Source organism: Mastigoproctus giganteus, chromosome 3 (genome assembly GCF_048544385.1).
Source record: "Mastigoproctus giganteus isolate SK-2022 chromosome 3, ASM4854438v1, whole genome shotgun sequence".
NCBI lineage: Eukaryota > Metazoa > Arthropoda > Arachnida > Uropygi > Thelyphonidae > Mastigoproctus > Mastigoproctus giganteus.
This window is the reverse complement of record NC_143577.1, coordinates 11,748,858-11,893,036: the sequence shown is the minus strand read 5'-3', so window position 1 is coordinate 11,893,036 and position 144,179 is coordinate 11,748,858. Positions and strand designations below refer to the sequence as shown.

Genomic DNA, 144,179 nt, shown 5'->3' with positions numbered 1-144,179 from the left:
GTTCAGACTGTTTTGAAAGAGAGAACGGGAATAATAGAAGCCAATTCAGAAGAACAGTGCCCATGGAAGTATCCGTAGAAAAAGCATGCAGCAGAAACAGTACGTCTATGAGACAGCGAGTGAAGAGACTGTTTGAGAGGAGTCATTAATTAACCTAACTGCCCTCTTCTGAATGGAATCTAGAAGCCTGAGAGAGGATCTGGGGTCACCATCCCAGATGTGGGAACAATATTCCATGGTAGGGTGGATTTGCGATTTGTACAGAGTGAACAGCTGTTTGGAAGAAAAGTAACGCCGAGAGCGAAAGAGAAAACCAAGTTATTTAGATGCAGAGGAAGCAATATTTGTAATGTGCTTGTGCCAAGAGAGAGTAGAAGTCAGGATAATCCCCAAAAGAGATATATCAATTTGCCTAGAAATCGGAGTGTCATCAAAGGTAAGTATAGAAGTAGAAGAATCCTTTATGCTAGATATGAGACAAGACTGAGTTTTAGAAGGATTAAAATCAACTAAGTTGTCTTTGCCCCACCTGGGGATCAGCATTTAAGGAATTGGTAGCAGATATTTGAGAAGTTGAAGCTGATTGAGCAGGGCAAGGTTTCTCAAAATGGAAAGTGGAATGCAATGTTCTATCATCGGCAAAACTATAGATAGGATTTCCAGTCAATGGAAGAAGGTCATTAATATACAAGAACAACTTTGGTGGACACCAGCATTAGTGGAGAAGTTAGAAGACAGAGAGTCAAGAGCAACTGCTTGTGTTTCACCACACTTTTCCATTGAATTTGTCCATAAATGGGTAACATAAGCAAGAATATAACCAGTGGATCGACACTGACAGAATCCATACTGGCGATCGTTGATCAGAAGGAAGATTTGTAGGTAGTTTAAGAGTTGGTGGTTGATTGATTTCTCCATTACTTTACAAAGAGTAGAAGTAATTGCAATGGGAGGGATTTGTCACCCTTTTTAGGAACTGGCTGGCTATGAGCAAATTTCCAAGCAGAAGGAAAAATACCTTTGGAATAAGAAAGTAAAAAAAAAAGGCGGCATAGAACAGGAGTAAGTTCAGGAGCACAAGTTTTAAGAACAAGTGGAGAAATTCCATCAGGATCTGGAGCTTTCTTAGCATCAAGATTTGTCAAAATCCTTCTGACATCCTTTTGGTGGAAGACCACTAGAGGCATCGAATGAAGTGTGTTGGGAGGTGTTTTACCAAGATCATTAATACATGAGTTGGAAGAAAAATGGAATGCTAGCAGGTCAACTTTGTCCTTGGCTGAAGTGACAACAGAACCATCTGGTTTTGATAGAGGTGCGAACAAAGATGGGCAAAAGTTGCGGCCAATAGCTTTGGCAAGAGACCACAATGCTCTGCTACCATTAGGGCAAGAAGCAAGTTTTCTACTCTTAGCCTGTTCAAAATCTAGTTTGGACTGATTAATAACTGCTTAACAATTGTTGCGAGCTTTGGTGTATGCAGAAAACGAAACTGAAGAATTCGAAACAAGCCAATTACGATATGCAACATTCTTCTCTTGAACAGCCTTAGCACATTTATTGGAAAACCAAGGTTTAGATAAAGGACCAGATTTTAAAGTGGAGTGTAGAATAAACGATTCCATTCCTACAAGAATAATTTCACTGACACAATCTGAGCAAACTTTAACATCAGAAGTTTTGAAACAGAAATCCAACCAAGGAAAAAAAGAAAAGAAATCTTGGAGGTCATCCCATTTTGCATTCTTGTAATACTAAACAACATGAGGTTGGGAATAGCCATGAGATAAAGGCTCCATTGGAGAGAGAGACAATCATCAAATTGTGATCTGAGGTGCCTAAAGGACCACTCACTTTGACCGTGTACTTAGAAGGGTTTTTTGTGAGAAAAAGATCAAGTGTGTTGGCTGTGTGGTTAAGATTTTCTGGTATTCTTGTAGGTAAATGAACAATCTGTGTAAGGTCATTAGTAATTGCAAAAGCCTCAGCATCTCAACCAGCTGGGTCAGTGTGACTAGAAAATGGAAGCCAGCTGTAGTTGTGACCATTAAATTCACCAAGTAAATTACCTCACTGTTAGGAAAGTTGGACTGGAGAAAGTCAAGTTGCAAAGAGAGGAAGTCAAAGAGCTCCAAATGATTAGTGGAGTTGGGAGAACGGCAGAGACAACAGATGAATTTGACAAAATGAAGTAGAGAGATTTTAAGCCAGAGAAGATCGAAAAGAGAAGATTCCAAATTACCAAGTCTCTGACAAGGAATATCGGAATGGATATATGCACAATACCACCTTTTACATGAAAGGAATCATACAGCGAATGATTTGGGCAACTGACATGAGCAGTAGTTGAATCAACCGATAACTGAGATTCTGTCAGAAAAAGTATGTGGGGCTTGGCAGACTGCAAGTGGAAATGGACATCATTGAGATTAGAGTTGAGACCATGTATATTTGTGAAATGAACTAGGAAGTGTTTGGGAGGTTTAGATCTTTTCGCTGATAAGTTTACTCTATTAGTTTGACAATTCATGGTGTATTCAATAGTAAGAAAAAAGTGGTGGGGACATGCTGTGTGAAGTAATGAAATTTTTGGATATGTGCATACACATGGTAAGAATATACCCAGATCCTTGACATATCGTGGCCTCGACATTGCCCTCCCCCGCATACACACTACTCGGACTCCCTCCAGTCACTATCTGGAAGAGGTGAGGTAGCAAGATTATACACTAGCTGATCCGGAAGCCTCCTAAAGAGTTACCAATAGGTTCAGTCTGGTGTACTAACTAGTGGCCGGCCTGCAAACACCATTTTAGAGCTGTACCCTCGAAATATAAGGAAGATGGGATCTCATAACCTCAAAAGTCATCAGTAATAATGCATGATGGAAGAGATGGAGAAGGGTTGACTGGAACTTAGTTCTGTAGACTAAACATGGGTTCCACTACTTCAAGCCTCCAATAAGCAAAGTGGTGGTATTGCATCGGTTGATGAGTGAGCCATCTGCCACCTAGCATTGCCTAGTAACACGGAGGGGTGGCATTCATCCATGTCATGTGGGCGCCACACCTCAACCCCTGCTTACATTGGTTCACACCTGGGTGGTCACCCACAGTGCTTGTGCATGGAGGTTAGACCCAGGATTGCTAATAGTCCCACCATGGTGAAGGTGCAAGCAGAGGATTTGGCTATCAGAGACTGTCTGGACTTTGCTGAAATTGGGTCCACTTGACTTGAATGTCACCCGAATATCAGTTCCATCAGCATTTTAGACTCCCAGGTAGCAAGTACAGCTTGTCTGGCACATCTTAGAAAATGTCTGAGCAACCTCAAAGTGCACAGCTTAGAGGAAACCATTTATAACCCTATTGGGTTGTGAATAAGGTTCTCAAATACTGTGTTGATCTTATTTCTATCTTCTGTGACTTGAAAAGTTCTTATAAGTGTTATTTGATTATGAATTAGTTAAGTACACTTTAAAAAAGTAAACATAGCAACCATGTGGTATTAGACTCAGTGTAGTGGGAAATGAAAAAAAGACATGGGGATAATTGTATAGTCAGATATGAAGTTCTCTGAGCAGCGCAGACAGGCTGCCAGGACAGCTCATGGAGTTTTTGGTAATGATATACAGGAACTTTGCTTCCATGGATAATGAGGTAATTATCCCATTCTATCAGTCAGTGGTCAACCCACATCTTGAGTACTGCATACAGGTTGGAGGCCTTACTTTAGGAAGGATATGATATTGGTGAAAGGAACAAAAGGGGCTCTTACTAAGGAAGGCTTCAGTTCTGCAAATTACAGCATCTGGAGACTAGGCACCTGTAAGGAGATCTGATTGAGGTGTTTAAGGCCTGGAATGGATCATGCATCTAATTATAAACGGGTATTAAACTTGATCTTATTGCATTTGCGATAATACTGATTACTGCAATTGTGTGGGTTTTTATGCTATTATGGTGAAATGTGTTCCCCTTCACTGAAATCTTGAATCATATAAAATACAAATTTTCAGAAACTTAGCATTTTAGCATTAGTAGAGGCATTTGATGCAAGAAAGCAAGCTTATGCAGCATCAGCCAAAAAAAAAAAAAAAAACCACTTCCACTTCACCCCTCTGTTCGTTCAAAATACCTGTCCAGCTGAGCCTTAAACTTATTTAGGCTATCAACCTCCACCACAAGGGATGGAAGTCTGTTCCACCAACCAACCACCCGCTGGCTAAAGACAAATTTCCGCACGTCTATCCTACATCTGTCTTTCCTCAATTTGAATTTATGCCCTCTCAGGTGATTATTCTGAGCTAGAGGAAGAATCCCATCAGCATTGAGCATGCTTAAACCATTCAAGGCTTTATACACCTCTATCAGATCACCTCGCTGGTGCCTAGTCTCCAGACACTGTAATTTGCAAAACTTAAGCCTTTCTTCGTAAGAGCACCCCTTTGTTCCATTCACTAATCTTGTTGCCCTTCTCTGTACTCGTTCCAGCAGCTCTACATCCTTCTTGAAATGAGGCCTCCAGACCTGTATACAGTACTCTAGGTGTGGCCTGACCATCGCCTTATACAATGGAATAATCACCTCCTTATCCCTGCTGGAAAAATTCCTGTATATCATTGACAATACTCCTTGAGCTACTCTTGCAGCCCGTCTGCACTGCTCAGAGAACTTCATATCTGCCTGCACAACCACCCCCAAGTCCCTTTCATTCTCTACCACTGTCAGTGTTGTACCACAGAGTTGATACGTTGCTCTGGGGTTGCTGTTTCCCATGTGTAGTACTTTACATTTGTCAATGTTAAACTTCATTTGCCACCTCTCAGCCCATCTGCTCAACCTTTCCAGATCCTGTTGCAGCAGCATAGTGTCAGTAGTGTCCTTGACAACCCTGCCAACCTTTGTATCGTCTGCAAACTTGGACATTAATCCCGATATACCATCATCAATATCATTTATAAATACAGAAAACAATAATGGACCCAACACTGAGCCCTGAGGGACTCCACTAATAACATCAGTCCACGATGAGCAGTGTCCATTGATTACCACTCTCTGTCTTCTCCCCCTCAGCCACCCCTTTATCCATAGCAGCAATTTGCCTCCAATGTCACACTGCTCCAATTTGTGTAGCAGTCTTCCATGTGCAACAGTATCAAAAGCCTTTCTAAGATCCAAGTATATAATATCAAAGTTATTCCCTGCATACAGTTCTTTTGTGACTGCATCATAGTATCCAATCAAGTTGGTCAGGCAAGACTTCCCCTTAACAAAACCATGCTGTGTCTGAGCTATAACTGAAGTCTTGTCTAATTGATCCTGCAGTGCGTCTTTAACCAGTGCCTCCATTAATTTTCCTGGAACAGAAGTTAAGCTCACAGGTCTATAATTACTTGTGTCAGCCTTTGATCCTCCTTTGTGAATTGGGGTCACATTTGCACATTTCCAGTCTATGGGTACCTCCCCTGAGTCCAAGGAAGCTCTCATAATTATGGCTAAGGGTTTGCTTACTTCCTTTGCTGCCTCCTTTAATATAACTGGATAGATCCCATCCACCCCGGGTGCCTTTCTTGTGTTTATCTTCAACAGTTTCTCCTCCACTTTACTCCCAGTTATTTCAAGATTCTGTAACTTACTGCTAGAGTTGAATACACCTCTGGCATTCCCCTCGCTGAATAACTCCTCATGTGTGAATGTCGATGCAAAATATTCATTTAGTTTGTTAGCCACCTGAGCAGGATCATCAACACTTGACCCATCAATATCAAGTGGACCAATCTGATTCATCCCTTTCCTTCTAGAGTTTACATAAGTAAAGAACTCTTTGCTGTTTTTCTTTGCATCCCTTGCCAAGGATTTCTCGTAATCTGCCTTCGCCTGCCTAACCTCCTTTGTAACTTGGTTGCATATCAACTTGTATCTATCATAGGCTTCTGTGTCATGTGTTAATTTGTAAGTATCCCATGCATTTTTCTTCTCTGCCATATGCCTCATTAGTTCATCTGACATCCATTTTGGCCTAAACCTTGAACAATATTTCTTAGTTGGTATGTAAAGCCTAGTAGCTTCCAAGATAAGTTCTTTGAATGCTTCCCATTTTGAATTTGCTGTTGGTAACATCATCAGTTGGTCCCACTGTATAGAATTTAAATACTGTCTCAGTCCATCGTAGTCGCCTTTACGGAAGCAATAACCCTTCCCTTTACCCCTAATGGTAGTTACCTCTTTGAGTAAATCCCACTTCAGCACACTGTGATCACTGCCACCTAGTGGTTCATTTATCTGCAGATTCTTAATGCATGAAGAATCACTGCTGATAATCAAATCAAGAGTATTACTCCCTCTAGTTGCCTCCCGAACATGCTGATGTAGAAAACAATCATCCAATAAATCCACAAAAGCCCTGCTAGTGTGTGAGTATCCAGCCCCCAAATTCCAGTCAATATCTGGGAAATTAAAATCTCCCATTATAAGACACTCTGATTTACTGGCTCACTCTATTTCCCTGTACAGTTCCTTATTATACTCATCAGAGTCATTAGGCCTATAGCACACTCCTACTCTCAATTTTGATCTCCCAATGTTTATGTCACACCAAACTGACTCCACACTGCACTGTCCAGCGATGTCGACTGGCTTCACTTCCTTGGTTTTTATGTGTTTCTTAACTAATAGCATAACACCTCCCCCCTTCCTATCCTGTCTATCCTTTCTGTAGACGTTGTACTCCCCAAATTGCAGTTCCGCATCGCTTATATCTGTGTGACACCACGTCTCTGATATCCCAACAATATCTGCCTTCGATGTTTTGAGCAATACCTCAAATTCATCAAATTTATTTACTAAACTCCTAGCATTGGTGTACACGCAAGTATACCTGCACCTGTTTCTTCTCATCATTCTTGTTTCTCAAACTTCTCATCATTCTTGTTTACGTATTACAATGATGAAGGGAAAGCAAACAGCGGAAAGTGCAAGCGGTGGTAGTGCTAGGAAACAAAACAAAATTGATTTAGAAGTTCAAAGCAGGAAAAAGTTTGTCATCTATTGCAAGGGAATTAGGTCTCACTGCTTCAACAGTGAATTCTATTTTAAAGGACAGTGCACGTATAAAGGAACATGTCAAAGGATCAACACACTAAGATCAACAGTGGTCACAAAACAGCGTTCAGGTGCTATATCGAAGACTGAATAGCTCTTAATAATATGGATGGAAAATCAGATTCAGAGCAACTGCCCCTGAGTATCATGGCCATTCAAGTAAAAGCAACAAGTATTTATGAAGATATTAAGGATAAGTATGGCAAACCCCAACCCAAGTTCATGGCAAGCAACAGGTGGTTTGATAGGTTCAAGCATTGCACTGGTTTCCACGTTAAAGTATATGGTGAAGTCGCTGGTGCAGATTCTGCAGCTGCAGAGAAATTTTGTAATGTGTTGGAAAAAATTTATGAAGGCGGGTATTCAATGCAGCAAAATTTTAACGTTGACTAGACTGCTCTGTACAGTCAGTCCTCGTATGACACATGTTTACACTACACCAATTCGATCATACACGATTTATAAATAGGGGAACGATATCTTATATAACACGAACCGAATTAGCTTATGTACGATTCGCCTTTGTGTTTACAAGAAATAGCAGTCGAACCTTGCCAAGTTCATGGCAAGCAACAGGTGGTTTGATAGGTTCAAGCATTGCACTGGTTTCCACGTTAAAGTATATGGTGAAGTCGCTGGTGCAGATTCTGCAGCTGCAGAGAAATTTTGTAATTGCAATGCAGCAAAATTTTAACGTTGACTAGACTGCTCTGTACAGTCAGTCCTCGTATGACACATGTTTACACTACACCAATTTGATCATACACGATTTATAAATAGGGGAACGATATCTTATATAACACGAACCGAATTAGCTTATGCACGATTCGCCTTTGTGTTTACAAGAAATAGCAGTCGAACGCGGAATTACCCCAACTGCGTGCAACACGATAGGAATGAAGAGAAGATTCTGAAGATGTATTTATGTGTTTTATATCAGTGAAGGGGAAACACATTTCACCATAATAACATAAAAACCAACACAATTCCAGCTATCGGTATAATCGCAAATGCAATTAGATCGAGTTTACTACCAGTTTATAACAGATTCCACTAGCAGAAACGCAACTGGAAATTGTTTTTATTGTTTTATGGTAGTAACCCCTAGAACTGTGCTTTAGTAAAATGTGGTGTTAATAGTGTATCTCTGCCTTTACTGTGTTGTTTATTCAGTTGCTACACGCGTGCAGCTTTGTTTATGTGTATCAAGTGTGCCTCCTCGTTTTGTAATTGTGCTTTATTCCCTAAAAATGAGTAAAATACTTAAAAGGTGTGAAAAGGAAGCATCCCGGTGAAGACACTGCAAATTCAGAGAGAAAAAGAAAAAAAATATCGATAAACAGAGGCGGACTGGGTCAAAAATTCTTACCCGGGAAAATTTGTGGTGGCCTCATACTAGCGTTTATGTCCAAAATCACACCGGCCTCCGGCCCACCAGGGTTTCCCCAGTAAGGCTTATGGCCAGTTTGCTTCCATCAATAGAGAAAAAATATGAAATTGTGAAATGCTTTGCGCGAAATGAAAAACCATGTGATATTGCATGGGCTACAGACCCAAATGAAGCAATGCCGAGAATTACAAAGAATGCAGAGAAAATAAAAACAACTTTCATAGCAGGAACTCAAAGTGTAATTAAAATCCATTAGATTAAGACAAAGAATTGGAAGAGATGGAACGGCTGCCATCTGTTTGGATAGAAATTCAAATAAAAAACAAGTTTGCTTATTATCGTAATATACGTATTTTAATACTGCTTTTGCAGTAATAAAATACTTATTTTATTACGATTATTTATTGTGTTTGGTAATGTTTTGGTTACAAATGTGTGTTCAATCTTGGGTGGTCGGCACCTAACCCTATTTTTCCCATAGGGCCTGTTGTTTATATTGCGCGATTTTGCATTGCACGAGAGTTTCTAGGAACACAACTATCGTGCTATATGAGGACTGACTGTATTTGAAAAAAATGCCAGATCGAACGTACATTGTCAAAGAGGAAAATACAATGCCAGGTTTCAGGACTTCTAAAGATAGGGCCACGCTCTTGCTTGGGGCTAATGCAGCTGGATATTACAGAAAATCACTGCTTTGTGTACCACTCTGGAAATCCTCATGGGTTTAAGGGCATCAATAAAGCCACCCTACCCATTTCCCATCGAAAGAGAGCATGAATAACAATATCTCTTTGAGATATTGGTTTAAATGCTGCTTCCTTCCCAAGGTTGAAAAATATTGTGAAGACAACGATGTTCCTTTCAAGTTTTGCTTCTATTAGATAATTTTCCTGGACATCCTACGCATCTAGATGATTTCAATCCGAACATGAGTCGTATTTCTACCTCCAAACACGACTTCACTCATCCAACCTATGGATCAGGGTGTTATTTTGAATTTAAAAGCATATTACTTACCCACAACATTTGCTCAGGCATTGTCTGCAGGAGACGGTGAGAAAAATTTTACGTTTATATCTTACAATATTTATCACGCCATCTTAAATATAAATAAGGCCTTAATGAAAACTTTTCCAAATTAAAATCAAAAATTACTTTTGCTCATCATTGGGTCAGACTAGATTATCAAATCTAGCTATATCTATTGAAAATTAGTTAAAATTAATTTTGATAAGTTATTGATGAATTTGCCAAAATGGGAACTATGTACTGGAATCCATCTAAAAATACCTTTAATTATACTTTGGAGCTTTCGAGGTTGAACGTGCCTCTTTATCAACAAATAGAATGGAAACTTTAGAGATAAAAATTATTTTAACAGACAGAGTTGTGATGTGAGGTAGGCCATTCAACCATTAAACTGATTTTCATTGTTGCTGCATGGACATGTGTATTTTTGCCTCCAATGCTTATCTAGACTTAAAAAAAAAAAAGTTGCCTCTAAGGCGGGGCGTAGTCTCATGACTTTGCAGCGGTTCATGACAAAAGCTTTTGCCATGATTAATGGTTGAATGGCCTACCTCATGTCCTCGCAAGCCTCACTGCATGCACAACTGTGTCCGTTAGAGATAAAAAATAATTTATCTCTAAAGTTTCCATTCTATTTGTTGATAAAGAGGCACATTCAGCCTCGACAGCTCTAAAGTATAAAGATATTTACGTTATTATTTCACTCTCTTCTGTTATTGATTTTCTCGTTTTATTTTAACTTTTTTGTTATTTTCTTTTCATTATATTAACTATATAATGTATACTATGTAAATACACTACTTTATTCACTAAATATTTATGTTCATTGAAAAATGCTCCTTAGTTTTCTTAAAATCAATTAAGTTTGAAGACTTTTTTTTTTTTTTTTTTTTTTTCAATTTGATAACATTATTTAGGGAGTGACACCAAAACGATCTGCCCCCGGGTGCAAAAAAACTGTAGCTACAGTGATTGCAGACAAGTTTTCAAATGCTGTACAGTGGGAACAACAAATTCTAAATGGAAGCATTCAGAGAAATAATCATAGAAGCTACTAGATTTTTCATTCCAACTAAGAAATACTGATCCAGACTTAGACTAAATGGATGTCAGAAGAACTATTGAGACATTTTGCAGAGAAAAAAATTCATGGGATGCATAAATTAGCAGTTTATACAGAGGCCTATGGTAGGTATAAACTAGTCTGCATTCAAGTCACAAAGGAGGTCAGGAAAAATAAGTAAGATCATGAAAAGTCTCTGGCAAAGAATGCCCGACCAGAAAAGCAGCCAAGACTACTTATATTAACAGTAGGTGTTAAATTACATTGGACCCCTTTACGTTGATGATCCTGCTCAGGTTGCTAACAGGCTGAATAGTTCAAGGAATTCTTTAGGAAAGGGGATGCCAGAAGTTGATCAAGCTCTAACAGGGAGCCGGATGATTTTGTGATGATTGAGGAGAAAATGGAAATGACTTGGTTGAAGTTAAAAGTACTTTGACATCAGGAATCCAGTATGTTACCAATTGGAGGAAAGCACAAATTAGTAAAGCCTAATTGGGCATGACAGATGCAACAAGCATGTAATTCCTTAATTCCTGAAATCGTTGAGATTACATTTTGTAATCATCTCATTATGAGGTCTCACAACCCTGCATGGCCAGTTCAGGGTTACATACAGGAGTGGTAGCAAGTACAGTTAACAGTCAGAAGACGCCTCTTCAAAATTGCACTTCAACCTGATTAGAAGTGACTGAGAGGAAGCATTTACACACTAATTTGGGCTGGTCCCACTAATCTAAAGTTCCCAAACTTTCTTTGCAAGCTGGAACACCAGCTTGCAAAGATAATGAAATTTATATTGCTAACACTGAACATTCACACTATTGCACCTTTCACATATTTTCTTTCCATGCATCTTTTTAATGAATAAATTGTTTTCTTTTAGGAAATTTAATGATGTGGATTCTTTAGAAGTGTTATCAAGGAAAAGGTTGCCTATGAAAGATCTAATGCCTAATTCAGAACCTCATGAAGAAAAATGTGGGCACATTTCTCCTGTACAAAGCAAAGCAGGAAAAATCATTCATGAAGTTAGCAACAAGTGGGAAATTTTTTTGGATGGCAATTTGAAAGAGACTGATTGTAAGACACCTCAGACAGCTAAACAAGTATTTACTATATGTGATGCAGATGATGACTTTTTAAATTTTTAAAAGTAGGTTATATGGTCAAATTTCTCAATAACTTTGTAATGTGAAGTGTTAGATTATAGGGAAATTATGTTGCAAATTTGCAACAATTCAAATCTTAGTCCAATCAAGAGTATATATTAAAGAAACCAGAAGTTTAACAAGCTCTGTTCTTAGCTAACAAGTACTAGATCATTTTGTTGTACTATTATTTGGTGCAATTTTATTGTACACTGATATTTGGTACAATTTTATTGTACACTGATATTTGGTACAATAAAATTTTTTGTAATGGAAAAAAAAAAAAAAAAAGAAATTCTGTGACTGTACAGATATAAACAAACAATACAGGCCATTGTCCCACATAATGCAAAATCTAATGTAGTTTGTCTGGTGAACAGCCATCTTGCTCTTGAAGCTACAGTAGAATCTTGTTAATACAAAGTTCACGGGACAAGGTCCCAGAAGTGTCAAAATTACCTGTTTTTTTTTTTGGTACATACTGTGTATATCCAAGAATAATATCAAAAATAAATAAAAAAATTCTCTAACAATAGAGTAAGATTAACACTTTTTAAAGATTTTATTTGTAAGTTAAACTAAGAAAAGCAATTAACAGAAATGAAAATTTGATATGTACAGTCAATTCCGTACGTAGAAAACTATAAAATAGCTGAGAACGGCATTGTTTTAGATTACCTTCAATACCTTCACGAGTTGCCATTTTGGTCCGATTAAGCGGCTGCTCCAATTTACGACTGATTTTCTGTATGATCAAATCACTTTATGATGGACTCACCATAGCATATGTATGACATGTAGTAAGCGATTGTCATTGTGATCACGTTTTGTGAATTACTTTAATTCTATTTAGCAAAAATAGGAGGAATATTATCCACAGGCTATAAAAGTAGATATACTGTATTAAGCACAAATTTACACTTTGTTACCAATTAAATGATACCATGAATATCGGAAGAATATTTTCCAGAGGTTAGCAAAATAAATTTACACTTATGTGCATAGCTTAATTAATACGTACTGTAATACGCACATACTATTTGACATTTCTGTTAACTGACATTTGTGGGTGGGAGTTAAAATTTAAAAAGATAAGCAATCAATAACAAAGAACACTGGGCACACATACACACAGGTGAGAACGGGAATAATTGAAAATTAATTTTTTTATATGTTGATGCTTCAAACAGAAAAAGCCCAATAAGCAGGAGACAGTTTTGTGGTTGTGACCTCCAGAAATTCCTGCCCTGATTAAACAGCAGATTGTCCCAATTAAGTGAAGTTCTCGATTGTGTTGTTCTTTAAGATTTGTCCAAAATAAACGGCTGTATCAATTAACTGGTGGCCCAAATAAGAGAATCCACCGTACAATATTTTAATATCACAGTAAAAAGAATTAATATAAGAGGAGACATACAATCCATTAACTGTTTGATAATCTAATTTAAAGAAAGTGGAGAAGCATGTACACTGTGTGTGTCACATTTTGCTTGGTGCTTAGCAGCTCTTCTGGTGTTGCATTGCTGTGGTAGAAACTACATGTACCTTCACAAACTCTTTAAATTTGCCAACAAAACCCATAGTTCCTTCAAATTCCTCAACGTCACATTCATCTGCTGGACCATCTTGTTCGATGGTTTTCTCTCCAAAGCCACTCTTCCTGAAACAGAGTGGCTTTGGAGAGAGTGATTTGATGTAATACTTTCCCAAGCATGACATCCAAGACTTAGCTGCAAATTGTCTCTCCTTCCTATGTTCAGGATCAAGTATTATTAGGTAGGCTCTATATGCTCCTTGTGGTTATGCCTTGATCCAGTGGCTACATTAAACTGGTGGTAAAAAAAAAAAAAGGGTAAACTGCAGGATGTAAGCCCCCTTGACAACTCAAGTTTAGAGAAATGGACCATAATCTGCAACACTGGTCCAGTGCAGATTTACAGATCAACCATATTTAGCAGTTAGGGGTTTGATCCCCAGTCTACTCAAAAAGCATGTGCTACTGCACTCCCCAACCACTCTACTACACATAATCACAGGTTTTCCAAGCCATGATCTTGGCTTGGAAAACTTACCAATCAACAGAAGTGAATTATAAGGCTCAGCAAAGTAAGGTCCTTTGCCTCATTTTTCAAGAATGGATTGTACAGAACACAACCAGTCTATAGCCTTTTCCTTGTATGTCTAAATATTTGGATTTAGCCACTGCTGCATTTGAAGTTGCTAATTCCATGTTCCTGAGACACATTCTTGCAAAATTAGACCTGTTGGCAAATTAGATGCATGCATTTGTTGGTACCACTCAAAACATTGTTTCAAGCTTCTGAATTAGTTTCCTGTTTTTTTTTATTGCTGCTCCAGTGTCATGCAATTCTTTCGTAGAACCTTTGCAATGCCCATTTTGCTAAGTTCAATTCAGTCAGTTTATATCGTAAACTTAACACTACTAGAGGGGATTTAATATAAACAAAAAATTAATTTAAAGGAAAGTTCCAAAAAAAAAAAAAGACAAAAATGGCATAAATATATTACTGTAGGCTTCTAGAGGAAATAGTATTGAATGATTTATAAAGTCTGAAATATATTCTTTGAACTGGCAATTGTTTTCAGTCAGTGCCATCCTCAAATATTTCTCATGGGGTGAAAATTGATGTAAAAAAATCTTTTGCAGGGGAATGGTACTGTATACTTTCCTGCATATATCCAGACAGCTGTAGGATTGAGGCCAGCCCAATGTATAACAATCTGCATGGGACAGACCAAGTAGCACAGATAAAATATTTTGGGGTGCTCAAGGTGTAACTAACCCATACAACCTCCCTGCACTATACTGCTGCTAAGGGTGGAAACAATTTGCACAATTTTTAGGGTTGAGAAAGTTTTATTTCAACTTTCCTTAACTAATTTTTCCATTTCCATTATTTTGTCCTTTGACTGAATGTCATCATTCTGAACTGCGGAATGCTTTTGTAACACTGTTTGGTATTTGACTGCATACAGATGTTTTTCGGAATGATTTTGAAGATACATAAAGCCACCTTTATTAAGAGGTGGAACTTCACTTCAGACACCGTTGTCATACGTCATAAGACACCGTTGTTGACATACACATTATGCAAATAAGTTGCAAAAAATTTGCAATAAGAGAGGAGTACAGTAAACCCCTGCTATTCAGGATCACTGATTTAATATAAAATGAAATCAAATGGGAATTTTAAAGCACCGTGAATATTTTCAGCCATAAAAAAGATGGGCGTGGCTAAAATTATCTTTCCCGGTTAAAACAGCATTCAGTAGGTGGGGGGAGAGGGGTGACAAAATCGCTAGCGCTAATCCTTGTTCAGTATGTGTTATGTGCTTGTCATGGAAGGTTTAGTCGTTGGCTTTTAATTTATAATCTACCATATTGTGGACAAGTTCTTTTTTACCCATACAAAAATATAGCTACAAATAACAAGGTAAATGAAAATATCAAAGGTGTGACATTAGCAATGAGTTATTAGACAAAATTTCTAATGGCAAAAGCCTCTTCAGTGGCAAAACAAAAATCAATGAGTCAATGGTACAATCAACCAAAACAATGGAAGAAAAAAAAAAAAAAATCAGTAGTGTCCATCTCTTCAGTGTGCAACCTTCTGTGGACACTCCATTACACTTTCTAATTGCTTCAAAAATTAAATTAGAAAAAAATGGAAAAGGCTTTAAATCTGTGGATAGAAGACAGTTCACTCATCATTTATCAACACTTTAGCAAAACTGGTGATAGCACTGGCAGTATAAGTTTTTTTGCTAGCAAATGTGCTGTTTTGAAAGTTTTGATAAATATTACATTTAATATTAAACTGTTTCTTATTTTCAATTCGATACAGTCATATTATGAAGGTACATATAATATACATAGACAAAATTTTAGAAGTTTTTCTTGCATATTTCATATTTTGGAATGGAATTCCTTTATTACTATGGGAGGCATAACTCAGTATTTGCAACATTTCTCAGGAACGGGAGTTTACTATCAATGTTGTTTGTCATTTGGAAAAAAAAGGATAGAAATGTTGGAGAACTGCTGCCAGAAGCCAATCAATGTCATGCAAAGAATTTTAATTTAAAAGAAAATTCACTCAAATAGCAAGGTAAATAAATATTCTTTGTTAATTGAATGTGTATTGTAAACAAAATTATGTAAAACAAGTTTCCTTTAGTGTTTATAACTTTTGTAATAAAATTTTCCCAAATTAAACCACTAGCTATAATTCAGTTAATTTTATTAACCAATGTACTCAGTACATGACATCAATTGGGTAGGGGAAATTACCAAGGGATTACAAGTTTTGTACTGTATTAGTTACCTTGTCATTTCTGATTTAGTGAAAGAAGCACTGGTGAATGAGTTTACAAGTGCTAAAGTAGATATAGCCTAATGCAGTTTGTTTCATCTTACATTCAAGCAGAGCAGAAAAAAAAAAAACTCCAGGGTATCATCATTCTTTTAAATGATTTCTGGTGCTGATATGGTTTTTGAAGCACTCTTAGTTTGTATTTTCTTGTCCATTAAGTTTAAAGAAAGAATGAGTCCCAATGGAATAAAAAAAAAAAACCAATTGCTGGGTAAACATCTTTGGGAACAGAAAGTTTAACTTGGCATTAAATCTATGGATGACTTGCAACAAAACTTTGGGTTAATACAGGTGTGCAAAGGATTCCCTAAAATTGCATTATTTACTTATGATTAAAAGTAAACATTAAGCCCACAATCCATTGGTCAAAGGGTTTTTGAGTCTGCTCAGTGTGTTCCCTGTAATTGATATACTTAATTCAAAAAATAAACACCTGTCACAAGCAATCTACTTAATGGTAGATTGCTTGTGACAGGTGTTTATTTTTTAGTAGATTGCTTGTGACAAGTGTTTTTTTTTTTTTCAATAACAATCCTGGAGGATTTTACATGTGATTGCAATTAACTAGTTGGCAAAACTAGTTTTTCAACCAAGTAAAAGGAATATTCTGATTTAGGCTAACTTTGGTATTCAAGGCCCACTACATTTTTTTGTGCCATTGTTATCCAGTGGAATCACCCAATGACTAATATTTACTGATAGGTACTTTAAAATAAATACCCAGCTATTTTCTAGTTAGAGCCTCTAACAATTTGTGAACAGACCCTAGCTTTTGGACAGGAAAAAATTATTAAATGATAATTTTTTTTCAAACCTGCATTTCAATTTGATGGGAACCTAATTTAAAAACTACTCTCCACACTACCTTTAATAGGTCCAGTAAATAGAAGCATAGCAAATGAAATTTTTAAATCTGTTATGTCAGCCCTAGGTAGTACAAGCTAGCAAGGAACCCAAGCTGAGATTGCTATCACTGGAAAATACTGCACTATTAAGATTAGTCACAATATTATTTTAGATATTAGGGTAGAGTTTTTCCAGATTGTTTAGAGCTATTAAATACTTAAGCAGTTCAATTTTGATGAAAAATAAGTTTTTACACACCTTGCTTGTAACTAGTTTATTTTCCAACAAAAAAGTGTAAAGAGCTTTTTGTAAAGAACTGATATTTCAAACAAAAGGAATACATTCTATGCATCCATTGGCAAAAAGTGCCTCTACTTTCTTTTATCCACCTAGTAGAAAAGTGGCTTTTGTTGAGTCCATCTGTGTTCCTCCACAGTGCTGGTACCTTTGTATTCCCACATCAGATACAGATGTTTGGCCAACTGTTGTCATGTGGCAATAATTCAAAAGAATTTTACTCTTGCAGAAATAGAATGATGTTGCAATGGATTTGTGCAACAAATGTGTTTTGGCTGTCTTTGTGAAGCTTCAAAGCAGGTTCCATTATTCTGAAAGAAAGGACAAACACTTAGGTATGCTAAACAAGGTAATAAAAACTATAGTAGAAAAATTATCTGCTCAGTGTTAAAAAGCTCGGTTTTTTTTTGTCAACAGAATAGTTCTGTTGAAGAAATTCAAGGTTAGCATCACTGCAGACAATGTTTTAGTATTATGTGGCATTTAGTAGTGCCAAAGTTGGCAAGACTCAAATATTGGGGCTAGAGCAAACTGGTAATGCTGCTGACTACTAAATTAAAGCAGATCAACATGTTGATGTTAACTGAGGCTTGGTGGAAATGACTGGAAAATATCAACTTTTGTCCTGCTTCAAGTGCAATTTTAAATTTGTTGTATAAATGCAATAAAAATTCAATTGAAATTTTTAAATAATAGCTAAACAATGTTTAAAAATTTAGCATCCAAGCACAAGCAGTTGACAAAGTGAGAGTTGACACTGTGGGCAGATTCCAAATTACTGTCAAAAGGGACAGTCAAATTAAAATTTATCTTGGCCTCAACTTGTCAAGCACAAGCCAAGACACTTGGGCATGACATTGTCATGTCGTCTCAGTCATTTAGTACAACTAGTATCAGCAGGGTCCTGCTTGGGAGGGGGAGAATCAACCAATTTCAGCACAACTAGAATTGCTACACAATACATTAATCTGAAATGACAACATGCAGAACAAAATGACAAGTATGCAGAACTCAAGATAGAAATTACAGCAGAAAAACTGAACTCTGCTCAGTGTTATAAAGCTTGTTTTTTGTCAACAGAATAATTCTGTTGAAGAAATTCAAGGCATAGCATCACTGCAGAGTTGCAAAACTATATTGAGCAGCAAGTAAGCAAGTACACAACTGAAGTTTGCATTTGGTGCATGACTAACCCTTTCACAAGTTGCAGTGGTGAACTATGGATAGCAAGTTTCCAGTAGCAACTGAGGAAGCATTGAAGTTTTCAGAAATGGTGTAGCCTTAATTTTGAAAGTGGGATGACTTTTCCTATCTTCCAAGGAAGGGCTGATAAATCACTTGGCTTCTCTTAAGTTTGTAGACTAAAAAAAAAATGGATTCTAAAATTTCCACAGAGAGATACCTAAAGCCTATTTGCCAAAATATTGGCTTGTGACTTGTCAGACAACCAGTATCAACAAAAATAAGCAACACTAATACAATCTAAAGTTAATAATCAAGCAGACAGGTGAGGAATCACAATGTCAACTGTTTTTCTTCCTAACAAAAAATTGTTGTCTGCACTCTTAGCAAGATTAAAATGAATATCTTAGAATTGTTTATACATGTTCAGAATATCAAACAAAAAAAAAAAAAAAATTTGCATGGTATGTAGTATACTCTATCCATAAACATTGCTAAAACCATTCGTAAGATGAATGGTTCATACTGCTAATAAACTGCTTTAAAAAAAAAAAAAAAAAAAGTCTTACTTTGTTAGGGACAGAATCAAATATGACTGTTTTCTTCTCAAGAAACCTTGGTAAATCTACACAAAAAAAAAACAACTGAGTTTCTTGATGGCAATATAAATTTAAAGCAATTAGGAAATAAAGCATCAGAAATATTAAAAGTTGCCTCATAATAATCAGAGACAGAGCAAAGATAACATCATTTACTTTTACATATAGTAAATACTTAAAACATTGCACAAAAAAAAAAAAAAAAAAAAAATTGATATTTCTTAAGTTAGGAAATTGAATGCTTGTGGCTGTAGCACCCTGAACCAGTTTGTACCATAGGTAATATAGAAACCTAACACTGGAAAACCCATGAGACCTTCCAAAATTTATTAGCTGGGGCGAAGCCCAAATAACCAGAACTAATTGCCCATCTTAAATTTATGGAAAGCTTCTGCCAACTCAGCTTTCCCATGGACAGTAAGTGGAATGAGTGGCACAATGTGCCAGTTTTTGTAGACTGGCAACTGGAGACCTTGATTAACTAATGCAACTTTTCTGGGAGTTGAGATAAATTGTTTTCTTGATAACTGAACAGACTGCTTATGGCAAATAGTTTCCCATGAAAGTTGCTTACTTTTGACAATGAAGTTTAAGAATTACTTCAGTTTTAAGAATATTTATTGAAAAGATACTCAAAAGTTGCCTAGTGTGTGTGTGTGTGTGTGCGCACGCGTGCTTGTTAACAGCACAGCTTTTACAGGGATGGGATAGATACACTTAAACATGTAAAATGTGCAGGATTATTTGCTAATGCTATTTGGATACAGGGGTAGAAAACTAGATTAACAGCCACAGGGACAATTCTTGCAATAACCTGGAAAAAAAGGTGTAGGGGATATCAATTGCTGGGGTCCTTGTGGAAGAAAAATACATGGGCATAAAAACAACAAGTGCACATATGCCAAGACCAGAGTAAAATGAAGTAATGGTCAAGTGAAATGAAGATGAGATACCAACAGTGCAATTGTTCAGTCAGTTTGGCATCACATTAGCACTAGGTAAAAAAAAAAAAAAAAAGTATATAGGGCCTAATGATTGAAACAAACAAATGTAAGTAAGCAAATCAGAATGTCTATAATGAGGAATATTAACCTTCTAGATATTAACTAGAAGTTGTGGGTTGATCCATTCACAATAATAATTTACACCTACATTCTGGAAGGAATTTTGCAATGTGATGCCAGAAGTTTTATCAAAAAAGCCATCTACGTGGATCTATTCATTTATGTTAGGGGAAGAAGCAAAAGAGGCAAACTTTGAATCAGGAGATTCCTCTGCACTGCAAATGCAATGTACCCAAATTCACAAAGTGAAATAGTGATTAGACCTGTTGACTTCTGTTCCAGGGCTATCAACAGCATGGATTTGGTAAGGGACAATCTTGTCTAACCAATCTGATCCCATTGCCATAATTAACAAAGGAACTTGATGTAAAAAAAAAGTGGACCCCAGCTTTACAAGTGGGTCACTGTATGATCAAATCAGTTAATGGACTCCTTAGTAAAAGTGTTCACTATGATATATAGTTAAGTACCACTCACTGATCATGTTTGGGAATTTGATTCAATTAAATGGCAATTCTAATAGATGAAAAAGAGGAATATTTTCCACATGCTATAAATGTGAATGATAAAGCACAAATTTACACTTTACTACCTTACCCATGAACAAAGTTAATGATGTGAAAATCAGAATCTTTCACAGGTTAACAATGTTCACAGCTTAATACTGTAATATGTACATGCTAGACATTTCTGTTCACTGACTTTTGTTGTGAAATTTAAAAAATGGTAAAGAAAACAGCACATACAAACTGCAACTAATGAAATACGTGAGTGAGATATGGAGTAACAAAGTTTACAACGCTTGAAAAATAGGAATGAAGAGGATTCTGAAAATGTTTATGATTGAAAATTACATGGAAGGGGAAAATCATTTCACCATAGTAATGTAAAAACCCACAGAATTCCAGCCATCAGTAAGATAAACTTTCTCTTACTCTTATATGCAGTAAGAGAAAGTTTACTACCCATTTATAAAAATGCCCAATAAACTGCAAATTGTTTTATGGTAGTGACTTCCACAGAAATGTCTTAGAAAAATATCAAAGCATTCAAAAGTGAGTGCTTTTTATAAAGTGGCTGTTTCTTATTTTTATGGGCTTATGATTCTCTAATGTGGTCCTTCCTCTCAGCCAACAGCATTTGATGTCGGCTGCATGTTTTTGCATTCTTTAGATGAAGAGATTTGTACTGTGGTTATTTGACAAATTTACTGTACAGTAATACCCCGACTTACGCGGTTCTTGATTTTTTCGTTTGGCAACGCTGCCGCCCACTATCTTCAAGGTCGTTTTTCATATGTTATCGATATACGGTGCAACGGCAGAGATTGAGAGAGAGCGAAAGATGAACAAAATTCAACTTTGCTGCTTTTCTGTTTTTTATATCAGTGAAGGGGAAACACATTTCACCATAATAACGTAAAAACCAACACAATTCCAGCTATCGGTATAATTGCAAATGCAATTAGATCGAGTTTACTACCAGTTTATAACAGATTTCACTAGCAGAAACGCAACTGGATCTTTATTGTTTTATGGTAGTAACCCCTAGAAATGTGAGGTGTTAATAGTGTATCTCTGCCTTTATGGTGTTGTTTATTCAGTTGCTACATGCGCGCAGCTTTGTTTATGCGTATCAAGCGTGCCTCCTCGTTTTGTAATTGTGCTTTATTCCTTAAAAATGAGTAAAATACTTAATTAAAAGGTGTGAAAAGGAAGCGTCCTGGTGAAGACACTGCAGATTCAGAGAGAAAAAGAAAAGCAATTATCGATAAACAGAGGCGGACTGGATCAAAAATTCTTACCCGGGAAAATTTATAGTGGCCTCACACTATGGTTTATGGCCAAAATCACACTGGCCCACCGGGGTTTCCCCGGTAAGGCTTATGGCCAGTCCGCCTCTGTCAATAGAGAAAAAATATGAAATTGTGAAACGCTTTGAGCGAAATGAAAGACCATGTGATATGACAGGCCTAAATGAAGCAACGGCGAAAAGCACATGACAATTGCAAACTTGACAGGTTGAAAATTGAAAAGGGCTTAAAAATTTTAGAAAACATAGACTCCAACGAAGAACGCGTTATAGCTACAAAGCAAGGAATAAAAAAAATTATTAGCTTGCTACTAAGAAATTCTGCGTGAAAAAAAGAACGCGCTGTGTCGTCAGACGAATGTTAGATTTTATGAAGCCATCGACATCGAAATACTTTTTAACGTAAGTCATTTGTTTTTTTAATACATATTTTGTATTAATATGTATAAAGAACTGCAATTTTATTAATATTTTTCTTCTAAACTAGTGTTTTTGTTAGTCCTTGGTCCCAATTAAGCAAAATTTATATGTATTTATATGCAAAGTTGTACCCCGACTTACGCGAATTCGACTTACGCGATTTTCGTCGGACCCACCTATCGCGTAACTTCGGGGTATTACTGTATTGAATTCTTGTGCATAAACATTGTGCAAACTGTTAATATAGTCCCTAAAGAGACTAGTAAGAAAAGCTTGGTCTGAATGAATTATCAAAAAAATTTACTGGGTTCAATATTTTACAATACTTTTTATGATACATTACAATATTTTTATGATACAATTGTTGTCTCTGTAATACATTAATGTTGTAAATTGGGGATATGCTTATTTTCAGAAAACTGATACATAAAGACTGCTGTACAAATTAGTATGGGCAATTTATTGCTAAGGGCAATAAATTGGGTAGAACAGTGAAGGCCCCTAGGGTTTTCAGCAATGTACCAATCTGCTTGCTGTATTATTGTTACTGATTAAGGTATTGGGACATGCTACTTGAAAAAGATAGAATTAAGATGGACTGAGTATTCAACTGAAAAATGCAAACTAGCACTGCAAATGGGTAGTAGTAACCAACTGCTCAGAGTAGTGAAAAAGGAATGAACAGGTGATATGGCCAGTTTTTTGCGTGACACACTTATATCACTTGCCACTAATTGTGGCAATTGAGCAACAAATTTAACAAGATTTTGTTGTTACATTTTATAGACCTAGCATTCTCATGCAAAAGCATTGCTAATTACAGCTTATGGCAAGTCCATTAGAATTCTAACCCATCTTACACAAATTAAAAAATGTATAAAAAAGAACACCAGAATCCTGTCTGCATAACTCAAAGTTTGCTACCAAGTGAACTAATATATAGGATGCCTCTATTTTGCTAGAGTTATCAAAATTAAATTGCAATTAGATGATTTTGGTGTCCATAAATGCAGAATGAATTATGCACTTATAGTAAATTATTTTGAATTTCAATCTGCACTTCAGTCTCTGAAATATGTAAAGGATAGAACTGAACTTTTGGGTGCTGCTTTCAGTCATCAGGAAAGTTAATTGATACAAACATGTTTATTTAGAATCTATCAAATTCCAACATATTAACAACAAGCTAATTCTTTCAAGGAAAGATAAATGGCACTGGTATGATAACTTGCCTTTGACTGCTGAGGTTATTTGGCTAAACTCTGCACACATTATCACTTTGCAGGGGGGCAACCTTGCCAACAACCAAGATGTCCAAATGGGATTCTGTAATTATAATCATTGTATTAAAAACAATACCAAATTACTTATTAAAAAAAAAAAGAGAGAAAGTTATGCATCAGATAGGAGCGAAAGACATTTTATTAACATCAATCTTATCAGATGAACTATTATTTCATCAGCTGCATTTATAATGTAACCAATTCTCTACAACAAAAATTAAATTGTCACTTGCCTGTTATAGTACTGCCAGCAATTGCTTAAATCTTCATATTTTGGGAATTAGCAATCCATTCAAAGTCATCCTGGAATTAAAGAAACAAAAATAAGTAATCATTTCACAAAAAAACCCACAAAGTATGTTAGTTACAAGTGACAGTGGCTCAGACACCCATGGCCATCAACAGGATAATTTACCCTTCTGGTGGAAACCGCGAATGGTAAGGAAAAAGTCTCATCATAACCAACTGCATTACCATATGCAAAATTGCAAATTAATCTATTACATTTAAGTAACTATCAAAAAACTAGTTAAATCTGAATTTTATTCCATTTGTACTTTTAAAATGTTTTGGATAATGAAATAATCCATTTGGTGCTCACTGATTTTTATAGAAATGACAAATGTTCTCAATATACTGAAATGCAAGAAAAAATTAGATCATATACAAATACTTTCAGAATAACAGCACCTTTGGGGATTCAAGATACCATTGATAAACTCCTCACACCTGCTCTATTTTCTATTAGATCAATTTTGTCACTATGCTTTAATGTTCTTAATTATTATTGTGAACATACCTGCTGCCAAAATCCTGGCTACATCACTGAATCTTCATTCTGAAATTAGAGAAACAAAATAAGTAATCAAGCTACATAAATTAACTACTAAACTAAATAGATTAGTTACAAGCAACAGTGGTTCAGACATCCATGGCCATCAACAGGGTAAATTTTACCCTTCTGGTGGAAACCGCGAATGGTAAGGAACGAGTCTCATCATAACCAACTGCATTAGCATTGCTAATTAATCTTACATTTAAATAACTATCAAAAACAAATGAAATATGAAAAGTTGTACTCTTCCTACTTTAGTCAGTGAAAACAAGCCACTCATTTAGACAACTGCACTAATTAAGTTAGTTAATCATTAACTCCTGGATTGTTGCCAGCTAAATAAGCTAGTGTAAAAATAAGCTACTGACATTGCAAGCAAATAAACTTGCTGTACAGAGCAGCAAGTTGCTTTCACTGAAAAGCATATATCCAGAAATGGAATGACCAATTAAAGATCTTTTATACATTAAATTTGGTTGCAGTCTTAAAATCTTTGTTGCACCATAAAGATTCTTTAAACAAAACATGTAATTTCTTTACAAGTTCAGTTAATTTAGGGGATAAAATTGAAACCTTTGCAACCAAATCTATTTACAACCTAAACTGGGGGGAAAAAAGTACTCTACCTCATATCCAGTGTCACTCAACTTCAGGATTCCAACCTGAAAAGAGAAAAAAAAATATTCAAGTAACAAGGAAGGAAAAGTAGTTAGTTTAAGTTATTCCATAACATTTGAAAGCCTCATTTATATATGGTGGTATTTTTTTCATCATTCAATATTCAAGAGTAGCAAATTATTTAATCATTGGGCTTTCATATGCACTACTTTGTGGGATAAAGATTTTCTACTATAATTGTTTGGAATTAGAGGATCTGATGTTGCTCCCAGAACAAAGTTTGGATAGCCTTAGGCACATAAAATATGTCTTCACTCACAAAGGACCCTTCATGCTGAGGAGAGGCTGTGCCAGTGAGGATGGAGCCATATGAAATTAGTGATTTCAAAATTACAGATAAAGACAATTAGTCAACTTGTGATAATGGCAAATACCATTCAGAGATGATTAAGAAAAATGCAACCCAAAGACATTTAAAGGCAAAATCTTGTTGATATACAGCCAGGCCTTGCATGAGAGCTTGATTAATGCATTTTTCAGTTACCACTATTTGAAAAAAAAAAAAAAGTACTTTTCATGATACAAATTTCCAGTTAATGCAATATTTGAAAAAGATTTGAATCTTGCATTAAGCTTACTGTGTGTTGGAAGGGCAATAAACAAATGTTTGCCTGCCTCAGTGTGTTCCATAGACACATCAGAAGACATGTTACTTGTTTGTCTCCTGCTAATAGTCAATGCAAACTTGCATTTAAAAATTCCAATTTCTTTAATTTCAAATTTTTGAATGAGCCAGATGAAAATGTTACTGTGAAGGAGATAACAGTAAAAGAAGTAGATGAAAATCTTTCTTATTGCAGAGAACCTCAAACAAGAAGGTTTGAGGTTCCCTGCAATATTTATTGTCAGGGCCCAGAGAAGATTGTCAGCTATTGGAAACTGAAAGAGGAAGTCAACACTTTTCCAAGTATTTCCTCAAGTCATTTCTTCATTGTGTATTTCATGTCAGAGGTTCCCAAAATTTCTGTTCACAGCACCCTTAGTGTCTCAGTAATTTTTTCATGGCACATCTAGACCAAAAAAAAAAGAGTAAATAGTTAGGTCCAAACAACTTAATAAATGTTGAAACTGAACCACCTTGAGCTAATAGCTCGCACAGCGAGCTATTAGCTCAAGGTGGTTCAGTGTTGAGCTATTAGCTCGCACAGCGAGCTATTAGCTCAAGGTGGTTCAGTGTTGAGCTATTAGCTCAACAGATTCCCTTGAAAATTTAAAAATTTTCTGCAGCACATAGTTTGGGAACTTGTTAATTCCATAATTATTTATTATATTTTACATTGTATACAGTTAAAAAGTATTTTTAAAATTCTTTATGGATATTCCAGAAGGTCAAGGACCAATTATAATTTTTTCTATTATTATATTTGATTAATGAGTTTATTTTGTGCAATGCGCTTTCTTGTGGGACAAATTAATTGCATTGAGGCCATCCTCTAGTTACTCCTGGGCTAGAGATACAGGGACAACGTTAACATTTTTTGGATTTTTAGCCCTCATGAAAGGTTACTGTATAAGCTCACAATTACCAGAAACATTCTAAAATGGGTTGCTGTAGGGCAAGAGGCTGTAAAAAAGACATTTGGTTTCTTGAAAGGATCCAAAGACTGGCAACTCACATGGTGAGATTAGCAAGCATACAAGGAAAGGTTCATCAGGCTCTAAGGCATTGTTCCAAACCTAGGGGCCATAAATTAAAATTACAGGGAAGGGCAAACTACTATAGTAAGTATTTAGTTGATTACTGGAACAACTTGCTTCTGCAGGTTGTTTGGGAGGAGGGGGGGGGAGGGAACTGCTAGAGAGAACTTAACTACATGAGGTAAGTGTTTTTGGCCAGTGCAGCAAAAGCCTGTGGCTTCCTTGCTAATAGAAATGTGCCCCAGCTTGACTCAAATTCCATTTTACATGGTCTGTTGTATCTCAATGCCAACTGTTTTTCTAAAAAATCAACTAAAAAAAAACTGAACTACAAAGGACAATTTAAATAAATTAAAAAAAAAAAAATTTACCTGAATAATTTGCATCCACAAATTAAAGACCTAGAAACAAAATGAAAAGAAAAATAAGCAGTGCATCATATGAAATAGATAATACAAATAGCATTAAAATTCTTGCTCAGAGATCTTGGTGGAAGTGTAATCAACTTAAGTCATAAAACATATGGTTCTATCATTTGCAAGATTTTCATGTGTTAACTCAAATTAACATAGTAAAACTAGATAAATGTAACAGTACACTACACCATAGTGTGTGTACAAAGTTGTATCTGCAACCCCTTTAAGATATATTAGCTGACCCCAGAATTTTTAGTGACCCCTTCAGGGGTCACTAAAAATGAACTCAGTGAACACAAAAAAGAACTCAAGTGTATAATAATTTCAATAGTTCTATGATTAATATTTAATTTATCAATGTTTGCTGTGACCCCCAAAAATTTCACATCCCAGAGGGGTTGCAATAAGAAACCCTGCATTATACTACTTGTCCTGGCTTGTGCTACTTCAGAAACTTGCAAGTTTTAAACCTTGCATGCTCATTCTCTCAGAATGAGAAATGCTCTGGCAATTATTGGTTCATTACACTGAATATCCATACCAAGGAAGTTAATTCCTTCAACACTCTACTTCTAAAGAATCTAGTTCATGCTATGATGCCAGCATTATACAGTCATCACTAAGGACTGCTCTTATCACCAAATTCACTTTAGATAATGACCATCTTGTTCTTTTGGTTTCCTCCAAATCATGGGTTGGCAAATGGAAACTGTCCTTGTCGCACAATTGATTTTAAAAAGTAGAAATAACTTTGCACCCAAACTTGGTTGCTGGATTGTATGCTGCAACTTAATTAGGAGAGTTGCAATATTAACAGATAAGGTGATTTTTACACATTTATGTAAAAAAAAAAAAAAAAAAACCAAACTAGTGCTGGGGGAAAAATGAAGATTTGTTCTACACAACCCTCTTGACCACTCACATGGTGAGATTAGTTAACAATCTTAATTGTATTTAAGATTGTTAACTAAGCTGGTAACAATCTTAATTGTATTTAAGCTGTTTTATGTAGTCTTGGTTAAATATTTAAGGCTTACCATTTTGTCCCAACACCATTTTTAAAATTGGTGTTCTTGTATTGTTAAAATCATATACAGTCCGTTCCGGTTATTTGGGAACCATCGGAACTAGTGCATTTTGGCCCGATTAAGCGGCTGCCCCAAATTTCCAAGTTTCACGTAAATAGTTAAAAATACAATGTACCCCCACTTTACAATTGGTTCACTGAACAATCAAATCACGTTACGATAAACTCAACAAAGTACTGTTCACTATACAATGTGCAGGTCATTGTGATCACGTTTGTGAATTGAATTTTAATTCTATTCAACAGCAATTCTAATTAGCGAAAATAGGATTATCCACAGGCTATAAAAGCAAAGATATATTAAGCAGATTTACCTTTTATTACCTTACCAATTAAAAAAATTAAATGATATTGGAAATTTTAGTATAATTAATACATACTGTAATATGAACTTATTGAGATTCTGTTCACTGACATTTGTGGGTGGGGGGTTAAAATTTAAAACAGTAAAAAGATAGCAATCAACAACAAAGAACACAGCACACAAATTGCAACAATACGCAGTGAAAACCAAGTAATGAGTTACAAAGCTTTAAAAATAGGAATGAAGAGAACAGCTGAAAATTAATATTTTTATGATTGAAGATTTCATGGAAGTGTAAACACATTTCACCATAATAACCCACAGAATTCCAGCTGTCTGTATTATCGCAAATTCACTTAAGATTGAGTTTACTGTCCATTTATGAAAGATTTCACTAACAGAAAAGCCCAATAAACAGGCGACTGCTAATTGTTGTTTTATGGTTGTGATCTCCAGAATTGACCAAACCACGTGGTACCATCTGAGACAATTGTAGGGTAATCTCCAGTGCTGCGGTCTCCTGCCCCTATTAAATGGCATGCTGTCCAATTAAGCGAAGTAAACCCTGACAATTCTCTTGGTTTCTGTTTAAGATTTTCCCCAAATAAACGGCTGCCCCGATTAACCAGTGGCCCAAATAACCAGAATCCACTGTAAGTTTTTTTTTAGGAGCATTAGCAACTAAGGCCATATTGCTCTGGGGATACGTGGTGGTCATGGGCTCAAACCCTGGTCTAATCAAGAAGGTTGTGCGATAGTACTGCTGCTCCTGGCTACAGAGGCGTCCATATATTTAAGACCATAATGTTATGGTCTTAAATATTTACGTTCCCATAAACCAGATTCCCTACAAAGATTGAGCTCAGAAACTAATCTTGCAGTCACTGAAACTTCTGAAATCTCACTTAGCCTTCCCTGAAAGCCTTGCCATGGAGTGGCAAGCAGACATGACTCCATTAAGACCAATGTTTTTGGAATGAATGTGTTGGTGACTAATGTCACACTTGAGTACTGTATACAGGTCTGGAGGCCTCATTTCAAGGATGTAGAGCTGCTGGAACAAGTACAGAGAAGGGCAAGATTAGTGAATGGAACAAAGGGTTGTTCTTATGAAGAAAGGCTTAAGTTCTGCAAATTACAGTGCCTGAGACTGGGCACCTGCAAGGTGATCTGATTGAGGTGTATAAAGCCTTGAATGGTTTGAGCATGCTCAATGCTGATGGGATTCCTAAGAGCATAAATTCAAATTGAGGAAAGACAGACAGATGTGCAGAAATTTGCCTTTAGCCAGTGGGTAGTTGGTTGGTGGAAGACTTCCATCCCTTATTGTGGAAGTTGATAGCCTAAATAAATTCAAGGCTCAGCTGGACAGGTATTTCAAAAGAATGGAGGGGTGAAGTGGAAGTGATCTTTTTTTTTTTTGGCTGATGCTGCATAAGCTTGCATCATATGCCTCTACTAATGCTAAATAAGATAAATTCTAATGAAATCAACTTTTAATTAAATTAAAATTTAATTTTGTAAGTTTTTTTACAAAAACCACACATGCAGGAAAAAAACATGGTATGTTTCAAAAAGAGCAAGTTTTGTTGAACAATCAATCACTGTTTTTCAACACATATTCCTCAGCCCAAAGAAACTCCATTGTTTCAGTTAAATTTATCAGAAACTGAAACAATACATTGACCAAATATTATATGGACTTCCTCAGAGGTAGCACTCCATTTGTACTGTCCATAAGGTGCACCTTGAACCTGCAACATTCACCTTTAAATAACAATAAATCTATAAACAAGCTCAGAGGTAAACTAGGTGGTGTTGATTATCCACATCATGATCAGATAGCAAATACCTCATCATAGCTAAATTTTATTTAAATTCTAAACCTCAAAACTAATGACACTACTGAATAGAGTAACTAATGACACTACTAAATAGAGTAGCATGACTTTTTTTAACAATTGGCAGTTACTTATTAAAAATAAAAATTACTTAACTAGGCAGTGGCAAGCCTTTATAACAACTCATGTATAGCAAAATGAAGGACTCTTAAAAAGGGGGAGGAGACAAATTATTGACTGCCACTGGTAGATACAAGGTAGGCTATACACTGCTCTACCATTAATATCTGAAAACCTCTCCATGGATGGGGAAACAGGCATGCAACACATCACAGGCATATTTATATGCAGGTTCTGTGTTGCATTCCTTACACCAATTCACATAAGTGTAAGGAGTGCAAATCCTGCAGCAGAAAACATTGCAATGGACAGATGAGTCCGGGTTCAACACTACCAGTCTTATAGCCATTCCTGGGTGTGGGTGACTGTTCGCCTAGTTGCCAGAGGAACAGTTCTTCCAGATTGATCCTCCCAACAAGTTTTTTGGGGCAGTGTCATGGAATGGGGCTGCTTTTCATTGTTTGGCTTGGCCCATTAGTCAAAACCATGAATTTTGTGCAATACCAGGATAGCCTGGACAATTATGCACTTCCAACATTATGGCAATACTTTGAGGAAGGCCTATACCTGTATCAGCAAGATAATGTGCCATGCCATACTGCTCAGGTCATAACAGTGGTTTGAGAACATTGGTGTGGTAAAGTTTGCCCAGCCCAGAGTTCATCTGAACTATCAAGCATCTTAATTACATGCAAGCCAAAAGAACAAGGCCAAGTGGAGGAATATATCACATTTATAAAAATGCGAGTTTAGAGAATGCCATGAAGTTTCCACTCCAAAAGTATCTAAATAAGCTTATATAACAGGAACTTGTGCAGTTTTTTTTTTTTTTTTTTTTTTGATTTGGTAGTTGTTGGCGCATCGGCTTCTGTGGCCATATTGCACCTCCCAAGGTTTTTGCAGTACTTTGATCCAAGCCCGAGGCGGGAATCGAACCCGCGACCTTTGGGTTGCCGGGCAGGTACTTTACCCACTCGGCTAGCCCGGTCGGCAACTTGTGCAGTACAACTATCAGATGCTATGCACAACTTTCCTATCTGAATTAAATTATTTTTAATAAAATATTTTAAAGTAAAATGGAATTCAGGAAACTTACCAAATTAACTTATATTCCTGATTTTTTTCATCTTGAAATTACTCAAGTGCACTTTTGGGTGCTGCTGCTTTAAATCCTGCAAAAAAGATGGTTATGTAAGTTTTTGCTGCAACAGTTTGCAATTTGTGCATTAAAACAAATTCATGCCTCAGAGACCTAGGTACTAATGGTTTCTTCACCTGTATCTGCTGTAACATTGTAATCACTGGCATAAACATTACAATTCCAAAATTGTGATAGGACTCATTGGTAATCAATTAGAACCTAGCTTATATTTCAGTACTGCAAAAATATAAATTTTGGTATTTATTCACTATTGTACTATTAAAAGATTGCTTGCTGTAATTAAGCATTTGACAAAACTGAGTTGTAAAATGCAATTTAACATTGCTGGCCTTATGTACCCAAGCATTTTTGCATGCCACATAGTAGGGAAGAATGCTATTCTATTCAACATTTTTAATAAATAAAAAACTTCTTGCATTTCTACCCAAATAATTTAGGGATCTAGAATTTGTCCTAGATTTTGAATTGCATGGTACAATCTTAGACTGAAAAGAATCAAAATTAACTGTCAACAACAGGGGTCAGTAACCTTTGAGTGAAGAGCCATTTTCGATCTTCACAAGTTGGGATTTTTTTTTTTTGATTTGGTAGTTGTTGGCGCATCAGCTTCTGTGGCCATATTGCACCTCCCAAGGTTTTTGCAGTACTTTGATCCAAGCCCGAGGCGGGAATCGAACCCGCGACCTTTGGGTTGCCAGGCAGGTACTTTACCCACTCGGCTAGCCCGGTCGGCCACAAGTTGGGATGAGCAGGGGTGTATTTTAAGAAATGGAATAGTGGGGAAGTGTTTTGTTAACAAAATTTGAAACATTAACACTAAAAAAAAAACGTAACAAACATCCAGTTCAGTACGAATTAATGAGACTTGCTGCTAACTTCTTGAGCAAGTCTCAAGATCAGTAGATGTTGGCATAATTTCTTTAAACATGCTAACTCACTGCTCAGACGTTTCTTTGATTTATTTTTTATCTAGTTCGTGATCAAAAATATTTGCTCGCAGAAATACGACACTTGTAAGTGTGGGCTAAAAGAGCTGAAGGTTCCTGATCCCTGGTCTACAAAGATCAAACAGCAGGGGTTCTACTTTTTTCGGAAAAAAAAAGGAGTGCTCATTACCCAAAATTAGAATTTTAACATGATAAAACGAAAACCAAAATGGAAAAAGCAGAGGAATTAAGTGTTTGCAACACAAAGAATTTAATGCCTAAACTTTATCAATTAAAATAAGCGATTCCATTATTCTATTAAATGTAGAAGAATATGTACTAATTTATGTAAATTCTGTAGAATTAAAGAATGCAATGCCAAACTGGCTGTACATGTGATAAATTTGCTAAAGTTTCCAGGAGAATAGTTTCTAAAAATTTATCAATTTCCTTTTTGCTGAAGTTGCACAAACAGGAATTATTTTTGGCTCATTTGAATTCTAACCCAATGATGAAGCTTTATCACATTAATACAGAAGAGGTTGATTAGTCAAGATGTTCTCTTCAAGAATAAATAAAAGTTAAGTCAACTGAAACCATCAAAATTTAAAGTGCACTACTAAACCCCAGCTATACATACAACTGGAGTATGCCATTAGCTGGTAGGGATATAAAGTAAGTAAACTTCACATTGAAGGGTATTACTTTTAGCTTTTGATCACATTCCAAATTACGATATTTCCAAGCCTTGTTAAAATAATTTGGTAGTTTTCTGCAGGACTCAGCATTTGGGATTGTAGCCAAAACTTTTACCTTCTTAATTTTGCTTTTAATCTTGTGCTTTTTTTTCCATTCATTATTCCTGTGTAAAACAGGAATCAGCCAAGTTGTTTACAAAAAAACCTGCTTTATCAGAATATCCCACTATCAATCAGGTACTCATTACAAGACAATGTAGTGTGGACAGAATATATAAATCAGTTAATTGTTGTATTTGCATTTCATAAAGATATCACCATGTTACCAAAAATGGCTAGAATTTTTAATTCAGACCTTAACACAGGCATTTTATTCAAGAAATGCAAGCTTATACAGCATCAGCCAAAAACCTTCCCACTTCCCTTTGCTTGAATTAATTTAAGCTGTCAACATCTAGTACATCATGGTAGAACCCACACTTCAACAGGATAAATCCAAACATTTAAAATTATACGAAAGGGAATATACGTGGGGTTCACACATCATATATAGTATTCTGGAACAATCTGTACATATAGGACACCAATTTAACATTAGGGAATTACCTACCAACTTTAATAAACAAATTGACAGTAAACCTTTGGGGAAAAAAATTTAATATTCATTACATTCCCACACAGGCAAGATTAATAGTAAATTTTTCTTATTAAAAGAATTTTTGGTTTTTCGTACTGTCTTTGTGCAGGGGTAATACTGAAAATAGGCAGATTAATAGTGCTTATTTATTGTTTTGAATCTTTCAAACCTGTTATTTTTGGAAAAAACTGGTAATTACTTACCAGTAATTTTTGTAATAAAAATTACCGGCAAGAAAACAAATTTTTGCACTAAGGTACTAACTGTAAAAGATTTATGCTGCTGCTGTACAAAATGCTCCATACAATTATTTTTAGGTACACACCAATGCCAACCACAGTTGCACAAATAGAAAATGATTTTCACAGTTGAAACTATACATAGCAAACCTATAGCCTATATACACACACACTAAACACTAATATAGGCCACTATACACTCTTCAGCAGTCTTTAAAATGTTGGGTCCGCTGTTTTCTATATTTTAGAGATGTTATTGATGATATCAGGCTTAATGTCCAAGTTTGCAAAGGTTGGCAGGGTTATTAATGACAGTACACTACTACACTACATCAGGATCTAGAAATTAAGCAAATGGTTTGAGGTAGCAACTAAAGTTGCTGCTGAACTTGTTGAGCAATTCACTCAAGGTGGCTAATTTATCTTAAGACTCATTGGACGGTTTCTTGATTTATTTTTTATATAGTTCATGTTCTAAATTAAAATAGGGTAGAATAATGTATCAGAGTAATGTATCAGCTGTGTGGTACTACACTCAGGGTAAGAGAGACCTGGGGTAATTGTGCAGTCAGATATGAAGCAGTGCAGACATGTTGCGACAAATTAGTCTGGGGTCTTGTCAATGATATACTGTACTGGAATAAGGATATGATTATCCCTTTATAAGGCAATGGTCAGGACACCTTCAGTACTGCATACAGTTCTGGAGGCCCCATTTTAGGAAATGATTTAGGGCTGCTGGACCAAGTAAGCACAGAGAAGGGAAACAAGGTTAGTGAGCAGAACAAAGGGTTGCTCTTACTGAGGATTAAGTTCAAAGTGCAAATTGCAGCATCTGGAGACTAGGCACCTGCAAGGCTTCGAATGGTTTGAACAAGCTCAATAGTGATGGGATACTTCTGCTTGCTGATTCAGCACTTTGGGGGGGGGGGAAGCCATTCAAATTCAAACTGAGGAGACATAATAGATGTGCAGAAATTTGCCTTTAGCCAGCTTAAATAAATTCAAGGCAGAACTAGAACAAAGTGAATGGTTGGGGGAAAAGTTTTTTTTCAAAATTTTCTTACATCATACGCCTCTAATGCTATTATGACCATGGTATTATTAAATGTGAGAACTCGCAGATGCAAATCTGGTAATCAATCACTTAAATTACTCAGCTTGATACAAGTCTCCATGATTTACGAGTTTTGTCATTGCCAAATCAGCTTTTTTAATGCTTACTGTATTAAAGCATTTAAATTATTGCCCTGTATTAAAATAGATAATACAAGTGTTAAGTGAGAAAAAATTAACTGCTAATTAATAAATTAGCATTGTAGATTTACTTTAACCTAACCTTCATTACACTAAAAAAAAATGCAATTACCTGTTCCATATTACGCAAGTTAAACCCCGCCCCTACTTCTGTACTAATTTGCACACAACTCATCTTTTGTAGAATGGAAAAGAAATTGCCTGAACATCTGCTCAACGGAATTTTTTTTTTTTAAATTGAACCGAATGAGGATTCGAGAAAAATCGTCCAGTTCAAGTATATATTAAGGTTTTGCTTAAACGAAGGGAAAAGAACCTTTCTAGAAAAATGTATTAACTGATAATACACCACATAAACGTGCCCTTCGTGAAAAACAGCAGTAGAAAGAGCTAGCCCTTTCTTTTTACAGTGATTACTAAAAGTGACTTCCACAAGAGTGAACAAAGGAAGCAAGCAAAATTAACAGTATCAGCTATTTGCATAGAAGCTATCAGTAACATAAGGTAACTATTAAATTAGTCTTAACTAGAACACGGTTCTTGTATTTTTGAATTCGTAGCACATCTATACTTTTTTTTTCGTTTGTCCTAAAATTAGATCAAAAATAACCGATTGAATCTTTTATATTATAATCCTAGGCACCTAAATATTAGTGAAGTGGAGCGAAAAAAAAAGTTTTAAAAAAAAATCAAATATCATGCTTACCAAACATCCATCACGCTAACCGCATGGCAAAAGAATGAACAAAGGCGAACCAGGCTATATAAAAGGTTTTGTAAAGCTTAACACCACCTATGAAACGAAATGAGATATTACTAAAATCAATTCAAGTGCCTAAAATAATTACACACCAAAATTATTTACTGTAGTATTTGTTAATTTAATAATTAAATAATAATTAATAATTTAATTATTAATTTAATAATTAAATAAACAAATACTAAAAGCTACTTTTTAACTCGCTTCACAATACAGTTAATTGAAACTTGTGAGATAAATTACTTCAATAAGCGCTTATTCTTTTGGTTGGTGTCGTGTCCATTTGAAGTCAAATTGAACCATGCGCTGATATCACTGCTTTAGCTAAGTCCACGATCTTTTCGTTATAAAGTTCTCCCTGAAAAGGGGATTCGTCCATGCTTTGCAAAGTCGCCTGAATTGCAGGACAGCTGAAGATGTGTTCCGGAGTAAGCTGTTCTTTCGGACAGTTTCTGCAAAGTTTATAAGTTCTGGTACCATCCGCACTAATTTTCATACCTGCCATGTGTCGAGTTCTCAGTCTGGCAATGGTCTTAGTGATATTCCTATTTGCATTAATCTCGCAGATTTGGTGATCAGTTTCTATATGTTTCTGTCTGAGTCTGTGTCTGGCGATAGCATTAGCATCATCTAGAGTTATGGTTTTTGAGGTGTTGTGATTTAAGTTTCTTGCCTCTTTTGCCAGTTTATCGGCCGCCTCATTTCCTTCTATACCCACATGCGCAGGCATCCACTGTAGTGTGCAGCTCTTTCCCAATTGATGAACTGTCTCCAAATGTCGGTGAATGTCCTGTGTGAGTCCTGTGCGTCCATGTTTTATTGCCAGCAGGGCCGCTCTTGAGTCGCAGAAGATTACAACCCTCTGGCTCTGTCTCTTAGTGAAATATAACTATTTAGGGCCTCAAGGATTGCCCTTAGCTCACATGTAAAGTTAGAGGCGATGCTGCCTGCACCTATGCTTTGTTGCATTTTTGTAGTATTTGTCAGGGTGGTGTGTATGCCTGCTCCGCCCTTGAGGATAGTCTCGTCAGAGGATCCATCGGTATACATCTGTACTAAGTCACGCCTCGAATAAGTCTCAATTGTTTTGATTCCTATAGCTTTGACAATGGTCTCGATTTCTTTTTTTGTACAGTGTTCCACGAGATCCAAATTTATTGTGGTATTTTGGGGGATGCAAGATGGTAAGGTAGGCTCTTGAAGTATGTCATATTTTGTGAGTTCAAGATCAAGACTTTCTCTGATTTCCTTATCGTATTTCATGGTAGATGACATTTTGAGTCTTGATCTGCAGTTCCAATTTATAAAGGTCCTACGGGAGATATGATCAATGTCTCTGCTGTTAGCCTTATTAGTGAATTTAATTGTGTGATATCTTCTTCTTTGATTGAGTGTCTGAAGTCGCATTCCCGCTCTGCTTTGGTGTTGTTTGTAGACGAAATAGCCCCGATGATTATTTTGGCTGCTCTTGCTTGGATCCTGTCCAGTTTTCCAAGTGCAGACTCAGGAGCATGCGCCCATATTGGTGCTGCATATTCCAAATTAGCCCTGGTAAGTGAGGTATAAGTTGTTTTAAGTGTTTTCGGATTTGCTCCCCAGTTCGTACCACATAAGCTTTTTAGGATGTTTAACTTCTTCAGTGCTCTGTTGGAGCTGTTTTCAATGTGTTTGGTGAAACGTAGTTCTGTGTCGAGGGTTATACCCAGATATTTTGGGTTATCCATTTTTGAAGTGGGCACGCCGTCTATAGCGATAGCTGGGTTAAAGTTCTTTCTGCGGCTTCTGTCTGTGGTAAAAACTGTGTGGTTAGTTTTATGGGGATTTATCTGTAATTTCAGTTCTCTTGCCCAGTCCACAATTCCTTTTAGTGATCTGTTTATGGATATTTCTGATTTTGTCATGTCTCTGCTGGTATGCCACATTGCTATGTCATCTGCATAGCATGCAATCTTGGTGTCTTCGTCTATATGTTGATGGACGTTATTAGTGTATAGCAGGAAGAACAGGGGACTGAGAACAGAGCCTTGCGGGACTCCCTGCCATGTTCTTCTGTCGTGGAGTAGGCCCCATTATATCTTACTCTGATCTTTCTGTCTCTTAGAAAGTCTGCAATCCATATTAGGGCGTTACCCTTTATACCATGTTTGTATGCTATTTCAATCAATTTCTTTCTCCAGACTGTGTCAAAGGCCGATGTCATGTCGAGGAAGACAGCAATAGTCTTTTTTAAAGGGTTTTCTTGCAAGCCGTCTATGATTGACTGACATAGATAAAAGAGTTGATTTTCTGTGGCATGTTGTTTCTTGTAAGCTGTTTGGTAGAAATTTAATATTTTCGTTTTTGTGAGTTCATTCATAATTCTAGAATGTATTATACGTTCCGTGATTTTGCAGAGAATACTAGTGAGTGCAATGGGTCTGTAATGTTTACACTCGGTGGGCGATTTCCCCGGCTTAAGTAAGGGGACAATGATTGAGGTTTTCCATGCCTTGGGGAGTTTTCCCTTTTGCCAAGTTATGTTTATTATTTCCAGTAAGCATTTTGTAGCGGTTTCTCCAAAGTGCTTGACCATCTCCCCAAAAATTAGATCACTGCCTGGAGATTTTCTTGCATCAATGTTCCTGATCGCTGTCTTAAGCTCTTGGCAAGTTATAGCCTGAGTAAAGATATCATCATTTTTGTATCCTCTAGCCTCTGTCAGAAGTCTTCTAACTCTTCTATTCAATTTCTTCTCTTCCCTATTGAAGGATAATTTACTGATGTTGGAGTAGTGTGTTGCTAGCATATTTGCTGCCGCTTTGTTTGTATCTGCATCAGAACCAGAAGAGTTAATGATGTTTGAATTCTGATCTGTTGTACTAGAAGAGCATTTATTTAGGGCTCCGACGACTTTCCAATACTTTGCATCTTTCCTTGGGTCTAAGCTGTTGCAAAATTCTGCCCATTTTTTACTCTTACCCTTTGCTATCTCTTCCTCTACCTTTCTTGTAGCTTCGGCAAGCCTGTTTCTGTTTAGGCTTGTGTTGTTGGTCTTTACTAGTTCGTTTAAATGGTCCCTTTCTTTAATCAAAGAATTAATGTTGAGATCTTTCCAATAAGGGACCCACTGTTTTTTCCTTTTACCTCTGGGTATGAACCTCTTGGCCGCAATTGTGATGTTCTTTGTAAGGTTTGAAGTCTTTTCTTCAAGACATTCAGTTCGAGGCTCATTTAAGCATAGTTTGTCCAGTAACTGTGTAAAACCTGTCCAATCTGCTTTTCTGAAGTTCCATGATCTCTTTTTCTGGTCAACTTCCTCCACTTGAAATTTAAGTGTGGTTATAATGGGGCGATGATCACTCATGGCACTATTCAAGATTCTCCAGCTGCAAAGGCTTGAGATATGATAGCTGACTGCTGTGAGATCAAGGGCAGATTCCGTGCCAGTAGTTCTTGATAAGTTGGTATTTTGCTTGTTATTTAATATGATCAGACCTAGATCAATTAGCATATCTTCTACCTGCTGTCCCTTTTCATCCAGGACAGGTGATCCCCAAGTGGGACTTTTTGCATTAAAGTCTCCTACCATAATAACAGAGTCTATTGGGATGTTGCTTATTTCATTGAATGAATTGGGGCTGATGGAGGAGTTATCAGGATGATACACATTGACCAAGATGAAGGAGCGCTCTGGAGAGATGATCTCCAGAGCCTAGAGCTCTGTGTTGCCAGTATCTTGCCCTGCAGTGATAACTTTATACTTGACAGCAGAGTCTTTAATTAGGAACGCTAATCCACCTCCACGTTTATTCTCTCTATTCTTTCGAATCGTAGTGTAACCTTTAATGTTGAGCTGTATTTTGTCGTTCAGCCATGTCTCCTGAAGACATGGCAATGTGAACATCATTTTCAAGTAAAAGACTCTGTAGTTCGTCTCTTTTCCTCTGTGTTCCATTAATGTTTAGCTGTAGGATATTGATTGTCCTCGTAGCACATTTCCCATCAAGTTCCCGGACTGTAGAGCTTGACGCGTCGGCTACCCCGTACGCGGTAGCATGGTCTAAATCTGTGAATTGACTTCTCATGGAAAAAGGGTTGCCATTGCCGTAGAGAGGTTGGACTTCTACCTGTTGGTCCGCGGAAGGTATTTGATTTCCCTTCTACCACCCAATGGGAGGCATTCCCCGATCCGCCACCTGGGGACGCGCCCTCTAGGGATTACAGGCTCCCCCGAGGGAAACACCAGGGGCTCACATCTGGTGAGTATGGACTTGGCACAAGGAAGTGCAAGGAAGCCTGTGGCTTCCTTGCACCATATAGCTAATAATAATAATAGCCGTTCGGCTTCAATCGATGTCAATAATAATTAATCGCTTTCATATTGTACATATCTTCATCCCCCTCTCATAGGGAATTTTATTATTTATTTACTTTAAAATGTAACTTCAAAAATCACAGAGGTCCTCCACTTAAGATAAGCTAGTCAGTAATCAAATCACAAAGGAGATTAGGCAGGCGAAGGCAGATTACAAGAAATCTTTGGCAAAGAAAAACAGCAGAGTTCTTTACTTATGTAAACACCAGAAAAAAGCGTATGGATCAGACTGGTTCGACTATTGATGATCCTGTTTAAGTAGCTGATAAACTGAATGAGTATTTTGCATCAACATTCACACATGAGTTATTCAAGGAGAGGAATGCCAAAAGTTTATCAAAAACTCTAATAGGGAGCTAAGTGAATTTGTGATGACTGAGAGCAAAGTGGAGGAGAAATTGAAGTTAAATATAAAAAAGGCACCTGGGGCAGATGGAATCTATCCAGTTATATTAAAGGAGGCGGCAAAGCAACTAAGCAAACCCTTAGCCATAATTATGAGAGCATCCTTAGACTCAGGGGAGGTCCCCATGGACTGGAGATGTGCAAATGTATCCCCAATTCACAAACGGGGTTCAAAGGGTAATAAATAATTATAGACCTGTTAGTTCAACTTCTGTTCCGGGAAAAATAATGGAGTCACTGGTTAAAGATGCATTGCAGGATCATCTAGACAAGACTGCAGTAATAATTCAGACATAGCATGGGTTTGTTAAGGTGAAGTCTTGTGTGACCAATTTTATTGGATCCTACAATGTGGTTACAAAGGAACTGGATTTAAAAAATAATTATAATATCATATACTTGGATTTCAGCAAAGCTTTTGATACTGTTGCACACAGAAGACTGCTGTACAAATTGGAGAAGTAATGGCATTAAGGGCAAATTACTGTAATGGTTAAAGGGATGACAGCAGAGAGTGGTAATAAATGGACACTGCTCTACGTGGACAATGTTTTTAGCGGAGTCCCCACGATTCGGTTCTGGGCCCTTCGTTGTTTTGTATATTTATCAATGATATCGATGAAGGTATATTAGGTTTAAATGTCCAAGTTTGCAGATGATACAAAGGTTGGCAGGGTTGTTAGTGACACTAAAGGCAGTATGCAACAGGATCTAGAAAAGTTAGGCAGATGGGCTGAGAAGTGGCAACTGAAGATTAACATTGACAAATGCAAAGTACTGGACACTTGAGTACTATATACAGGCCTGGAGACCTCATTTTAAGAAGGATGCAGAGTTGCTAGAACGAGTACAGAGAAGGGCAACAAGATTGGTGAGAGGAACAAAGGGATGTGCTTATGAAGAAAGGCTTAAATTCTGCAAGTTGCAGCATCTGGGGACTAGGCACCTGCGAGGTGATCTGATTGAGGTGTATAAGGCCTAGATTGAATGGTTTGAGCAGGCTCAGTGCCATTAAAGTTAGGAACAGTCAGCGAATTTTTTCCACTTTGGGTCTAATTGACAGGATTGAAAAAGAATACAGTAACATTCAATTATCAATCAATTCCCTTGAGTGATATTTTAATTTAATTTTATGTAAGTTTTTACAGAAAACACTTAAATAAATCACGTGGTGAATGGTATTAACAATAAACTAATTCAAAAAAAAAAAAAAAAAAAAAAACTTTTCTGTCTGTTTAACTCGGCGTTTTTAAGGGCAAAAAAAAATTTCCTAGATTCTGAAGATGACAAGCCTAAGGAACATCACAATATTAGGAATATGCAAATTAAGCACTGTTTGCCAACAGAAACCATTATGAATCAATATTTGAAAACAGAATGTGATGAAGTACCACTGCAAATGAAAAAAGCATACGCCAACTGACACATTCATGTGGAATCAACAGCTCTACGTAATGTTAATAGATATCGATATTAATATGTAATGTTAATAGATAATAATGTTGATTAATATGCACTTCAGGAAATTGAAATTTTGCTTCTAGAGAGTGTTAGTTAACTGCATACTGCAAGTTTAATTCACGAGTCGATAACTCAGGATAATGTATGCAACTTGTTAAACGTTTTGCAATGTAGTAACGTGTTTTGTAACAATTCTATATTCTTTTTATGATTGACAGGGTCAAGTAAAGAATCCCGATTCTCTTTCAAAAGTCCATAAATAACCAGAAAGAAGCTAATTGCTGGCTGGGAATGGAGCGGGGTGCCATGCCTGTTCGTCACACGTATCATAAATGTCATGCAAGTTATGCATTATTAGAATTACGATTAACAAGCGTACTGTTACGTAAAAAAAAAAAAAAAAAAAAAAATTCCATTTTCACACCTAAGGGCTATTAGCATTAGCATATGATGCAAGAAAGCAAGCTTATTCAGCATCAGCCAAAAAAAAACATCCGTCCTTCCTCAATTTGAATTTATGCCCTCTGAGGTGATTATTCTGAGAAAGATGAAGAATCCCATTGGCATTGAGCATGCTCAAACCATTCAAAGCCTTATACGCCTCTATCAGATCACCTCGCCGGTACCTAGTCTCCAGACTCTGTAATTTGCAAAACTTAAGCCTTTCTTCGTAAGAGCAACCCTTTGTTCCATTTACTAATCTTGTTGCCCTTCTCTGTACCCGTTCCAGCAGCTCTACATCCTTCTTGAAATGAGGCCTCCAGACCTGTATACAGTACTCAAGATGTGGCCTTACCATTGCCTTATACAAGGGAATAATCACCTCCTTATCCCTGCTAGAAAAATTCCTGTATATCATTGACAAGACACCATGAGCTACTCTTGCAGCTCGTCTGCACTGCTCAGAGAACTTCATATCTGCCTGCACAATTACCCCCAGGTCCTTTTCATTCTCCACCACTGTCAGTGTAGTACCGCAGAGTTGATACGTTGCTCTGGGGTTACTGTTTCCCATATGCAGCACTTTACATTTGTCGATGTTAAACCTCATTTGCCACCTCTCAGCCCATCTGTTCAACCTGTCCAGATCCTGTTGCAGCAGCATAGCGTCAGTATTGTCCTTAACGACCCTGCCAACCTTTGTATCATCTGCAAACTTGGACATTAAACTTGATATCCCATCATCAATATCAATCATAAACACCGAAAACAACAACGGACCCAACACTGAACCTTGAGGAACTCCACTAATAACATTAGTCCACGTTGAGCAGTGTCCATTGATTACCACTCTCTGTCTTCTGCCACTCAACCATCCCCTTATCCATAGCAGCAATTTGCCTCCAATGCCACACTGCTCCAATTTGTGCAGCAGTCTTCCATGTGCAACAGTATCAAAAGCCTTTCTAAGATCCAAATATATAATATCAAAGTTATTCCCTGCATCCAGTTCTTTTGTGACTACATCATAGTATCCAATCAAATTGGTCAGGCAAGACCTGCCCTTAACAAAACCATGCTGCGTCTGAGCTATAACTGAATTCTTGTCTAGATGATCCTGCAGTGCTTCTTTAACCAGTGCCTTCATTAATTTACCTGGAACAGAAGTTTAACTAACAGGTCTATAATTACTTGTGTCAGCCTTTGAACCTCCTTTGTGAATTGGGGTCACATTTGCACATCTCCAGTCCATAGGTACCTCCCCTGAGTCCAAGGAAGCTCTCATAATTATGGCTAAGGGTTTGCTTACTTCCTTTGCTGCCTCCTTTAATATAACTGGATAGATCCCATCCACCCCAGGTGCCTTTTTTATGTTTATCCTCAACAATCTCTCCTCCACTTTCCTCTCAGTTATTACAAAATCATCCAGCTCACTGCCAATGTTTACTTTACCTACATCATTCTCCTTCCTGAATAACTCCTCATGCGTGAATGTAGATGCAAAATACTCGTTTAGATTGTTAGCCACCTGAGCAGGATCCTCAACTGTTGAACCATCAATATCCAGTGGACCAATCTGATTCATCCCTTTCCTTTTCGAGTTCAAGTATGTAAAGAACTCTTTTCTGTTTTTCTTTGCATCCTTTGCCAAGGATTTTTCATAGTCTGCCTTTGCCTGCCTAATCTCCTTTGTGACTTGGTTACAGACCAACTTATATCTATCATAGGCTTCCATGTCACCCATTAATTTGTATGTATCCCATGCATTTTTCTTCTCTGCCACATGTCTCATTAGTTCATCTGACAACCATTTAGGCCTAAACCTTGAACAATATTTCTTAGTTGGTATGTAAAGCCTGGTAGCCTCCAAGATTAGTTGCTTGAATGCTTCCCATTTTGAGTTTGCTGTTGGTAACATCATCAGTTGGTCCCACTGTATAGAATTTAAATACTGTCTCAGACCATCATAGTCGCCTTTACGAAAACAAAAACCCTTCCCTTTACCTCTGATGGTAGTTACCTCCTTGAGTAAATCCCACTTCAACACACTGTGATCACTGCCACCTAGTGGTTCATTTATCTGCAGGTTCTTAATGCATGAAGAATCACTACTGATAATCAGATCAAGAGTATTGCTCCCTCTTGTTGCCTCACGAACATGCTGATGTAGAAAACAATCATCCAATAAATCCACAAAAGCCTTGCTACTGTGCGAGTGACCAACCCACAAATTCCAGTCAATATCCGGGAAATTAAAGTCCCCCATTATAAGACTCTCTGATTTACTGGCCCACTCTATTTCCCTGTACAATATCTTATTATACTCATCAGAGTCATTAGGCCTATAGCACACTCCTCCTCTCAATTTTGATTTCCCTATGCTTATGTCACACCAAACTGACTCGACGCTGCCCTGTCCATCGATGTCGACTGGCTTCACTTCCTTGGACTTTGTGTTTCTTAATTAATAGCATGACCCCTCCTCCCCTCCTGTCCTGTCTATCCTTTCTATATACATTGTATTCCCCAAATTCCAGTTCCGCATTACTTATATCTGTGTGACACCACGTCTCTGATATCCCAACAATATCTGCCTTTGATGTTTTGAGCAATACCTCAAATTCATCAAATTTATTTACCAAACTCCTAGCATTGGTGTACACGCAGGTATACATGCACCTGTTTCTATTCTTAGCTACCCTAACACAACCCATGTGTTTACTTGTACCGCAATGACTACCAGCAGTCTCTGAAATATCCTGCATCCTGTTTTTCAGACTTCTGCTCATTTCAATAGAAGCAGTGCAAGAATCACTTCCACCTCTGCCACTGGCTACTGTTAATCTATTAGTCCTTGTATCCCCTCCCAACTAGCAGTTTTCCGACCCACCTAACACTGCCTCTACAGCATCAGCAAAAATTCTTGCACCCTTTCTATTTAAGTGTATCCCATCCCTGTAGAAGCAATCTCTCCTGTTAACAAGTACAGTCAAGGCTGAAAAAAATTCTACCCCTTGAGCCTTGCACAATCCCTCCAGGGCCGAATTGATCGACAAGGCTCTCATCATATACTCCCTCCTATCGTGTCTGGGCAGAATTGCAGACACTTTCAAGTTCAACCCTAATTCACGGCTTTTTTTCAACAGTGACCTGTACTTGCTAAGTAATTCCGCTGGTCTCCTACTCTTAATATCATTAGTGCCAACGTGTACAACTATATCACCTTTTGTGCCCTTAAACTTATACTAGACGAGAGATAGAAGCGCGGCGTCGGCGACGCCTTCCAACACCCAGTTTTACAGGAAGCAGAGGGTAAAGACATGCAAACTTGACGAGCACTTCGAACGCCGCGTAAGGCGGCCTAAGTTGGCGTAATATGCCTGCCAATGTCTTCGGACGCGTCACAAGCGCGTACGCTTTGGCGTTTGCATAGTCTGAGGACACATTCTCCCCGTGCATGGGGTGGTTGGCCTTAAGTGGTTTGTTTATTCTATATACTTTGGGGAAGACGATGTTTGACACAGAAGAGTTTATTTGTGAAGTGGAAAGGAGGCCTCCCTTGTACAACATGCCATTAAAAGACTACTCCAGCAAAGAAATAGAGGCAAAGATTTGTATTGAACTATGTAATGATGGGAATAATCAGAAAGCTCAGTTCTGAAACTCATATTTATTGTATATATGACTTCATTTTAGTGCTAGTGGCATGTGATGCAAGAAAGCAAGCGTATGAGCTTATGCAGCATCAGCCAAAAAAAAAAATTACAAAACAATCCACTCTAAATATTTGCCCAGTTCCTCCTTAAATTTATTTAACCTATCAACTTCCACAACGACAGATGGCAGTTTGTTCTAGCAATTAACCACCCGCTGGCTAAAGGCAAATTTCCGCACATCTATTCTAACATCTCTCCTACCTCAATTTCAATTTATGCCCCCTTAGGTTCGTAATCTGAACAAGTGCAAGAATCCCATCAGAATTCAGCGTGCTCAACCCATTCAAGGCCTTATACACTTCAATCAGATCACTTCGCAGGTGGCTAGCCTCCAGCTGCTGCAATTTGCAGAACTTAAGCCTCTCCTGGTAAGAGGATCCCTTCATTCCCCTAACAAATTTTGTTGCACTTTCTGTACACGCTCAAGCAAATCTACATCCTTCCTAAAATGAGGCCTCCAGACCTGCACGAAGTACTCAAGGCGTAGCCTCACCATTCCCTTATACAGAGGGACAATCACCTTTTCCCTGCTAACAAAATTCCTGTATATCATTGACAACACCCAATGACCTACCCTGGCAGCCTGTCTGCATTGCTCAGAAAACTTACTATCTGACTACACAATTACTCTCAGGTCTTTTTCATTTTCTACCTCCTTAAGTGTAGTAGCACACAGTTGGTACGTTTCTCTGGGGGTTACTTCTACCCATATGCAGTAGTTTGCATTTTTCAATGTTAAACTTCTCAGCCCATCTGCCCAAATTTTCTAGATCCTATTGCAGTAACACTGCCATTAAAAACCCTGCTAATTTTTGTATCATCTGCAAACTTCGATACTAAGGCTGATATAACTTCATCAATATCATTGATAAATATACAAAACAAAAGTGTACCCAACACCAAACCCTGTGGGACCCCACTAATAACTGTTTCATTAGTTAACGAAATACAAATTTGTTCACTTACGGAGACAATTTATTCGTAGATTATGGATTATCTGTGTACGGAATCACGAATGTACATAATTTAAGTTAATAAAGAACCTTATTATTATATAAAATATGAAAACAGTAATCAGAAAATTACTGAAGAATATCCACTGCAAGAGTACAACTAATATCAGCGTAACAAATGAGAATCACATGCAGTCTATCTTCTTCTTCCTAAACGAATTTTGAAAACCTTTCATTTCAAGCATAACTTCGGTGTCTTTTTTTTTTTTTTTTTGAGAAGTATTGTGAAAGTAATGAGAGCACTTCGAAAGTAATGCAAGAAAGAAAGTAAAGAGCACTGTGAAAGTAATGAGGGGAACAGGTATCCTGTGTGTTGTAGAGTGGTTCGCTTCAAGACGCCTGGTCAGCGTGAAGAGGAAAAGACCAAACCCTCCAGCATGTGAGAGCACGACAAAACAAATGGCCCTCAGTCCCCAGCAGCTTTCACTGTCCCTCTTACGGCAGCGAGAGGATCAGAGTGGAAGCAGAGGGTGCTAAGGATCTCTGGGTAAGACCAGGCTGCCATGCACGGAAACTGAACTTGGCCTGTTATAACGTAAGATCATTCATCTGTGAAGACAGGATATTAGAGCTGGAAAAGGAATTAGAAAATGTGAATTAGAATATCATCGGTTTGGCTGAAACAAGAAGAACTGAATCACTTATAAGTTTATCAAGTGGAAATCTGCTGTACACCAATGGAAACAGTGAAAGGAGTGAAGGTGGAGTTGGATTTCTGGTCCATAAAGATTTTAAAAACAACATTTTGGAATTCAAAAGTACATAACCAAGGGTGCCAAGACTAATACTCAAGATTTCTAAGAGGTAAAAGCTAAATATTATAATGATTTATGCACCAATATCGAGCTATGATGATGAAGAGGTTGAAGAAATGTATACCGAAATTGATTCTTCTACATGAGCAGAAAACCCACTACACTATTATTATGGGGGACTTCAATGCTAAGGTTGGAAAAAGACAAAACAGCGCAGAAAGGGGAACTATAGGAAATTTTGGAATTGGTGAAAGAAATGAAAGAAGTGAAAGGCTTGTGGAATTTGCAGAATCTCAAGGACTGTCAGTAATGAACACTTTTTTCAAGAAAAGGGTGAATAGAAAGTGGACATGGAAGAGTCCAAATGGATTAACAACTAATGAAATCGACTTCATCCTCACTAACAGAAGATATATTGTGAATGATGTTACCGTCCTGAATAAGGTAAATGTTGGAAGTGATCACAGAATGGTAAGATGTACACTTGATATAGATGTAGGAAAGGAAAGGAAAAAAACTGACTCTAGTAAATAATACAAAAGGTCTTTGAGATAACAGAAGAGGAGAAAAAGCAGTATGTACTGGAATTTAAGACCAAGTTTGAGCTTCTGCAGACTGCTCAGGACCAAGATATCGACGAGGAATATTACAACTTTCTGAAAGTGATAAAGCCCAAGAAACCTGTAGGGAAATAGAAATCCAAAGAAGAAAAAATTAGTCAAGAAACATTTGTCATGATGAACCGAAGACGACAAATGAAGAGCAAGAAACACTGACAGGGAGAAAATTGAGTATACTGAGTTATGCAAAGCCATAGGAAAGAGACTCAGAGAGGACATAAGAAGATTTAACACAAGAAAAGTAGAACAAGCATTAAGGGAAAACAAAGGATTTCAATCAGCAGCTATGACCAGTAACACTGAAAGACAAATGATACTGAAACTGAAGAATAGTGATGATGTACTTATAAACAGCAGAGAAGGCATAATTCAAATAGCAGAAGACTACTATGGAGAATTATACAATGAGTGAGGGAATGATGCCAGCAGTGGGGAAGATGGATTGCAAAGTAGCAACACATACGACATACCCTATATTCTTCCTGATGAGGTAGAACATACATTGAATAAAATGAAGAATCAGAAAGCCCCAGGGGAAGATGAAGTTACTGTAGAGTTGTTAAAATTGGGAGGAAAAGACAAAACACAAAAACTGGCAAGGCTCTTCACAAAATGCATTAGAAAAGGTGTGACGCCTAAGCAGTGGAATAATGCACTTATAGTTTTGCTGCATAAAAAAGGAGATAAATCAGAAATTGGAAATTATAGACCAATTAGCTTGTTATCCCACATCTACAAGTTGTTCACAAGGGTCATTACTGGGACAAGAAAGAATACTTGATGAGAATCAACCGAAAGAGCAAGCTGGTTTTAAAACAGAATTCTCAACTATGGATCACCTTCACGTAATATCACCTAATGGAGAAGGCAAATGAATGCAAAACACCATTATGCCTGGCATTTGTGGATTATGAAAAGGCGTTTGACTCCATACAGCCTAAGGCAATGTTTCGGGCACTGGAAGGACAAGGCATAGGTACCCCATATATTATGATTTTGAAGAAAATATATGAGAGTGCTACCTCCTTTATTAGACTAGACAAAGACAGTAAGAAATTTAAAATCGAGAAAGGAGTTCGACAAGGAGACACAATATCTCCGAAGGTGTTTACTGCTGCCCTTGAGAAAGCTTTCAGAAGATTAGACTGGTCGTGGAAAGGAGTCAATGTGAACGGAGAGTACCTAAACCATTTACGATTTGCAGATGACATTGTGGTCATAAGCCACGATCCCAAAGAATTAGAGGAAAATCTTAATCTGTTATGCACAGTTAGTAAGGATTTTGGACTAAAGATGAATATGGCTAAAACAAAAGTAATGATGAACAAGTATGCCACAGAAAGGGAAATAATGATTGAAGGAGCAGTAATTGAAAAGTGGAGTCATATACTTATCTGGGACAAGTTATTAGCTGTAATAATGATAAATGGCTGGAAGTCAAGAGAAGAATAAATTTTGGATGCATAGCATTCAGGAAATATAGTCACATACTGAAGAGCAATATCCCAGTTTGTCTGGGAAGTGAAACTTGGGCACTCGCCAAAAGAATGGAAGAGAAGCTGAGAACTACACAGCGAAGAATGGAACGAATTATATTGGGAATCAGACTGTTAGATTCTGAAGAGAAACACATGGATTAGGCAGCAAAACTCAAGTAAAAGACATTCTTGTCAAAACTAAAATTGTCGGGCAGGACACATAGCTCGGAGACATGATGACAGATGGACTAAGAAAATAACAGAATGTTATCCAAGAGGAGCTAGAAGAACACCTGGAAGACAAAGGCGGAGATGGATAGATGAAATTCATGAGTTTGTGGGTAGTAAATGGATGGCCAGTGCTCAAAACAGAATGGAACTGGAAAGTTGCTGGAGAGGCCTTCATCCTGCAGTGGATTGAAAATGGCTGATGATGATGAATGAGAGCACGTAGCCTTTAATAATAATAATGCACGCAACTGTTTCTTGGCATAAAACACATGACCAAAAGAATTGCAACGGATTGTTTTTGAAAAACGAAAAGATTATCCTTCGTATCTTCAATGTGTATTGCATCTACTAACAAAAAATCGAGGAAATTCATTCATTGGAAGCCACACTGGAAACATGGAAAAGTGGTGTAAAACCGATAATACTGCAATGCGCATTTGATTAAAAAAAAAAAATTGCTTTATTGTAATTGTTTTTAGGGATCAATATGGGTACAGCACCTTTGCTGAATGTATATTTGATCTTGATCTTCTAACGAAATTTAAAGAAAATATTCCTATTGCTAGCTGCGTTAGAAACTTCGAAAACTGGTGTCTTCTCATGAAAATTCGTAAAATCAAACAATCCTTTATTGCACGAAAAGTACTCCATTACAGTTTGGGTAGTGGAGAATGTTTTCTGCTTCAAAAGGATGCAAAGTACTCGTCAATATTCCATCTGGAAATATTGTCGAGTGGTGGAAAGACAGGAACATAGGTGGTTTATTCCGAGAAGTCCCGTGCAGTAAAATCAAACAGGAAGTTACCCTTTATGTTACTGAAACTAATTCTGCAAGACATCGAGTTTTACAAATACCTTAATCTAATAAGAATAGCAGGTAGAAATAAAATAAATTTTACAAACAAAGAAAACAACATTTCAGAAATATTTCAATTAGTGGGAGTTGGCCTGCCGGTACAGCACGTAATGCATAGATGCAAACATCGGTATTGATTTCCGCATTATGGTATCAAATTTTGCGTTTTTTCCACTAATTAACATTAGATGTTCATCAAAACTCTGTATCCACATTCTGTAAAATAAAATATTCTCGGGACACTGCCTGTGTGTTTCAAACATAATATAAAGCTTTTTTTTTCCAACCTATTTGAATTTGCTGGATGAACCACCATCATCGTTTTCTCTTTCTATTCCCATTCAACACTACATAAATACGCAGTACATCCAACTTGAACAATATCCATCTTAAAACTGGGAATAGAAAAAGTGAGTCGCTGGTGATATCCAATGAAATGTTAGAACCGCCCCGTCTAGTTTGAAACGATATGACGTTAGGAGCGCTACGTGTAGTTTGCTGTTTTGGAGGCGTTCACGACGTCAGCTTACGCTCACGCTTCAAGCGCTCGTCTAGTATAGCCCTAAGATTGTGACAAAACTTGAGCGGGCCCTCTCTTACAGCAGTGGGTCTTTTCCACACAGCCGGCCCGAGGGGGTGCGAACCTATCAGTGAGGCCTTAAAGGTTCAGGGAACTGCTAGTTGTGGAGTGGAGGGTTAATGTAGATACGAGGGGATATCAAAAAGTTCGTACCCTGATCTAGATAGAACATCAGTAGGAAGGCACAAGGCCCCGTGCCGCTGAGTGATTTTGCAAAATAAAAATGGTTTCATTTTTTTTTTTTTTGTTTTAATACTGTCGCAAAATCTAGCGACATCGCCATAAAATGGCCATATTTTTAATATACATAAGAAATAAAATGTCAATAATCATGTTATTAACATTATCTGAAACCCTGCCAAGAATTCTCCAAAGAACACGGAAAAATATATTTTCTTTCAAATACTGTATATCATTGACAAAACCCCATGACCTGCCCTGGCAACCTGTCTGCATTGCTTTTTTTTTTTTTTTTTTTTTATGAAAAACCCCAAACACGAAAGGTATCAAAACCTATAGTACTTAGTACCGTGCATGGGTTGAAGAAGTATGGGGGGAGGGGGATGCCGGAAACTTTGCTATAGAGACTAAACATGGGTTTCACCACTTCAAGCCTCCAATAAGCAAAGTGGTGGTATTTCACCGATTGCATTTAAAGGACAGAATTCATGGGATACCTGGTTCCTGGGCAACGCGACGCTGTCACCCCTCTCGCTAGTGGACGAACCCACCACTTGGCAGGTATATAGGTACACTGCATTCACATAGATGGTAATTCGATGTCAGTATGGATAAACGTAGTGAGTTAATCAACCTTGAAAGAGATGATAGAGGGTGCCCTACCCATGCGTCACTATCGCGGAGGTGGTACAGAAATTGCACTATCCCCGTTCCACAGTATCAAGAGTGTATCGGGAATACGCCATTTTTGGAATAATATCTCATCGTTGACAGCGCTGTGGGTGGAGAAAGGTGATGGTCCTGATGGATGGATGGACGTGGCCATCGATGTCTGTCTCATTGTTTCACCAACTTTTCTATGTAATATGTAGAGGTATGACGGAGTAGGTCAAATCTTTTCTACATAAAAGACACACCTGTCGAAACGCACTGATCGATATCTAATCAAATATATAAAGAAAATAGAAAGTGTAAGAATAAACTATGAAAAGTAAAACTGTGTGAATATTGAGTGAATGAAAGTTATTAATAAATGAATCTTAGCCTCTTGACTGGACAGACTGATGGCTATGCAGGCCCTCATGGTTATCCAAGCTGACAACCATGCTGTAGCTTTTCTTAGCTGGCATGGTGTAGGATGCTGACACTGGCCTGGGTAGCCCCTAGCCCAATGTAGGACAGCTGCAAAAAGCACACTCCACCATAGGGATCTCTTTCCCCATGTTCTTTTATTCCTACTACCTGGGGTGGTTGAGTCATTTTCCCCAAACTGGGTGGCCCCAACCCCTCTTTCGCCTGGTGACTCCCTCCACCACTCATTTTCAATTACGACCTTCTGAACCAGGATGGGCATCCTGTACCAGGGGTCCGCTTACTGTCTTGCTTTTCATATCAGGCGTGTGCCTCAACTACTGTCCCCCCCTTCTGTTCTCTACCACTTTTATCCCACCCTCTTCCTACTCCCCATTATCTCCTTTCCAATAATTTTTTTTTTCTCTTCTTTTTGGGCTTTCCTTGGATGCCTAGGCTACCCCACGGTTTGCCTCGCCAGAGCTTTCTTCTCTCCTAATGTGTCCTCGACCAGTGACGGAAACTTGGGGTGTTAGTGGCTCTCCAGAGACCCACAGGCTAAGTGGCCAGAAGAACAACACAACCCACACTACTACTTCACAAAACACACACTTTAATCTTACGCAGAGCATTGTATTCTACACAGAGTAAAAACGCGGAGTTGGGGGCGGCCCCTGATGCCGCCCCTAACACAGAGATAACACAGCCATCTATACAGATACTCAAATGTAACAGACGAAATGAAAATTTTAACACCGACAGGTCTAAACTAAACGATAACTTGCACTTTATGTAAATTACTGTTTGATTTAGACGAAATATGAATTACCTCAAACTAAATAATAAACAAAATTAACTAAAATAAATAGATCAAATATAATGAATTATTCATAAGAAACCAAATAATAGAATAAATCAAAATATAATTAAGAAAGCAAGGGCAGGCCACAAACATTCATACTAAGTAAACTGTGGAACTGAAGTTGTAAATCAAAAAAGGGAAAACAAAAGGAAATTTAAAAGACCATATTACACCCGCATCAAAATTAACTATACTATGAAGACTAACTTGGTCACTATTATCAAAAAAGGATACATTAAATATACCACAAAAAGAATACAGAAAATTAACCCCAGAGTCTCACATCTGGTGAGTATGGGTTTGGCACAACCAGGGTGTCTCTCTCAGTAATAAAGAATTTTTTTTTTTTTTTTTTTTGCTGGTGCAACATAAGCCTCAGGCTTCCTTGCACCATATGGTTAATAATAAAATGATTAGTGTTACCATAAGCGTGTACCATAATACGGTATAGATTCATTCAGCTTTATTAATTTTATGCCTTCTCCTAAATGCAAAACCACACTGACATATTCTTAGACAATGTATGTGTAAATAAAGTTTAGGTTATACTCCAGTTTATGGGGTACACCTCCAGAGGAAGTGACTTCTTTTGTTTGAATCCTTCCCGAATTAATAACCTAACTTTTTTTCACTAGCAAAAATGAGTATTAAAAAACCCACACTTCTTTTGCTTGAATCTATCCTGAATTTGGCCATGCTTGCAATGCAGTGACAAGGTATACCCATAATTTGGAGTTCATCCAAACTATTTTCTCGGTTTTATTGCCATGTCAGAGATAAGTTTATGAGCTTTGTTCTAAAATATTATTGTTAGGCCATATGCTGCAATATAGCTGACCGAATTGTTCACCCCCCCCCCAATTTCCGAATTCCTCAAAAGAGGAAGAAAACAAGATATGTTATTAAGATATATTTATTAAATTACTGTAAGTTAATAAAATTATACTTACAATAATTTAATGTCTAAATTGTGTAAATTGAATGGGCATTGAGCAACAACGGAACAAAAATCCAATTTTTTTAAAGTGTTTAATTCATTATCTTAAAACTAAGGTTGTGAATGAATGGGGAATAATGTTTGTGCTATCAGATCCTCCGTAATGGGACCGAGGTTCACAATCCAAACATTCTAAATATACCTAGACTGGTGTTCAAAGAAAGTGCATCTCCTAGGAATTTCGCATTTCTAACCCTTTTTCGCGATGGTATGTTACATTAGTGACTAGCATCACAAATAGAAATATAAACAAAAGACATTTATTAATAGTTAAAGCAAAGCTAAGTAATATTTAACAGGTGCTCTCAAAATATACCAAAATGAACATTTGCAACCTTCATACAGCAGTTTTGGTAAACAACAATTAGGGCTAAAATGCTATCAGAAGCACACAATTTGCTTCAGTTTATCATTTTAAATGGAAAACAAAGTGAAAGTTCACGAAGTGCAAACTAATATTTAGTTGAACAGCCTCTAGCCCTGATGACAGTAGCGCACCGTCGAGGCATTGACAAGATCAATTTCTGAAGATAATCAACTGATAGTTCGTGGTTCCAAACACGAATTATAGCTCCTGAAATTCACGAAAGGTAATAGTGGCACGTGATGCAAGGAAGCAAGCGTATGAGCTTATATAGCATTAGCCAAAAAAAAATAATAATAATAATAATAAATAAATAAATAATAAAAAAATAAAATAAATTCACACAACCATTCCCTCTAAAAGTTTGTCCAGTATTTAAATTAATACCATTTAAATTAAAACTGAATTTATTTAAGCTACCAACTTCCACAATGAGAGATGGAAAGTTTGTTCCAGCAATTAACCATCCGCTGGCTAAAGGCAAATTTTAGTACATCTATTCTGCATCTGTCTTTCCTCAATTTGAATTTATGCCCCCTTAGCAATCTGAATTCTGAAATCCTAATTCAGCAATCTGAATTAGAATTCAGATTGCTAAACCCATTCAAGGCCTTATACAGCTCAATCAGATCACCTCACAGGTGCCTAGTCGCCAGCAGCTGCAATTTGCAGAACTTAAGCCCCTCTTGGTAAGAGGATCCCTTTATTCCCCTCACCAGTCTTGTTGCACTTGTCTGTACATGTTCAAGCAAATCTACATTCTTCGTAGACCTATACGCAGTTCTCAAGAAGTCGCCTGACCATTGCCTTATACAAAAGGATAATTACCTCCTTTTCCGTGCTAGTAAAATTCTTCTGCTGTACATCATTGACAAAACCCCATGACCTGCTTTTGTAGCCTGTCAGCATTGCCCAGAAAACTTCATATCTGACTGCACAATTACTCGCAGGTTTTTTTTCATTTTCTACCATCGTAAGTGTCGTACCACACAGTTGGCCCATTTCTCTGGGGTTACCTCTACCCACATGCAGTACTTTGCATTTATCAAAGTTAAAACTTCAGGTGCCACTTCTCAGCCCATCTGCCCAAATTTTCTAGATCCTGTTGCAGTAGACCCTGTCAACCTTTGTATCATCTTCAAACTTCGACACTAAGCCTGATATACCTTCATCAATATCATTCATAAATATATAAAACAAAAGTGGACCCAACACCGAACCATGTAGGCCTCCACTAATAACGTTTGTCCATGAAGAACAGCGGCCATTGATTACCACTCTTCGTCTTCTCCCACTCAAGGAACTGGATGCAAAATTAGCCTTTGCATCCAGTTCCTTTGTAACCCGTCACTGGATGCAATCAAATTTTCTGACAAATTTGCTTAATTTGATTGGGTCTTTGGTTTCTTTCTGGCAACTGCAGATTCAACACGATACCAACAGCTCTCTATAGAATTCAGGTCCGGTCTGTTTCCTGGGCAGCTTAGAGTTGTAATGGACCATTCTTCCAATCATTTTTTCACCTGTAACAAATGTGAACAAATTACTGTCGAACGTCTAATGCATAAATGAAGCTAAAGCAACTACAGAAGTGCCTACTTATACATTTTGACGGTGACAAGGAGCAGAGAATCCTGAAATTGTCTCTAATAGTTGGCAGCAATTTGCCTTCCAGGTATCTATTGACATTTATGGAACCTTTAAACTGCAGGTGACCTACTCCGCGATACGGAATGCACCCCCATATCATTTAGCTGGTAAGGAATTTCACTGTAGACGCCATAGACATGAAGAATACCTGGATGGTATTCATGTCTATGGCGAATCGTTTGTCTCCCATCAGAGTCATGCAGGTTGAATTTCTTCTCATCCGAGAAAATAACTGACTTCCACTGCTCGGGGCTCCATTTGACAGGCTCTTTACACCAAATTAATCGGGCCATTTTCATTTTTTGTGTGAGGAGGGGCTTCTTCTTAGGACGAGGGGCTACAAGTTCAATTTTGAAGAGGAGACTTCTAACTGTTACTGCACTTGCTACCACTCCTGTATGTTCTTCCCGGCTCAGACAAAGAAGCTTTACGGATTTGTTTTTAACATTAGCAAGGGCACATGATGCAAGAAAGCAAGCTTATATAGCATCAGCCAAAAAAACCCACACGCACCCTTCTCATTTCACCCATTCACTCGCTCCAAATGTTTGTCCAGTTCTGCCTTGAATCTGTTTAAGCTTTCAACTTCTACAACGACAGATGTAAGTTTGTTCCAGCAATCGACCACCCGATGGCTAAAGGCAAACTTCCGCACATCTATCCTACAACTGTCTTTCCTCAAATTGAATTTATGTCGTTTCAGGCGATTATTCTGTGCAAGAGGAAGAATTCCATCAGCATTGAGCATGCTCAAACCATTCAAGGCTTTATACACCTCAATCAGATCACCCCTTTTAAGGCATAAGCGCGGTCCTGTTTTGGCGTAGAGACTCGTTTGCATCCGGTTCCTTTTTTCCTATCAGCAGAACCAGTATTCTTGAGTTTAGAAAGAAATCTACTTACTATCGAATGATTACAAGACACTATAAGCAATATGACAGGAAGAACATCCTTCTTGATGTAAAGCAACAGTGGCACTCTTTCTTTGTGGCGTCAACTGCACGTAACTCGCCATCCTAACACTAGCAAGGAATGACTGCAACTCTTTCAGAGCCTGCTTATATAGCTGAAAGTAACAGCTGATTCAATATTAAGTCATCATCTACGCGTGTCAATCTTATCTGATGCAATCTGTACGAAATATTGCCATATACCTACGTTATTCGGACGACAATTACAATTTTAAGGGGTGATGCAGGTTCTTTGAACACCAGTGTATATAGGCCGTATAAAGTACTTTTTCTCACTAAACCAGTCAAAACAACAATGATATGAAAAATTAGTTATTCCACTAACAGTTAGAATAAATTAATTTTCAGAATACTTAAGATAATATTACGCAATTCGTTTTAACATGAAACAACAAATTAGATGCACTGGGTCAAAGCGGTTTATCTCAAACAAAAGATCTCTTGACAAGCTGTTGCCGTCATCTGCCTTTTTCCACGTTACGCCGATGACATCATCGAATAGGCATACTGAGGACTAGGGCATTTGGTAATATACATACCTTAATTGGTAAGGTGCGTTTCTGCCATTTAAATACCAAGACAACCCCAATATTCAAAATATAAAGGCCAAGTAACAGTCATCCCCAATCAATGAAAAGAGACACCCTCTCATACCCACTAAGAATGTTCCATTTTAACAATTAAAAAAAAGGGGAGGGGGGAGGACTCCGAAAAGTACGTATTGTTACTATTTGGTTTTTAGAAGCATTAAAAACTAATGCCATAATGCTCAGGGGCTATGCGGTTGTCATTCCCTGACCTTTCCGCATCCTCAGTATTTGGTGGTCACGGGCTCGAACGCCGGTCTAACCAAGAAGCGTGTGCTATGCACTGCTGCACTTGGTACGGAGACAGCCATTATCGTATTGAGATCCCACACAAAAAAAAAAAAAAAAAAAAAAAAAATTAAAATCGAAATCGCAACGTATAACAGATTACTAATCCTTACGCCACAACTGTAGATTAAACAAGCAAACGTGATAAACTAAATGTAATTTTAAAATTGAGCCAATCAAGCGACAGGTCAAAACCAAACTTAATTTGTGAAATGAAAGTCATGGTTTGGTTTAGCCCAAATATGCAAACGAATTAAATTTAATTTAAAACAATTAAATTTAATGAATTAAATTAAATTATTTAATTAAAAACAAATAAATAACATACGTGTTACACCAAATATAATCAAGAATTAAAAACAAACCAAACAAAATGAAGAAAGCAAGGGGTGGTCGTGAGAATTCAAACTAATTAGGAAAAAATGGTGAAGAATAAATATACAAATCAGAGAAGAGTCAGGGGAAAAACAAATTTCACAGACTTGTTATATCAGTAACAGAATAACTTTATTCTAAAGAAATCTACTCACTGTCCACTGATTACAAGACATTGTATAAGCAATATAACGGGAAGAACATCCTTCCTCACATAAAGCAACGGTAGCACTATTTTCTTTGTGGCGTCAACGGCACGTAAATTGCCATCTGGACAAAAGGAGGGAAGGAAGGAATTTTCGAGCTGTGCCCTTTATTCTAAAAAATAAAGAGCTTTTTCTAATTATTATTATTATTATTTTTTATTCTAAAGAATAAAGGGCACTGCTCGAAAAAATTAAAAGAACAAAATATTTTTCATACATATTTTCTTGTGAACGGTGTCGCCGAAGGAGAATTTTGATGTAATAGGCATCCTGACATGCAAATTACGAGTATCCAATAGAAATCGATCTATCACCTTACAAAGCCGCACATCATGTAAATTATTAATGCCTATAAAAACACTGGTTGCGAACACATAACATCATTCCCGGTTTTTTTTTCTTTTTTTTTAAAACTTGGTTAGTGAGATAGTCACATCACAATAGCAAAGTTTAGATGATTCTTTGAAATAGTGGGCCGTTGGAGAACTTGAAGCTGGGCAGTTACAGGCAGAGTCTGTAACTGCCTAGGTCGCCCGAAGACTACGTCAACCAGAATAGACCACAATCTGACTCTAACATAAAGACAGACCTCTACGATGTCCTGTCATCAACTATCTCTTGAGGTAGTTGCGGTAACTGGTGAAACCATTTCCAACCGGACTGTGTTAAGAAGGTTGAATTCAAGTGGACTGTACACAAGGAAGACACTAGTTTGTATCCCAATAACCCCAAACCACTGTAGAGCTCGTCGAAACTGGTGTTATGAACAAGTAGTAGTAATCGAGGCATGTGACGCAAGAAAGCAAGCTTATGTAACATTAGCCAAAAAAAAAAAATAAATTTTACTAGTGCCGGATTAAGGCATGAGCTAGCACGGACCCTGCCCCGGGTGCTAAATTTTACAAATCATAAGAAAAAGAAAAGAAATATATATCCTTAGTAAAGGGAGAACTGATAAATCTTTCTTCCCTGGGTGCGAAAGTACCTTGGTCGGACATTGAATTTTACACATTCATATCCTCTATACGTTTGTCCAGTTCCTCTTTGAATTTATTTAAGCCATCAATTTCCATAATGACAGATGGAAGCTTGTTCCAGCAATCAACTACCTGCTGGATAAAGATAAATTTCCACCCATTTATTCTATAACTGTTTTCCTTTGCATTTATATTCTTCCCCCCTCAAATTCATAATCGGAGGAAGAATCCCATCAGAATTGAGCCTGCTCAACCCATTCAAGACCTTATACACCTCACTCAGATCACCTCGCAGGTGCCTAGTCTCCAGATGCTGCAATTTGCAGGACTGAAGCCTTTCTTGGTAAGAACTCTTCTTTGTTCCCCTCGCCAATCTTGTTGCCTTTCTCTGTACTTATTATTATTGGCCATATGGTGCAACGAAGCCCGAGGCATATGCTGCACTAGCAAAAAAAAAAAAATCTGAATTACCTTGTGTGTGAGAGAGAGAAAACAAGAGTCAGAAGTAGAAAGGAATCACCAACAAACAGAAGAAGAATGATGTATCCAGCTCAGTACCCTGGGTGTGTCGGAGCTGGATATCTTGGTGATCCCTTTCTACTTCTGAATCTTGTTTTCTCTCTTATTCTAGCAACTCGATATCCTTCCTAAAATGAGGCCTTTAGACCTGTACGTAGTACTCAAGGTGTGGCCTGACCATTGCCTTATACAAAGAGATAATTATCTCCTTATACCTGCAACCCTTGTTTTGTGAAACTTCATCTGCTATTGATCTCTTGTCATTGAGGAATGAACGTATGTGACTGAGGTTTTCTCCAACCAAAATTTTTGTTTTAAGCAACCGCCAAGTTTGCCTAGTCGTTAAACCAGCTCTTAGCATAATAAATATTAAGAAATACGTTCTTAGTCATCATATGTTACAATATTTTTCTCTTTGAATAAAATGCCACCATGTAACAGAAAACAATTGAATGTTGTTGTTTTTAAACTTTTTTTTTCAGTTTCTAGAATAGTTGAAAGATTGTCAATATCGGAGTTGCGATCATTTATGTATGTGGGGATTATGCATTACATGTGGCTGTAAATTATGTTTGTGAAGCCATGTGAATAAACCATATTAAGTGGAGCAAGACCTTCGTTAATTTTCATAAAAAAGTGTGAAGTGAGCCAATAGAACTTTGACACGCTGTGCTGTCAGGTTTTATACATATGTTATAGAATTTATAGTTCGTTCTCAGACGCAGAACACGTTTTCACGAAGAGGTAGCTTGTCATAAATATAACTAAAATGGTAAGCATTTTATGTTTGTGTGAAAGTATATCTTTATTGGCATGGAAACTTAAATGAAATAGTCTAGAGTAATTTCTTTCCATTTAATTTTGCGTTCAATTTAGAAAATAATTTTTGCAGCTTACTTAAAGCTGTTTACTGCAATACAATCTTATCCCATATTGGAAGAATGCTTTAGGTGTTCTTCTGTTATCTAGTATGATATGTAATCTTCTGTGTCATGCGTAACGTAATCGAGTTGCTACAGATTAGCAGCACGTTCTTGTGGCAGAAACTTCAGTTTTTGTCCCCTCTGTTCACCCCTTTGAACTTCACAAATGATTGCGCACGTATGAAAAGTGACAGGGAATGTTCGCATTTCATACTTGTCAGTTTACGTAAATACATACACATTGTATAGGTATTGAGTTAACTTTTGACATTTGATTTTGTGACAGATTATAAATAACAAAATGGTATATTGCTGGCATTACTTTGCTCTGGTTATTTGCAATTGATTGATGTTCCCAAGTTTAGTAATATTTTGAAAGTGGCCTATGGCTATTGAGTACCAAGTCTTAGACTAATGCAGTTCACTTCATTTCGTTTTACTGCATTTGTATTGTTCTCTAGTTTCTAATCCTACCCCAAAGTTTTGCTTATAGTATGATCCTATAAGTCAGGAATTTACAATTAATCGTTTTAATAAGAATACACTCACTAATCATGTGGGCTTGAACATGATCAACATATCTGGGCCCAGACAAAGTATGGGGGGAAATTTTAAAGAAAAATGTTGCTCAAATGTGATTGTAACACAGTTATAACAAAAGAGTCCTCACCCTATCCAAAACTAATCAAAAACCTAGACCCTGAAATGTCATTGCATGATACTGAGGAGAAAAAAAAAAAAAAAAAAAATGCTCATTAAATGATAATGAAAAAATCATTCACTGAAGTGCCTACTCGATTCCACTTTGAAATTCTACCAAAACTATTGACCTGGACTACTGTGGTTATTCATTCTGGTGAACTACAACATGATGACCAAAAGTAAACGTCACAAGATTATTATTCTTATTACTACTAGCCATATAGTGCAAGGAAGCTGCACCAGCCAAAAAAAAAAAAATCCCTGAGTGAGAGAGAGAGAGAGAGAGAGAGAAGTAGAAGGAAATCACCAAGAAAGAGAAGAATGATGATATCCAGCTCAGGACTCTGGGTGTGCCAAGCCCATACTCACTAGATGTGAGCCCCCGGGGGTAAATTTTCTATTAGTTCCCAAAATTCTTTTAGTTGTGCTCCTTGATTCTTCAGTGAAAATCGACTTCCCCTGTTCATTTCTTGATGGTAATATATATTAACATAGACAATGGTAATATATGGCCCTGAACTGATTCAGTTCAGGGTCATATATTACCATTTTCTGGTATACCTAAAGTACCATCATTTAACTTAAGTCTGTGAGGTGAATGTTGAAGATTCACCACTAGCTGAACATTTTTTGGAGCATGATATATGCACTTGATTGAAATCAAATTTATGTGGTTATCACTCCATGCATTTCTGATTGTCCTTGGGAGTTTTTTTTTTTTTAAATGAAAACTGAAAATACTAAAGGTATTAGAACCAATAGCATTTAGTACCATGTGTGAGTTGAAGGTTAAGAAGATACTTGTTGACAAGAACAGTTTCTGTAGATTGTAATTTTCAGGAAATACATGTAAAGGGATGTTGTTCCAGAGAACAAAAAGTTGAAGGAATAAGTAAAAAAGAAGTTGGTTCTGTGAGTTTGAAGTTGGACAGTAAAAGGATGTTGACTGATTGTGGCAAGTGTTTGGACTGGTTTGGAAGAGGAGGGGATTGTAGAAGCACAATTCAGAGGACAGTGCCCATGCAAGGATCTATAGAAAGGTATGCAGCAGAAACAGAATGTCTATGAGAAAGAGTGGAGAGATGTTGTAAGAGATGAGTTATTAATTAACCTAACTGTCATTCTTTTGAATGGAGTTTAGAAGCCTTAGAGAGGTTATGAGGCACTTCTCCAGAAGTAGGAACAGTATTCCATGGTGGGGCAGTTTTGAGATTTGTACAGAGTGATAACTGTTAAGAAAAGTAATATAGAAAGATACAACCCAGTGTTTCAGATGTAGAGAAGCAATATTTGTGATGTGCTTATGCCAAGACAGATATATATATATATATATATATATATATATATATATATGAAGACATGACTTTTTGTGAGATATAAGAACAGGACTGACTTTAAAAGGATTGAAATTTAAATGTTATCTTTGCCCCATTGGAGAATTTCCTGGAAATCAGAAATTTAAGGAATTGGTAGTGAAAATTTGAGAAGCTGAAGCTGTTTGTGCAGGGCAAGGTTTCTCAAACTGTAAGGTGCAATAAAATGTGCTATTATCAGCAAAACTATTTGTAGGATTATCAGTCAATGGAAGAAAGGCATTAATATATAAAAGGAAAAGAGTGAGAGAAAGAACTGAACCTTTTGGGAGAATTAGTGGAGAAATTACATAATGGAGAGCCATCTACAGTAAGCAGTCAGAGAAAGTGAGATACCTAATTACAGAAACATTTGACAATCCAAAAGATGGAAGCTTATTTAGAAGACCTTTATACCAAACACAATGAAATTTCAGGATCAACTTCTTGAATTTCACCAAACTTTTCCATTGAATTTGTACATAGATGGCTTATATAAACAAGTATATTACCAGGGATCAGTGCTGATGGATTGTATATAAGCGATCATTGAGAGACTGGCAATATGGTTTAAGAGTTGGTGGTTAATGGATTTCTCCATTATTTTAGAAAGGTAGAAGTGCAATGGGATGAAAATTGAATGGGAGGGATTTGTCATCCTTTTTGGGAACTGGCTGGATATGTGGAAATTTGCAAGCAGAAGGAAAAACTCCTGTGGTATAAGGAAGCATAGAAAGGCAACAGAGAACAGGAGTAAGCTCAGAAGAACAGGTTTTGAGAACAAGTGGAGAAATAACATTGGGATCTGGAGCTGCCTTAGTATCATGATTGTTCAGCTTTCTTATTAATGGAAAACCACAGCAGGCATTAGGGTAGAGTGTACTGGGAATGATAGGTGGTTTACCAAGGTCTTCAATACAAAATTTATAAGAAAAGCAGGATGCTAGCAGGTCAACTTTATCTGAGGTGTCGCAATTGAGCCATTAGGTTTTAACAGAGGTGGGAGCACAGATATACAAAAGTTTTGGCCAATAGTTTTAGCTTGGCAAGAGCCCAGACTACTGTTTGGACAAGAAACAAGTTTTCTACTTCTTAGCCTGTTCAAAATCTGGTTTGGACTGACTGATTGATGACTGCTTTACAATTGTTGCAAACTTTGGCGTAGGCAGAAAATGAACTTGGAGATTTGGATGCAAGCATAATTGCAATATGCAACATCCTTAGGTATTAATCCTTCTAAACATGAATTGTTGGCATTTGGTGAAGTTAGAAAATTTTCAATTAGGTTACAGTTAAATGAAAGGAGATGGATTTCGGGGATACCTAATTGATAAGGTTTCAGAAGAATTGAAGCATTTGGTGAATGCTTTGATAACGCAATGTTATTAGTGGGACTCCACTAATAACATTGGTTTAAGAAGAGCAGTGCAGTGCTCATTGAGTACGATACCAATTTCATCGACTGAATGTGAATGAGGATTTTCACAAATGAATCTGATTGTCAGCCCAACCACAGCTTCGTTGATGACAAAACGGTTTCTTAAAACTGTAGGCCCACCACTGACCCACTTCAATCCAATAAAATATGTTAATTTGTGGCTGCTTCGGAAATGTCATCCAGGAACCGACACACAAAGAGGAAGAAAAGAAGTCGGCATAAGTTGTCCGATGAGAACTTAATGAAAATTTGGAATATTCTACGAAAACTTTTTATTATGAATTTATTTTTACTTATTTTACTCAGAGTTTACTTATTTTTTTATATACTTGAATAATAAATTTATGCTTAATAAACTATGTTAATATGCTTAATTTGTTGTTCTTATTCTAAAAACATTACTACTAAAGTAACAATATTAGGAAAAAAAATTTTAGAGTACTTTTCATATCTTTAATTTTCAATTTTTTCTGAGAGCAAAGAATGAGTACCGCACCTATTATTTTACAAAAAAAGCACTGGGTTTGCCTTTGCATGTAGTTGAGGCTGACAGTTGGAATAATTTTAGAGGTCAACCAGATAGTTATCTATGTGTAGAGGGAAGCACATAATATTTTTATTTTCTTATCTAATTTTTTTTTTTCCCCCAGGAAAAAGCCTGTGGCTTCCTTTCACTATATGGGGAATACTATTGCTATATAAAACTGATATCCTGAAGGGAGTGTTGTTTTCCAAGTGGTCAACTTTTATATGAATGAAGAAGTGAATAAATAAAGCAGCTACTATTGGCTGTAGGAAAATCCCCATTGGTCTGCTTTAGTATGGTTTAAAAGTTGTTGGACCATTTTTTGTTAAATGTATTTTGAGTTGAGATGGTTACTTGAAATTTGCTTGGTAATGAATTAATGCCATAATTGATAGCCTGAAGGCAAACTTGACTGGCTTATGCAAGATCATGCCTGATTCCTATGAGTTACCCTCCCTTTAACTACTTTAGTAAACTCTAAAAAATCTTGGGACCACCCTTGCACTATCCTGAGTATGGTACCATGCGGTATGTTAATCTGGCATTACTTCTACCTATATGAGGTACCTTGCATTTGTTGACGTTCAAGTTCAGTTGCCACTTCTTAGCCATCTGCCTAATTTTTCTAAATTTTGTTGCAGTAGCATACTCTGATTTCTGTCATTAACCACCCTACCAACTAACCTTTATATCATCTGCAAGCTTGGACATCAAAGGCTGTTATGCCTTATCATTAATAAATGTTGAAAACAACCATGGTCCCAGCACTGAACCCTGTGGGACTCCACTAATAACATTGGTTCAAGAAGAGCAGTGCTCATTGACATTTTTCCCCCCCATTCATTTATTAATTACACACAATATACAGTCTCAAGATTATGTAATCAAAGTATATACATGATTTATATACAAGATATATTTATATATATTTAGATGCTCTGTACATATCATTAAACACTAGTATGTAAGTGTGTTCTTTAATCAGGGTGGTTCACAGGTATAAGCCCAACTCCAGCTTGAAAACTTATGAATGCCTGGTCTCTACAAAGCGGGCCTGGAAAAGTATGTTGAATTACTTGGGTATGGTTTTAATTTAGCGCAATTCATTCATGAAATCCTGCACCCAACCTGCTCGCTCATCTTTTTATCTGTAGCAGTGACTTGCTCCTAATGCAACACCACTCCAGTTTGGACAGCAGTCTTTCATGTGGAACAGGATTAAGCTTTACTGAAGTCTAAGTGTACAATATCAAAATTATTTTATTCCATCCAGACCCTTTGTTATTGTGTTATAGTATCTAATAGCATCGGTCAGTTGCTCCATAAAAAATCCATGATGTCAGTGCAATATGACTACAATATGAATTACGTCTCATTTTAGGGCAAAAGCCTCAAGTTGCATAGTTAGACAGTGCCATCTGGGTGATGGCATCTGCTGAGAATAAGTAACAATCTTCTCCTATGGTGAAGAGTTACTTATTCGAGGTAGTGCAATATCATGGCAACTCGTGAAGGTATTCACAATATGAGATATACACATAATGATGCCAATCTTATAACTATTTAGTAGTTAGCTGCGAACAGATCTGATGCATTTGCACTAACTTGTAAGCATGACTACAGTATGTGTAACAGCATCGAAATCTTTTCTGAAATCTTTTCAGATGTAGGATAGACGTGAGGAAATTTGCCTTTAGCCAGCGGGTGGTTGGTTGGTGGAACAGACTTCCATCCCTTGTCGTGGAAGTTGATAGCCTAAATAAGTTTAAGGCTCAGCTGGACAGGTATTTCGAACAAACAGAGGGGTGAAGTGGAAGTAGTTATTTTTTATTTATTTATTATTATTTTTTTTTGGCTGATGCTGCATAAGCTTGCTTTCTTGCAGCAAGGTATGTGGCATGTGATACATGCATCGCATGCCTCTACTACTACTTAATCACTATCAGCAATGCCGACCGGGCTAGCCAGGTAGGTAAAGTGCCTGCCTGGCAACCCAAAGGTCGCGGGTTCGAATCCCGCCTCGGGCTTGTATCAGAGTACAAAATGCAAAAACCTTGGGAGGTGCAATATGGCCACAGAAGCCAATGCGCCAACAACTAACAAAAAAAAAAAAAAAAAAACTATCAGTAATCAACTACCCATCACCCAAAAAAAAAAAAAAAAGTCTCATCCATTTCCTCTAAATGTTTGTCCAGTTCCTCCTTAAATTTATTTAAGCTATCAACTTCCACAATGACAGTGGAAGTTTCAACCAGCAATCAACTACCCACTGGCTAAAGGCAAATTTCTGCATTTCTATTCTATAACTGTCTTTCCTCACTCTGAATCTGTGCCCCCCCCCTCTGGTTTGTAATCTGAGCAAGAGGAAAGAGGCCTTGAATGGGTTGAGCAGGCTCAACCCATTCAAGGCCTTATACACCTTAATCAAATCACCTTGCAGGTGCGTAGTCTCCAGATGCTGAAGTTTGCGGAACTTAAGTTTTTCTTGGTAAGTACACACCTTTGTTGCCCTTCTCAAGCAAATCTACATCCTTCCTAAAATGAGGCCTCCAGACCTGTATGCAGCACTCAAGGTATGGCCTGACCATTGCCTTATAGTAGTAATAGTAGTGGCATGTGATGCAAGAAAGCAAGTATATGTGCTTATGCAGCATCAGCCAAAAAAAAAAAAAAAAAATCACACCATTCCCTCCAAATGCCTGTCCAGTTCCTCCTTAAATTTATTCAACCTATCAACTTCCACAACTACAGATGGAAGTTTGTTCCAGCAATTAACCACCCGCTGGCTAAAGGCAAATTTCTGCACATCTATTCTCCATCTGTTTTCTTAATTTGAATTTATGCCCCCTTAGGTTCGTAATCTGAACAAGAGGAAGGATCCCATCAGAATTCAGTGTGCTCAACCCATTCAAGGCCTTATACACCTCAATCAGATCACCACACAGGTGCCTAGTCTCCAGCCACTGCAATTTGCAGAACTTAAGCCTCTCTTGGTAAGAGAATGCTTTCATTCCCCTCACCAATCTTGTTGCCCTTTTCTGTACACGCTGAAGCAAATCGACATCCTTCCTAAAATGAGGCCTCCAGACCTGTACTGAAGGCTTGGCCTGACCATTGCCTTATACAAAGGGACAATCACTTCCTTTTCCCTGCTAGCAAAATTCCTGTATATCATTGACAAAACCCCATGACCTGCCCTGGCAGCCTGTCTGCATTGCTCAGAAAACCTCATATCTGACTGCGCAATTACTCCCGGGTCTTTTTCATTTTCTACCACCTTAAGTGTAGTACCACACAGTTGGTATGTTTCTCTGGGGTTACTTCTACCCATATGCAGTAATGGAAATTTTCAGGCGCCTCTCAATTCAATAGCCAGGTGGGCAGGAGCAGCAGTGCATAGCACACGCTTCTTGATTAGACCGGGGTTCAAGCCTGTGCCCACCAAATACGGAGGATGCGGAAAGGTCAGGGAATGTACACCGCATATCCCCGGAGCAATATGGCCTTAGTTGCTAATGCTCCTAAAAACCAAATAACAAACAAACAGCATTTTTCAGTGTTAAACTTCAGTTGTCAATTCTCTGCTGATCTTCTCTAGATCCTGTTGCAGTAGCACACTGCCATTACTGTCATTAACAACCCTGCCAACCTTCCTATCATCTGCAAACTTGGACATTAAGCCCAGTATGCCTTCATCAATATCATTGATAAATATACAAGACAGTAGTGAGCCCAACACTTAACCCTGGGGGACTCCACTAATTACATTAGTCCACAAAGAGCAGCATCCATTGATTACCACTCTGTCTTCTCCCACTCAACCATCCATCTATCCATGCATCCATTGTAGCAACTTTCCCTTAATACCATACTGCTCCAATTTGTACAGTAGTCTTCCATGCACAACAGCAGGGCTGTGCATAGAGTGGGACAAATGAGGTTCTTGCCTCAGGTTAAAAGCTGAAAGGGGCACCAAAAGAAAGATTAAATAATTGCCTACATTTTCGATTTTATGCTTTGATTATTCCAATCCATTTATCATCTTGCTTTTGCAAGACTTAAGTATTTGTCATGCCATTGTACAGATACCGTGCTCCAGCACGGTTGTTGCCCCACTGGTTGTCATTTTTATAACCTCAATTTTAATTTTTTACTAAAATGTGTACCAGAAATGTATTTTAAATAAGTCATATTTTTTAAATTAATTTTTTTTTTTTTTTTTTAATATTTTAGGGGTGGGCAAGTACAGGAACTGCCCGACTTAAGTAATATTCTACTTACACAAATTCAAAGTTACGTAAGTTTTTGCAGGCCAGTGCAAACTGAAAAAGATATGGAAACATATTTTGCATCTGTAGGGATAAATGGAGGTATTGTGAAATACCCTAATGTGAACCGAATAACTTCTTTTTTTTTTTTTTTTTTTTTTTTTTTGTAATTCGTTCCAAGTCCTTGGAAGTTGAAAATTTCCCTATTACTAAGCTATTTATCTCTCTAAAAGATCATATTTAAATTGGAAATTGCACTACACTTTCATCTTTATCATATTAGCATTAGCAGTGGCAAACAATGCAAGAAAGCAAGCTTATGCAGCATCAGCGAAAAAAAACCAAAAGAAAACACCTCTCCATTCGTTCCAAATACCTGTCCAGCTCAGCCTTAAATTTATTTAGGCTATCAACTTACATAACAAAAGATGGAAGTCTGTTCCACCAATCAACTACCCTCTGGCTAAAGGTAACTCTCCACCATCTATTCTACAACTGTCTTTCCTCAATTTGAAACTGTGCCCCCTCAGATTCTTAATCTGTGCAAGAGGAAGAATCCCATAATCATTCAGCTTTCTCAACCCATTCAAGGCCTTATACACCTCAATCAGATCACCTCGCAGGTGCCTACTCTCCAGGTGCTGCAATTTGTAGAACTTAAGCCTTTCTTGGTAAGAGCATCCCTTTGATCCCCGCACCAATCTTGTTGCCCTTCTTTGTACTCGTTCTAGCAACTCTACATCCTTCCTAAAATGAGGCCTCAAGACCTGTACATGGTACTCTAGGTGTTGCCTGACTATTGCCTTGTATAATGGGATAATCATCTCCCTGTCCCTGCTAGCAAAATTCCTATATATTGTTGACAAGACTCCATGACCTGCCCTGGCAGCCCATCTGCACTGCTCAGCGAAGGGCGCCTCCATAGCCAGGTGGGCAGGAGCAGCAGTGCGTAGGACACGCTTTTTGATCAGACCAGGGTTCGAGCTGTGACCACCAAATATGGAGGATGCGGAAAGGTCAGGAAATGACCACCGCATATTCCTGGAGCAATATGGCCTTAGTTGCTAATGCTCCTAAGAACCAAATAACAACAACAACTGCTCAGCGAACTTCATATTTGACATGCACAACAATCTCCAAGTCTTTTTCACTTTCCACTTCCTTGAGTGTAGTACCACACAGTTGGTACAGTTCTCTTTGGTTATTGCTACCCATATGCAGTACTTTGCATTTGTCAATGTTAAACTTCAGTTGCCACTTCTCAGCCCATTTTCCCAACTTATCTAGATCCAATTGGAGTAGCATACTATCTTTACTTTCGTTAACAACCCTGCTGACCTTTGTATCATCTGCAAACTTGGACATTAAACCTGATATACCTTCATCAATATCATTGATAAATATACAAAACAACATTGGGCCCAACACCTAACCCTGGGGAACTCCACTAATAACATTTGTCCACGAAGAGCAGTGTCCATTGATTACCACACTCTGTCTTCTCCCACTCAACCAACCCTTTATCCATTGTAGCAACTTACCCTTAATGCCATACCTCTCCAATTTGTACAGCAGGCTTCCATGTGCAACAGTAGCAAAAGCTTTCCTGAAATCCAAGTTTATGACATGTTCCCATTATAAGAATCAATTTTGAATGCTTTGTGATATTTTTCTAAAGCATGTTTCTTGAGGTCATGACCTAAAAACAATTGCACTTTCCAGTTTATTGGGCTTTTCTGTTATAAACGTGTAGTAAACTCGATCTTATTGCATTTATGATAATCCTGATAACTGAAATTCTTTGGGCAGGGCAGGATTTCCCACTAGGCACCGTAGGCACAGTGCCTAGGGCCTACGAAGGAAGGGGGAAAAAAACAGTTTTCGAGAACCATTTCTACGCATGATATTTGCATTTGACTCTAGGAGCTTCAATTCATTACGCATGTGCCATCTAGCCACTCTTCTCGAAACAAGAAGAAGAATCTAAGTGATGGTTGCTCCGTCAATTGAGGTAGTTTATCATTTATTATAGTTGAAAATTGAATCATTAATTGACATGATTCGCAGTCAAAGTGTTAAATAGAAGAAACATTTTGCCCCCTTTTTTAGCACATTTTAGAATAAAAGTGCCTAGGGCCTATGAGTACTAAAATCCAGCCCTGTCTGTGGGTTTTTACATTACGGTATTATGGCGAAATGTGTTCCCCTTCACTGAAATATTCAATCATATAAAAAACAAATTTTCAGAAACTTCTCTTCATTCCTATTTATGTATTACAATGATGAAGGGAAAGAGTCCAACGGAAAGTGCAAGTGCTGGCAGTGCCAGGAAATGAAACAAAATTGATTTAGAAATGAAGATGAAAATGATTAAGAAGTACGAAGCAGGACAAAGTTTGTCATTTATTGCAAGGGAATTAAGTCTCACTGCTTCAACAGTGCATATTGTTTTAAAGAACAGTGCACTTATAAAAGAACATGTCAAAGGATCAAAGCACTTAAGATCAACAGTGATCACAAAACAGTGTTCAGGTGCTATATCGAAGATGGAAAAGCTATTAATAATATGGATAGTAAATCAAATTTAGAAGCATGTGCCTCTGAGTCCAATGGGCATTTTCAAGCAAAAGCAAGAAGTATTTATAAAGATATTAAGTATAAGTACGGCGAACCCCAAGCCAGATTCGTGGCAAGTAATGGGTGGTTTAATAGCATTAGCATTAGTAGAGGCATATGATGCAAGAAAGCAAGCTTATTCAGCATCAGCCAAAAAAAAAAAAAACACCACTCCCATTTCACCCGTCCGTTCGTTCGAAATACCTGTCCAGTTGAGCCTTAAATTTGTTTAGGCTATCAACTTCAACAACAAGTGATGGAAGTCGGTTCCACCAGCCAACAACCCGCTGGCCAAAGGCAAATTTCCGCACATCTATCCGACATCCGTCCTTCCTCAATTTGAATTTATGCCCTCTGAGCTGATTATTCTGAGCAAGATGAAGAATCCCATTGGCATTGAGCATGCTCAAACCATTCAAAGCCTTATACACCTCTATCAGATCACCTCGCCGGTGCCTAGTCTCCAGACTCTGTAATTTGCAAAACTTAAGCCTTTCTTCGTAAGAGCAACCCTTTGTTCCATTCACTAATCTTGTTGCCCTTCTCTATACCCGTTCCACCAGCTCTACATCCTTCTTGAAATGAGGCCTCCAGACCTGTATACAGTACTGAAGATGTGGCCTGACCATTGCCTTATACAATGGAATAATCACCTCCTTATCCCTGCTGGAAAAATTCCTGTATATCATTGACAATACTCCATGAGCTACTCTTGCAGCCCGTCTGCACTGCTCAGAGAACTTCATATCTGCCTGCACAATTATCCCCAGGTCCTTTTCATTCTCCACCACTGTCAGTGTAGTACCGCAGAGTTGATACGTTGCTCTGAGGTTACTGTTTCCCATATGTAGTACTTTACATTTGTCAATGTTAAACTTCATTTGCCACCTCTCAGCCCATCTGTTCAACCTTTCCAGATCCTGTTGCAGCAGCATAGTGTCAGTGGTGTCCTTAACAACCCTGCCAACCTTTGTATCATCTGCAAACTTGGACATTAAACTTGATATCCCATCATCAATATCATTCATAAACACCGAAAACAACAATGGACTCAACACTGAACCCTGAGGAACTACACTAATAACATTAGTCCACGTTGAGCAGTGTCCATTGATTACCACTCTCTGTCTTCTACCACTCAACCATCCCCTTATCCATAGCAGCAATTTGCCTCCAATGCCACACTGCTCCAATTTGTGCAGCAGTCTTCCATGTGCAACAGTATCAAAAGCCTTTCTAAGATCCAAATATATAATATCCAAGTTATTCACTGCATCCAGTTCTTTTGTGACTACATCATAGTATCCAATCAAATTGGTCAGGCAAGACCTGCCCTTAACAAAACCATGCTGCGTCTGAGCTATAACTGAATTCTTGTCTAGATGATCCTGCAGTGCTTCTTTAACCAGTGCCTCCATTACTTTACCTGGAACAGAAGTTAAACTAACAGGTCTATAATTACTTTTGTCAGCCTTTGATCCTCCTTTGTGAATTGGGGTTACATTTGCACATCTCCAGTCTATGGGTACCTCCCCTGAGTCCAAAGAAGCTCTCATAATTATGGCTAGGGGTTTGCTTACTTCCTTTGCTGCCTCCTTTAATATAACTGGATAGATCCCATCCACCCCAGGTGCCTTTTTTATGTTTATCCTCAACAATCTCTCCTCCACTTTCCTCTCAGTTATTACAAAATCATCCAGCTCACTGCCAATGTTTACTTTACCTACATCATTCTCCTTCCTGAATAACTCCTCATGTGTGAATGTAGATGCAAAATACTCGTTTAGATTGTTAGCCACCTGAGCAGGATCCTCAACTGTTGAACCATCAATATTCAGTGGACCAATCTGATTCATCCCTTTCCTTCTTGAGTTTAAATAGGTAAAGAACTCTTTTCTGTTTTTCTTTGCATCCTTTGCCAAGGATTTTTCGTAGTCTGCCTTTGCCTGCCTAATCTCCTTTGTGACTTGGTTACAGACCAACTTATATCTATCATAGGCTTCCATGTCACCCATTAATTTGTATGTATCCCATGCATTTTTCTTCTCTGCCACATGTCTCATTAGTTCAACTGACAACCATTTAGGCCTAAACCTTGAACAATATTTCTTAGTTGGTATGTAAAGCCTGGTAGCCTCCAAGATTAGTTCCTTGAATGCTTCCCATTTTGAGTTTGCTGTTGGTAACATCATCAGTTGGTCCCACTGTATAGAATTTAAATACTGTCTCAGACCATCATAGTCGCCTTTACGAAAACAAAAACCCTTCCCTTTACCTCTGATGGTAGTTACCTACTTCAGTAAATCCCACTTCAACACACTGTGATCACTGCCACCTAGTGGTTCATTTATCTGCAGATTCTTAATGCATGAAGAATCACTACTGATAATCAGATCAAGAGTATTGCTCCCTCTTGTTGCCTTACGAACATGCTGATGTAGAAAACAATCATCCAATAAATCCACAAAAGCCCTGCTAGTGTGCGAGTGGCCAATCTACAAATTCCAGTCAATAGCTGGGAAATTAAAATCCCCCATTATATGACTCTCTGATTTACTGGCCCACTCTATTTCCCTGTACAATATCTTATTAGCATTAGCATTAGTAGAGGCATTTGATGCAAGAAAGGAAGCTTATGCAGCATCAGCCAAAAAAAAAAAAAACCCACTTCCACTTCATCCCTCTGTTCGTTCAAAATACCTGTCCAGCTGAGCCTTAAACTTATTTAGGCTATCAACCTCCACCACAAGGGATGGAAGTCTGTTCCACCAACCAACCACCCGCTGGCTAAAGGCAAATTTCCGCACGTCTATCCTACATCTGTCTTTCCTCAATTTGAATTTATGCCCTCTCAGGTGATTTTTCTGAGCTAGAGGAAGAATCCCATCAGCATTGAGCATGCTTAAACCATTCAAGGCTTTATACACCTCTATCAGATCACCTTGCTGGTGCCTAGTCTCCAGACACTGTAATTTGCAAAACTTAAGCCTTTCTTCGTAAGAGCACCCCTTTGTTCCATTCACTAATCTTGTTGCCCTTCTCTGTACTCGTTCCAGCAGCTCTACATCCTTCTTGAAATGAGGCCTCCAGACCTGTATACAGTACTCTAGGTGTGGCCTGACCATTGCCTTATACAATGGAATAATCACCTCCTTATCCCTGCTGGAAAAATTCCTGTATATCATTGACAATACTCCATGAGCTATTCTTGCACCCATCTGCACTGCTCAGAGAACTTCATATCTGCCTGCACAACCACCCCCAAGTCCCTTTCATTCTCTACCACTGTCAGTGTAGTACCACAGAGTTGATACGTTGCTCTGGCGTTGCTGTTTCCCATGTGTAGTACTTTAACATTTGTCAATGTTAAACTTCATTTGCCACCTCTCAGCCCATCTGCTCAACCTTTCCAGATCCTGTTGCAGCAGCATAGTGTCAGTAGTGTCCTTGACAACCCTGCCAACCTTTGTATCGTCTGCAAACTTGGACATTAAGCCCGATATACCATCATCAATATCATTTATAAATACAGAAAACAATAATGGACCCAACACTGAGCCCTGAGGGACTCCACTAATAACATCAGTCCACGATGAGCAGTGTCCATTGATTACCACTCTCTGTCTTCTCCCCCTCAACCACCCCTTTATCGATAGCAGCAATTTGCCTCCAATGAAACACTGCTCCAATTTGTGTAGCAGTCTTCGATGTGCAACAGTATCAAAAGCCTTTCTAAGATCCAAGTATATAATATCAAAGTTATTACCTGCATCCAGTTCTTTTGTGACTGCATCATAGTATACAATCAAGTTGGTCAGGCAAGACTTCCCCTTAACAAAACCATGCTGTGTTTGAGCTATAACTGAAGTCTTGTCTAAATGATCCTGCAGTGCTTCTTTAACCAGTGCCTCCATTAATTTTCCTGGAACAGAAGTTAAGCTCACAGGTCTATAATTACTTGTGTCAGCCTTTGATCCTCCTTTGTGAATTGGGGTCACATTTGCACATTTCCAGTCTATGGGTACCTCCCCTGAGTCCAAGGAAGCTCTCATAATTATGGCTAAGGGTTTGCTTACTTCCTTTGCTGCCTCCTTTAATATAACTGGATAGATCCCATCCACCCCGGGTGCCTTTCTTATGTTTATCTTCAACAGTTTCTCTTCCACTTTACTCCCAGTTATTTCAAGATTCTGTAGCTTACTGCTAGAGTTGAATACACCTCTGGCATTCTCCTCGCTGAATAACTCCTCATGTGTGAATGTCGATGCAAAATATTCATTTAGTTTGTTAGCTACCTGAGCAGGATCATCAACAGTTGACCCATCAATATCAAGTGGACCAATCTGATTCATCCCCTTCCTTCTAGAGTTTACATAAGTAAAGAACTCTTTGCTGTTTTTCTTTGCATCCCTTGCTAAGGATTTCTCGTAATCTGCCTTCGCCTGCCTAACCTCCTTTGTAACTTGGTTGCATATCAACTTGTATCTATCACAGGCTTCTGTGTCATGTGTTAATTTGTAAGTATCCCATGCATTTTTCTTATCTGCCATATGCCTCATTAGTTCATCTGACATCCATTTTGGCCTAAACCTTGAACAATATTTCTTAGTTGGTATGTAAAGCCTAGTAGCTTCCAAGATAAGTTCTTTGAATGCTTCCCATTTTGAATTTGCTGTTGGTAACATCATCAGTTGGTCCCACTGTATAGAATTTAAATACTGTCTCAGTCCATCGTAGTCGCCTTTACGGAAGCAATAACCCTTCCCTTTACCCCTAATGGTAGTTACCTCTTTGAGTAAATCCCACTTCAGCACACTGTGATCACTGCCACCTAGTGGTTCATTTATCTGCAGATTCTTAATGCATGAAGAATCACTGCTGATAATCAAATCAAGAGTATTACTCCCTCTAGTTGCCTCCTGAACATGCTGATGTAGAAAACAATCATCCAATAAATCCACAAAAGCCCTGCTAGTGTGTGAGTAACCAACCCCCAAATTCCAGTCAATATCTGGGAAATTAAAATCTCCCATTATAAGACTCTCTGATTTACTGGCCCACTCTATTTCCCTGTACAGTTCCTTATTATACTCATCAGAGTCATTAGGCCGATAGCACACTCCCACTCTCAATTTTTATCTCCCAATGTTTATGTCACACCAAACTGACTCAACACTGCACTGTCCAGCGATGTCGACTGGCTTCACTTCCTTGGTTTTTATGTGTTTCTTAACTAATAGCATAGCCCCTCCTCCCCTCCTATCCTGTCTATCCTTTCTGTAGACGTTGTATTCCCCAAATTCCAGTTCCGCATTCCTTATATCTGTGTGACACCACGTGTCTGATATCCCAACAATATCTGCCTTTGATGTTTTGAGCAATACCTCAAATTCATCAAATTTATTTACAAACTCCTAGCACTGGTGTACACGCAGTTATACATGCATCTGTTTCTATTCTTGGCTACCCTAACACAGCCCATGTGTTTACTTGTACCGCAATGACTCCCAGCAGTCTCTGAAATATCCTGCATCTTGTTTTTCAGGCTTCTGCTCATTTCAATAGAAGCAGTGCAAGAATCACTTCCACCTCTGCCAGTGGCTACTGTTAATCTATTAGTCCTTGTATCCCCCCCCCAACTAGCAGTTTTCCGACCCACCTAACTCTGCCTCGACAGCATCAGCAAAAATTCTTACACCCTTTATAGGTTCAAGCATTGTGCTGCTTTCTAAAACATTAAAGCGTGCGGTGAAGTCCCAGTGTTGATTCTGCAGAGAAATTTTGTGATGTGTTGGAAAAAATTATTGATGAAGGCAGCTATTCAACGCAGCAAATTTTTAACGTTGACCAGACTGCTCTGTATTGGGAAAAAATACCATATCAAACATACATTGCCAAAAGAGGAAAAGACAATGTCATGTTTCAAGGCTTCAAAAGATATGGCCACGCTCTTGCTTGGGCCTAATGCAGTGGGAGATTACAGATTAATACCACTGTTTTTGTTACCATTCTGGAAATCCTTGTGCATTTAAGGGCATCAATAAAGCCACCTTACCCATGTATTTCTGATCGAACCAGAGAGCATGGGTTGCAATATCTCTCTCTTTGAGGATTGGTTTAAATGCTGCTTCATTCCAGAGGTTGAAAAATATTGTAAAGGTAATGATGTTCCTTTCAAGATTTTGCTTTTATTAGAAAATGCTCCTGGACATCCTATGCATCTAGATGATTTGAATTCGAATGCGAGTCATATTTCTACCGTCAAACAAGATTTCTCTCATCCAACCTATGGATCAGGGTGTTATTTCAAATTTAAAAGCATACTATTTACGCACAACATTTGCTCAGGCATTGTCTACAGTAAGACATGCCATCTTAAACATTAATAAGGCCAAATTACTAAACGTTGTTTAAATGGTGCATGGAAGAAAATATGCCCATGGCACGTAAAAGGCTTTGAAGGATTTGAAAAAGACGAACCATATGAAGAGGTTACAGATATGATTGTAAAGGTTGCAGAGCTACTTCAGTTGAGGTTGATGCCAAAGACATGGAGGAATTAATAGAGGAGCAAGAGAAGGAATTATCTAACAAAGAACTTATTGATTTGCAGGCAGTGATAGTGAAAGAAAAAAAATGCTGACAAAGCTCAAGATGAACCCAATGAGGAGCCGAGACACTTCATCACCAGAGTGATGGCAATGTTATTTCGTGAAATTGCATCAGCAATGGTGAGATTTGAGAAGATGGATCCTGACAGTGAACAATTCTTAAAAGTTAACAGAGGGGTGAATGATATGCTTGCTTGCTACAAAGAAATCTATGATGAAAAGAAAAAAAAGCCACTGTCCAGTCATCCATTAATATGTTCTTTCGTAAGGTTGTGTGGCTGATCCCTTCTAAATCTCGACAGCCCTCAACCTCTGCAGCACCATATGTATCAGCTGAAGACGTTGATTCTGGCAACGATGCTCGAGAGGTAAAACTTACTGACATAACGTCAGTCATCTCTCTCTTTTTTTTTTTTTTTTTTTTGTAATTTTATAATTTTGAAATTTTTTAAAATTGTATGCTTTTGTAATTTTTCCTGCGCATGAGATAAAAAATTGAATAAATGCAATAAATAATTCTATTTACATGTTAAACATTTCTTTTTGGATACAATCAATTCAGTGAGCACAGTTTCTAGGCTCGCATGCATGAGGAAAAATCCAACTTGTGTAAAATCTGACTTACGTAGGGTTCTGCGGAACGCAACCCTTACATTAATCGGGGAGTGGCTGTATATGCTATCAGAATTATTTTTTGCATCCAATTCCTTTGTAATCACATATTATCCAATCAAATTTGTCAGACAAGACTTTCCCTCAACAAACCCATGCTGTGTATGAATTATTACTGCAGTCAATTACTGCATTGCAAGATTATCTTGTCTAGATGATCCTGCAATGCTTCTTTAACCAGTGACTCCATTATATTTTCCCAGCACAGAAGTTAAACTAACTGGTCTGTAATTACTTGTCACTCTTAGATCCCCAAAAATCACCTCTTAACAAATTTATGCCGTGACTAGGTTATTACTATATTCTATATTTTAGCTTTACCAGCTAAAATATGTTTTTAGTTTAATTCTGGATTACGTATTGTTTATGTGCCTTTTTGTGTCCACATGATTGATTGAACTTTACTGTGCAGGTAGTTTCAACTACACTATCTTTTTTTTTATTATTTTTTTAAATTTTCTTTAAATGGCTTTAATTGAGATTGAGTCCTAGTGCTAATAACACAAAGAAGGTGAAAAGCCATCTTAATTTTTATTGGAAAATAAATTGAACATTCTAAAAAGAAAATTCTAGAGAGCACTCAATTTATGCTACATTTTTTGTTTTTGAAAAGTCTGAAAATCAATAGTATAACAAGTTGTTTTTGTTAATACTGTATATACAGTATACATGTAGGGTTTTGTAATTTAAGTTTTATTGCATTTCTTTAAAATGTACTGTATTTGTTTTATTGTATAAATGATTTATTTAAAGTTTATATTTAAAAGTTTACATGCTTCTGCTACATTTAATATTGTTATTTAGAGATGTGCCTTAACATCAGCCAAAAAATTTCTCATTTTAACTATTTAAAATCATTTAAATAATTTCCTATCGATAAATCCACCCCCCCCCCCCCAACTTAACATGGATTCACTTACTGCTCTGTTTTTAGTCTCAATTAAGAGTACCAAGCAAGAGAAACCTGTACGGTAAAGAATTAGCAAGGTTGCTATTTTTCTCCCTTGCGATCAAAGAACAAAATGGCTTCAACATAACAAATTTAGGATGTATAGATATACTATTCTGTATTTCCAGGGACAAAATTAAATAAATGAAATTGAATATTTAATTACTGTAGCAGAATTGGGAGTATTACCTTACACAATCTTAATATTGTTATTGAAGCATGTATTGGTTTTGTGTATTTTTGTTTTGTGTTGATTTTGGATTGGCAGTTTGATATTTCTGGATGTGGAGCACTTCCTGAGTCTCTCCGTGTTCTGTGAGATATGATGTTCAGAATTTTCAGGTTGGCCACATCAACTCCACAAAGAAATACATAATGCATTTCTGTTGTGTTATGTTGACCACATTCTTATAATCTTTTTATGAGTTTGCAATCCCCCCTTTTCCCCATGTGATATTTCCTGCTGTTGAAGTTTCTTTTTTACAAACTGTTTCTTTTATAAGTTATAGTGGTAGGAAAATGGAGCAGCAAAGTTTGAAGTATCTATTTCAGATTTTTAATTCCTGTGAAGAAAACTAACACTGTTTTTTGACAAATCTATTTGTGTTATTGTATTTATTCTTGGGTAATAAGGAAATGAAAATGTGGCCAATGTGAGGATGTGGAACTTGCACCTATATGTAATCACATTTCATCAAAAAGTATGAATTAGATAGGTATTTAAGAATTGAATGTTGGTCAGCTTTCTTTCTGTATGGGGAAAACTATTGAAAAAAAAAAAAAAAGCAAGCAAGCAAAATGCCTTTCCTTTTAGATGCACAAGTTCACATCCATTCAGTTTTTATTTGCCAAAACTACAGTTGTGGAAGCCATGGTGCTTTGAAATGTTTGACATGTATAAAATTTAACTTTAATACATACGTTTAATAATTTTTTTAAATTCAATGTTACAGCTCGGGAAAGAGCTATAACATTAATTGATCTCTCTCAACTATACATTATTAAAGAGACTTCTAAGAATTATTTTTATCTGAAATTATTTGTATGCTTATCTCTGATAGACTTTTTTTATATTACAAATTTCATAATGTAGTAAAATGGGGAAATAAAATATTGATCCCTTCCTCTCATAGTACTAAATATTTTTAATAAAATAATCCTACAATAGATAAGTTAATCAAACTGTTTAATCAAATCATTCAATAAATCCACAAAAGACTTGTGGATTTATTGGATGATTGTTTTCTACAACAGCATGTTTGAGAGGCGACTAGACGGAGTAATAATCATCTGATTATCAGTAGTGATTCTTCATGCATTAAGAATCTGCAGATAACGGAACCACTAGGTGGAAGTAATCAGTGTGCTCAGGTGGGATTTACTCAAAGAGGTAACTACTATCAGGGTAAAGGGAAGGGTTTTTGCTTTCGTATAGGTGACTGTGGTGGTCTGAGACCATATTTAAATTCTATACTGTGGGACCAACTGATGATGTTACCAACAGCAAATTCAAAATGGGAAGCATTCAAAGAATTAATTTTGGAAACTACTAGGCTTTTCATATGAATTAGGAAATATTGTTCAAGGTTGAGGCCTCAATGGATGTCAGATGAACTAATGAGACATGTGGCAGAGAAGAAAAATGCATGGGATACATATAAATTAATGGGTGACACGGAAATCTATGATAGGTATAAGCTGGTCTGTAACCAATTCACAAAGGTTAGGTAGGCAAAGTTGGTAGGAGGTTACGAGAAATCTTTGGCAAGAATTGAAAAGCAAACCAGCAAAGAGTTCTTTACTTACATAAACTCTAGAACGAAGGGGATGAATCAGATTGGTCCACTTCATATCAATGATTCAACTGTTGATGATCCTGCTCAGGTAGCTAACAAACTAAATGAGTATTTTGCATTAGGAGTTATTCAGGGAGGGGAATGCCAGAGGGGAATTAAACTCTGGCAGTGAGCTAGATAATTTTGTAATAACTGAGAGCAAAGGGTAGCAGAAATTGTTGAAGATAAACATAAGAAAAGGCACCTGGTGTGGATGGGATCTATCCAGTTATAATAATGGAGGCAGCAAAGGAAGTAAGCAAACCCTTAACCACAATTATAGTTTCCTTGGACTCAGGAGAGGTACCCATGGATTGGAGATGTGCAAATGAGACCTAAATTCACAAAGGAGGATCAAAGGGCAACACAAGTAATTACAGACCTGCAAGTTTAACTTCTGTTCCAGAGAAATTAATGGAGGTACTGGTTAAAGAAGCACTGCAGGATCATCTAGACAAGACTTCAGTTATAGCTTGGACACAGCATGGGTTTGTTAAGGGAAGGTGTCTGACCAATTTGATTGGATACTATGATGTGGTCACAAAGGAACCGGATGCAAAGAATAATTTTGATATCATATAATTGGATCTTAGAAAGGCTTTTGATACTGATGCATATGGAAGACTGCTGCACAAATTGTAGCAGTGTGGCATTGGAGGCAAATTGCTGCTATGGATAAAGGGATGGTTGAGTGTGAAAAGACAGTGGTAATCAATGGACACTGCTCTTTGTGGAATAATGTTATTAGTGGAGTTTCCCAGGGTTCAGTGTTGGGTCCATTGTTGTTGTTTTCTGTACAGGTAGTTGTCGACTTTACGAGTTAATTCGTTCCTAGCGCGTGTTTATAATGCGAAAACTCGTAAAGTGGAAATTTATTTCCCATAGACAATGAAATTAGTTAGCTAATTTGTTTATGTTTAAACAATGATTGATTTATCGAAAGAAATGAAAATGTAGCCTGTAAAATCAAGCAAATTATAATAATAGAGATTTTATTTACGACTTAGAAATGTCAAAGAATGTTTATTCTTCATCATCATTGACTAAATGCACACTCGTTTATCACTCATTATTGTCTCAGCACTCATTGGTTTGTTGCACAAGGAGTCTTCTTCAGAAATGTTTCATGAGGTGTTTGTTTCCAAGATAATCTCTTTTAATTATAAATTTCACAATTGCATGCATAAGCATTTTTTTAACGGCAACCACAAATTGCAACTAAAATTATTTGCGTGGTGTAACAAATTTACAAAGTTTAAAAAAAAAAAGTAATTAAGGGAAGATTCTTAAAATTTATTTATGTTTTTTATACGATTGAAGATTTCAGTAAAGGGGATATACATTTCACCATAATAACGTAAAAAACCACACAATTCCAGCTATCGGTATTTTTGCAAATGCAAGAAGATAGAGTTTACTACACGTTTATAATTACTTGCAGTAACAGAAAAGACCAATAAACTGAAAAGTGCAAATTGTTTTATGGTCGTGACCTCCAGAAATGTGCTTTAGAGAAATATCAAAGGCATTTAAAATTGATTCTTATAACGGAACATATGATAATGATGAAAGTGTAGTGCATTTTAATGATTTGAATTGGTAACTAATACAATTTACAAACCACGCTCACGACCTTTTATATTATTATTATTAGCCACATAGTACAAGGAAACCTGAGGCTTGTGCTGCACCAGGCGAGAGAGAGAGAGAAGTAAAAGGGAATCACCAAGAAAGAGAAGAATGATGTTATCCAGCTCAGGACCCTGGGTGTGCCAAGCCCACACTCAACAGATGTGAGCCCCTTGTATGGTCTTAAGGTTACACTCGTGACCTTAAAAATTACATTTTAGAGTGATAAATAGCTTAGTTATACAGTGAAAATAAATTTCAACTTCCGAGATCTTGAAACAAATTAACAAAAAACAATGTGTTATTGGGTTCACATTACGATATTTTAAATACGATGGTGTCTTTGGAACTGATTAATATTGTAAAGCGGGGTACACTGTATTGTATAGCTACACACGTGGTTTGGAATGCAGTATTTATAAATGTTTAACATTCATTTTTTGCAATTAATGTTCATATTTTCGATTTTGTTGATACGTGGGGGAAAAAAAACACGTAAAGCAAGAATTGCCTGTATTTATTAATGATATGGTGGTATGTCAGGCTTAATGTCTAAGTTTGCAGACGATAAGAAGGTCAGCAGAGTTGTTATTCACAGTACGCTGCTGCAACAGGATCTAGAAAAGTTGAGCAGATGGACTGAGAGGTGGCAGCTGAAGTTGAACCTTGACAAATGTAAAGTACTGCATATGGGAAGCAGTAACCCCAGAGTAACTTATCAACTGTGTGGTACTACACTGACAGTGATAGAGAATGGAAAGAACCTGGGGATAATTGTGCAATCAGATATGAAGTTCTCTGAGAAGTGCAGAATTTTTATTTTTCTAGCAGGAATAAGGAGGTGATTATCCCCTTGTATGAGGCAATGGTCAGGCCACACCTAGAGTACTGTATACAGGTCTGGAGGCGTCATTTGAAGAAGGATGTAGAGCTGTTGGAACGAGTACAGAGAAGGGCAACAAGATTAGTGAATGGAACAAAGGGTTACTCTTACGAAGAAAGGCTTAAGTTTTGCAAATTAGTGTCTGGAGACTATGCTCCCTCGAGGCAATCTGATTGAGGTGTATAAGGCCTTGAATGGTTTGAGCATGCTCAACACTGATGGGATTCTTTCTCTTGCTCAGAATAATTGCCTGAGAGGGCATAAATTCAAATTGAGGAAAAACAGTTGTAGATAGATGTGCTGAAGTTTGCCTTTAGTCAGCGGGTTGTTGATTGCGGGAACAAACTTTCCTCCGTCGTAGAAGTTGATAGTTTAAATAGATTCAAGGCAGAACTAGACAAACATTTGAAGCAAGTGGGTGAGTGAAATTAGAAGGGTTTTTTTGGCTGATATTATATAAGCTTGCTTTCTTGCATCATATGCCTATGCTAATGTAAAGCACCTGTTCCTAAGAGTAGGAACAGGTGCATGTATATTTGCATGTAAACCAATGCCAGAAGTATAGTTAATAAATTTGAGTTTGAAGGGCTGGTCAATAAATCAAAGGCTGAAATAAACAGTGTAGAATTGGAATTTGAGAGTATGCTGTATGCAGAAAGGATAGACAGGACAGGAAGGGAGAAGGGGTTATGCTGTTAGTTAAGAAACACATAAAATCGAATGAAGTGCATCTAATTGATATTGGTGGACAATGCAATGTTGAGCCAGTGTGGTGTGACATAAGCACTGGGAAAGGGTAAATGACAGCAGGTGTGTGTTATAGGCCTAATGATGCTGAATATAATGAACAATTGTGCAGAGAGGGTTGGCCAGTAAATCAGAATCTCTTATAATGGATCATTTTAACTCTCCAGATATTGACTAGAACTTGTCGGTTGGTCACTCGCACACTAGCAAGGCTTTTGTGGATTTATTGGATGACTGTTTTCTACAGCATGTTCAAGAGGCAACCAGAGGGAGTAATACTCTTAAACTGATTATCAGCAGTGATTATTCATACATTAAGAATTTGTAGATAAAGGAACCACTAGGTGACACGATCACAGTGTACTGATGTGGGATTTACTTAAAGATGTAACTCCATCAAGAGTAAGGGGAAGGGTTTTTGATTTTGTAAAGGTGACTACAGTGGTCTCAGACAGTTTTTTTTTTTTAAATTCTATACAGTGGAAACAACTAATGATGTCACCAAGAGTGAATTCTAAATTGGAAGCCTTCAGGGACCTAATCTTGGAGGCTTCTAGGCTTTTCATAACAACTAAGAAACTGTTCAAGGTTTAGGCCTAAATGGATGTCAGATGAGGCTTGGCAGGGAAGAAATTTGCATGGGATGCATATAAATTATCAGGCGACACAAAGCCTATCACAGATATAAACTAGTCTGTAATAAAATCACAAAGGAGATGAGGTGAAGGCAGATAACAAGAAATCTTTGGCAAAGGATGCAAAGAAAAAAAAGACTTCTTTACTTATAAAAACTCCAGAAGGAAAGGGATGAATCAGATTGGTCCATTTAATATAGATGGTTCGACTGTTGATAATCCTGCTCAGGTAGCATATAAACTAAGAGTATTTTGCATCTATGTTCACACATGAGGAGTTATTCAAAGAGTGGAATGCAAGAAGTTTATCAAACTAACAAGGAACTAAGTTATTTTGTAATAACTGAGAGCAAAGTGGAGGAGAAATTATTGAAGATAAACATAAGGCAGGCACCTAGAGTGGTTGAGATCAATCCAGTTAAATTAAAGGAGGTAGCAAAGGAAGTAAGCAAACCCGTAGCCATAATTATTAGTGCTTCCTTGGACTCAGAGAAGGTCCTCGTGGACTGGAGATGTGCAAAAGGGGGTCTAAGGGTAACACAAGTAATTATAGACCTGTTAGCTTAACTTGTGTTCTAGGGAAAATAATGGAATCACTGGTTAAAGAAGCATTGCAAGATTATTTAGACAAGACTGCAGTAATAGTTAAGACACAGCATGGGTTTGTTATAGGAAGGTCTTGTCTGACCAATTTGATTGGATACTATGATGTGGTCACAAAGGAACTGGTTGCAAAAAATAATTTTGATATTATATATTTGGATTTCAGGAAAGTTTTTGATACTGTTGAACATGGAAGACTGCTGTACAATTTGGAGTGGTATGGCGTTAAGGGCAAGTAGCTACATTGGATAAAGGGATGGTTGAGTGGGAGATGACGGAGAGTTGTAATCAATGGACACTGCTCTTTGTGGACTAAAGTTAATAGGTGAGTTCCACAGGGTTTGGTGCTGGGTCCATTGCTGTTTTGTGTATTCATCAACAATATTGATGAAGGTATATCAGGTTTAATGTCCAAGTTTGCAGATGATACAAAGGTTGGTAGGGTTGTTAACGACAATATTCCAATGCAACGGGATCTAGATAAGTTGGGGAAATGGGCTGAGAAGTGGCAACTGAAGTTTAATGTTTACAAATGCGAAGTACTGCATATGGGTAGCAGCAACCCAAGAGAAACGTATCAACTGTGTGGTACTACACTCAGGGAAGTGAAGTATGAAAAAGACTTGGGGGTAATTGTGCAGTCAGGTAGCAAGTTTGCTGAACAGTGAGATGGGTTGCAGGAGCAGGTCATGGAGTCTTGTCAATGATATATTGGAATTTTGCTAGCAGGCACAAAGAGATGATTATCCCGTTGTACAAGGCAATGGTCAGGCCACACATAAGGTACTGTGTACAGGTCTGAAGGCCTCATTTTATGAGGGATGTAGAGTTGCTAGAATGAGTACAAAGAAGGGCAACAAGATTGGTGAGGGGAACAAAGGGGCACCCTTACCAAAAAAGGCTTAAATTCTCGAAATTGCAGCACCTGAAGACTAGGCACCTGCAAGGTGATCTGATTGAGGTGTACAAGTCCTTGAATGGATTGAGCAAGCTCAGTGCTGATGGGATTTCTCCTCTTGCTCAGATTACGTACCTGAAGGAACATGGATTCAAATTAAGCAAAGACAGTTGTAGAATCGATCTAGAAATTTGCATTTAGCCAGTGGGTAGTTGATTGCTGGAACAGACTTCCATCTCTTGTGGAAGTTGATAGCTTAAATGAATTTAAGGCTGAGCTAGACAGGCATTTGGAGTGAATGGATGGGTAAAATTTGAGGGGTTTTTTTTTTTTCCTGGCTGAAACTGCATAAGCATGCTTTCTTTCATCATTCGCCTTTGCTGATGCTAATTGTTGGAATAAACTTCCATCTGTTGTTTTGTGGGAGTGGGCAGTTTGAATAAATTCAAAGTAGTAGTAGATGGACAGGTAATATAGGAAGTTTTTTTTTTATTTTGTTGATGCTTTATAAGCTTCCTTTTTTTTTGCATAATATGCTACTACTAATAATAATAGTCTTAATTTTATATATTAATGAAATGTGATTTTTTTTTTTTCTTTTTTTTTTTTTCCTCTCCCCAAAAAAAAAAAAAAAAAAAAAAAATTAAACATTCTCAGAACAGAAATTGAATTAGTTCTTTTTACTAATTTGTTAAAATAAGTTTATGCATTTATTAAATCCATCAAAAAACATTTTTAGGGTCCATAGTCTAACGAAGGACCCTTATAATGTCACTCGGTTGTCTGTCCGTCTGTCTGTCACAGCATTGTATCTCTGGAACCTTGAATGGGTTGAGCACGCTGAATTCTGATGGGATCTTTCCACTTGTTCAGATTACAAACCTAAGGGGGCATAAATTCAGATTAAGAAAAGACAGATGTAGAATAGATGTGCCGAAATTTGCCTTTAGCCAGCGGGTGGTTAATTGCTGGAACAAACTTCCATCTGTCGTTGTGGAAGTTGATAGGTTGAATAAATTTAAGGAGGAACTGGACAGGCATTTGGAGGGAATGGTGTGATTTTTTTTTTTTTTTTTTTTTGGCTGATGCTGCAAAACTTGCTTTCTTGCATCACATGCCACTACTACCACTCAACCTATTGACTTGAAATTTTGCATGGGTTTGTACATCATGTGGGCCAACATAACACCATATTGATCGTTGTTGACAAAAAATGGTCTGAGAAATGGGGGGTGGGGTTAAATGTGGGGGAACAAAAATGTTGTAGACAACCTATAGCTTATTATATACTGTTGGAAAGAGCTCAACGAGTAGGTTTAAAATATAATTTTAAAATATTTTTAAAATTAAAAATGGTGGCACCAGACAGGAAAATGTGAGTAATTTTCGAAATGTGAGTAATAGCTAAAAATTTAAAAACCACATTAAATATGCGTTATGCAATGCTTATCAAGGGAAAGCTATTCCGACTGAAATCTATCATTTACTTTTTGTGTTAAAATTAAAAAAACAATTCTTTATTGCACTTCGATAGCGTACTTCTTTGTACTAAGTAACTCTCCTTTTGGTGACAAAAGGTTGCTAAATAGTTAATAATTCTATAAAGGTCGTTTATAAATTTTGCGACAAGAAGTATTTTTAACAATTTTCAAAGCTAGAGTTGTCCCAGCAAGGAGGTACTCAGAGAGCCAGTGTTGAGGCGGCAGTGGTGGGGAGGCGCCTGCATGGAGTCTTGCACGGCCCTCACCTGCCAGTCACCTCGGTGAGGGGGAAGTCACTTCTTCCCCCTTCTCACACCCTTGTCATTCACAACTGGAAAGACTCAAATAGACAACATTTTCGTTAGTTCCTCAGTTTTAGGCCAAGCTGGAGTACTGGAAGCTTTTTTTTCAGTTACCATAAAGCTCTCTATTTGAAATACTACACTAATGCCCATCCGTGACTATGGACCCTTCATCCTGAGTGCCCGGCACTCAGTAGTTGACTGATTTATTTAGAAAAGTCATCAGTTTGTGAACGACTGCTCTGCAATAGTAGAGCAGTCTTCACAAACAGGGATTGTCTTCCTGGATGTCAGTGCTCCCAGTCACAAAGCTCAGGTAACTTTGATGTATAGGCTGTCAAAGATTTAAATTATGAATTGTTGTTACACTTATCCTATTCTCCTTATATTGCCTCATTAGATTACTGCATTTTTCCTATATTTAAAAAAAAAAAAAAAAAAAAAACATGAAAGGATGACCCTTTGGTATAAATAATGTTATTCAGCAGTCAAGGAGTAGTGGCTAGGGCTGGAGTTTTCAGTCTGTTCTGTGGAAGCATTAGGTTCCCACGGGAGATCTCAGTATTTCTGCAAATGTTTTGTTGCTGATTTTTTTTTAATTTGTACACACATCTTTTTAAATATTTTGGGGTTCTATGAAAAAAATTGGGTTTGCAAAAAAGGGTTCTGCAGCTTAAATTATTAAAAGCACTGGGCAAGAGGACTAGGACAGTAACTTCTATATAAGTGGCTTAGAAAAGATGAGGGGGATTTTGTCAAATGTGTATAGTTATTAGAAGGCAACTGTTGAATAAATGTTTCATTTATAGTTTGCTTCACGATAGTGAAATTATAGTAGTCTTATAATACCGTGACAAAACTGACTAAAAAAATTGAATGGCAAATGCCTAAAAAACGGTACTCACCTTGTATAAATCTGCAATAAATTTATTGGTAAATGGTGGCTGAATTTAGTTTGGAAGAAGCATTAAAAAGAACTAAGGCAGAGAATGGGGTAAAAATATTTTTAAACAAATTTTAAAATGAGCGCAAGGAAGTAGAAGTGCAGATCTCCAATCCTTGGTTGTCATAAAAAGGTTGAAGGACGCGAATGAAAGAATGAAATAAAAGAGAAGACCGGTGGTGCCAATAGTCGTTGCGAGAGGCTTTCGTTAAATGAACCGTCATCAGTTGGCAAATGGAAGAGAAGTGAGCGCGTGTTGTATTTAAACATGCGCTCACTTCTCTTTTGAGTATCACGAGAGTATAGACCAACTTTAAATACAACACGCGCTCACTTCTCTTCCATTTGCCAACTGATGACGGTTCATTTAACGAAAGTCTCTCGCAACAACTATTGGCACCACCGGTCTTCTCTTTTATTTCATTCTTTCATTCGCGTCCTTCAACCTTTTTATGACAACCAAGGATTGGAGATCTGCACTTCTACTTCCTTGCGCTCATTTTAAAATTTGTTTAAAAATATTTTTATCCCATTCTCTGCCTTAGTTCTTTTTAATGCTTCTTCCAAACTAAATTCAGCCACCATTTACCAATAAATTTATTGCAGATTTATACAAGGTGAGTACCGTTTTTTAGGCATTTGCCATTCAATTTTTTTAGTTAGTTTGCTTCATTATTTGATTGGTAGGTCAGAAACTTCTGAAATTCTTATGTTTGTGTGTGTACACACACACACACACACACACACACACACACACACACACACACTTTTTTTTAATATGAAATGTTTATTTTAAAATAAAATCTAAATGCTCAAGGCATAATATATTATGATTTTTAAATACACTATAAAATATCGGTATAAATACACCATAATGAACTCATAATGAAAAACTATGTAAGTAGTGTAAAAGCATAAATTCAACTTCACAACTGGGCTGGCATGATAGCAACACTACCAGGGTACCTACCCACTCACCCACCCTCCCACCAACCAAGGATAGGCCAATAAGACTTGAAACAGTGCTGTCTGGGTAGTGGTGCCCACTGAGAATAAGTAACTAGTCTTCTCTATTAGTGAAGCGTTACTTGTTCAAGGTAATGCAGTACGTGGTAACTCGTTGTGAAGGTAGTCACAATATGAGATACAATTAAGTCGATACCTTTACACTACTTATGTAGTTTTTCATTATGAGTTCACTATGGTGTATTTACACTGATATTTTATAGTTTATTTTTAAAATAAGTTTTTTAACTTTTTACCCCTTAGATAGTTCAAGCTGTTTGTATAGTTTATTTATGATGGTTCTCAAAAAATTATTTTATATAGGCAAGAATATTAGTGATTGTTGCAAGACTGATATGTGTTGCAGTGACATTGACCAGTGTAGCTACCAAAAGGGATGATGATAAGAAAGAAGGTGTAGGAACAGTGATAGGGATCGATTTGGGAACAACATATTCATGGTTAGTGCAGAAACTTTAGTTTTAGAATTAACCCTTGTTTCCATTTATAAATTTGTCACTGATAAATTTCTTTTAAATTCTGCTTTTCATAAATCAATAAATTTAACTTTATAACTCTTTATGGGAAAGCATAGATAAAAGTTAGTGTTACACTTAAATCTTTCGTATTATTTTCTCTGTTTTTGCCATTTTAATTAATAATTTGTTATGAATATATTTGGAGGAAGATTGTAATTACAATATTGATATATTAGTGTTGGAGTATTCAAGAATGGCAGAGTGGAAATAATTGCCAATGACCAAGGTAATCGCATTACACCATCGTATGTAGCATTTACTCTGGAAGGTGAACGTTTGATTGGTGATGCAGCCAAAAATCAGCTGACTACAAATCCTGAAAATACAGTCTTTGATGCAAAACGACTTATAGGGCGTGAATGGAGTGATTCCTCTGTGCAGCAGGATATTAAATATTTCCCTTTCAAGGTATGCTATTCAGCTTATATTAAAGGAAAAATTATTCTGTACCATTTTATATTTCCATGTGTGATTTTAATTACGTACTGCATGCCCATTTAATTTATTTTAATTAAATATAAAAGCATATGTAAACTATTTTTAGCATTCATTTTACTGCATTATAAATTATTGGTGCTAGAAATTTTATGTTATCAAATGCAGTTAATCATTATTATTCTCTAAAATTAATGAATGTCTATAACCCATATTGTAAATACGGATGGTTGATTCAGCCTTTTGATAGTGATTTTGACAGTCATTTAAAACTACGAAATTCCGTGCCGCCACCACCAATTGTATTTTATTTGTTTTCCCTGCTCATGGGCTATCGCACTGTATCGCAACTTCTATTGAAGTAAAGCCTGCTGCAAAACTGTCAAGTCGATCTTGTTCCATTCCTGCTGGCAGACTTTCCACAAACCTTCAACGGTTCTGGGGCAGCAGTTTCTGAGAGCTCTTTTCAAAAGTCCGAAAGTGCAAAAATCCATGGGTGCGGCGTCAGGTGATTTAACAGGTATATCTTCAAATGGGATCGAACGAATACCTGTCACCGCTTCCATTCCCCGCAAAAAAGCACGGGTGGAACGTGACTGTGGCTGGACTCCTTATCCTGGTGCACCCAGAAGAACTTCTCAGCATCAGAACTGTACAATGTGGGTATTTCACATTCAAACAACGGCTGTAGAACTTCAGTCTGGTAATACACTGAGTTGACTTTCATGTTTTTAGCGACTCTACACAACTCAAATTTGCCGTAATAACAAAAACCAGCTACAACCATAAAACCTCGGCCAAAACTTCCCTTGCACTGATGCACCCATGTTGGAAAGACCTTCTCACCCTGTGGATGGTAATAAATTGCCTGAATTTTGTTGCAATAGGAGAGGCACACCCACGCTTCTTCCAATGTTGCTACGAATTTCCACCTTTCAGCTGCCAGATATTTTTTGTAGAGTTTTCGAGCATTGATCCGCCGCTCTGCAATGTGCCTTGCTCCTAGGTGGTGTATGAGGGCCTTGTGCTTTTTCTCCAGTTGCAAATTTTCGTTGATTATGTGACAAACAGTTGACTGGGAGGTTCTCACATGTGACACTATAGCTCTTTGGGTTTTTGGATTTTCACTGACAAGGAGCGACTGCACTTTTCATACTACCTCCCTCGTTCGACTTGGAGCAGGTTGCAATTTCTTTGGTGTTTTCTGCCCACTTGCAGCAGCTTCACGGAATTTTCCTTTGCCATTCAAAACCTTATGGATACTGAATTTCGATACACTAAAATTTTTCTACTTGCACCTATCAATAATTTTCGCGTAACTGAACCCTTCTTCGGAAAGTGCGGTTATATAACCTTCCAACCATGGGTCCAATTTCCGAGGCATGTCGACATTAAAACAACTTCTACAACTGATACACATGTTCATAAGGTTTGGGACTGCACCTGTGGGAAAAAAAATTTACATTGCTGCCATACATCACAAGCAGGATTAATGTCAAAATCGCTATCAAAAGGCTGAATCAACCCTCCGTACAGTTATGGGGACCATTCGTGTGAAGGAAAATATAGAAGTTTAAAAAAATGCACCAAACAATTTCAGTATCACACCATGTTTTCCACATTTCTGAATGAATAATGATCCCCCCCCCCTTGCCCCATACAACTTTCTCAGATTGGGAGGAGGGGAGAAACAACTAGTGATGTGTGATTGCAAATTCAGGTATCTTTTTATTTATTTGCCTCATAGGATACTTTGAATCATTGACTTAAAATTTGAATAATCTCTTAAGTCGATGTAAAAAGCTTAGTAGCTTTTATGATTTCTTCCTTTATGCTTCCCATTTAGAATTTGCAGTTGGTAACATCCTCATTTGGTTTCATTGCAAGAAATTTAAAAATTATATACAACCACTTCTATATTCCCTTTTACAAAAACAAATTCCCATCCCTTTATCCCCCAGACAGCAGTTATATCTTTAAGTAGATAACACATCAATATATTCTGATCACTGTCAACTAGTAGTTTCTTTATCTGGATATTCTTAATGCACAAGGAGCCACTCTTTATAATCAGATCACAAGTAATGATTCGGTCATTGCCTAATGTGCAGAAAACTGTCATCCAATAAATCCAGAAAAGTGTCTGCCTGCTCCACAATAATGCCCTGTGCATTCTTCGCATACTGCAGTGAGGTATGCTCATTAATGTGGGTTTGAAATATTGTCACATCCTGCTTATTCCCCCAACCTTGCACCCCCAGATTTCTTCCTCTTTCCTGCCCTGAGGTCCTTTCTTCATGGAAAACACTTTGCTGCTGATGATGAGGTGGTTCCTCTTACTGAGTTGAGATTAGAAGGACAGGCAGAGCTTTTACAAAACTGATCTGTGGAAAGTGTATTGAGAGGCGACAAAAATGGGTCATTTTGTCTAGTGACTGTTGGAAATAGTGTAATACTTGGTGTTTGTTTCAATCTTCTATCACTACTTCTGGGTGGATATGAATATTTTAATCCTCCCTTACTATGCTATTACATTTCTAAATGCTTAACTAAAGACAAGGTAAGATAACTTATGTGATTAGTACCTTTGAACTATTTATTTACTACAATTTAAAACAGTGAAATTAACTACTACGATGTACCAGAGTACAGTTTACTGTTTACTAAATATGACGTTTACACCAAAATTATTGGTAACAAAGGTTCCATGACAATTAAGTTTTTTAAATGATGTAATCCTTACCAAAATTCAAAAATCCAAATTAAAACTGTATTAAACACAATTTTATATGGTAATTAAGTAAAAATAAATAAATTTTCCAAAAACTTGTCCATTTTAAAGAGCATGAATTTTCAGCAGCTGCACACAATACCCTTGATTGTACAAAGAGAGAGGGAAAAATATATTTGAGAGAGAGAGAGAGAGAGAGATCCAAACATTAATGAATTATATTCCAATAAAGATAAAGGACTCAAGATAAATAGAAATTACCTGAATCACAATTTGCAGATGATAATTTTCTTTGCCAGTGATCCAGAAGAATGGCAGCAAAACATTGAAGAAGCAAGAAGTTCAGTTTGAAGTTGAATATCAAGAAAACACAGGTTATATTCAACAAATTTACCAGACCAAGGAAAATCATGGCCAATAGACAAGAACTAGAAATGTAAAGTATGTTTACCTTGGACAAGAAATTTAAACAAATGGAAACAGGATGGAAATTGATTGGTGTATAAAACTGGGATGGCAAGTGTTTGGAAAGCTTAATATAGTCTTCAAGACAAACTTGCCACTGTCTCAAATGAAAAGAGACCAAAAAGACATATCATTAGTAGAGGCATACGATGCAAGAAAGCAAGCCTATGCAGCATCAGGCAAAAAACCTCCCATTTCACTCCTCCATTCGTTCCAAATGCCTGTCCAGCTCAGCCTTAAATTTATTTAGGCTATCAACTTCCACAACAAAAGATGGAGGTCTGTTCCACCAATCAACTACCCGTTGGCTAAAGGCAAATTTCCACACATCTATTCTAAAACTATCTTTCCTCAGTTTGAATCTGTGCCCCCTCAGGTTCTTAATCTGAGCAAGAGGAAGAATATCCTATCAACATTCAGCTTGCTCAACCCATTCAAGGCCTTATACACCTCAATCAGATCACCTCGCAGGTGCCTACTCTCCAGGTGCTGCAATTTGCAGAACTTAAGCCTTTCTTGGTAAGAGCACCCCTTTGTTCCCCTCACCAATCTTGTCCTTTGTACTCATTCTAGCAACTCTACATCCTTCCTAAAATGAGGCCTCCGTAGCCAGGTGGGAAGGAGCAGCAGTGCGTAGCACACGCTTCTTGATTAGACCGGGGTTCGAGCCCGTCACCACCAAATATGGAGGATGCGGAAAGGTCAGGGAATGACCACCGCATATCCCGGAGCAATATGGCCTTAGTTGCTAATGCTCCTAAATAAGAAAACAACAAACAAACCAGACCTGTACACAGTACCCTAGGTGTGGCCTGACCATTGCCTTGTATAATGGGATAATCACCTCCCTGTTCCCACTAGCAAAATTCCTATATATCATCGATAAGACTCCATGACCTGCCCTGGCAGCCCCTCTGCACTGCTCAGCAAACTTCATATTTGACTGCACAATTACCCTTTTTTTACTTTCCATTTCCCTGAGTGTAGTACCACACAGTTGGTATGTTTCTCTTCATTTATTGCTACCCATATGCAGTACTTTGCATTTGTCAATGGTAAACTTCAGTTGCCACTTTTCAGCCCATTTGCCCAACTTATCTAGATACAGTTGGAGTAGCATACTGTCTTTACTGTTGTTAACAACCCTGCCAACCTTTGTATCATCTGCAAACTTGGACATTAAACCTGATATACCTTCATCAATATCATTGATAAATATACAAAACAACAATGGGCCCAACACCAAACCCTGGGGAACTCCACTAATAACATTTGTTCACAAAGAGCAGTATCCACTGATTACCACTCTCTATCGAATCTCACTCAATCATCCCTTTATTCATTGTAGCAACTTACCCTTAATGCCATACCTCTCTAATTTGTACAGCAGTCTTCCATGTGCAACAGTATCAAAAGCTTTCCTGAAATCCAAGTATATGATATCAAAATTATTTTTGGCATTCAGTTCCTTTGTGACCAAATCGTGGTATCCAATCAAATTGGTCAGACAAGACCTTCCTATAACAAACCCATGCTGTGCCTTAACTATTACTGCAGTCTTGTCTAGATGATCCTGCAATGCTTCTCTAACCAGTGATTCCATTATTTTCCCCAGAACACAAATTAAACTAACAGGTCTATAATTACCTTTGTGAGTTGGTGATACATTTGCACACCTCCAGTCCATGGGGACCTCCCCTGAGTCCAAGGAAGCTCTCATAATTATGACTAAGGGTTTGCTTACTTCCTTTACTTTACATGTGCTTGGATTCACCAACAAACCAAAGTCTGTTACATATTGAAAGAACAAAGCACTTAAAATGGAAATGGGCAGGTCACACATCAAGAAGCGCTAATGTTAGATGCTCCAAACAAATTTTTGATTGGATACTGCTTGACTCTAAATGCCAAGAAAAAGACCAATGATGAGGTGGATCAACAAAATTGTGACATTTTTCTGGGTGTACAATGGCAACAGAAACAAGACTGCAGTTACTGTAAACGTGTTGAGGTGGCCATAATCCTACTGTGGATTAACAATGGCTGAACATGAAGATGGTGATTCCAATAATAATTTCCAAACACCAGTTTTTTCTGCTTTTTATATTTCATTAGATTGTATATCATTGTTATTACGTATTTGCAGTACATAAAATAATTCATTTTACAAGACATTTTTTACTGGTTCATAGTACAGTACTTAATAGTACAGCAGTATATATTCAGTTTTTTTAGGGTGATTCTGTTGCTGAAATCATGTTGAACTATTTATACCTCATATTAAAAAAAAAAAAAAATTGGACATTCATAACATACTGGAGGCAGCATTCAAACTTGTGAACTTTATTTCTTAGGCAAGTATGTTACCCATATTGAATCAATCTGGAAGTATGGTTAATGTTTTGCCTTAATGTTGGTGATTGTCATTCTGTAGAGATTATAGGGATCAGAGCTGATATCAGCTAATAAAAATAATATAATGAGGTTCTGTGTATTTGATGTAACATGGAAACTCTAGATATGTTTATTAAAAGAAACTCATTATTTTTTAATTCAGGACATTTCAGTTTAAAGCACACAGCACTCCTGTTACTCTAACTTGAGAATGTAACATCATCCGATTTACACCACAAAGTTAATTTTCACTTTGTTCATAATTCTGATAGCTGTATTTTGAAATAAGCACATAAATAACATCATCTCCATCAAAAGCAAATAAACAATAAGCACATTCTTTATATGGAATGATTGTGTCCTGCTCATCTCTGGGCAAACACTTAACGGTTTTTTTCTTAATATGCTTGGGAAAATTCTATAGGTAAATATGATAATTTAACAATTTTTAATAAACTTTCAAATTTAAAAAGTTGGCTTTTTCTGTAGGTTGTGGAGAAAAACAGCAAGCCTCATATTCAAGTAGCAGTTGGTAAAGGAACTAAACTTTTTGCACCTGAGGAAATTTCAGCTATGGTCTTGACCAAAATGAAAGAAACAGCAGAAGCATATCTTGGTAAAAAGATTCACAATGCTGTAGTTACTGTACCTGCTTATTTTAATGATGCACAGCGGCAAGCTACTAAAGATGCAGGCACCATAGCTGGTCTTAATGTGATGAGAATTATAAATGAACCTACAGCTGCAGCTATTGCATATGGTTTAGATAAAAAAGAGGGTGAAAAAAATATTCTTGTTTTTGACCTTGGAGGTGGAACTTTTGATGTCTCTCTTTTAACCATTGACAATGGAGTATTTGAAGTAGTTGCTACAAATGGAGATACACATTTAGGTAAGTAGTAAATTAAGTTTAAAGAGCACTGAAATTTTCAAGCATGAAAAAACAAATTCTTATTTTTAAATAGTGATATTCATCAAGTACAGATAGATAAAATTGATCCTTTCTAATGTGATACATAATAATATTAATACTAGCAGATGATGCAAGGAAAGAAGCTTAAGCATCATCAGCTTAAAAAAAATTGTGTATAACCCTTTAAATTAATTCAGCATACCCACTTTTACATCACCAAATGAAAGTTTGTTCCAACATTCAATTACTCTCTGGCTGAAAGCAAATTTTCATACATCTATTCTGCAACAACTATCTCTTTTTTTCCCCAGTTCACTTTATTTTGTTATGTGCATCATCCAGAAAAATACTCAAGATGCCATTAGCATTTAGTTTAACTTAATTCATTTAAAGCCTTAAAACCTTAATCAGTTCCAAGGTTTTTTAGCATCATGATGAATAGGCTAACTGTTGTTTAAAGATATATATCACTTAACCTACGTTGGTATTATTATGTTTATTACAAAATTGGAAATATGTACATAATGGGGTCAAACATTTCGTGGTATTTTCCTACCACTTCTTCAATGACAGCTGTTTTTGCCCTATCATAGTCCCTGCAACAAGTACCCTGCCCCTTGCTTTCCAGGCTGCTGCATGTTATTGCTTCCTGTGGACCAGTACTTTTTCACCTTACATATAATGAAAGCACAATATATTTCTCATTTTCCTGGCAGTAGTCACCAACAATAGCTATTTCCTGTGGAACCAAAGCATTTCACTTGGCAATTCCGCTATGTTGTCTGATGCATCGGTATAGTTTCTAGTACTTAGTTTGGTAGTTAAGTGCTTGTTGTTTCCTCTCATTTTAATTCCCTCAAGGGCATCAACCATTTTCTTCAAGTTCTCGTATTTGCACATCAGAATGCAGAGTTTCTACTTAATCTTGTGGCACTGTTTGCATTGAAAACACACAAAGGTATCCTCTTTGGCTGTGTTATGTGCCGCTACAAAGAGTTCTGCAAACACGTTGCAAGTAGTATATACTATAAAACTGTAGTATATCAATATACTATATTTTGATATCATATATTTGGATTTCAGGAAAGCTTTTGACACTGTTGCGCATGGAAGACTATTGTACAAATTGGAGCAGAATGGTATTAAGGGTAAGTTGCTACAATGGATAAAAGGATGGTTAAGTGGGAGAAGACAGAGGGTGGTAATCAATGGGTGCTGCTCTTCGTGGATTAATGTTATTAGTGGTGTCCCACAGGGTTCGGTGTTAGGTCCACTGTTGTTTTGTATATTTATCAATGATATTGATGAAGGCATATCAGGCTTAATGTCGAAGTTTGCAGATGATACAAAGGTTGGCAGGGTTGTTAATGACAGTAATGGCAGTGTGCTACTGCAACAGGATCTAGATAATTTAGGCAGATGGGCTAAGAAGTGGCAACTGAAGTTTAACCTTGACAAATGCAAAGTACTGCATATAGGTAGAAGTAACCCCAGAGAAACGTACCAACTGTGTGGTACTACGCTTAAGGTGGTAGAAAATGAAAAAGACCTGGGAGTAATTGTGCAGTCAGATATGAAGTTTTCTGAGCAGTGCAGACAGGCTGCCAGGGCAGGTCATGGGGTTTTGTCAATGATATATAGGAATTTTGCTAGCAGGGAGAAAGAGGTGATTGTCCCTCTGTATAAGGCAATGGTCAGGCCACGCCTTGAGTACTGTGTACAGGTCTGGAGGCCTCATTTTAGGAAGGATGTAGATTTACTTGAGCGTGTACAGAGAAGGGCAACAAAATTGGTGAGGGGAATGAAGGGATCCTCTTACCAAGAGAGCCTTAAGTTCTGCAAATTGCAGTGGCTGGAGACTAGGCACCTGTGTGGTGATCTGATTGAGGTATATAAGGCCTTGAATGGGTTGAGCACGCTGAATTCTGATGGGATCCTTCCACTTGTTCAGATTACGAACCTAAGGGGGCATAAATTCAAATTAAGAAAGGACAGATGTAGAATAGATATGCAGAAATTTGCCTTTAGCCAGCGGGTGGTTAATTGCTGGAACAAACTTCCATCTGTCGTTGTGGAAGTTGATAGGTTGAATAAATTTAAGGAGGAACTGGACAGGCATTTAGAGGGAATGGTGTGATTTTTTTTTTTTTTTTTTTTTTTTGGCTGAAGCTGCATAAGCTCATACACTTGCTTTCTTGCATCACATGCCAATACTACTACTACTATTCCCGCTGCTAATGATCATGGTTCTAGCCTCAGGATGCCATTAGCATTTAGTTTAACTTGATTCATTTAAAGCCTTAAAACCTGCATGACTACTAAGTATGGTGATGTTTTTGTATTCTCTGTATTTTCTGAACTCCTGACTTTGTGATCATTCTGGAGTATAAACTTATTTTAGTATAAGCCCTTTGCATTGCTGCTCTATTGTGAGGTATGATTTTAGTTTAAACTAAAAATGCCATGGTAAACTAAGATGTGTGTTGATAACTCTTGTGTAGCCCTTTCTGTCTTGTCATAATAACGTTATCCTATTCCCAAGTTATGTAACAGGTAGTTACCTACTGTGCAGTAACAGTATGTTATGTCTTGTGTTATATCATTATGATATAAAATCATATTCATGTTATAAATTTGTAAAATTAAAAAAATTAACATGATTTAGTTTGATTTATGTTTCATTATCTCATGTTGTTTGCATTAAAGCATCATTTGCTACATGTAGAATATTAATGTAATCAGTCTAGATGCAGAAGGGCTATTTTTTTTTTCATTAAAGCTTCAGCTCACTTGGATACATTTAATCCAGACTTTTTTTTTTTTTTGTTTTGTTTCTGCAAAGGTGGTGAAGATTTTGATCAGAGGGTGATGGAGCACTTCATTAAATTATATAAGAAAAAAACGGGTAAAAATTTACGAAAGGATAATAGGGCTACACAGAAACTCAGACGAGAAGTAGAGAAAGCTAAAAGAACATTGTCAAATGCTCATCAAGCTAGAATAGAAATTGAGTCTTTATACGATGGTGAAGACTTCAGTGAATCTCTTACCAGAGCAAAGTTAGAAGAGTTAAATATGGTAAGTAATTGCTTTCTGAATTGAATCATCATCCAGGATCTTATTAGTATATTTTTTCATTATTACTAACTAAAATTCATTTTTCATTATTTTCTACTATCTGTAAAGAATATTAATCTTTTTAATAAAGCAATTGTGCTATTGTGCAGATGGATGGTTCATCTGAAGATGAGATTACAAGGAGAATTAATGAGGGAAGAAAGGAATCTTGAATCCAATATTATGGAGTAATAACATTCTCCCAAAAATCAAACGATTACTATATAATGCAATTTTTCAGAGTATCTTACTATATGGATCTGAGATTTGGACTATAAAGGAAAGTCAAAGGAAGAAATTGCCAGCTGTCAAGATGGATTTTTGGAGAAGATCTACCCAAAGATCTAAACTAGAAAGAGTTAGGAATGAGGACATAAGAAAAGCAATGGTCCTTGAGGTTGTCACAGACATTCTCTCAGATATGCCAGACAAGCTGTACTTGCTACCTGGGAGTCTAAAACGCTGATGGAACTGATATTCGGGTGACACTCAAGTCAAGTGGACCCAATTTCGGCGAAGTCCGGACGGTCTATGACAGCCAAATCCTCTGCTTGCACCTTCACGATGGTGGGACTGTTAGTAATCCTGGGTATAACCCCCATGCACAAGTACATGGTGGGTGACCACCCAGGTGTGAACCAACATAAGCAGGGGTCGAGGTGTGGCGCCCACACCACATGGAGGAATGCCGCCCCTCTATGTTACCAGGCAGTACTAGGTGGAAGATGACTCTCATCAACCGGTGAAATACCACCACTTTGCTTATTGGAGGCTTGAAGTGGCGGAACCCATGTTTAGTCTCTAGAGCTAAGTTCCGGTCAACCCTTCCCTATCTCTTCCATCATGCAGTATGATTGATGACTTTTGAGGTTATGATAAACGTCGTGGCGAGATCCAATATTCCTTACATTTCAAGGGTACAGCTCTAAAACGGTTTTCGCAGGCCGGCCGCTAGTTAGTACACCGGACCGGACCTATTGGTAACTCTCTAGGAGGCTTCCGGATCAGCTAGTGTATAATCTTGCTACCTCTACTCTGCCAGTTAGTGACTGGAGGGAGTCCGAGTAGTGTGGGTATGCGGGGAGCATTGTCGAGGCCACGTTATGTCAAGGATCTGGGTATATTCTTACCACATGTATGCCATATCCAAAAATTTCATTACTTCATACAGCATGTCCCACCCACTTTTTCTTACTATTGAATACACCATGAATTGTCAAACTAATAGAGCAAGCTTATCTGCGAAAAGATCTAAACCTCCCAAGGACTTCCTAATTCATTTCACAAATATACGTGGTCTCAATTCTAATCTCAACGATGTCCATTTCCACTTGCAGTCTGCCAAACCTCATGTACTTTTTCTGACAGAATCTCAGTTATCAGTTGATTCAACTACTGCTCATCTCAGATGCCCAAATTATTCGCTGTATGATTCCGTTCGCCTCAAAGGTGGTACTTGTGCACATGTCCGTTCTGATATTTCCTGTCAGAGACTTGGCAATTTGGAATCTCCTCTCTTTGATCTTCTCTGGCTTAAAATCTCTCTACCTCATTGTGTCAAATTCATCTGTTGTCTCTACCGTTCTCCCTACTCCACTAATCACTTGAAGCTCTGACTTCCTCTCTTTGCAACTTGACTTTCTCCAGTCCAACTTTCCTAACAGTGAGGTAATTTTTCTTGGTGATTTTAATGTTCACAACTCCAGCTAGCTTCCGTTTTCTAGTCACACCGACCCAGCTGGTTGAGATGCTGAGGCTTTTGCAATCACTAATGACCTTGCACAGATTGTTCATTTACCTACAAGAATAACGGACAATCCTAATCATACAGCCAATACGCTTGATCTTTTTCTCACAAACAACCCTTCTAAGTACACGGTCGAAGTGAGAGCTCCTTTAGGCACTTCAGATCACAACTTGGTGATTGTCTCTTCTCCAATGGAACCTTTATCTCAAGGCTATTCCCAACCTCGTGTTGTTTGGCATTACAAGAATGCAAAATGGGATGACCTGCGAGACTTCTTTTCTTCTTTTCCTTGGTCGGATTACTGTTTCAAAAGTTCTGATGTCAACGTTTTCTCAGATCGTGTCAGTGAAATTATTCTTGCAGGAATGGAATCCTTTATCCCACACTCCACTTTAAAATCTCGTCCTTTATCTAAACCTTGGTTTTCCAATAAATGTGCTAAGGCTGTCCAAGAGAAGAATGTTGCATATCGTAATTGGCTTGTTTCTAATTCTTCAGTTTCATTTTCTGCCTACGCCAAAGCTCGCAACAATTGTAAAGCAGTTATTAATCAGTCCAAACTAGAGTTTGAACAGGCTAAGAGTAGAAAACTTGCTTCTTGCCGTAATGGTTGCCGGGCATTCTGGTCTCTTGCCAAAGCTATTGGCCGCAACTTTTGCCCATCTCTGCTCCCACATCTGTCCAAACCAGATGGTTCTGTTGTCACTTCAGCCAAGGATAAAGCTGACCTGCTAGCATCCCATTTTTCTTCCAGCTCATGTATTAATGATCTTGGTAAAACACCTCCCACCATTCCCAACACACTCCATTCAATGCCTCCTGTGGTCTTTCGTCAAAAGGATATCAGAAGGATTTTGATGAATCTCGATGCTGAGAAAGCTCCAGGTCCTGATGGTATTTCTCCACTTGTTCTCAAAACCTGTGCTCCTGAAAAAGGTGTTTTTCCTTCTGCTTGGAAATTTGCTCATATCCAGCCAGTTCCTAAAAAGGGTGACAAATCCCTCCCATCCAATTATCGTCCTATTGCAATTACTTCTACTCTTTCTAAAGTAATGGAGAAATCAATTAACCGCCAACTCTTAAACTACCTAGAAACCTTCCGTCTGATCAACGATCACCAGTATGGATTCCGTCAGTGTCGATCCACTGGTGATATTCTGGCTTATATTACCCATTTATGGACTAATTCAATGGAAAGGTTCGGTGAAACACAAGTAGTTGCTCTTGACATCTCAAAGGCTTTTGATCGTGTTTGGCATAAAGGTCTTCTAAACAAGCTTCCATCTTATGGTTTGCCACCTGGTTTTTGTAATTTGTTATACAGTTTTTTTTCTTCAGATCGCTCACTGAGGGTGATGGTAGATAGCTCTCTATCTTCTAACTTCTCCACTAATACTAGTGTCCCCCAAGGTTCAATTCTTTTCCTCACTCTTTTCCTCTTGTATATTAATGACCTTCTTCCATTGACTGGAAATCCTATCCATAGTTTTGCCGATGATAGCACATTGCATTCAACTTTCCATTTTGAGAAACCTCGTCCTGCTCAATCGGCCTCAACTTCTCAAAAATCTGCTACCAATTCCTTAAATGCCGATCTTCAGGTAATTCTCCAGTGGGGCAAAGACAACTTAGTTGATTTCAACCCTTCTAAAACTCAGTCTTGTCTTATATCTCGCAAAAAGGATTCTTCTGCTCCTATGCTTATCTTTAGTGACACTCCAATTTCTAGGCAAAAGGATATATCTCTTTTAGGGATTACCCTGACTTCTAATCTCTCTTGGCACAAGCACATTACAAATATTGCTTCCTCTGCATCTAAAAAACTTGGTTTTCTCTTTCGCTCTCGGCGTTACTTTTCTTCCAAACAGCTGCTCACTCTGTATAAATCGCAAATCCACCCTGCCATGGAATATTGTTCCCACATCTGGGGTGGTGCTCCCAAAACCTCTCTCAGGCTTCTTGATGGTGGGCAGTTAGGTTAATTAATGATTCATCTCTAACAGAGTCTCTCCACTCGCTGTCTCATAGACGCACTGTTTCTGCTGCATGCCTCTTCTACAGATACTTCCATAGGCACTGTTCTTCTGAATTGGCTTCTATAATTCCCGCTCTCTCTTTCAAAACAGTCCGAACACGTGCCGCCACCAGCCAACATCCATTTACTGTCCAACTTCAAACCCACAGAACCAACTTTTCATCTTCCTCATTTATTCATTCAACTGCCGTTTTCTGGAACAACCTTCCTTCATACATATTTCCTGAAAATTACAATCTACAGAAGTTCAAGTCCAATGTCAACAAATATCTTCTTTCGTCTTCTCAATCTCAAACCCAAGCACGGTACTAGGTTCTATAGGTTCTAATACCTCTCGTGTTTGGGGTTCACATAAAAAAAAAAAAAAAAAAAAAAAAAATGGATGTGCAAATAAACATCATCGGGAATGAATGGAAGAATAGAATGGAATGGACATGTTATTGAGAATGGGGGAAGAGAGATTGGGGAAGAATGGGGAAAGAGAGAGGGAGAGAAAAAAGCAATAGAATGCATACACCCTAGAAGGAAAAGGAGAGGAAGACCTAGAAGCACATGGAGGGAGTGAGGGTGGCTATGGAAAAGAGGAAATTGAAGAATGGAGACTGGGAGGACAGAGAAGAGTAGAAGAACAAAATTAAATTATGAAGAAGAAAAAAAAAGTTAGATCGAGGATAACCGTTGATACAACAGAGAAATACAAGAAGAAGAATAAAGCAATTACTAGTTTCAGGATAATTAAACTAAAATAGATTAGTCACAAAACATTTTTTATAAAGGAAAAAAATATTAGCCTATTTTGTTAGCCTTGCACACTTACTCATACTCAAAATGAATTTATTCATTTTTAAAATCCAAGTGTGATTGATATTCAGTGAAGGTCTACTATAACCGGAGCAAATGAAATCATCTGAAAAAATATTCATAATGTATTCTTGTTCTATCCAAATTACAGATAAAAAGTGAAATTTTGAAGAAAACAAATTGAGAAAAGCTCTGGTATATTCACTTCTAATTTTAATCCATTATAATAATTTTTGTTCCAATTAAGCTATAAGATAACAAAGTAAATTCAGTTGATTTGTTATCGTGCATACATATGTTACACAATGTAAGTCTACATCTTCTTCATCACAGTAAGATCGTCTTAATGTATTGTCTGTATTTTCTCATGGAAAGCAGCTTTGAGAGAATTTTTTCAGATATGTTTTTACATGTACTCCCTTTAATCTCTCACATCCACAGTTACAAGTAATGTTGGTTATTCACCTGCAAAAATGAAAACTTAAAATGAAGTTAAGTTTTGCTGTATTGATGCTTTTGCACACTTCAAACACTCCAGTAATGAACTGTTTTCTGTAATTCTGAAAAAGTGTAAGCATAATTGCATGTGTTCATGCATTAACAATGGTTAAAATTAAACTGGAGAACTGTATTTGCGATAAAAGAAAAATTGTCATTAATATTGAAAAGTTTTGTATTTACATATTCAGGTTGGGCCATATGTCAACTTTACAGAGTACTTCTTAGTACAGTAAACCCCTGCTATTCACTAGGGTTATGTTCCTGAGAAATGCCGTGAATACTGAGTTAGTAATAAAGCTCCCATAGTAATAAAAGTGTTCCGATCCAAAGTATGAAATATATAAAAACTAGTCTAAAATTTTGTCTATGTATGTATTATATGTACCTACATAATATGACTGTGTACATAGACAAACATAGACAGTACATAGTGAAATACAAGCATAAGTCATTGAAATGAAAATAAGAAACACTTTAATATTAAATGCAATATTTATTAGAAATTTCAAACAGATCTTTGAAACCAGCCTTTGCTAGCTAAAAAACTTATCCCACCAGTGCTATCACCAGTTTCGCCAAAGTGTTGATAAAGATTTTTTTGCCTTTTCACGAATGATGAGCGAACTTAATGGAATTTTATTTTGACTTCAGTCTTCTATCCACAGATTTAAAGCTTTTTCCATTTTTTTCTAATTTAACATCATGAGTTACAGAGCAAATTTTTGAAGCAATTAGCACGTTTTCACGGACACTAAGACGGATTTTTTATTCCGATTTCTTGATCGATCGTACTGTTGACTCATTTATTTTATAATGTTTTGCTACTGATGAGACACTTTCACCATTAGAAATTGTCTAATAACTCAATTTTACACTCTAATGTCATCACCTTCTTTGATCTTTTCACAATTCCCTTGTTGTTTGTAGCCATATTTTTGTAGGGGTTAGAAAAGAACGTGTCCAGAATAAAGTCACACACTCGAAAAAATCTGTTTGCACTTACACACTGCGAAACAGTAGATTGTTTTCGCTTTTGTAAGCATATATATTTATTCAATTATAAGCATATAAATTAAAAGCAAACGACGAAACCTTCCATGACAAGTGCATAACACATAGTGAACAAGGATTAGCGGGAAACATCTGCACTTGTCACTCCTCTCCCCCCACCCACTGAGTGCTGTTTTGACTGGGCAAGATGATTTTAGCCATGCTCATGTTTTTTATGGCAGAAAATGTTCATGATGCTGTAAAATTCACATTTTTTTTAGGTTTCATTTTATATTAAATCAGCAACCACGAATACAGACACCGTGAATAGCAGGGGTTTACTGTATAATGCATCAGTAGAATCTTTCATACATACAGCACAATTTCTGTAAATAATGCAGGCACACCCTTGATTAAAGCAGATACCCACTAGCCAGTCAATTGGCTAGAATTTGTGAAAATTTACATTTTCATCTTTTTTGAGAAACTTTGTTTAAGATTTTTTTTTCCCCCTTGTCTTCTTTCAGTCATGATGCATCTGACCGAAATATAAACATTAGGGAACTGTCAGTGTTTAATGCCTGAGGAAGTGGTTGCTGTGGTTTCCTAAAATTCTCTTGTTACAGGAACTCCCCGACTTAAGTAATACTTGACTTACGCAAATTCAACTTCACGTAAGTTTTTGCTGGATGGTGCAAACTGAAAAATAAATATGGAAACGTATTTTGCATCTGTAGGAATAAATGGAGGTATGAAAATACCATAAATGTGATCTTCTTTCAGTCATGATGCATCTGACCGAAATATAAACATTAGGGAACTGTCAGTGTTTAATGCCTGAGGAAGTGGTTGCTGTGGTTTCCTAAAATTCTCTTGTTACAGGAACTCCCCGACTTAAGTAATACTTGACTTACGCAAATTCAACTTCACGTAAGTTTTTGCTGGATGGTGCAAACTGAAAAATAAATATGGAAACGTATTTTGCATCTGTAGGAATAAATGGAGGTATGAAAATACCATAAATGTGAACCGAATAGAACGTTTTTTTTTTTTTTTTTTTTTTTTTTTGTAATTCGTTCCAAGTCCTTGGAAGTTGAAAATTTCACTATATTACTAAGCTATTTATCTCTCTAAAAGGTTATATTTATAATGGAAATTGCACTACCCTTTCATCGTTATCATATGTTCCTGTTAAAAGAATCGATTTTGAATGCCTTTGTGATATTTTTCTAAAGCACGTTTCTGGATTTGTTATTTGGTTTTTAGGAGCATTAGCAACTAAGGCCATATTGCTCCGGGGATATGCGGTGGTCATTCCCTGACCTTTCCACATCTATTTGGTGGTGACCGGCTTGAACCCCGGTCTAATCAAGAAGCGTGTGCTACGCACTGCTGCTCCTGTCCACCTGGCTGCGGAAGGCACCCACATTTCTGGAGGTCACAACCATAAAACAATAAAAACAATTTGCACTTTCTGGTTTATTGGGCTTTTCTGTTAGTGCATCTAATTATAAATGGGCAGTAAAATCGATCTTATTGCATTTGTGATGATACCAATAATTGCAGTTGTGTGGGTTTTTACGTTATGGTAAAATGTGTTCCCCTTCAACAAAATCTTCAATCATGTAAAAAAACAAATTTTCAGAAACTTCTCTTCATTCCTATTTATGTATTACAATGATGTAGTGAAAGCAACCAACAGAAAGTGCAAGTGGTGGTAGTGCCAGGAAACGAAACAAAATTGATTTAGAAATGAAGATGAAAATGATTGAGAAGTACGAAGCAGGACAAAGTTTGTCATCTATTGCAAGGGAATTAGGTCTCGCTGCTTCAACAGTGAATACTATTTTAAAGAACAGTGCACGTATAAAAGAATATGTCAAAGGATCAAAGCACTTAAGATCAACAGTGATTGCAAAACAGCGTTCATTAGCATTAGTAAAGGCATACGATGAAAGAAAGCAAGCTTATGTAGCATCAGCCAAAAAAAAAAAAAAAAAAATCCCTCCCATTTCACCCCTTCATTCGTTCCAAATGCCTGTCCAGCTCAGCCTTAAATTTATTTAGGTTATCAACTTCCACAACAAAAGATGGAAGTCTGCTCCACCAATCAACTACCTGCTGGCTAAAGGCAAATTTCCACACTTCTATTCTACAACTGTCTTTCCTCAATTTAAGTCTATATCCCCTCAGGTTCTTAATCTGATCAAGAGGAAGAATCCCATCAGCATTCAGCTTGCTCATTCCATTCAAGACCTTATACACATCAATCAGATTACCTCACAGGCGCCGACCGGGCTAGCCGAGTGGGTAAAGTACCTGCCCGGCAATCCAAAGGTCGCGGGTTCGATTCCCGCCTCGGGCTTGGATCAAAGTACTGCAAAAACCTTGGGAGGTGCAATATGGCCACAGAAGCCGATGCGCCAACAACTACCAAATCAAAAAAAAAAACCTCACAGGTGCCTACTCTCTAGGTGCTGCAATTTGCAGAACTTAAGCCTTTCTTGGTAAGAGCACTACTTTGTTCTCTTTGCCAATCTTGTTGCCCTTCTTTGTACTTGTTCTAGCAGCTCTACATCCTTCCTAAAATGAGGCCTCCAGACTCGTACACAGTACTCTAGGTGTGACCTAGAGTACTGTGTACGAGTGCTCTAGGTGTGACCTAGAGTACTGTATACAGTTCAGGTGCTATATCGAAGATGGAACAGCTGTTAATAAGATGGATGGAAAATCAAATTTGGAAGCGAGTGCCCCTGAGTCTAATGACCATTCAAGCAAAAGCAACAAGTATTTATGAAGATATTAAGGATAAGTACAGTGAACTCCAACCCAAGTTCATGGCAAGCAACAGGTAGTTTAATAGGCTCCAGCATCGTGTTGGTTTTCACAACGTTAAAGTATGCGGTGAAGTCGTCTGCAGCTGCAGAGAAATTTTGTGATGTGTTGGAAAAAATTCTTGATGAAGGCGGCTATTCAACGTAGCAAATTTTTAACATTGAAGAGACTACTCTGTATGGCGTCTCCGTAGCCAGGTGGGAAGGAGCAGCAGTGCGTAGCACACGCTTCTTGATTAGACCGAGGTTCGAGCCCGTCACCACCAAATACGGAGGATGCGGAAAGGTCAAGGGAATGACCACCGCATATTCCTGGAGCAATATGGCCTTAGTTGCTAATGCTCCTAAAAACCAAAACAACTACTCTGTATTGGAAAAAAATGCCGGATCGAACATACATTGCCAAAGAGGAAAAGACAATGCCAGGTTTCAAAGCTTCAAAAGATAGGGCCATGCTCTTGCTTGGGGCTAATGCAGCGGGAGATTACAGGTTGAAACCACTGCTTATGTACAATTCTGGAAATCCTCTTGCATTTAAGAGCATCAATAAAAGCCACCCTATCTGTACATTTCCAATCGAACCAGAGAGCATGGATAACAATATCTCTCTCTCTCTTTGAGGATTGGTTTAAATGCTGCTTCATTCCCAAGGTTGAAAAATATTGTAAAGACAACAATGTTCCTTTCAAGATTTTCCTTCTATTAGATAATGCTCCTGGACATCCTATGCATCTAGATGATTTCAATTCGAATGCAAGTTATATTTCTATCGCCAAACACTACTTCACTAATCCAACTTATGGATCAGGGTGTTATTTTGAATTTAAAAGCACACTATTTATGCATAACATTTGCTCAGGCATTGTCTGCAGTAGACGGCGAGAAAAATTTTTCTTTAAGAGACTTTTGGAAATCTTACAATATTTACCACACCATCTTAAACATTAAGGCCTGGTGGAAATTACTAAAAGTTGTTTAAATGGTGCATGGAAGAAAATATGCCACGGCACTTAAAAGGCTTCGAAGGATTTGAAAAAGACGAATCATATGAAGAGGTTACAGATACAATTGTAAAGGTTTCAGAGCTACTTCAGTTGGAGGTTGATGCCAAAGACGTGGAGGAATTAATAGAGGAAGAGAAGGAATTATCTAACAAAGAACTTATTGACTTGCAGGCAGCAATAGTGAAAGAAGAAAATGCTGACGAAGCTTAAGATGAACCAAATGAGGAGTCGAGACACTTCATCACCAGAGAGATGGCAATGGCATTTCGTGAAATTGCATCAGCAATGGCTAGGTTTGAGAAGATGGAGCCTGACAGCGAACGATTCTTTAAAAGTTAACAGAGGGATGAATGATATGCTTGCTTGCTACAAAGAAATCTACGATGAAAAGAAAAAAGCCACCATCCAGTCATCCATTAATATGTTCTTTTGTAAGGTTGAGTGGCCGATCCCTTCTAAATCTCTACAGCCCTCAACCTCTGCAGCACCTTACTTATCAGCTTAAGACAGATTCTGGCAATGATGCTGGAGAAGTAAAACTTACTGACGCCTGTCTCCTCTCTTTTTTTGTAATTTTATAATTTTGAATTTTTTTTTAAATTGCATGCTTTTGTAACTTTTTCTGCATGAGATAAATTGAATAAATACAATAAATAATTCTATTTACATGTTCGTTGAACATTTCTTTTTGGATTCAATCAATTCAGTGAGCACAGTTGCGAGTGCTCACAAGCATGGGGGAAATTCTGACATGTAGAGTCCATGGAACCCATCCCTTAACGTAAGTTGGGGAGTTGCTATATTTTGATTTCTTGGTGGATTTATGCATTTATTCAAAGGTTTGCTGGAAAGAATGGGGGGCAGCCTTGCATTATTTTAGCAAGCACTTCTGTGCAGGATTCCATTAGGGTGTGTGCTGGCTCTTGTTCTTAATTTTTGGGGTTTTTTTTTAAATTTTTCGTTATGTAGTGTCTCCCCCACCACTCTATTGTTTTGCAGTTTGCAATTAGTAGAAAAATTAATATGGGGTGCAATATACTCTTGTTAATTCAATATTGGATTGTTCAAAATGCAAGGTATTTTGAATCGCTCCCATTTCCTAACCAATTATATAGAATTAAAATTATTCAAAATATGTCTGCATTGCAATATGAAATCTGAATTGGGTTCCTGCAACTTGTGAAAGCTTATTTATTTCGAAAAGGCTGCCGAACCCCTATGGGCGAACATCATTATAATAAAAATTCAATAGTATATTGCATATAATATCATTAAACATGTGGCATCTTTAAATAAGTATTTCTGTTTACTTCCTAAAGAACTGCAGAATGTGGACAATTCGTGTAACTATAACTTGTATTATGGCAGCATATGTAATCCATTTTTGTCTGCACCATGGTTGGGGGGGGGGGAGGCTGCAAGACTGATTATTAATTAATGATACAAAATGTGTGATTTTGCAATGCAGGTGCTGTGCATCTTCAAGTGTCTGTATCAAAATGCTCAATTTGAGGGAGAATGATAACAAATGTGCTTCATAGAGAGGAAAAAAAAAAAAAAAAAATTTGCATTGAAGATTTTTAAAAAAATTAATTAATCTTAAAAGAATTCACAATGAGTGTACGTGAAATAGTTTTCCTCGCACGTAAAGAGTGCAGTCTCATTTTTTGCCACCATGACAATCATGCAGATTATTGTATTAAAGTTGAACATTAAAACAAGCGCTATGCTATTGATTATGTACAGTTGTATATCTCTTCGAGAGAGTATCCATATTTTCCGATATTATTTGCTTTTTTTTTGCATGGATTGTGAAGTAATCCATGCTTAGTAAAATGATCTCTCTCTCTCTCTGCTGCTGCCAGTAAACATAAGCTGTTCATAGCATTCTTCTATGAACAGGTGACCAGTTAACATTACTAAAGTTTAGAGAGAGAGAGAGCTCCCAGTGTGTGGTCAGAACTTTAAAAATGTATATTTGATTACAGTTTTGAAATTCTTAACTTTGTGTGAAATTTAATCTGTGTTTTTTTTTTTTTTTTGTTTGTTTGTTTGTGTGAGTAAATTAAATTGTTATTTATAGAAGCAATTAACCTTGAATCTACTTCAGGAGCTTTCCCCTCAATTTCAATACCACTTTGCCAAACCAGCTTAAAAGATAGCTATAAAATCCTCAACATTTGAATTGAATAGTTCCAATGTTCTGAAAATTTTTGTTATGTATTATTTATTTTAGTATATACAGTAGTTGCATGTAATATTTTTCCTTTCATGAAGCTTCTGTGTTTAATGTGTGTACATAAATAAATGGTAATTTCCTAACATTTAATGTCACAACAATGGTAAATTTTTAAACTGTAATTGAACTTTTTTTTTTTTTTTTTTTTTCTCTTCCCATCTGTACTTGGATGCTGGTCATTTTTCATTCACCACTTACATCACTTCTAAAGTGAAGTTTAGCACTTTGCACTTAATTGCAAAGTTTACTGAAAGTAATAATGCAAAAAAAGAAATCACCCATTTTTTCCTGTATTACAAACATTATAAACAATTATACATAATAAAAAACACATTGCTTGCTTTTATATACAGTTTATATATATATATATATATATATATATTGAGGTATGTGATTGTTATGGCAACAAAAATTTGTTGATCTTGTTACCACATAAATTGTCAAATTTCTTCACAGCACAATTTGTATCTTTCTCATATTGACTAAATTAATACATTAACTGCATATTCAGGAATGTCTAAATCAATGAAACTAAAATATTATTAATATTTTAAATGAGAATTAAGAAAATTCTGTGCAGTGTTAATAAGAGTATCTGACTAAATTTCACTTGAGTAATTAATACTGATATATACTGAACTGGATGAATACTTTTAACCTGTTTAAATCAAATTGGTTGTATTTTGGGCTCCTCAAGTGTCCTTCACTGTACCTGAAGTCGGTAACTACAGACCGGCTAGGCTGACTTCAGTGGTAGGAAAAATCTTAGAGGCAATGAATAAGAGTGCAATCCAGAGACATTTATATAGACATGGCATTCTGAAGGAAACAAAACTTGGCTTTGTTAAGGGTAAATTTTTCTTTACTAACTTAGTTGGGTATTTTGGCAATTACTCATGAGCTGGATTTAGGAAATAATTTTGACGTAGTTTATTTCGATTTTAGCAAAGAATTTGACTCAGTCCCTCATGAGAGGTTACACGTATAAGCTGAAATATGTTGGAATTACTAGAAAGATTATAAGATGGATTGCACAGTAGAATATAGGGGGTTGTGATTAAAGGGTATTCTTCAGATTGGTGTAATGTCAGAAGTGGGTCCCCAAGGATCAGTCTTTGGACCACCATTTGATTTTCATAAATGACATCGACAAATAGAAAGGGTGTGATGCCAAGAAAACCTGGAAGACAAAGGCGGAGATGGATAGATGAAATTCATGAGTTTTTGAGTAGTAAATGGATGGCCAGTGCTCAAAACAGAAGGAACTGGAAAGTTGCTGGAGAGGCCTTCATCCTGCAGTGGATTGAAAATGGCTGATGATGATGATGATGTGATGCCAAAATTTTCAGATGAGAAAAGATTTGGAGAGTTGTTAATGATCAGTGCCAAGTACCACTCCTTCGGGATGACTTGAACAGGTTCAGGAATGGTCAGAAAAGTGCAGAAAAATGCAAGGGGAATAGGAATTCCAAAATAACTTCCCACTTCCTGGGATTGAATTAAAACAGTTGAAGAAGAAAGAAATCCTGGAATTATGATATGGGTGGATATCAAGTTCTGAGCAATGTAGACAGGTGGCCAGGAAAGCTCATGGTGTCCTTTCAATGATTTATCAAACAGTAGTCTGTAGAGATGGAGGTCATAATTCCACTGTATAAGGAAATTGCAAGAGCGTACTTGGATTACTGTATCCAAGTATGTACCCCTTGTCTAAAAAGACATTGGGTTGCCCATCTTTGAACCCTTTTAAGAAGCTCAATCTTCAATTTCAATGATGTCCATTTCTACTTAGTCAGCAAAACACCACTTACTTTTTCTAGCAGAATCCCAATCATTGGTTGATTTAACCACTGCTCACCTCAGTTATCATAATTATTCACTGTATGATTCCTTTTGCTTGAAAGGTGGTATTTGTGCGTATGTTCACTCTGACTTTCCCTGTCATAGACTTAGTAATTTTATCTTCTTTCCAATCTTCTGTGGCTTAATCTCTGTCCCATTCTGTAAAATTCATCTGTTGCCTCAATCTATATCCAAATTCCACTAATTAGCATTAGTAGAGGCATATTATGCAAAAAAGCAAGCTTATATATATATATATATCATTTGGAACTCTGTGACCTTTCCTTTGAAGCCCAACTTTCCTAACAGTAAGGTAATTTTCCTTGGCAATCTTAATGTTCACAACTCGAGCTGTCTTCAGTTTTCCCATTACAAGGACCCAGCTGGTCGAGTTGCTCGGGCTTTTGCTATTTGTAATGTCCTCTCATGGATTTTGTTCACTTACCTACCAGAATACCAGACAATCCTAACCATACAGCTAACGCTCTTGATTTTTTATCAAAAAAAAACTTTTCAAGTACATAGTCAAGGTGAGTGGTCCCCTAGGACACCTCAGATGCACAACTTAATGATGGTCTCATCTCCAATGGAGCCTTTCTGTCATGTCCATTTTCAGCCAAGTGTTTAGCATTACAAGAATGCAAATTGGAATGATCTGTAAGAAGATTTTGATTCTTTTCCTTGGTTGGATTACTGTTTTAAGTGCTGTGTCAAATTTTGTGTCTGTGAAATTATTATTGTAGGGATGAAATCCTTCATTCCACACTCCACCTTATAATGTCATCCAATACCTAAATCTTGGTTTTCCAATAAATGCAATTAGCTTGCATCCAAATCTCCAGATTCATTGTCTGCCTACACTAAAGCTTGCAACAGTTGAACAGCATCTAAAAGATATTTCTTGGCTAAATGTGCCTAAGAGTATGAAGGAGTTTGTTTATGCATGGGTACTGTACACACCTTCATATTGTGAAGGTATTCACAATATGAGATATAATTAAAACTATTCATTAAAAGAGACTACCTTGGTAGTAGAAATGATGTGTGTGTGTGTGTGTGTGCGCATTACTCAAGCATAAACAAACTCCTTCATATTCTTAGCCATTTAGCCAAGAAATGTCTTTTAGATTAAACTATGCATACCATCAGGCATCTCTCATATTGTGGAGTTATACTTCATAACTGGATTGTCACTATTGCAATAACAGGGTACCCAGTCACAGAAGAGGAGCCAAAAAGCCTTGAAGCGGTGCCGTCTGAGTGGTAGTAGTATCCGCTGAGAATAAGTAACAGTCTTTTCTATAGGTGAAGCGTTACTTATTCAAGGCAGTGCAATATCATGGCAACTCATTGTGAAGGTATTCACAATATGAGATATAATTAAAATGATGCATTAAAACTACCTTGGCAGTAGAAATGATGTGTGTGCATTACCCATTCATAAACAACCTCCTTCAATAGTACAGCAGTTATCAATCAGTCCAAACTAGGTTTTGAATAGGCTAAGGGTAATAAACTTGTTTCTTACCTAAATGGTAGTCAAATATTCTGGTTCCTTGCCAAAGCTATTGGCCAAAACTTTTGCATATCTGTACTCCCAACCCTGTTAAAACCTGATAGTTCTGCTGCCACCTCAGCTAAAGGTAAAGCTGACCTGCTAGCATCCTGCTTTTCTTCTAACTCTTATATTGATGATATTTTTAAACCACCTCCTACCATTCCCAAAATGTACACTGCATTCAATGACTGCTGTAGTCTTTTGGCGGCTTCAAAAGCTCTAGGAGCCGACTGGGCTAGCCAGGTGGGTCAAGTGCCTGCCTGGCAACCCAAAGGTCGCAGGTTTGAATCCCGCCTCGGGATTGGATCAAAGTACTGCAAAAACCTTGGGAGGTGCACTATGGCCACAGAAGCCGATGTGCCAACAACTACCAAAAAAAAAAAAAAAAAAAAAGCTCTAGGTTCTGATGGTATTTTTATGCTTGTTCTCTAAACCTGAACTTCTAAGCTTTCTCCTCTTCTCTGTTGCCTTTTTACACTTTCTTATTCCACTGGTGTGTTTCCTTCTGCTTGAAAATATGTTCATATCAGGCCACTACCTGAAAAGGGTGATCCAATTATCATCCCACTGCACTTCTGCTCTTTCTAAAGAAATCTAACCACCAACTCCTAAACAACTTTCCATCTGGTCAGTGATTGCCAATATGGATTCTGTCCATGTTGAACCACTGGAGATATATTGGCTTACATTTGAGTTTCACCAAACCTTTCAATGGAAAGGTTTGGTGAAACTCAAGCAGTTGTCTTTGACATTTGAAAGGCTTTTGATTGTTTGGCATAAAGTTTTCCTAAATAAGCTTCCAGCTTATGGATTGCTGACTGTTTTTATAATTGGATATTCAGTTTTTTTCCTGACTGTTTACTGTAAGTGGTGGTAGATAGCTCTAACTTCTCCACTAATGCTGGCATTCCCCAAGGTTCATTCAGTTTTTTTTTCCCATACTTTCCCTCTTGTATATTAATGGCCTTCTATTAACTGAAAATCCTATCCATACTTTTGGTGATGATAGCATATTGAATTTCGCCTTACAATTTGAGAAACATTACCCTGCGCAAACAGCTTCAACTTCTTGAATATCCACTACCAATTCCTTAAGTGCTAATCTCCTGATAATTCTCCAGTGGGGGAAAGATAACCTAGTTAATTTCGCTCCTTCTAAAACTCATTCCTATCTTTATATCTTGCAAAAAGGATTTTTTTTTCTCCTGTGCTTGCCTTTGCTGACACTCATTTTTCTAGACAAGATCAAATATCTCCATTAAGATTACTCTACTTCTAATCTCTTGGCATAAGCATATCACAAATGTTGCTTACTCTGTATCTAAACTGAGTTTTTTCACTTCTTCCACATGGCTACTCACTCTGTATAAATCCAAAATCTACCTTACCATGGAATATTGTTCCTTCATCTGTGGTTGTGACCTCATAACCTCTCTCAGGCTTCTAGACTCTGTTCAAAAGAGAGCAGTCAGGTTAATTAATAACCTGTATTACAAAGTCTCTTCCCTCTGTCTTATAGACAGATAGAGAAGACTTCTAAGTACTATAAGTTCTGATACCTTTTGTGTTCGGGGTTTTCTCTGTATACATTAAGTTTTCCTCCTAGTGTTATTTATATGAGCCAATAGGAGAAGAGGGCTAGGCAGTTACGTCACTACAAGTGCACAGGTAAATAATTACATTGTTGTCTTCCATTGAAAGACAGTTACCTCCATAACATTCACCAACCTCGTGCACGTGCTTCACTCTGTAATATATGACCACACATGGCATTATTTGATCCATTGAATGTTCCATTGTAATGTCAGCTGATGAAGGGACCCGATATAGTTTGTATATTTGTGTATAGTTTGTAAATATTTTAGTCCTACTTTTTGCGGATGCAACAATATTCCTCATGCCTTATGGAACCCGAAGCAAAGGCATTTTCCTAAGTGACCTATGCAAACGCAGGTAAATAATTACATAATGATATTTATTCCACCTTGAGAATGCTGGGGGGGCAAGCTAGCCAATGGGAGAAGAGGGATGCGGGTCATGTGGTACATATGGGCTTGGCAATTACATCACAAATGCACAGGAAAATAATTACATAGGTCATTTCCTGATTAGATATCGATCATAGTGGGATAGTGCTTGGGTAAGGCACCCCCTGTGGTTTCCCACATCTGCACCATCAGTACCCTTGTGATGAATCCAGAACCTTTGTAAAAGCCAAAAAAATTGTGTTGCATGTGTAGTTTAGTGTTGGGTTTTGTTGTTTGTACTGGCCTTTTGGCCACAGGACCCCTAGTGGGATTCCATGTTGCCCACCATCACCACTGGGAGGTGAGCCAAGCTGTCCACAGTACCTGGCTGCTCTCCATCAGGGGCCACCTGAGCTTCCTGAAGGAGAACAAAAGAGAGGGGGGGAAAAACCATGAATGAGGGAGATAGCTGAAGGATGGGAGTAAAAAGGGGAGGAAGAACATCAATGCATTGACAGGTGTCTTTTACGTAGAAGAGATTTGACTCACTCTATCATACCTCTACATTTTACATATAAAAGTGAGCAGGGGCGAAGCCTTCTAGTCATTATTAAAAAAAAAAAAAAAAAAAAACTTGCATGGTGAGATTGGTATAAGGGCAAACATACAAGGAATGACTTTGATTATGTGAGTTACAGAACTTGGGAAGCTAATGAGTTTATAAGGCTCTGAGAGGGATTAGTAAAATGAATGAAGGAGAAATTTGTACTGTTATACAGAATTCCTGAACTAAGGGCCATAAATTCAAATTATGGGGAAGAGTTTAGACTAGACTAAACTGTAGGAAGTTTTTTCCTTTAGCCAGTGAGTTGTTGATTACTGGAAAAAGTTATCTCCATAAATAGTTGAGGCTGACAATTTGCAGGATATATTGGTTAGTTATCTACATGAGGAGAGAAGCACATAATTTGTCTATTTTCTTATCTATTTTTTTTTGTCTGATGTAGCAAACGTCTGTAGCTACCTTGTGTGCTATATGGCTAGTACAATTACCTAGATGGTGTTGTAGATGAATTGAATAGATACTACTGTGCATCAGTGTTTACAGATGAAAGACCCTTCATGGTGAGAAAAAAACTGCAAGTGACTCCAGGCATTATGAAGTTATTAATATTGAAATTACAGATAATTGTTCATTTAAAAAAAAAAAAAAAAAAAAAAACCTGCTCTGTAGTTTATGGCATGTTTCCACTAATTTTGAGGGAGGTGGGAAGAAAGTGCATTGAATTGTTAAGATTAATTATCACATTGTTGGGCTCAGGATCCATTCCTATGGATTGAAGAAGTGCCACTGTTCTAAGAGTGAAGTGGATAACTGCAGACTGGTAAGTCTGACTTTGGTGGTAACAAAAATGGAGTCATTGCTATACACTATCATCTAGGTAGTAATGGAATTCTGTTTTGTTTAATCCAGTTAGCTGTTTTTGACATGGTCACTCATAAGCTGGAGGTAGGAAGTAATTTCAGTGTCATTTATTTGGATTTTAGCAAAGCATTTGACTCAGCTCTCCATGAGATATTGATGTATTAGCCAGATCACAGGTAAGATTCTTAGATGGGACACAAGATGAACTTCAGGTTTGTGTTAATGACTACTCTTCAGATTGTGTTAACATTAGAAAGGGAATTCTTCAAGAATCAGTTCTGGGTTAAATGACTTCAACGAAGGGATGGGGGTTATGTCAAAATTTGCAGATGGGAGAGTGGTTAATGATCAGCACCAAGCAGCATTTCTTTCAGATAACTTTTTTGCTAAGCTTCATGGAGGGTCAGAAAAGTGGTAGCTATGTTTTAATGCAGCAGTTAGATTATTTTGGGGAGTAGAAACTGAAAATAACTTGACTGCTCGGTAGGGTTGAATTAAACACAAAGAAAGAAAGGGATTGGGAAGGGGTGTTTACAAGTGGATATGAAGTTCTCTGTGCAGTGTATATAGGTGGAGATGGTATTATGTCCTATCAGTGATTTATCAAAATTTATTTGTTGACATAGAGAGGTCATAATTCCATTATATAATACAGTTGTAAGATTCCACCTGGAATGCACTGTCAAAGATGGAGACTACCTAAAAAAAAAAGAAAAAGGAGAGACTCTTCTTGATAGAGTCTATAGACAGGCAGTGTACCTGATGAAGCAAAAAAGCACCCATATGAGGAATGATTGAGTATTGAACTGTAGGGCTCGGTAACCAGGCATCTTATTAGGACCTGGTCAGTGTTTACCGATGAAAGGCCCTTCATGGTTATAAATAATACTAGAACTAGGAGCCATAAATTCAAATGATGAGGGAAGAGGTTTAGACATGGATTGTAGGAAAGTTTTTTTTTTTTTTTTTTTTTTCTTCTTCTCTCAACTAGCAAGTTATTAATTATTAGAATAAGTTAAGTATGTGGGTATTTGAGGCTAACAACTTGGGGAAATTCAGTGGTTAGCTGGATAATTTTACATGTGAGCAGATAAACACATAAGCAGTGTATTTTATTTTTAATTTTTGGGTTTTTTTTTTTTTTTTTTTTTTTGGACTGAGCAGCAAATGTGTAGGACTTCATTTTACTTTAAGGTGATTAATAATCCAGACGGATCTTCGTCCTCTTAGTTCTTTGCACTGAAATTTTTTTTTTTTTTTTTTTTTATTCATGGGATTTTCATATTTCTAACATAACCTAACTGGAAAAAAAAAAAACCCATCTATATCTAAGCAACAGAATTGCTGTCTTTTTCATTTAATGTGAGAAATATGAAGAGCTTTATGTTTTATTACATACCATTGTTATGTTTATGAATTTCAGTTGACAGTTTTGAGTCGTACAACTTCTGTTAACATTCTTTGATACTCTCATTTTTCTGTTTCTGTTGGTTATAGAATTCATGTTTCTTTTTTCTCTGCATATATTTGGTGGTCTCTCCCTGTTTCTCTGAATCTTCTGTTGAGATATAATCTGAAAACTGTGAAAGGGTACTACTAACAATATTGGACGTAGGTGTCCAATATTGTAGATGTGTGATGTGCATGTGCTCAATATCTGGTAACATAGTATAGTTTGTACTACTTTTTTTATTAATTTAGAATTTGTTTTAAAATCTGGACTACATCTAACAAATTTTTATTATTTTTAATTGAAATGAATTAAGCTAACTTTAATTTTCTAAGAATAAAGTAATTTTTTCATAACAGAACAAATTGTAAGATCTTTTTTAAAAGTTATTTTTATGTAAGTATTATAGAGGGAAAGTTCCATTGAATTAAATGGCTTCTGAGGTGGTAAAATTTTCATTGTTTAAAATTTAAAAATACATTTGTTAAATGTATTTTTTAAATAAGTGCAAGTTATACAATTTAGAGTAAAATCTTTTTTAAAGGACTTGTTTCGCTCCACTCTGAAACCAGTACAAAAAGTGTTGGAAGATGCAGACTTGCAAAAGAAAGACATAGATGAAATTGTTTTAGTTGGAGGTTCTACTCGAATTCCTAAGATCCAGCAGTTGGTCAAAGAATATTTTAATGGGAAGGAACCTTCACGTGGAATTAATCCTGATGAAGCTGTTGCATATGGAGCAGCAGTGCAGGCTGGTGTTCTGAGTGGTGAAGAAGATACAGGTAAGGACTGTACAGAATTTTTTTTTTTTTTTTTTTTTTCCCAAAATATGCATTTTTCAAAAAAAAAACAAGCAAATTACCTACTTTGCTGTACTTATTCATAAACTGTAGTTATGAATTCCAAAGAAATTAAAAAAAAAAAAAAAAGTGAAGTTGCAAGAAATGAATGTTTGTCACTGCCAGGTCTGCTCTTAGATTTAACTTTACCTTTCAATTGTAATTTATAAATAAATAAATTATAAAAGTAATCAAAGTTGTAATGTCTTTATTTTTATTTACCTTAGGTGAATTGGTTCTCTTGGATGTTAATCCCTTAACTTTGGGTATTGAAACTGTAGGTGGTGTTATGACAAAATTAATTCCAAGAAATTCTGTAATTCCAACAAAAAAGTCTCAGATATTTTCTACTGCTGCAGACAATCAGCCTACTGTGACTATACAGGTATGCACAAAGTTTAATTTCTATTTTATTTTTTTTACTATGTGTTGCTGACTTTTTTATTTTTTTGTTATTTTTTTTTGTTATTTAGTTTTTAGGAGCATTAGCAACTAAGGCCATATTGCTCCGGGATATGCGGTGGTCATCCATGACCTTCCCGCATCCTCCGTATTTGGTGGTGACGGGCTCGAACCCCGGTCTAATCAAGAAGCGTGTGCTACGCACTGCTGCTCCTTCCCACCTGGCTACGGAGGCGCCCCCTTATTTTTTTGTTAATTCAGACTTGTATACATAGTGGTGTGTTGCCTTTGGCTTGTGTGATAGCCTCAATCATCCTGGGCACACTTTCTACTAACGTCCAGTAGGTTTCAGCTGGAATTTGCATAGGTTTCTTCTGAAAAAACTGCTGCTAAAGTTTGTTTAGAAGACCATTTTGGCCACAGCTTAAACCAGAAGTCCAGTTCTTCCCACAAGTGTTCACTGGGATTCAGATCTGGACTCTGAGCTGGCAAGTCCAACTTACTGATATCATTGTTCACAAACTTGTGAGGTGCATTGTTTTGTTGATAATGATAGAACCCATTTTCATAGTATGTCCCAAGTAGCTTAGTTGTTCAGAATGTCCACGTAGGTCATAGACTTTGATTTTGAGCTCTACCACTAACAGACCAAGTCTGACCCAGTCCGTAGCACTAAACCACCTCCACCAAACTTCACAGTAGAAATTATGCACTCTGATAGTAAGTATCCTAGTTATCTCTGCATCCAAACATTTTGATAGAACAAAACATTGTCTAATAAAGGTTGGCATTCCATGGTACCTTCTATCATTGTTTGGCTGATGTGCACATAAGAGTAAAAATTTCATTAATAAAATCATAGTTTTAAATACAAACATGATGAAATAATAAAATAACTTTCTGTGTTTGAAAGTGATTTATTATCAGATAGAAAGAAACCATGCACAAAAGAAATAACAGGAAATTAATTTAAATGTACATAATCTCATAAACACAAATGCACATTATACAGGGAATAACTGTATTCTGTAGTGTTCCCTTCCAGTAATTCAGTGTAATCAGGGGAGTTCAGTTAGCTGTGACATGATGTTGTTTAACTTCTGTTGTTAAAATCTTTTTAGGTACTACTTTGAAATTGTCTTTTTGATCTCTAATAACACTAATTATGTTCTTTGACTCCGGCTTCAGAGTTTGAAACCTCAATGTTGTGGTATGGTACTCATATATAGCTGGCTTTAAATTTGAGTAGTCTCTAGGTTCCAATGGGGGAAGGGTATGAATAGCTGAGAAAATAAATAAATCCAGGGAATCTGTTCATCATTACTATAGATTACTATCATTCTTGGTATAATATTCATCTGTGTTTTAAAATAATATGTAGTGTTTTAACCCAAATTTCTGTTCTCCGTGCACCTTGCTACTAAAGAAGATCCCCAGAGCAGACTTGCTATTATAATAATTTCCTCATCAATTTCTTTCTGTCTAATAATAAATCATTTTTTTACATGCAGAGTGTGTTATTTTAATATATATATATATTTTTTATTTCAGCATTAAAATTTTAACTGTTATGTTAGACATATTTTAAAGATTAGCGGGGAAAAAAACTACTACAGAAATTTGCTATGTTTGTTAAAGTTGAACTTGACAAAATGATTCCTATGTACCAAGCCACCTAAATTTAGGGGTAGAATTGCACTCTGCCAAGTTTAACATTAACTGCAGCAGGAATTTCCTGTATTTATTACGTAGTTTAGTGTTTTTGTTTACATAAGTCAGGGGTCATCAGCAACCTGTGGCTTGCGAGTCGCATGCGGCTCTTTGAGCATGTAACTGCAACTCTTTAACTTTTGCCCATGTGAAGCAAAGTTTGAAATGGAGTTAGAGGACTTAAAAATCAAGGATATGTGGAGTGCAAAACTTAAAAGGCCTTAAAACTGAAATTGAGGGTTTGGAGAGGCAAAAGGCTGCCCTTGCAATTCTATATAAATGGATGTTGATGGAGGAGTTGAAAAAGCAAGACCAAATTGTGTTCGATACATGGTGTAGCTTGCCAGACACACACACATTTGAAAATATTTGCATTTGGACTTCTCTCAGTTTTTGGTTTGACAAATTTCTGTGAGCAAATGGTTTTTGAACATGAACTGACGTAGCTGAGTGGTCAGGAGTGAGTGCAGTAGCACACGCTCTTTGAGTGGACTGGGGTTCAAGCCTGTGACTGCTAAATACGATTAACGTTTGTATTGATTGATTTATTGTAAACTCCACTGACCTGGTCATCGTGCCAAAGTATAATCAAGAACTATATTACAAAATAAATCAAGAAACCGTCTGAGCAGTGAGAGTCTCAGCATGCTTAAAGATGAAAATTACAGCGTACTTCCCTGATGTTTAGAGACTCTCAAGAAATTCAGCTGCAAAAGTCACATTAATTAGAAATATTATTAATAAATAATATTTCAAAAAATATATTTTTTTAATAAAACATCTTCCCACTCTATTCCACTTCTTAAAAGCGCCCCCCCCCCCAGCTTGAGCTAAAGTGCGGCTCTTCAGATTATTATTATTATTATTATTATTATTATTATTATTTTTTTTTTTTTTTTTTTTTTTTCAATTAGATCAAAAATGGCTCTTCACTCAAAAGGTTGCCGACCCCTGACATAAGTCATGGTGATATTGCCATATTGGCCCTTGTAATAAAACATGTTTTGCTAAATACCACATGCAAAAAAAAAAAAAAACCAACTTAAATAAATATTTGCAGTTCTCTATTTTCATAGCTTTAGTTTCATTTCAGTTGCCTTTGCACAGAATGCCGCACATAAAATAAAATTAAGTAAAATTTCAGATTGTTTATTGTTGCAAAGCAGTATTTCTTTTTATAGCCTTCTTTTCAGATTTCACTAAACACTATATAAATTATGAGAAATTAAGCACTTACCAAGGGATTTAGAAATATTTTGATAGGATGAAGAGTGATGTGACCGAAGTGATTTCAGTTATTTTAAAAGCATTGTGAGAAAAAAAAAAACTAAGCTTTCTTGAAAAAGCTGGGCCACACAGTGTTAGTCTAGGATTTTAATGATATCTTCCATTTGTCAATTTGAACACTACAAAGTCAATTTCAGTTACTTGCATCTTGGTTTTAAAAAGCAAGATTAATCTTCTGTAGCAAAGTGCAATTAGTTTTCTTGCTTCTACTATTGTAGAAGACAAAGTGCAAAATTAAAAATATTACCTAAATTTTTGAATTAAATATGAACTCTTATTTATCCAGCATACGTAGAACCAAATGTTAAAACATTTGGTTATGGAGAGATATTGCATATAATAGAAAGTTCTGTGTTAAGTTCTTACTTGAAAGGTATACAAAAAAGAGGGCAAATCAAAAAAAGTAAAGGTAATTTGTGTGTAAAACTCAATATCAGAATACTTCCCAAAGTCATTGTACCTACTACGTTGTTAGACAATGTCTGCACATGTTGCTAGTTGCTGTAGACCCTGGAACTGGTCTATGGACCCCCAAGGATTTGCGGACCCCAGTTTGGGAAACTCTGATCTAAATGATATGGACAGGCAGGCGGCTCTGGCCGAGTAGTTGCACCTGTAACTAAACTTTTACCGCGTGATGATTATCCTGGAGTATAAACAGAAAATTTATTTTAAATTTTTAGGTATGGTCCTTTACCCTTCACCCGGACTTGTGTATTTAAAATCCTTAGCCATCAGCCACGGTGTTAATTCTCTTCCACCAGGGCTTTTCTTATATCATCTCATGGATCTTGTGAGTAGGAGTTCCTGTCAATCTAACTTCGGGCCCACAATGTCTTGTCGATAATCTTGCAGGTGAAATTACCATTGCCGCCGTCCATTCGTGTAGACAGAGGTGATTTATTGTATAGACTGCCCCGCCTGCAGTGAATTTGGGCAAAACTAAGCAGTTTTGCCCAAATTTGGGCAGGCTGAAAGACCGCATAGATCGCATAGATGAGGGTTCCCACGGGCACACACTTGATCCTAATCAAGTTTGTGATAGATGATGCTCATTAGTCATATCACTGCTTTTGCTTTTGGTTGGAATCACTTTATATCAACCCCCCCCCTCCCATAGTCTTCAATTGCAGTTCAGGACTCTGTATCAACTGTTTACCAACATGTCATAATTCAGAAGGATCACAGATGCAGTCCTGCCCTTGTACCACTTTATTCAATCATTTATTTATCATAGTTTTATGATCTTTACAATTTATGTGTTGTAGATTTACAATTTTTATGGCTGATAAAGACATCTTGGGATGTTGAAAGCTGTCTTGTTTTATTGCTGTTTTTATCTTACCTTTTATCTTGCTTTTATCTTTAAATCAATAGTTTTATGCATAAATATATGGTACATTATTTTATTTTTATCTCAACCCTACATACTGTGATGGAGTCATTAAAAATTCTGATAACAAAAATCTGAAAAAATAGGATAAAGTGTGAAAGATACAACTAACTGTTATGAATTAGATTATCTGGTGGTTTTTATTTATTTATTTATTTTTTTTGTTTGTGTAAAATGTTTAATTTTGATGTTCTATATTTAATGTTTTCTTATATAAAAAGTAAAATAACTGTAACTGAATTAGTTTTTTGCTTCTACTGTTAACTGATTGATAATTTTACTTGAACCAAAAGTAAAATTATAGAACTTGCGCTACAATTTTTTTATGAAATAATATTAGCAACATTAATTATTTCATAAAATAATATGTCCTAGAAAATCCAGGATGGTAAAATTTATGCCACTCTGGATTTTATAGATTGGTCCTGGTAATCTGATTTTTCCTCTTCAAGGTGCATTTTGTGTCAATTTTGTTTCATCATCAGAATTCATCTTGTTCTAATTTTCATCTTTGAAAATCTGGATTGAAAACCAGAAGAATATAAATGAAAGATTATTATAATCACCCTACTATAAGACACTATATAAATAGCAAGTTAGTAAAGAATGTGTAATTTTATTATTATTTTTTTATTATTTTTTTATTTTTTGGCTGGTGCAGCATAAGCCTTAGACTTCTTTGCACCATATGGCCATTACTAATACTGATTGCCTACACTTGGTCTGTTTTATGCAGTTGAGGTGTAATCATGTCAGTTCCACTTTCCATTTGGGCCATTAGTGAACAGTATGCTGTAGTCAGAAAAGGGCCAGACCCTCCCAGATTTACAGAAGTTTTAGTATAATACAGGAAAATCTGTCAGTTAAAAGAAGGTATACAAATGTGTGGAAGAGTCTTCCACGCAAGCAGCTAACAACCAAAAAATTCAAAAGTGTACCCTCTTCCAGCAAAGTCATGTTAATGTTGTTTTGGGATTTATGACCTATTCTAGAACATTATACCATATCAAGGGGGTGACTCAGTAGTAGAAGATATTGTGTGATATACAGAGAAACTTAAACCTGCTATTTACCACAAATACAGAGAGTCGTCATCAAAAGGTGTTCTGCTGTAGAATGACAATGCTCATCCTCATTAGGCTGCTGTAACCATTGGAATGATTCAGAAACCTCATTTTAATCTTCTCCCTCACCCGACATACATTCCCGCCAATGCCTCTTCATATTATCTTTTTGGTCCTCTGAAAAAAGTATTATCTGGACATTTAATTTTCAGATAACTAAGTTGAAAAGTGAAAAGTGGTGCAAAAGTGGCTTCATGAACAACCAAAAATTTGCTTTTTGTAGGTGGCATTTAGAGTCTTGTAGACTGATGTGAGGGGTGTTTGGGGGAAGCATGTAGAAAAGTAATGCTAAAATTTTTGCACATTTTTGTTTTCTGATGTAATAAAAAATAAATTGACTTAACTCTTTGATTTATTAATGTAGTATTCAATTGTCATTATGATTTGTAAAAATATGTGCTATTTTTGTGATCTATTGGATATTTTTAAATACTTCTCTTACAATTTTAGGTCTTTGAAGGGGAGCGGCCATTGACAAAAGACAATCATTTACTTGGCAAATTCGACTTGAATGGTATTCCTCCTGCCCCAAGGGGAGTGCCTCAGATTGAGGTAACTTTTGAAATAGATGCAAATGGCATTCTTAAGGTCACAGCTGAAGACAAAGGTACTGGAAACAAGGAAAAAATCGTTATTACTAACGATCATAATCGTTTAACACCAGATGAAATTGAAAGGATGATTAAAGATGCAGAAAAATTTTCAGAGGAAGATAAGAAAGTAAAAGAACGTGTAGAAGCAAGAAATGAATTTGAATCATATGCTTATTCAATTAAAAATCAAATTAGTGATAAAGAGAAACTTGGTGGGAAATTAAGTTCTTCAGAGAAAGAAAAAATAGAAGATATCATTGAAGAGAAATTGAAATGGTTGGAAGATAATCAGGATGCAGATGCAGATGATTATCAGAGGGAAAAAAAGGAAATGGAGGAAGTCATCCAGCCAATTATTGCAAAACTGTATGCTGGAACTGCTGGAACTCATGATGACGATGACCTGAAAGATGAATTGTAACCTTTCCAACTTCTATAAAATTAAAAGATGTAAGCAAGGTAGTAACTGATTCTTAAAACAGAACATGTAAAATAACTCTTAAGAGTTTAGTGAGATAACAGTTTTATAAAATTTGAGTCTGATGTGTAACGCCCATTTCAACTATCAGCTGTTTGCTTGTTTAATAAGCAAAATCTGTTTTTTTATATGCCATGCTTGCTTATTCCATTTAGGTAATGTTTTATATGTATATTTGACATATATGCACATACATGACTGTTATAATATGGGAAATTCAAAACTTATAATTCAGTTTTTAAAACCAAATACCTAAAACACCATTAAGCACACTGTTTCCATTTGCTTCAGTTTTGAACAGCAACCTTGAAAACAATGTGAATAATGCATGTATTGATAACTTATAATGGACCTAAGTTTTAACTCTTTTGCCTGTTTGTTTATTTGATTATAGGAAAGCTGAATCCTAAATGTTGAATGGTTCTGACACAAATTTTTACAGAAGTTTTATAATTAGTAGAAAACAAAACCTTAAAATTATATGGAAAGTGGACTGCTTTTCTTACTGAAAATTTGGAATTTGTAAAGGCAGAATTTGCTAAGACTGCAACCAAATTCTTTAAAATTGACAAAGTTATTTTTTTTTATTAATTTGAAGTAAATAAGATTTACTATTTGTTTCTACATGTTATACTTCATGTCCTGACAGTCTTTTCTGCTACTGATATTGTCTGCTTCTTAATGCTGGTGTAGAACTTTTTTGGAAGCTGTTAACTTAATTTCATGTTGATGTTTTCACAAATGTGACTTTTAACAACTTGTGTTAACTCAAGACATTCATTAATATAGAATTCCAGATGTTCACTCAGGTAATCATAAGTTACATTTGTTATCTTTTTTATTATTTATATATTTATTTCGGAATTGCTTTCTAAATTTTTCTATTTTTTTTTTTTTTTTTTTTTTTTTTGTTACTGGAGGTAGTTGTAGTTACCAGAACAAATTATCTAGTTTGTTTGATTAAAATTTGCTGTAATAGCCATAATTGCTCATTTATGAAGATGGGATTTTGGACCACATGTCTTTATCTTTTGAATACTGTCTGTTTCTCTTTGCTTATATGTAATATTTTAATTAGCTATGTAAGTAGATTTTTCAGAGAGAGAGAGAGAGAGAGAGAGAGAGAGAGAGAGAGAGAGAGAGAACATTTTATATAATCTGCACATGGAACCATAACCCTTACTTATTTTTAAATTATCATCACAATATGTTTTTGCTGCCATTTTTTGAAATCCTGCTTTTTTTTTTTTTTTTTTTGCTTTTATATATATATAATTTTCACCCCTTGGGATTCTTAGCATTTATAATGCTTAGTGTTTCATGATGTAATTTTTTTGAGTTAAACAAAGAGGACCTACTTCTAGGAGATTTGAGTTAGGTTTATAGAAACAGGATATTGCAGCTAGTGGTTGTTAATTCCTGTTACTATTTAAATGGGAGAATTATTACACTGAAGCAAAATTCCTCATTGTAATAGTAAAGCGCCAGCTTCCACAGATAATTTTGGCTCACATTGCCACAAGTATAAGAGTACTTAATGCTGTGTATCTCTTAATAATTCCACCTCTGCATTCATTACTTCTTATACAGTGTTTTTTTTTTTTTTTCCTCAAAAATGAAATTTCCCTAAACTGTTTTCTTTCGTTCATCATAGAAACAAAATATTATTAAAACTATACTTCCTGAATGCTGAATAAATGCATGGTGTAATTTGAAGAAACGTGAGGTTTTAAATTAATTTTATTAGTTCAAATAAATATCTATAATGACACATAATGGATATTAAAACATCCATTTTAATAATGATATAATAATAACAGAAGTGTCACTGTTATCCCTGTATAATAATTATTTTGGTAACAGCTGGTTTTCTTTAGTGCCTCAGTATAATATTTGTATTGATAAAACTTGAAGAGATAACGTTAACAAGGAAAGAGTAATAACTTACAAGGCTGATGGCTTACTATAAGAAAGGTTTCTTGATGGACTTTCTATGCATTTTTCCTTAAAAATAGACCTATAGGTACTTTGTTCTTCGAATTGTGCTTTCTGGCTGAGGATTCACAGTTATGTTGTAATAATGTTTGTTTCAATTTATAAGTTCAATTTATAAGTTAATAGTTATTACAATATTAACATTGTTTTTACTACTAGTAAAAAAAATAATATTTAATAATTTAGACAATCAACATTTAATAGACATTAAAGTTAGTTAATTTTTGATGTTCAGAGGTCCTTTTTTTTTTTTTTTTTTTTTTTGTTTCCCTTGATGATTCTAGAGTTAACAGTTTCTGATAAATGGGAAAGAAGGTGCTTTATTGGAACACAGAATTTCTGAACTTAAAATGGCTTCAATTTTTTTTTTTTTTTTTTTTTGTTTAAAATAAGTTCTAAAGTGTTCTGTGAATCCAGGAGTTTCATGACTGTTAAAAAATATTCTCTTTTCACATTTTTTCTTTGAATTGTTTTGCATTTAAAATATGAATGCCATTAAGTCTTTGATTGGTTGAAATAAGCAGCTAGCAGAGAATAGAATTTACCTTATGCTGCATTCCCATGAGAACATTCTGTAAATAAAGTGGCAAGATCCAAATATAGTACTGATGTTTGAGAAAGATAAAAGAATACTGCAATGCATGCATCCATCCCTGCTAATTATTTTACATAGTAAGCTGTTCTATCTTTGACCACAACCATACACTTCCATTACAGAAGTTTGTTGTTCAGCCCTAAACTGAGAAATTCAGTTTTCACTTCATATAGCATGTGGCATTTATAATAATGAACTATTAATTGGATAGTTTATTTCTGATTTGGAAGATATATTTGGTTTTACTTACACTGAGTATCATCATTATGATTTATTTTTCTTATCAGATTTTGAGTAACTGTAGGAAGGTTTAAATGCCATCCGCATAGACAATCGGGTGTATTCCAGAGTTGACCTCAAATTGTTAGACAATACGATAAATAACAAATAAACTTTCAATGTAAGTTATATATTGGCAATATTGGTCAATTTTATAATAACATAACCTAACCTAATTTTAACATACATAAATGGAATTATAAGTCAGAAGACTGAAATATAAATTAAATTTTATTATGTCCCCATTAAGGCCATGTGTTGATCAGAAACTGCAGTTTCAACATGCAGCTCAAGGCAAATAGCAGTGTAACAAGTGAAAGTTTTATAGGATATGTATTATACTACATATTTAATACTTGTTATACTAAATATTTTTTTTTTTTTTGAAAACATATAAACTCATATATATTTTCCACTATTAACTGTTCTGTTTTCTTGATGCCTAATGTGATATTGATTCAAAATTTCAGTTGCATAAGTTGGTGACCACTACTGCTATCTTGAATTTTTGATTTCTTGGGATAATTTTGTGACATGGCAAAATGCTGTTGTGGAATATTGTTATACTTTCTTCATCAGAAATATAACACCTACATATGCAGCAGAAGGATAAGATTCTTTGATATATTTTTTTTCTGATTTTGGCATTATTGTCTTAAATTATGTAGGAAGTATTTTGAAAATGATATGCACATTTTGAAAATTTAGTCCCTGTGCTAGTGACAGCAGCTAAAGTCAGCTATAATGGCTTGAGCTTTTTCTCGCATTAGAGACAACACTGTTATCCATAGCTTGACCAGTGTTGCCAGTATCTTTTAAACAGATGGCACCAAAAGATTTCTAATGTGAGCATTATCCCAAGCTATTATGAGTGATTTTTGACAAAAGAAATATGAACTATGGGTAAATTACTTTTATCTTATAAACATGTTAAATTACCTCACTTTTTTTTTTTTTTTTTTTTAATGACCCGGGCAAAGCTTCTGTTCTGGGATCCACTAGGTATGTAATGTAAAACAAATGCACCTTAATAGATACATCCAGAAAAAAATTTGCTTGATAGCCCAGACCTTACCAAATAAACTTTGTCACGATACTTGAATAAAACTTTTTTTTAACCTGCCAAATGTGAAAGCTAAATACATGATGATTTTTTTTTATATATATCAGAAATAAGAAACTAATTTGAAACAAACTATATAAAAATTGACATTCATTCTGAACATTTAAAAGCTTCCACTTTTAAATGGTTTTAATTCCTTAGAGGCTGAAAGCTTCATTTTGATAATTACCATGATGTTGCTTTTATACCAGAGTGCAGCTTTGCCTACTTTTTATTAACCCCGTTTAGTGTGTGTGTGTGTGTGTGTGTGTGTGTGTGTGTGTGTGTGTGTGTGTGTGTGTGTGTGTGTGTGTGTGTGTGTGAATAACGGGTTGGTTGGGGTCACTACAAACCTGATGCTCCCCAGTAGTACATAAATGTATAAATATGACAAGTACATATACAAACAATGCACGTGTAATGTCTAATTGTCCACAGGCAATGGCATTAATGCTGGATCCAATATTTACAACTTATGCCATTTAATATTTAAACCTAAATGTCTTTTAACACAATTCCAATATATATATATAAAAATTACATTTCATAATACAAATTATATATATATATATATATATAGTATATAATTTTATTCTTTATATAGATGTACTAAGTAAACATCAATTATAGATCACCACAAAATTAAAAAGATACTGTACACCTTTTAATAATGAAATAAACATAAATTAAAAAATAAGTTTAAGTAACTTAAATCCAAATTATGTGGCACCCCTGGAATGTTGTTGTGACATTCTAAGGTGCCACAGCACCCTGGTTGAAAACCACTGCTGTAAGTCCTTACTGTTGTGGAATATCAAGCACATGCACACATTTTCTGAACCAAGATTAGAGTTGTAATTTCATTATCACAAAATTTTAAATAATTATTATTTAAATAATAATAATAATATAAATTATTATTATTGTATTAATAATTTATAATATAAATCATATTGTACACAACATAAATGTATGCACACTTATTGATAAACCAACTTGTGTATTACTGTATACAGAAAATAATTAAAATAAATTTACACCAGAAACTAAAAGTACAATAAAACAACTTTGGTATACAATGAATATACCATGGTGAAATTGTTCTAATCACAGATTTAAATTCTTTTCTTAAGAACAAAAGAGATTTTTATGTTGACTGAATTTTTTTTATTAAAAAAAATAATTGTTAAAATGCACAACTTAACCAAAACAAGATATTTTGAGCATATCACACTGCATAAAGTGATGCTGCAACTTAATTTTTAGCAACAAGCATTATGCCATAAATGAAACTGTTGTTCCTCAAAACTATTATATCCTTATGGCTTTCTGTAGGAGTTTTGCTAAAACACTTGCCACATTAGACTTCTGACTTTGTTTTACGCCATAGGAAACTATTTTTAATGTGACTTTACTATTACTATGTCTACTAATATTATGGCGACTTAAAAGGAAGATTGATTTGTTGGGGAAAAGCATGAAGTGTTCTTAAATTAAAAATATAAGGAACAACTATGGAAGAATTGCTTGGTTCCAACGAGTGAGAGGATTGAACCTAACTTGAAGTAAACACTATTATATATATTTGTTAGAATTAATTCACTACACAAAATTATTCTTTGCAAGTTCTAATACAGTTAGGAAATGATAATATGTGGTTCATATCCATTAAGAAAAAATATATAAAAACATTGAACCCTTAAAAGTAAGTACAATGGCTTAGTCAAGTAAGAAATGAATACAAAGAAAAACAGTACTTAACTATAGATACAAAATAAGGTGGAGAGAAATTTCTCCCCCTTCTTTTGTTGTTTTACTTAAGTATTGTTTTTCTCTGCATTTGTTTCATACTTGGCTTGACCATTCTGCTTGCTTACTTTTTAATTTAGTTCAATATTATTTTATTCAAGCAGTGTGTGGTTTGTAGATTCTTGCAGTTACTAATGTTTGCTTCACTGTATTTTTCTTACTTGTATTCTTTAATACATATCAATAGAAACTTAATTTAATATGTTACGTGATAGCATGTTGCAATCTATATTAGTAGTAGCAAATGATTGAAGCAAGCTTATACAGAATCAGAAAAAAAAGTGTCCACCTCATCTGTTCATTCCCTCTAATCTTTTTAATCCTTTCTTAAATTTATTCAGCGTGACGTTTGTGAATTCATTGCAACTACAGACTTCCACAACACCAGGTGGAAGCTTGTTGCAACAATTCATTACTCTGGCCAAACACAGATTTCTACACTTCTATCCTGCAGTCATCCTTATTCAATTTAAGTTTGTCACTTTATTTGTGTTGTCCAGGGGGGGGGGACTGCAAACTTTATTTGCAGTTTGGCTTTGCTTTCTGAGAACTTTCTTTTGTTATTTTCTTAATGCATAGGGGCCTTCATTGTGCAAATCAACTGCATCAGCTCACTGATTATTTGTTAATTGTGTTTATTTGTTTAACACTTAAAATGCAGCAATTCCACAACCATTGTAAGCCTTATGGCCTTCCAGCATGCTGAGGCTTAGTGGTCAGTCATCTGATTTATTTTTGCTTCATGTTATGATCAAGTTTGCTTCATTTACGGTAAATTTTTTAGTTCCATATATAGCGATACTTCACTAATTCAGCTGTGGGCACCATCAGGAGGCGGGGGGGGGGGGGGGGGGGGGGCTGCTAAATTTGTTTTAATTGGCTATCCCATTTATATTTAAAAATGGTATTCCTTTTAATCTTAATTTATTTCCACCCTTCTTTTTTTACTGTAGCTAAGTGCTGTTTTTCTTTTTATTTCTTACTTGGCTTGGTCATTCTACTTACTTTTAATTTTGTTCAACATTATTTTATTCAAGCAACGTGTGATATTGATGTTTGCTTCACTATATTTTTCTTATATTCTTTTCTTCGATACATATTAATTTAAACTTAATTTTATTGTGCATTTATATTAAGTACTTTATACCACATGGATTAGAAAAACAAAATAGGTTTTCATTGATATTTTTATTGATTATGAGCACAATATTGACATTACATTGTTATCTGATAATATTTTAGGATTCTTTCTGGGAGAAATTTGTTTCCCTTTATTAACTTATTTTCATTTAGGCCCAGTGATAGGATTAGGAAAGAATCCTGAAACATTACCAGATAATAATTTAGTGCTGATATTGTGCTAGTAATTGATAGTGTGCATGTGTGTGTGGTGCAAATGCATACACGTTTTCATATACAGCCACTCCCCGACTTATGTAAGGGTTGCATTCTGCGGGATTTTACGCAAGTCGGAATTTCCCTAAATGCTTATTTGATTGAAGCAAAAAAGAAATGTTCGACAAACGTGCAAATAAAATTATTTATTCAATTTTTTTTCTCACATGCAAGAAAAATGACAAAAGTGTGCTTTGAAATGTACAATAAAATTATTAAGACAAGTGCCAGTACAAACACATTGTAATCAAAAATAATACAAAAAGTGCAAGATAGATGGCATAATGACATTGGCAGAACTTTAATCAAGGCCTAGGGGCAGAAGGGGTTGGCCGGTTAACCATATGAATGAACATATTAATGAATGACTGGACAGTGGCTTTTTTCTTTTCTTTGTAGCGAGCAAGCATATCATTCACTCCTCTGTTAACTTTTAAGAATTGTTCGCTGTCAGGATCCATCTCAAACCTTTCCATTGCCAATGCAATTTCATGAAATGCCAGAGCCATCTCTGAGGAAGCATCGTGGCTCCTCATTTGGTTCATCTTGAGTTTTATAAGCATTTTCTTCTCTCACTATCACTGCTTGAAAAACAGTGTTCTTCGTTAGATAATTCCTTCTCTTCTCCTCCATGTCGTTGAAATAAACCTCCAACTGAAGTAACTCTGCAAGCTATACAACTTATCTGTAACCTCTTCATATGATATGTCTTTTACAAATCCTTCAAAGCCTTTTACATACTGTGGGTGTATTTCCTTCCATATGCCATTTAAACTTTTAGTAATTTCTGCCTAGGCCTTATTAATGTTTAAGATGGCATGGTAAATATTGTAAGATTTCCAAAAGTCTCTTAACATCAAATTTTTCTTCCGTCTACTGCAGATAATGCCTGAGCAAATGTGCATAAATAGTATGAAATTTGAAATAACACCCTGATCCATAGGTTGGATGAGTGAAGTCTTGTTTGGCAGTAGAAATATAACTCTCACGTTCGAATTGAAATCATCTAGGTGTGTAGAATGTCCAGGAGCATTATCTAATAGAAGCAAAATCTTGAAAGGAACACCATTGTCTTTACAATATTTTTCAACCTCTGGAATAAAGCAGCATTTAAACCAATCTTTGAAGAGATACGATCGTACTGGTGTGCCGGGATGGGAACATATTCAGCATTTGATTTATAAAACAGAGATGAATGTTCTATGTACTTTTTTTAGGCACTTGGCTTACTCATTTTTGCCCCCCCCATCCAGTTGGGTCCTCCATTTATTTCCTATGGGGTGCAAAATATGTTTCACGATCTTTAAGTTTGCACTGACCGCCAAAAATTTACATAAGTCGGGGAATGCCTGTATATATTTTATCAAGTTGAATACATTTTATCCTATTTGCAGGTTATCTTTTGTTTCTTTTCTACTACCATTATAAAAATTATTGTAACTAACCTTATAAGCTTGTTTGATAGTCATTCTTTGTTGACAATCAAAGCCAACAAAATTTTAATTTTGTAAGAGGCCTTGTCACATGGAGAATTTTTCCACATGTTCTTCCTGCAAATATTCTGAGTAATACAGTTGCTTCCATAAATCGGTTCAGAAATCCATATAATTGCCATTTGGCTTGTCTCAGGGGAAAATAATTGTTTATGGAACTGATGTTCAATGTGTTGATGGCTTTCCAAATTCTTGAGTAATGTAAAGTCATTTGGGCCTTCTATATGGCCACTTTGCCTCTCCCTGTAGTTCAGTAAGGTGTAAATGCTGTAACATTGTGATATGAGTAGATCTTTACAATATAAATAAAAGAAACTCCCAATTTTAATGCAGATCAGATTCACATCTGGACAAATATTTCTGCTTGGAGAAAGCAATTGCACCTTCAGAGTTATTTCACTTTTCCTAATCTTTTCAAATTGTCACTCACATGTGATTTTTAAGTTATTGTTATTGCCTCAGTAGGATTGTATTATCTCCTGTATTTTTGTTAGTGAAAACAGCAGCATTCTGAAAATCTAAATGAATCATGATTTTATTACCTCTACTTGTAAATAGAGCTTGGTCATTATTCTTTGTGTACCATTCATAATGAATATTAAAAGCTTAAAGAGAAAAAACTGTTCAAAAGCAAGGAAGAAAATTGTGTGCATATTTAGATGAATACACACAGTTTAATACTTATGAGTCTGATATATATGAGCAAAACTGTTAGATGAAATTACTGAAACACAAATATAAAAACGGTAATTTTCAAAAAATATTAGATAACTGCTGTAAAAAGTTTTGTCTGTGATCTTTATTCTGATCTGAGGGCCAAAAATAGTACCATATTTTTAGAATTTTATTATTTATACTTATGTTATTAGTACTTTGTATTATGAATTTTCTTAATGTTTCTTGTTTTTATGTAGCATGATATAAATGTTCATTTAATGTATTTATGTATGGTTTTATTTTTGATGAAATTGTTTTTTTTTTTTTTTTTAGTTTTATTACTGTACAGTGTGGTTTTTTTTTCTTTTTTTCAAATTTTTTTTATTGGAAATACTGACTGTTGGTTAATTAATTGGCATACTTAAAAGTGCTTCCTATTAAAGCAAATAAAAATTTTATTGAAAAATGCTGTACATTTATTTTTGTAAAAATGTAAGATATTGCATATAAAATTGTTGAAGCACATCTTAGTGTATTTTATGTTTAATTGAATGTGTAATTCAAGAAAATTTTATTACATTCTCTCACCTTTTTTTAATGTTAATTCTCCTGATTTTTGTCCACACGAGTGGAGCTCAAAATCTATTAATATATAACAAATGAAAATTCCAGTTACCTTAATTAATAAGAAATAAAATAGATGCTCTTTCTACTTTATTTCTCAACAAACACATGAAATATATAATAAATGTATTGCTCCTCACATAGATGTCTGAATTTCACCAAGCTCTCAGCATCAAACGCCCATAGAAGCAACTTATTCTGGTAATTAACAACTCACTGGCAGAAAGAAAGAAAACTTCCTGAAACTTTTTAACAAAAGTTTCAGGAAGTTTTCTATAGTCTGTAGTTTTTTATAGTCTAAAACTTTTGCCCTGTAATTTGAATTTATTAGCATTAGTAGAGGCATACGATGCAAGAAAGCAAGCTTATGCAGCATCAGCCAAAAAAAAAAAAAAAACATTCAGATTTCATTTCACCCCTCCATTCGTTCCAAATTACCTATCCAGCTCAGCCTTAAATTTATTTAGGCTATCAACTTCCACAACAAAAGATGGAAGTCTGTTCCACCAATCAACTACCTGCTGGCTCCGCACATCTATCTTACAACTGTCTTTCCTCAATTTGAATGTATGCCCTCTCAGGTGATTATTCTGAGCAAGAGGAAGAATCCCATCGGCATTGAGCATGCTCAAACCATTCAACACTTTATACACCTCAATCAGATCACCTCACAGGTGCCTAGTCTCCAAACACTGTAATTTGCAAAACTTAAGCCATTCTTTGTAAGAGTAACCCTTTGTTCCATTCACTAATCTTGTTGCCCTTCTCTGTACTCGTTCCAACAGCTCTAGATCCTTAATATGAGGCCTCCAGACCTGTATACAGTACTCAAGGTGTGGCCTGTCCATCGCCTTATACAAGGGGATAATCACCTCCTTATCCCTGCTAGAAATAGTCCTGTATATCATTGACAAGACACCGTGAGCTACTCTTGCAGACCATCTACACTGCTCAAAAAACTTCATATCTGCCTGCACAATTACCCCCAGGTCCTGTTAATTCTCTACCACTGTCAGTGTAGTACCACAGAGTTGATACGTTACTCTGGAGTTACTGCTTCCCATTGGTAGTATTATTATTACAAGGATTATAGTGCAAGGAAGCCTAAGGCTTGTGCTGCACTAGCCAAAAAAAATTTCCGAGTTACCCTGAGAGAGAGAGAAGTAGAAGGGAATCACCAAGAAAGAGAAGAATGATGATATCCAGCTGAGGATCCTGGGTGTGCCAAGCCCATACTCACTACATGTGAGTCCCTGGGGTTCTTTACATTTGTCAATGTTAAACTTTATTTGCCACCTCTCAGCCCATCTTCAACTTTTCTAGATCCTGTTGCAGCAGCGTACTGTCATTAGTGTCATTAACAACCCTTCCAGCCTTCGTATCGTCTGCAAACTTGGACATTAAGCCTGATATACCATCATCAATATCATTTATAAATACAAAAAACAATAATGGACCCAACACTGAACCCTGAGGGACTCCACTAATAACAAGTCCAGTCCATGACGAGCAGTGTCCATTGATTACCACTCTGTCTTCTCCCACTCAACCATCCCCTTATCCATAGCAGCAATTTGCCTCCAATGCCACACTGCTCCAATTTGTGCAGCAGTGTTCCATGTGCAACAGTATCAAAAGCCTTTCTAAGATCCAAATATATAATATCAAAGTTATTTCCTGCATCCAGTTCTTTTGTGACTACATCATAGTATCCAATCAAATTGGTCAGGCAAGACCTGCCCTTAACAAAACCATGCTGCGTCTGAGCTATAACTGAATTCTTGTCTAGATGATCCTGCAGTGCTTCTTTAACCAGTGCCTCCATTAATTTCCCTGGAACAGAAGTTAAACTAACAGGTCTATAATTACTTGTGTTGCCCTTTGATCCTCCTTTGTGAATTTTGGTCACATTTGCACATCTCCAGTCCATGGGCACCTCTCCTGAGTCAAAGGAAGCTCTCATGATTATGGCTAATGGTTTGCTTACTTTCTTTGCTGCCTCCTTTAATATAACTGGATAGATCCCATCCACCCCAGGTGCCTTTCTTATGTTTACCTTCAATTTCTCCTCCACTTTCCTCTCAGTTATTACAAAATCATCTAGCTCACTGCCAGAGTTTAGTTCAACTCTGGAATTCCCCTCCCTGAATAACTCCTCATGTGTGAATGTAGATGCAAAATACTCATTTAGTTTGTTAGCCACCTGAGCAGGATCATCAACAGTTGAACCATTGATATCCAGTGGACCAATCTGTTTCATCTCTTTCTTTCTAGAGTTTACATATGTAAAGAACTCTTTGTTTTTCTTTGCATCCTTTGCCAAAGATTTCTCATAATCTGCCTAACCTCCTTTGTGACTTAGTTACAGACCAGCTTATATCTATTGTAGGCTTCCATGTCACCCATTAATTTATATGTATCCCATGCATTTTTCTTCTCTGGCATGTGTCTCATTAGTTCATCTGATGTCCATTTAGGCCGAAACCTTGAACAATATTTCTTAGTTGGTAGACTTTTTAGTTATGTTGGTAGATTTCTTAGTTGTTATGACCCCTAGTTCTGAAATTGTATGTATTGAAGATTTTATTCTCATTCATTTTACTTTCACCTTCACATATATCAATGTTGAACTTTAGGTGTTAACTGTCAGCCCATCTGCTCAAGTTTTCTAGGTCCTTTTGCAGTACCATATGGTCATTACTGTCATTAACAATCCTGCAACCTTCGTATTTTCTGTAAACTTGGATATTAAGCCTGATATACCTTCATCAATATCATTGATAAATATAAAAAACAACAATGGTCCCAACATCGAACTCTAGGGGACTCCACTAATAACATTAGTCCATGAAGAGCAGTGTACATTGACTACCACCCTTTGTCTTCTCCCACTCAAACATCCCTTTATCCATAGCGGCAACTTTGTATACTTCAATAAAATCCCCTCTAAGGTGCCTAGTTTCCAAATTCTATAACCCACATATTCAGTGTCTTTCCTTGTGATGCACTTTTGCTGGGCATGTTGCCTGTCTTTGGACACCTTTCAGGGTGTGTGAGTTAGGTGCTGTCTCTACATTTGAATATAGTATCTCAAGTGTGGTCTTACATTTTCCTTATACAGTGGGATTATTTATGCAAGCATTTAGTTGAGTTCAAACATAGCTGCTATTTTTCAGACCATCCCCGAGGTCTACGTCAGTAATGAGC

The 144,179-nt window shown here is 36.7% G+C and overlaps 2 protein-coding genes, 1 long non-coding RNA gene and 3 other non-coding genes across 7 annotated transcripts in view; 2 read left to right on the top strand and 4 right to left on the bottom strand.

Annotated features, from left to right (window-relative positions):
• The window catches only part of LOC150087717 (uncharacterized), a 26,547-nt gene extending 14,805 nt beyond the window's left edge, over positions 1–11,742 (top strand). Inside the window, exon 4 of the mRNA XM_090369855.1 lies at positions 11,475–11,742. Within this exon, the coding sequence (XP_090225981.1) occupies positions 11,475–11,742 (268 nt within the window). The remainder of the gene's footprint in view (positions 1–11,474) is intronic.
• Positions 11,743–17,242: 5,500 nt separating this feature from the next.
• Positions 17,243–36,243, bottom strand: LOC150087713 (uncharacterized). The gene is made up of 9 exons (XR_016546751.1): positions 36,181–36,243; positions 31,652–31,727; positions 27,159–27,188; positions 25,098–25,133; positions 24,436–24,474; positions 23,870–23,939; positions 23,586–23,679; positions 19,028–19,083; positions 17,243–17,587 (listed from the first exon to the last, which is right to left on the bottom strand). It is a non-coding gene; the product is annotated as an uncharacterized LOC150087713 (long non-coding RNA).
• LOC150087716 (small nucleolar RNA SNORD36) lies at positions 17,653–17,734 on the bottom strand. The gene has a single exon (XR_016546806.1). It is a non-coding gene; the product is annotated as a small nucleolar RNA SNORD36 (small nucleolar RNA).
• Positions 18,320–18,398, bottom strand: LOC150087715 (small nucleolar RNA SNORD36). Its single transcript, XR_016546835.1, has one exon. It is a non-coding gene; the product is annotated as a small nucleolar RNA SNORD36 (small nucleolar RNA).
• On the bottom strand, positions 23,745–23,825 carry LOC150087714 (small nucleolar RNA snR60/Z15/Z230/Z193/J17). Its single transcript, XR_016546833.1, has one exon. It is a non-coding gene; the product is annotated as a small nucleolar RNA snR60/Z15/Z230/Z193/J17 (small nucleolar RNA).
• Positions 36,244–61,808: 25,565 nt separating the features above from the next.
• On the top strand, positions 61,809–131,082 carry LOC150087712 (endoplasmic reticulum chaperone BiP-like). 2 transcript variants are annotated; one of them, XM_090369913.1, is made up of 8 exons: positions 61,809–61,963; positions 92,534–92,670; positions 92,925–93,156; positions 99,263–99,665; positions 102,529–102,764; positions 123,742–123,979; positions 124,264–124,421; positions 130,403–131,082. In XM_090369913.1, exons 1-8 carry the CDS (start codon positions 61,961–61,963, stop codon positions 130,964–130,966), a joined length of 1,971 nt encoding a protein of 656 aa, XP_090226039.1. In that variant the 5' UTR covers positions 61,809–61,960; the 3' UTR covers positions 130,967–131,082. The 2 variants fall into 2 exon arrangements, with proteins under 2 accessions (XP_090226039.1, XP_090226040.1); XM_090369914.1 differs by lacking the exon at positions 61,809–61,963 and adding an exon at positions 84,131–84,189 and having other exon boundaries at positions 92,605–92,670.
• The last annotated feature ends 13,097 nt before the right edge of the window (positions 131,083–144,179 follow it).

Coding starts and splice junctions, on each gene's coding strand:
- LOC150087712 (XM_090369913.1), top strand. Junction 92,671..92,924: donor TTGGGAACAACATATTCATG/GTTAGTGCAGAA, acceptor TTGATATATTAG/TGTTGGAGTATTCAAGAATG. Junction 99,666..102,528: donor AAATGGAGATACACATTTAG/GTAAGTAGTAAA, acceptor GTTTCTGCAAAG/GTGGTGAAGATTTTGATCAG.